The sequence below is a fragment of the Bos indicus x Bos taurus genome, chromosome 15 (assembly GCF_003369695.1).
Source record: "Bos indicus x Bos taurus breed Angus x Brahman F1 hybrid chromosome 15, Bos_hybrid_MaternalHap_v2.0, whole genome shotgun sequence".
Classification (NCBI taxonomy): domain Eukaryota; kingdom Metazoa; phylum Chordata; class Mammalia; order Artiodactyla; family Bovidae; genus Bos; species Bos indicus x Bos taurus.
This window is the reverse complement of record NC_040090.1, coordinates 28,058,107-28,189,515: the sequence shown is the minus strand read 5'-3', so window position 1 is coordinate 28,189,515 and position 131,409 is coordinate 28,058,107. Positions and strand designations below refer to the sequence as shown.

The 131,409-nt window shown below is 38.7% G+C and overlaps 1 protein-coding gene and 1 pseudogene across 12 annotated transcripts; both read left to right on the top strand.

Annotated features, from left to right (window-relative positions):
- The first annotated feature begins 29,782 nt into the window (after nucleotides 1-29,782).
- EMSY (EMSY, BRCA2 interacting transcriptional repressor) lies at nucleotides 29,783-110,587 on the top strand. Of its 12 annotated transcripts, none has more exons than XM_027562836.1 (22): nucleotides 29,783-29,886; nucleotides 31,576-31,684; nucleotides 36,962-37,061; nucleotides 38,562-38,636; nucleotides 39,975-40,016; nucleotides 43,389-43,564; nucleotides 45,176-45,325; nucleotides 47,054-47,313; nucleotides 56,270-56,546; nucleotides 60,923-61,177; nucleotides 73,228-73,377; nucleotides 76,072-76,242; nucleotides 81,874-82,010; nucleotides 84,480-84,653; nucleotides 86,669-86,867; nucleotides 94,862-95,026; nucleotides 96,728-96,883; nucleotides 97,891-97,932; nucleotides 100,476-100,627; nucleotides 102,539-103,102; nucleotides 104,071-104,571; nucleotides 108,538-110,584. In XM_027562836.1, exons 2-22 carry the CDS (start codon nucleotides 31,615-31,617, stop codon nucleotides 108,730-108,732), a joined length of 4,011 nt encoding a protein of 1,336 aa, XP_027418637.1. In that variant the 5' UTR covers nucleotides 29,783-29,886; nucleotides 31,576-31,614; the 3' UTR covers nucleotides 108,733-110,584. The 12 variants fall into 12 exon arrangements, with proteins under 12 accessions (XP_027418637.1, XP_027418636.1, XP_027418640.1 ...); XM_027562835.1 differs by having other exon boundaries at nucleotides 45,173-45,325; XM_027562839.1 differs by lacking the exon at nucleotides 39,975-40,016.
- A 16,580-nt stretch (nucleotides 110,588-127,167) lies between these two features.
- Nucleotides 127,168-131,409, top strand: part of LOC113904884 — a 4,990-nt pseudogene continuing 748 nt past the window's right edge.

Below are 131,409 nucleotides of genomic sequence, written 5' to 3'. Positions count from 1 at the left end.
AATACACAGGAAAGAAACAGATAAAACCAACTGATCATCTGCCTACAATCTCAACAGCTTTCCCAGAGAATCCATGACACAAAAAGAGGAAGAACTCAGCTGTTTTAATTTAATGTCATTCCACACTTTGATTGAGTACCTACCATATGCCAGGCATTGGCCAGGGTGTGTGGGGAATCAGAGTTGGATAAGACAGGCTCTTTGGCCACCTTGAGAAACTCACCATTTAGTGGGAGAAACAGACATGGATATAAATAACTATAACATACTGCAGAAAAATACAATTGCCATAGGAAAGATACAAATCAAGTGCTGTGGGAGTCAGAGAAGGGAATGATTTATTTCTGAAAAGGAGATGGGGAAAAGCTTTATCAAGGAAGTGCTATTAAAGAATGGGTGGGTTTTGGCTCTGTCAGGAAACACCATAAAGGGTACTCTAAACTGAAGGAATAGCATGGCCAGTGCATGGAATCCTGAAAGGAATGGCGATCTAGAGGACAGAGTAAAACTGAGTAAGATAGGGAGTGTAACGGCTTCCCAGGCAGCTTAGTGGTAAAGAATCCACCTGCCAATGCAGGATATGCAGGTTTAATCCCTGGGTCAGGAAGATCCCCTGGAGAAGGAAATGGCAACCCACTTCAGTATTCTTGCCTGGGAAATCCTACTGGACAGAGGAGCCTGGTGGGCTACCGTCCTTTGGGGTCGCAAAGAGTCAGACACAACTTAGTGAATAAATAACAACAAAGGAGTGTAAGCCCGAACAAAAGACTTGCTGGACCCTAGCTCTGAAACCAAGGCATGGATATTTCTATTTCACTATTCTCTTTGCTGGCTGAGGTCACCTTGGCCTCTGTCCCTCAGTCAGAGAGAATCCTATACTGGCTCTTCCTCTAGCAAGCCCAAACAATAAAAATTAATGGGGAACAGCAACAACCATCAGATACAAAGTCGCCTGGTCTGGGAATCCCTGGTTACAACGATGTCTCCTCGGTCCAGGTGAGAGGTTCACCAATGCAGTCATGACACAAACATATGAAGCATGACAGCGAGGACCTGAGGCTTCCTGGCTTGGGTCGTGCAGTACATTTCTCTCCTTTCCTCCTTTGTCCAGAAGAAACCAACTTCTTTAAGTGTGTTGCCATCCAAATGGCTTTGGAAGGCCAGGAGCTGCTGCTGGTCTCAAGGCATAGCCACGGGACACCCCAGGGTTTCATATTTTCTCCCTGTTTCCATTTTTCATTGTAAATTGGTTTTTTATTGTGCAAATAAAATAGTGATAAAAACAGAAACCTCAAAAATAGGAGAAAGACGAAAGAGCATTCATTGCCCCTTCCTGCTATTGACTGTGAGCACAATTTGGGGGAGGCAGCTTTTTTTTTTAATGTAAGACCTTCAGCTCAGACTTCCTTGGTGGTTGAGTGGTTAAGAATCTCCCTGCCAATGCAGGGGACACAGGTTTGATCCCTGGTTCGATCCCACACGCTGCAGGGCAACTAAGTCTGTGTGCCATAGCTACTGAAACCTGCAAGCCCTAGATTCCCCGTGCTCCACAAGAGAAGCCACTGCAATGAGAAGCCCAAGCACCGCAATTAGAGAAAGACTGCATGCAGCAACAAAGATCCAGAGTAGCCAATAAATCAGATAAAATACAAAGACTTTCACCTCATGCACTTTATTATTTTTTAATATTTATTTATTTGGCTGCATCAGGTCTTAGTGGAGGCACGTGGGCTCTTCATTGCTGTGCAGGCTTCTCTGCAGTCTCCAGAGCGTGCGGGCTCAGTAGTTGAAGTTTGTGGACTTAGTTGCCCTACATGTGGAATCTTCGTTCCCCAACCAGGGATCAAATCCATATTACCTGCATTGGAAGGTGAATTCTTAACCCCTGGACAGCCAGGAAGCCCCTGGGGTGGCAGCTTTGATCACTGATACAATTGTATACCCTTATTGCTCAACATCGTATTGTACAACTTTTTCTGTTTTGCTACTTACTGTCAATCTCTGGTGTCCACACAATCTTGACCTTGTTTGTTCACTCAAGACTGAAGAAAGATTGCCAGCATCATGTAAAAGGGATGCCCCATAGATAACATAGTGGTCATTGACTCTTGACATCATGGTGCATAGGAAAGCACTGGCTGCTCAGCCATCGCATAGACTTGGGCTGGAATCTACTTTGAAGCTGGATAGCCCTGGGCAGATCACTCCATTCCTTTGAACCTCAGGTCCTTGTCTGTATTGTGGGGATGCAGTTCGTACCACCCTCATAGGATTGCTACCACTGTGAGGATTAAATAAAATACCAAAAGGCAAATGCCCCATAATGGTGGCCCCCCTGCCTCTGCCCTCACTGGGACTGACACAGGGTCTACTCTGCTCTGCCATTCTTCTCCTGCCCACTTTGGACCTTCTCACCTCCACTGAGCCCAGAAAGCCTCCTGGATGAGTCCACCTTAATTTCGACAAGCACTCCAGCCTGTATATTTATTATTCACTGGATGAATGCATCATCTTTTACTTAGGTATTCTCCTCTGATGGAAATGTTGCCTGTTTTCCAGTTTTTTGCTGTTTCCAATAAGGATGCAATAAATATCTTCACATATATTGCTCACTCCATCCTTTTAAAAAAGTATTCCTTAAGAATAACCCCCAGGAACAGGATCACCAGAACAGATGTTAGACTCATTTTAACAATGTCTCATGTATATTTGCAAGTTTTAAAAATATTTTAATTTTCACTTATTTGACTATGCCAAGTGTTAGGTATGGCACACAGGATCTTTGATCTTCATTGTGGCATGTGGGATCTTTAGTTACAACCTGTGGGGTCTTTACCTGAGGTATGCGCGATCTTTTGGTTACAGCATGCAAACTTAGTTGCGACAAGTAGAATCTAGCTCCCTGACCAGGGATCAAACTGGGGCCCCCTGCATTTGGAGCTTGGGCTCTTAGCCACTAGACCACCAGGGAAGTCCCTTCAAGTTGTTTTTCAGAAGACTTGTATCTATTATTTTGCCACCAACTCAAGAAATAGGACCACTGGGACTACATTACAGGCTCTTGGGTTCTGGCCACAAACTCTCATTCCTGCTTTATTTTCCACCATTTTCTTCCCCAAGATGTCTCCCACACTGCAATTGCACAGGACAACTCAATATTTTCCCTCCAAAATAATACTCCAATACTTTTGTGCCTTTGTACTTCCTATTACTCCCCATCACCCTTGCCTGGAATATCTTTTCTCTTAACATATCCACTCACCACAGATCTCATCCTCTGTGAAACTGAGAACTTCTATGCTATCTTCAAGACCCAGCTCAAATGTCCCTTCTCTGTGAACTAGTGCCAAGCCTCCTCAGTAGAGTTAGTTACTCTTGCTGCATGCAGTGATGGGAGGGATCCTTGGCATCCAAATGCTTTCCAGGAACAGTCATCCTTGTGACTTCCCTGGTGGTCCAGTGGTTAGATTCAGTGCTTCCATTGCAGGGACCCCAGGTTTGGTTCCTGGTCAGGGAACTAGGCCCTACATGACACAGCTAAGACCTGGTGCAGCCAAATAAAATACATAAATAAAAGCACTGCATCTCCATGTTAAAGAAAAAAGGAAAAAAGCAGCAGTCCTACTCTAACCCCAATTTACACCCCCAAATCTGTGTGATTCTGCTCTCTCCTCCTCCCTCATTCTCTGCACCAGGCAATTACCAAGTTATACTAATTTAAATCCTAATTATAATTTTGGATCCATTTCTCTCTCTCCTTGCCATCACCATTGACCATCACCTCTCATCAGGATTCCTGGAATAGTCTCCTAAAAGAAAAGAAAAAGAATGTGTACACAGTTCAGAAGTCAAATGTTCTCTAAAACTTATAATAAAAAATGGTAGATTATTTTGGGAGAGACTAAGATGGGAGAGACTTCCCATCTCTCCCCATACTAAGCCCGTCTCCTCAGAGATAACTAGACAATTTCAACTCTTCCAGCTGTTTCTTTTGGGATTTACTTCTGTTTTCCAAATAATACAACTATCCTTTTGTTTCTCGATTTTTAAGTGCACTGTATATTGATTTTGAACAATGGAAGATTCTGTAACACCACTTCCCTGCCCCATCTTCCAATATAATTATATCACAATTTTTTGTTACATATTATGACCAAGAGTACCATTAAAAATATTTGCCTTCTGAGATGCCAGCATTATCTCTAGGACCATTGTCTCTAGGGGGGTGAGGTTTGAGCCTGCTGGGGGAAGGCAGAACAATTAGGAAAGGGGGTTGCAGTGTGGGAGGAGGGGCAGGCTGAGCACTGGCTGACAGCCTGGTGTTCCTATGTAGAACCTCCTGGGCCATGTAAGTGTAGCAAGCAAGGCTGAGTTAAGCATTCTGGGGATGCCAAAGGCAGTGCCCAGGAGGGGCTAGAGACTGCCTACTTACACAGGCAGTGACTGATCCAAACAGATGCTGGTCTTTCCAGCTGTGCTAGCTGTTGTCTCCGCAGTTGTGAACCCTGGGAAGGTTCAAGGAGTTCTAAGATGTTGGGGGCAGGGGGGTGAGGGGCGGGCAGTGAGGGCAGCTGGAACAGTGGCAATGGGGTACTCAGGGAGCCTGGGGTAGCTACTGTTTACTAACCACTGTAGAAAATGTCAAAATGTTAACAAACTTATGAAGTCTAATATAATTAATACAGTCCTGTTGACCCTGATTTTGACTATGTAAATGTTATTCATAGTCAAGCCTCATAGGACTTTGTGATTGCATTTCCATTTTTGTTAAGATTTTTCCTTGGACTTTTTCCTAGAGTTAATAATTGTCCTGTTATTTTCTTTTGTTTAGTTTCAGTACACTCATCACTAAATCTTCTCCCAAACTCTTTGGTAGGATAATATGATTACCAAATCCATCAAGTCAACTCTCACTTTCAGTTATATCCCAGGCACCGTGCTAGGCACTGGGGACTGTGTCTAGAAACTGTGAACAAGAAAGACATGGTCTCTGCTTTCACTGAGTTTCAGTCCAGCAAGGGTTAAGATATAAGTAATTACAGTAATTTTTAGTCACAATGAGAGAGGTCTGGGTTCCTCTTAGAACATACAGCAGAAATACCTCACTCAGCTAGAGAGACAGGAAAGATTTCAGACCCGAAGAATGGAAGGAAGCAATTCATCTAGATAATATATGTTTATTGAGAGCCTCTTGTATGCCAGCCACTGTTCTAAATGCTGAGAACACAGTACCAAAAAGACAGACCAAGCCCCTGCCTTCCTGGAGCTTACATTCTAGGGAGGGGAGACAGATAATAAACACAAGATAATTTTCAATTGAAACAAGGACTATAAATAAACAGGATGATTTAATGGCTGAAGCAGGATGTGGGGGCGATGAGGCTAGTTCAAACAGATTGGCAAGGTCGTGGAAAGTTGCTCTGAGGAAGTGATATCTGATGAACAAAAATAGTCAGGTATGTGAAGAGCCAGAGACAGCGAGTTACAGGCAGAAAGAACAGTATATGAAGACTCTGAAGAGGAGAAAATCACAGTTTTAGAGCAGAATTGAAAGCAATTCCATGTAGCTGGAACACAAAGGGCAGGGGGCAATTGCTGGAGAAAAGAGGATGGATGTGAGCTACAGGGTGGGAGTTCTGGCATCTCCTAAGATTATTATTTGTTGTTCAGTCACTCAGTCGTGTCTGATTCTTTTCAACCCCATGGCCTATACCACGCCAGATTTCCCTGTCCTTCACCATCTCTAGGAGCTTGCTCAAACTCATGTCCATTGAATCAGTGATGCCATCCAACCATCTTGTCCTCTGTCATCCCCTTCTCCTCCTGCCTTCAATCTTTCCCAGCATGAGAGTCTTTTCTAATGAGTTGGCTCTTTGCATTTGGTGGCCAAAGTACTGGAGCTCCAGTTTCAGCATCAGTCCTTCCAATGAATATTCAGGACTGATTTCCTTTAGGATTGACTGGTTTGATCTCCTTACTGTCCAAGGGACTCTCAAGAGTCTTCTCCAACACCACAGTTTAAAAGCATCAATTCTTCGGCACACAGCCTTCTATATGATCCAACTCTCACATCCATACATAACCTCTGGGGAAACCATAGCTTTGACTATATGGACTTTTGTTGGTAAAGTAATGTGTCTGCTTTTTGTATGCTATCTAGGTTTGTCACAGTTTTTCCTCCAAGGAGCAAGCACCTTTTAATTTTGTGGCTGCCATCACCATCTGCAGTGATTTTGGAGCCCAAGAAAATAAAATCTATCACTGTTTCCATTGTTTCCTCATCTATTTGCCATGAAGTGATGGGACTGAATGCCATAATCTAAGTTTTTTGAATGCTGAATTTTAAGACAGCTTTTTCACTCTCCTCTTTCACCTTCATTCAGAGGCTCTTCAGTTCCTCTTTGCTTTCTTCCATAAGAATTGTTATTATAATTATATATATTATTATATTATAAATATAATACTAGAATATTGTAATTATTGATAAAACCCCTATTCTGCAGTTATTTGTCTGTTTGTTCTAAGACACATTCCCCCACTCTTTGCTTTCTTCAGTATAATAAGTAATATAGAAACTTGAGAAATACATTTTTTTAAAGCCTCTCTTGCCAGAAGAAAGGTATTGGCAGGAGACTGAAAGGCACTCTGAAGGGAAGAAGCCATAGTTTTGTCCCATTTTTCGGTGGTGCCTCCACCAGCAGCACCTCTAATAGATCAGTACCTACCGTGGGGTGGCTTCGCCCAGGGTGACAGCACCTTCCCCATCTCCCCTTTTCTCTTCTAACTCTCATAAGCTGTTTCTTCCTTAGGCTACTCTCAACAATTTCTTGTTCTCAATCCTTTTCTGTTTGAAATGATCTAGAGCAGTACAGCAACCCACTCCAGCGTTCTTGCCTGGAGAATCCCGGGGACGGCAGAGCCTAGTGGGCTGCCGTCTATGGGGTCCCACAGAGTCGGACACGACTGAAGCGACTTAGCAGCAGCAGCAGCAGCAGAGCAGTACAGCAGAGAAGACAATGGCACCCCACTCCAGTACTCTTGCCTGGAAAATCCCATGGATGGAGGAGCTTGGTAGGCTGCAGTCCATGGGGTCACTAAGAGTCGGACACGACTGAGCGACTTCACTTTCACTTTTCACTTTCATGCATTGGAGAAGGAAATGACAACCCACTCCAATGTTCTTGCCTGGAGAATCCCAGGGACGGGAAGCCTGGTGGGCTGCCGTCTATGGGGTCACACAGAGTTGGACACGACTGAAGTGACTTAGCAGCAGCAGAGCAGTATGGTCCCATATGATGTTCTGTGATGATAGAAATGTCCTAACTGCACTGACCTATACAGTATCCACTAGGCATATATGGCTACTGACTTCTTGAAATGTGACTAGTGTAACTTAGAAACTGATTTTTTAATTACTTTTCATTTTAGTAATTTAAATGTAAATAGCCACACGTGGTTAATGGCTACCATACAGGACAGCACAGACCTAGAAGGATTTGTTTTTCTGACTGGACATTGGCTGATACAATAGTTGATATCAAAAGTGGTTGTGGGAAACCAACCCTCAAATATAGGACTCTGGGAGACTTCCCTGGTGGTCCCAGTGCCTAAGACTTCCTGCTCCCAAGTGGAGGGGGCTCAGGTTTGATCCCTGATCAGGACACTAGATCCCTCATGCCACAACTAAAGATTCCGAGTGCCACAACCAGACCCAAGACAGCCAGATAAATAAATATTTTTTTAAAAGATGGGACCCTGGGATTGTTAAATGACCTCACTGGGCTTGAATTCAGGGATGAGCTCATTGCCAGTGGAAAGTGAGTTACTAGGCAGCAAAGAACCCCAACCTCATGGAAGATGGCAGGCAGTAACAGGACTCCAAGTTGGTTTGACATACTCCAGAGGTCCCTAAAGTAGGCAAATTCAGTGGAACAGAGAAAGACAGTATATTTCACAGGCAAACAGCAGGAACAATAGCATAATACAGCTGGTTTTATTGCCCTGAAGTCCCCTGGGGCAATCCAATGGGCCTAGATGGCAGCTACACACCAATGGATTTGCACTGTCACTGAGGAGCCCTGGGTAAGGGCTCAGAACCTTTTATAACAAGCAACCAACAAGCCAGTCTCCTTCCCCAAGGGAGTGAGAAGAGCTGTACAACAGTCATGCTGTGGTCATCTTGGTCTACTTCACTGTCTTTGAGACTAGTTGCAGAAATGACCCAGAGTCCGAGCATGGATAGTCCTCGAAGTCTGGCACACCTAACAAGGATCTACAGAGACCCTTGGGGCCCCTGGTGGACTGCCTTTTCCAGTAACTAGTGATCCATAACTTGCAATAGCAAAAGAGTTACTTAAACCACCACCTGCGAAATTAAAACAAAAAGAATTTTTTTAAAAACCTATCACCTGTGACTACCTGGGATGAACTGCCTTTTGGTGGCCAGTCTTTGGGAGAACAAATTTCAGCAGATCATGCTGCTGAAATTATTGTTGTGGTGAGAACTGTGACTACAAGGGTTTTGAGACAGGTTGGCTGCTTCTGACTGCACCAGAAGGCTTGTTGGAAGAAAATCATAAGCTCAGAGTTCTAAACTCTCCAGTTGTAGGCACACTGAGAGAAGTGGAGAGTTTCTACTATGACTCTAAAATAATTTTATACCTATTATAGCTTCAGGACAAATATAATTGAAAATCAGATACAAACTTTGATTCTCTGACTGCCCAATTAAAATGTTAGTGGAATTCACAGATTTCTTAGAGGAAAGTGAGGGCATGAATGGGAAGGAATGGAATCCTGAGATTTAGAATAGAGAGATTTGGTTTGATTCAGACAAATAAGAGAATCTGAAGTGCCCAAAGTCTCCTGAGATCCAGAAATATTAATATAAAGAAGCTTCAGTTCAGTTCAGTCGCTCAGTCGTGTCCAACTCTTTGCAAGCCCATGAATTGCAGCACGCCAGGCCTCCCTGACCATCACCAACTCCCAGAGTCTACCCAAACTCATGTCCATTGGGTCGGTGATGTCATCCAGCCATCTCATCCTCTGTCATCCCCTTCTCCTCCTGCCCCCAATCCCTCCCAGCATCAGAGTCTTTTCCAATGAGTCAACTCTTCGCATGAGGTGGTCAAAGTACTGGAGTTTCAGCTTTAGCATCAATCCTTCCAAAGAATGTCCAGGATTGATCTCCTTTAGAATGGAGTAGTTGGATCTCCTTGAAGTCCAAGGGACTCTCAAGAGTCTTCTCCAACACCACAGTTCAAAAGCATCCATTCTTCGGTGCTCAGCTTTCTTCACAGTCCAACTCTCACATCCATACATGACTACTGGAAAAACCATAGCCTTGACTAGACGGACCTTTGTTGGCAAAGTAATGTCTCTGCTTTTGAATATGCTATCTAGGTTGGTCATAACTTTCCTTTCAAGGAGTAAGCGTATTTTAATTTAATGGCTGCAATCACCATCTGCAGTGATTTTGCAGCCCAAGAAAATAAAGTCTAACATTGTTTCCACTGTTTCCCCATCTATTTCCCATAAAGTGATGGGACCAGATGCCATGATCTTAGTTTTCTGAATGTTGAGCTTTAAGCCAACTTTTTCACTCTCCTCTTTCACTTTCATCAAGAGGCTCTTTAGTTCCTCTTCACTTTCTGCCATAAGGGTGGTGTCATCTGCATACCTGAGGTTATTGATATTTCTCCTGGCAATCTTGACTCCAGCTTGTGCTTATATGATCAAGTTTTTTTTAATCACTCCTTACATAGGGTGTGTGTGTGTGTGTGTGTATGTGTGTGTGTGTGTATTGTAAGAGAGAAAGAGAGGGAGAACAGAGAGCAGCACACGTGTGCATAAAAGCATCTGTATCCCCTAGGACCATTTAGGACCCTATGTTTGAAGATGGAATGCACAAACTCAAAGTTCTTTCCAAGTCAGAAGAATCTAGGTCTCCCATCTCCTTCAAATCACTTTCATTCTATGTCTAGCCTTGGCTGTTAGCATAATAGAGGCAGGCAAGGTCCATGTGGAAACACAAAATTCTCAATCATAAATCTATCAGCCTTAGAAAACATTCACAGCCTCTTGCCAAGTCTGATTTCAATCCTCCTCTTGAGGGCCTGCATTTCTCTCTCCCATTTGTTCTACGCTTTTATTGTTTGTTTATTGAAATACTCCACTTGCTGGAAGGCTCCCAAGGAAGTAAGTCATAATGCTATTTTGTTACAGCTGGGATTCTGGGGATGACGAGGGAGGGAAGGTGAATGTGGTGTTATGTGGGACTCCCCATGACACCCATGGCAACTTCATTGATAAGACTTCAGTGCAGTGATAAAACTTCAACACCCTACTTGTCTGAGGATAGAGCAATGAATAAGTTGGGGGACCCTGCCCTCAACTCATGGTCTTACAATCTAGTGGTGAAAGTGAAAGTTGCTCAGTCGTGTTCAACTCTTCACGACCCCATAAACTATAGCCCGTCAGGCTCCTCTGTCCAAGGAATTCTCCAGGCAAGGATACTGGAGTGAGTAGCCATTCCCTTCTCCAGGGGATCTTCCTGACCCAGAGGTTGAACCCTGTTCTCCCACACTGCAGGCAGATTCTTTACTGTCTGTGCCACCAAGGAAGCCCCAACAATTTAGTGGTAAAGATAGAGAAGGAAAGGGGACTCCCTGGTGGTCCAGTGGTTAAGACTTCGCCTTCCAATGCAGGGAGTGCTGGTTTAAATCCTGGTTGGGGAGCTAGGATCCCACATGCCTCACAGCCAAAAAAAACCAAAGCATAAAACAAGAAACTATATTGTAACAAATTCAATAAAGACTTAAAAAATGGTCCACATTAAAAAAATTTTTTTAATAGAAAGAGAGAAAAAAAAAAAAGGTACAATCCAAGGAGATCAATGTTAGAAGCAAGTGCAAGGCGCTTCAGGATCAATTGAGTTGAGAATAGGAGGTGGAGAAAGAGGGGGTGCTTTCCTGAACCTCATCCTGAAGGATGAGGAGAGGTGTTCCAGACAAGCATATGGGTGGGGTTGGCATTGATTCTGGCAGAGGAAGTAGCATGTGCAAAGTCTTGGAGGGGAGATATAGCGTGTCTCTTCAGGGACAGCGGTGACCAGTAACCAGAATTTGAAGGGAAAGTGATATAAGATGAGGCTGCACTGGTGAGCAGGGACACCTGTTCTGGAGGAATTTTAGGTGTAAGAGTGACATGATCGGCTTTCTCTGTCAGAAATGTCATTCTAGAGAATGGCACGGGGGCCAAGAAACCGGTTAAGAGGTTGCTGCCTTACTCCAGGCTGCATTACTCAGAGAGATGTTGGAGGCTTGAAACAGAGTGGTGGGAGTAGGAAGAGAGAAGGATTCAAGAATTTCAGTGTTATTGAAAAGGCAGAATTAACCAGACCTTAGTAACCTATTAGACATGGAGAGTGAGAGAGAGAGGGAAGGGTGGTGGTGAGCCCAAGTGTATGGCTTGGCTAACTGCATGTTCTCTTTAAGTGTGAATCAATGGGAGGTTCAAGCAAGTGCTCATGGAACTCAGAGGCTAGAGAGACCTCTGTGGGGAGAGACATGGGAGGTGTGGTTAGTGAGGGTCTCTGCTTTCAGAGAGGAGGTTAAATGAGAAGAGTAGGAGGGAAAGATGGGTCAGTGGAAGAGCATGGGATTTTGGCATCAGAGATCCTGGGATTCAAATCCCTGCTCTGCCATTAATTTGCTGTGTGATCCAGGCCAATCTTGGGTTCTCTGAGCTTCAGTATCATCATGTGTAAAATTTAAGCTAAGGCTAATTTCTACCCCTACTGGAAAAACATAGTTTGTAAAAGTGTAAGCACTGGACTTAGGCTAATTATCATTGTCTTCAAGTGCATATGTGCACAAATTCACCCTCTGTAATCCATCAGCAAATAGTGAGTACTTATAAGAACATTGTTCTAGTTGTTTTAAATCACTAAGTCATGTCTGACTCTTTCAACCCTGTGGACTGTAGCCCATCAGGCTCCTCTGCCCATGGGATTTCCCAGGCAAGAATACTGGAGTGGGTTGCCATTCCCTTCTCCAGGGGATCACTTATAAGAACATAGGCATCATTTATTAAGCCTCAGTCAATTTGATAAGCACTACGTATAGCCACTGGTCTTCCCTAGTGGCTCAGTGGTAAAGAATCTGCCTGCAATGCAGGAGACCTGGGTCCCATCCCTGGGTTGGGAAGATTCCCTGGAGGAGGATGGCAACCCACTCCAGTATTCTTGCTTAGAGAATCCCATGGACAGATGAGATTGGCTGGCTACAGTCCATAGGGTTGCAAAGAGTCAGACACAAATGAAGTGACTAAGCAGCAGCAGCAGCATGTATAGCCACCATCTAATTTAGTCTTCACCATAATTCTAATGGATATTATATGATCATCCCCATTCTATAGAGGAGGAGCTGCTGCTGCTGCTGCTAAGTCTCTTCAGTCGTGTCTGACTCTGTGCGAACCCATAGACGGCAGCCCACGAGGCTCCCCCGTCCCTGGGATTCTCTAGGCAAGAACACTGGAATGGGTTGCCATTTCCTTCTCCAATGTGTGAAAGTGAAAAGTGAAAGTGAAGTCACTGAGTCGTGTCCGACTCTTTGCAACCCCATGGACTATAGCCCACCAGGCGCCTCCGTCCATGGGATTTTCTAGGCAAGAGTACTGGAGTTGGGTGCCATTGCCTTCTCCCATAGAGGAGGAGAATGATACTCAGAAAGAACTTTGCCTAATGTCACACTACCAGTAAGTGCTAGAGCAGGGATAAGAGCCTGGATCTGACAAAGCTATAGTTCTACGTGCTGCGAGAAGATGGTTTCTGCCCATCAAGCTTCACTCTTAAGCTGAGGACTCAAAGGCCAAGAAGTGAGATCTATTCTTGTTGGTAGATGGGTTGTTAGTCTTAGATCATCAATCCCTTGAGCAGGGGAGGCCTCTAGTGCCCTCTTGGGGCAAGGGCGTCAGGGCAGTGGGCCTCTTAGCAGAATCATTTCTTATAGGGTCCCCTGTCACAAAGGCATAGGTCATTGTTCCTGAAGGATTAAGGCTGGCAAATTAACAATCACAACTAGAGGACGTTACCTATGAACTGCTTCTAGTGCCCATGCTTTTGACTTTTTCAGGCCGGGGTCAACCACAGGAACCTTTGTGGGAGACCTCAGCCTGCTGCTCAAATCCTCTGGCAATAATTACGTACAAAATTGTAATAAACAGCTACATTTACTGAGCACCAAAGACTTTATATATGCCATCTCATTTAACTTTATAACCATCCAACAAACTAGAAAATTAGCATTCTAGGAGATGTGTGACTTGAATAAGTTCACACAGCTAATAAGAGTTAATAACAATAGCCAACATATATTTAATGCTTATCACATGTCAGGTTTCATGACAGACACTGTTGGTTTTCTACATAACAACTATTTCACCCCTTCTCTACTCATGGAATCCTAGTTTTGTTCAGATATCCATCCCTAAGAAAAGAGGACTCTATCTCCAGCCTGACTGGCCGAGCCAGTCAATCATGGTGATTCTATTCCCTTCTGTCAGTGATTAGATTAAAGGCAGCCTTATGACCCAGCTTCAGCCAAAAGTGTGAGATGGAGCATCAGTGAGGAAGTAGCATAAAGACTTCAGTGGGAGAGACAGTGTGTTTTATAATAACATCAGGGAAAGGTTTTCTTGCTCTTAAAAAAACATAAAATAAATGACCCTCTTTTGCTTTTATACATTGTAGTGTCAGAATGTGATACCTGGAACTGTGGCAGTCATTTTATGATCATGAGGAAGACCAACCTAGGAAAGCCTGTAAGCTGAGGTTGAAAGAGCATAAAGATGGAGTGAATCTGATTTCTTTATGAATAAACCAATCCTGGAACTTCCCTATTTCTAGATTTCTTGTTCTGTGAAATAATAAATTGTCCTAATCATTTCAGCCACTTGTAGTTTTTGTTACTTGCAACTGAAAACATTCTAACTGGTACACATGTACTGCATACATGTACACATGTACTTAATAACTTATCACCAAAAATCAGTGATGATGGTGTTATTGTCCCTATTTTACATATCAGAAAATGAAGGCTCAGAGAACTTGGGTAACTTGTCCTTAGTCAGAGAGATAGTAGAGTAGTGTCTGAACTAGCTCTGTCTAAATCTGGAGCCAGAGTTCTTTTTTTTTTAATTATTTATTTTTGGCTGTCCTGGGTCTTTTGCTGCTCATGGGCTTTCTCTGGTTATGGTGAGTGGGAGCTACTCTTCATTGTGGTGTGTGGGCTTCTCATTATGGTGGTTTCTCTAGTTGCAGAGCACAGGCTCTAGGGTGTGTGGGCCCAGTTGGTTGTAGTGCATGGGCTTAGTTGCCCCAAGGCATTGGGATCTTCCCAGACCAGGGATCAGACCTGTGTCCCTGGCATTGGCAGGCAGATTCTTAACTACTGAACTACCAGGAAAGTCCCAAAGTTCTTAACCACATCATACTTATGTGAGACAATCAAAGCCCAATCTTGTCTGGTTGGCTCCAAGACCATGATTATTCCTTCAGATTTCATTGCTTCCCAATTTCTGGGATGAAGTTCTCAGAAACTTGAATCCATGATGGCTGGTACTTACGGTATGATGTTCCCCCATCAGGAAGAGAAAAGGCAGTCACAGGGTGCAGGCCGCATAGTTGCAATCGAAAGGGACCCAGACCTATGAGTCCCCGTTACCAGCAGACTGAGACTTCCCTGCCACTATGGCTTGATGACATCTGTTCTAAGTGATTGCCTGGCCTCCAAAGAGAGACAACTGGATTAACACTAATGCTTTTGTATATAAAATTCCTCTTTTGTCCCAGGTATTTAGTTCTACCTGGATGGACCTAACCAGTTTCCAACTGCCCCAGTAAGAAATTACTTTGCATCATCCCCTGGTAGCGAATCGGGGGTGCCAGGAAGGGAATTCTTATGATCAAATGCAGGATTAGACAAAATAACAGTTAAGGTTCCATTCCTTTTCTGAACAGTCTATAATTACCTGAGAGGTACCAAGAAACCTAGAAAAGCATTTTGGGATCATTCTGAGATAGTTTCAACATGCCAGGGAAAATGATTTGAATTTGATAGTAAATGAGTACCAATGAAGGCTTTTGATCAGAAACACAACATGCTCAGCATTGTGATTTAGTATATGTTATTTCGGCAGGTATAAGCAGAATTGATGTAAGAAAAGATGGGGATGGGAAGACCAGTCTGAAGATTTAAGGGACCCCCTTCTCCTTTACCACCTAATGAAGGCACTACTTTCTGATTAGCAGAGCCCAAGTGTCTTGCATACCACAGAAAACAGCTTCAGTGACCTGGGAAGAAACTCACACCTCACTCTGAATGTTCCCACCCAGCTCAAGGCTCACACATGTCACGCTGCACACAGCAGAGGTGCTGACAGAGCCAGAGGACCAGGATCAGTTACACGGAGAGAGGAGGTAAGACTGCCAGAGCCAAGCTGCAGAGAATTATCACTGAAGACAGCAGGCCCCAAAGGAGCTTGAGGCAGCCTCTCAGCCAGCTGCAAGGAGCTCAGAGCAGGAGTTTCAGGCTCTGGGAAGGCTGGAGGCCTTAGACAGTACTTGGAAGTGCAGGGTCATCAGTCCCAGGATGTGAGGACTGGGGGGTTTCTGAAGGATCCAGTAACCCTCTTCCTGAGAAGCTGGGCCAGTTCTGCATGATTACTGGGGGCAGCCTGGTCTTATGGCTCTGGTTCTGGAAGCAGGGGTTGCACTGCATTTCCTCCATGCTGTCACCAGCTGCAGAGAACTCCTGTTATTAGCTGCCTTTGGGGCCATGGACAAGCTCTTTTCTGAGCCCTCTCAATTTCTTTCTACTTGATTCATCACCTACTCGAGGCTGTGAAAGTCAGTGTTGGCTTCTCTTCGACAAGCTCTGGCCAGACGTGCACATGTCTCCTACACCTTTAAGACAAGCACTCCCGGCACATTCCTTCTTGATGGCCTGTGAACATTGCAAGATTTTACGAAAAGTAAGGCAGCCCCATGAAGTCATCGCTCTTTATATAGCAAACCCCTGCAAGGCAACATAAATGAGTGAGGGGCCTGGGTTTAAGAGAAAGTTGCATTTCTCCAACAGATACACGTTTCTTCACATCCACAAAGAAACACGGTATTCCTTTTTTTTTTTTTTCATTGCCATGGCCCTTGTGATCTAACCTCCATTTCCCCCACTTTTCACAGAGACATGGGTACTAAGAAATATTTGTTCTCTTAAAGAAAAACATGAGTGCAAGTGTGATGATAAACGGTGTGGTGGAGACTAGCAAGTTATAAAACACCTTTGGCATTTAAGAGGGATAAACAACACTCGGCTCATGTGAGAATGAGAGTGTGGTAATGGCTAGATCTTCTGATTTTTCAACAGAAGCTGGAGATCCAGAATTTTACGTAAAATCTCCCAGTTTTAAAACATTGGCTCATTTCCCTCCACTTACCAACTATGTTTCTATGCTCTTCCCACTGCACCAAGCCAGCTGTCACTCCTGCCCGGACCTTGATCTCTCTGTAATGTTGGTCCCTGTCTGCAATGCTTGTCCTCCCTTTCTCTGCCTGAGAATCTCTTACAATTTCTCAAGACCCAGATCAAACTACCCATCCTTCTAACAGCTACCTTTCTCTCTGTAAGATCAGGTGCTCTTCATTCTTTCTCTGCCCCCACAGTACCCCGTACATACTTCAACCAGACCTCTTACCACACTGTCCTGGAATTGCTGGTTTCCTTGTCTTTTGTTCACCAACCTGAGAACTCCCTGAGGGTAGGAACTTTTATAGTCTCTGATATGAGAACCTAGGGTAGGACGGTGAGAAATATGCAAGGAAGTATTGGGTTGGCCAAAAAGTTCCTTTGGGTTTTCCCATAAGATGTTATGGAAAAACCCAAATGAACTTTTTGGTCAACCCAATAGAAATACTTTCTACTAAACAGAGGAGAAGATAAATATTCAGACAAGACAGAGAGCCAAAGGCCTGAACATTTCAAGTAATAGGTCCAGGAGGTGATTATAGGTGATAAAGAGAAGACAAGCCCAGAAGCCAGGAATTAGGGTGATTAAAATAGGTTGGGAACTGGAATGGTTTAAGATGGATGCTGTGGATGGAAATAGTGTCTGGAGCCTGTTTTTACAGGGTGCTGAGAATGTAATAGGGGCAGAGAAGGGTCTCATTGCCTTAACATCTTTGTGGTAGCCTCCACTATTAGCCTGATAGTCTGATGAGTTTCTCTTCTCCACTTCAATGATTCATTCTCAGCAAACTTCTGTTGAGCATCCATTCTGTGCCAGGCTGTTAGGTACCGTAACTATAATGTGGAATCAGATATCATCCCTGTGCTTGAGCTTGTGATCTGGTGGAGGAAATAGATGCATAAATAGATAATGACAAGAAAATGAAATAAGTGCTACAACAGAGAGAAGCACAGAATGCTCTGGTAGCACAGAGCAAGGGCTCTCGATCCATTAAGATCCAGAAATGTAATTTGCCCGAGGACATACAACTAGGGAGGATTAGAACTCGGACCCATTAGACTTAAAAAGCTATTCTTTTTCCATTGTAGAAAATTGGGACAAGACAGAAATGACTTTATGATGATGGAAGAAATTTATGTGTATATGCTTGGTTAAGCTGCAACTGTATGAGTCTAGGTTAAACTTGGTTAAAAAAAACGATAGTTGCCTGAGATTTGGGAAGCAGAAGTGAATCAGAAGGTGCAGCTCTCTGAAGTTGTGGGTCTGAAGGCAAACATGGAGGTGCCAGCACATTTTAGCTTGTCTTCATTCTCCTCCACTCCACACCCTGGTCTTCCCACTGCTGACTCTCCTGGTCAATCGTAACTCCAAGTCCACCACCAGACATTTGGCTGTGCACCCACAGACTACCCCCTGAGACGTCTCCATGAGCTCCCCCATCACAGTCCCATTCTGTAGCTTGGTGTCCTTGGCTTCTTCTAGGATTGGTGACTTCTAGGATTGGATCCGTTGGTGACTCCACTGGTCCACTTTCAGAGCTCCACTATCAGAGCTCCACTGGCCCAACTCCTCCCACATTGTACAAGTCCCAATTCCTACGATAAACCCCTTATCCCATAATTCAGAGTAGTTCTGCTTTCTTAGTTGAACACTTACTGAAATACTGTGCTTTTCCCAAAGATGAAAATAATTGAGTAGATAGAAGAACTGACTGAGATTGAAAGTCTATTTTCACCATTATCTCTGTAACTCCAGTGCCTCTGCACTTAGCAATTCAGTAAATATTTGTTGAATTGGGTTGAATTTGTAGGTTGCTTCCAGTTCATTAGTACAGATATCAAAGAATAGCTTCTGGGGAAGAGATTTTTTTTTTTTTTTTGCTTTTGCTTTTGCTTCTGTTTAGTTATTTTCCTAGGATCAATGCAAAGGTATGGAGTCCTTTATGGCTCAGGTTCTAACTCAGGACAGCATCTGTTGCATTGGCTATATATGTTTGTTTCCTGGGGTACAATATATTTTCCTCTGGCTTCTATTTTCCTCTTTCTTCCTTTCTATCCCTTGCAAAAACAGAGGAAAACCTCACTCTTGTGCACTTTCTCCAAAGAAAGTATTTCACACTCTAATCAGATCAGAAAAAAAAAAAAAAAAAACCCATATATCGAGTTACCCTCATGGGAATGCTCCTCTGGCAGGGGCTGAGTTGGAAGTGAGAGAAACAAAGACATCTGGAAGTGGAGGGGCTCTGCTCACTTGGGTTGCATGGACAGCAATCAACTCTGAACCATTTAATTGCAGGGGAATTTCCTTCTTGCTACTTAGACCATTCAGCACTGGTTGAGAGAAGACACATTACATGCTCACTTTGCCTCCTGGAAAGCTGGGTTAAATGTTGTTTCAATTAGATAACCATTTATGGAATGTCTGTCCTAAGCTAGTCCCTAATGTAGCTGCTGGAGATACTGCCCTTGATGCATTTTCAGCCAAAGAGGGAGGGAAACACGATGAGTTATAGCACAAGTTAGTTTATACCAAGTGCTAGAAAATAGGCATAAACAAAGTACTACCAACAGAGGAGGGAGCAATTACACTTGATGAGGGACTCTGGTGAGGGGGCGGGGGTGAGGGAAGAACACTAATGGAAACACTAAAGAATGTACTGACAGAGGGACCTAACATTTTTAAAGCACTGAACTGGGTTTCAGAGAGCTAACAGTTACTGATAATTTATCCTGTGCTGGTCGCCGATCTAGGTGCCATATATATGTTATAACATTAAATCTTCCCCAAAACCCATGTGGAGGAAACAGAGGCACAAAGAACTGAGGTAACTCATTCAAGAACTTAAAAGAGGTAGCACTGAATTCAAACCCAAATCTTTTTGATTTCCAAGAACATGCCCTGCTCCCATCTGCTTGGAGAATGATTTTCAAAAGACATTTGAGATGGACAGTAAAGAATAAGAAGGATTTTGATAGGCTTCAAAAGGCAAGGGGCTGCATTGAAGGTATGGGGGGAAGGCATTCCAGGCAGAGAAAGAGTGGAAAGAGAACAGCCCCAGGGCAGAGCATGAAGGTGTGAGGCCTGCTTGGCAAACCTTAGGCAGTCTGGGGTGACTGTGGAAAGACATTGCCACATGCACATACCAACCACTGTCTTTTTGGGTTCAACACGCCATTCAGTAATTCACTCAACAGTTTTGGGAATTTAGAAGTCAAAATCCTCAGTCCTTGCTCTCAAGGAGTCTCTGATCTAATGAGACTCTGGTGAGATAACTATCAGCAGATTGCCTTGTACATTTCAGGTAGGGTGTGTGTGTGTGTGCGCGCACACGCACGCATGCATGTGAGCATTTCCTTCCCACAATCATTTCTCACCACATATATTCCCCAGGCTCTCCATAAGCACGTGTTCCTTTATTACCTCTGCCTTTAGCAAGGATTGGATTTGAACTGCTGGCCTTGACATGATAAGTTTAAAGCCTGCAGCATCTCAGCAAGTGCCGTCTCCACCCATAAGAGACCTGATCTGGTCTTCCACTAGCTCACTTAGAGAATAATGATCAATCCTAGGGTTACAAGGGAAAAAAAACTTTCACTGAAACTGACAAGAAAGCAGACACTTTCTACTATTTCTCTGCAGACTTCACAAGTGCTCAACACTTCTTGAAAGAGAATATGGCTCTGAGGCTTTCGTTCTGCTGGCTGGAGGAGAGTTTTAAAAAATACATTTCATCTCTGGCAAATCACCGCAGAACGTCATAAACAGCTGGAAACTCTCTGAGGTGAAGACAAGTTGAATATTATGTTTGGATTTATAGTCCCCTCCCCCTTACCCCATGTAGTTGATTTCCATTTCGGACAGGGTTATTATTTCCATCTTTATGAAATATCTTGGATCTCATCTCAGATAATTACTAATTATCATCAGCTCCTCACCTGAGGCACCTTAGCACTTGGGTGAACCTAATTTTTTTATTTAAAAAATGAACTAGGGAAAACTTAATGGGTGAGATTATGTCTTTAATTCTATTTTCATTTGCAATTCCCTTTGGCTTTCTAATGATCAGGTCATTAATCAGTGTCAAATCACCATCCAGAGCACAGACAGTAAGTACTCTTGTTACTTGGGCTCCAACATGGATTAAATGGCAGTAACTTGTGTTTTTGGGTCTGGTGCTCTTTTGTGAGGTGGTGTGGTGATTGTTTAGGGTACAGACAAAATCTCAGAGGCCATCTAAGGTTTTTAGCCAAGAGTGTACATCACAGCCTTCTGAAATTTGATAGAGCTTCCCAAGCTGTTCTGACAGGTACTCCCAGTTGAGGACCACTAACTGGGAATCCAATATCCCTCACTTCACTTCTATGTGTCCTGTGCTTCCATGCCTTTGCTTCTCCTATTTTCTCTGCTGTGACACCCTTGATACCCTCTTCTTACTTCTCTGTCTGGTAAAATCCTGCTACTTTGTGAAGCCCAGCTCAAATGCTACCTCTGCTAAGGAGCCTTCTGTGATGGAAATAATCCTTTCTCCTTGATCCCGTAGCACTCATTAAATGCCACGTCATCGTGGACATTCTGTGTTATCATGTTCTCCTATGGTAAATAGAGCTATCTGCATATGTCTACCTTCCCCACTCAACAGTGAGGTCCAGGAGGATAATGGTTATAACTTATTCATCTTCATAACTTCAGGGCCTGACATTCATTCAAAGAATAAGATCAGATCAGATTAGTCGCTCAGTCGTGTCTGACTCTTTGCGACCCCATGAATCGCAGCACGCCAGGCCTCCCTGTCCATCACCAACTCCCGGAGTTCACCCAGACTCAAGTCGATCGAGTCAGTGATGCCATCCAGCCATCTCATCCTCTGTCGTCCCCTTCTCCTCTTGCCCCCAATCCCTCCCAGCATCAAAGAATAAATTGATACCCAAAAGTAGTAAACATTGGCTTGCTAAATTTAGCCAGATCTGGGCTTCCTTTGCATTTATTCACTAGGATGCTTATAAAGAAAGATGTGCAAGGATGTGAAAGGTAAGGACCTAAAGGGCCATGATGTTAAGCTTTTAAGTTTTTTTTAAGAACATCACTTTCCCAACAAACACAATAACTGCTTTTATCCAAATTAGTAATGTAAGGCTAGATACCTACTAGAAACTGAAGATGGGTTTTCAGAAAAGCAGACAATCTCACCAAAACCCAAATCTTAATCAATTGGTTCAAATGGTAAACTTTTACATGTGCATATTTTTTCATATAATCCCCACTTAGATCAAGATATAGAACATTTATAGCACACTGGCATGTTCCTACATGCTCCATTCAAGTATTTGCTCTCTTCAAGGTATTTACTTTTCACACTTCTAAAACTATAAATTATATCTGATGGCTTTTGATCTTTATATAAATGGAATTTCACAGTATGATTGCAACCTCCTAGTCTCTGAGCAACCCAGGTCTGCTGTCATAATGAGAAGGAATGAGTGTGTTTTGCATGTGAGAGGGATATGAATTGTTGTGGACATTTTCCAAAAATAGGCACAGCATCATTTCTGGCCCTACATGTTCTTTCAGGACTCTACCACTCTTCCATCAAGCAATGGAACCTATTTCCCACTTTCCCCTTGAATTCAGGTGGGCTTGACTGCTCCAGTCAAGAGTATGGCAGAAAAAAGGCTCGGACTTCCATAGCTTGATCATAAAAATGATAGTTTCCTTCTCTTCAGTCACTTGTCCTTCAAATCTGGCTACATGTTATAAGGATGCCCAGGCCACATGGAGATGCCACATACAGATATTCCCAAGAATAATTCCAGCAAAGATTCCAGGCAACAACCAACATCAATTGCTAATCATATGAATAAATGAGCACTCATATGCTTCCAGCTCTTAAGATATCAAGTTGCCCCAGCTCATGCCCAGAGTAGAGATGAGTTGTCCCCACTAAACCCAAACTTGGAGATTTAGGAGCAAAATAAATTGTTCAAGGCAAAGCAAAGGTTTGTTATGCAACCACAGATAACTAAGAGTCTGTAGTGTCTGTGTGTTCTTGAGAAGAGTCTTCTGGTGATATCCGACTTTGGACAATTTTTTCTCTTTAGGCCATTGTAAAATGGAACAATAATTACTACGTTAAGGGAATTTTGAGGTTCAAATGAGGTAATACACGCCCAGGTACTCTTTTTATAATAGGATCCAAACCACCTAAAGGAAATCAACATTGCATATTTATCAGAAGGACTGATGCTGAAGCTCCAATACTTTGGCCACTTGATGCAAAGAGCTGACTCACTGGAAAAGATCCTGATGCTAGGAAAGATTGAAGACTAAAGAAGAGGGCAGCAGAAGATGACCTGGTTAGATGGCATCACTGACTCAAAGAACACGAATTTGAGCAAACTCCAAGATAGTAAAGGACAGGGAAGCTGGGAGTGCCGCAGTCCGTGGGGTTGCAGAGTTGCACACGACTTAGCGAATGAACAAAAATGCTACCTAATATTATCTCAACTTAGTTTCATCAAGCTGTTCTAGATTTACTGTTTCGTACCAAGTCCCTTTCACGGTATGTATGTGTCATATACACAAATATAAACCATCTTTCTGTATACACATAGGCAGGCACATCATAATACTGCAGCTTCTATCTTGCTTAGACCACTTGCTCTGGGGGAATCCAGCTACAATGTCATAAGGATGCTCAAGCAGCCTTATAAGAAGTCCCCATAGTGAGAAACAGAACTCTTTTATCACTAGTTTGCCAACCATGTGAGTGCCCTACCTTGGAAGCTGATCCTCCAGCCCTAGTCAGCCTTCAGATGATTGCAACCTCTTAGAGATCCAAAGCCAGAACCACTCTCCTAAGCCACCCACAGAAACTGCAAAAACTGTTGAAATAAAATTTTTTTTAATTCACTAAGGTTTGGGATAATGTATTATACACTAATATTTAACTAATAGATCAATCAACATGGGGAGGGATGCAGAGATGAAACTGATCCAAGCTTGAGGGCTGCTTTAGGGTCTATGTGGAAGGATAGAGACTGTCGAATGGACTTGAAAGCGCTGATGAGACTGAGCTTGAAATAAATCATCTTGGGAGTCCAGGGTAGAAAGCAAAATCAGAGGAGGGAAGACTTAGAACTGGGAGACTGTGAACTACAGATTTCACTGAAGTTGAAGATCAGACTTAGTGAGGGTAAAGGAGTAAGAAATCTGTAATAAAAGATTTTTGATTGTGGAATACCTTGCTTAGTGATTTCAAAGGTGGAACAGTTCTGGAGAACAAAGTGCAGGATGGCAATGATGAGGAAAGGTTTGTATACTTTTCTGGGGAGTACATGGGCCAAGCAATGGGGTAACCTAAGCAGGTATCAGCAGATTATTAAAAATCTCCTTAAGAGTCTTTCATGCCTAGAGTTACAAAATGAGGGTGGAATGGAGTTTGAATGGCTTGATGGTAAAAGCCTTAATACAAGAGTAGTTGGCTTTAATACAGATGGTAGTGACAAATTAGAAGAAAGTCAGCCTTTATTTCTGGTTCAGGATACTGAAGATGGGAGGAGGAGAATTCCATTTGAAAGAGTTTCAAGGGAAGCAGTGAACTTGAGGAAAACATTAGATTTTAGACAAGATTAAAAGGCTATGGTTTTTCCTGTGGTCATGTACGGATGTGAGAGTTGGACTGTGAAGAAAGCTGAGCGCCGAAGAATTGATGCTTTTGAACTGTGGTGTTGGAGAAGACTCTTGAGAGTCCCTTGGACTGCAAGGAGATCCAACCAGTCCATTCTGAAGGAGATCAGCCCTGGGATTTCTTTGGAAGGAATGATGCTAAAGCTGAAACTCCAGTACTTTGACCACCTCACGCGAAGAGCTGACTCATTGGAAAAGACTCTGATGCTGGGAAGGATTGGGGGCAAGAGGAGAAGGGGATGACAGAGGATGAGATGGCTGGATGGCATCACTGACTTGATGGACATGAGTCTGAGTGAACTCCGGGAGTTGGTGATGGACAGGGAGGCCTGGCGTGCTGCGATTCATGGGGTCGCAAAAGAGTCGGACACGACTGAGTGACTGATCTGATCTGATCTGAAAAGGTGACAGCAGTGTTCTAGGAACAGGTTAGATGAGTAAGCATGTTTCTTTAGTTCAGCATGGGTTTGCTCATAAAAAAGCTAAAACTTTATTCTTTTTAAAAAAATTTATTTTTATTTTGGCCATGCTGGGTCTTTTTTGGCTGAAGCTGCGTGGGCTTCTCATTGCAGTATTTCCTCTTGTTGTGGAGCACAGACTCTAGGCCATGCGAGCTTCAATAGTTGCGATTCCCAGGCTCTACAGCACAAGTTCAGTAGTTGCTCCTCAGCTTGTGGGATCTTCCTGGATCAGGGAAGTAAACCTGTGTCTCATGCACTGGCAGGTAGATACTTAACCACTGAGCCACCAGGGAAGCCCTACAATTTTATCACTAGCATCTATGCATGCTTAGTTGCTCAGTTGTGTCCAACTCTTTGCAACCACATGAACTGTAGCCTACCAGGCTCCTCCATCCATGGGATTCTCCAGGCAAGAACTCTGGAGTGGGTTGCCATTCCCTTCTCCAGGGTTACCTTCCTGACCCAGGAATCAAACCTGGGTCTCCTGTATTACAGGCAGATTCTTTTACCATCTGAGCCACCAGGGAAGCCCATTGGCATGTGGGAGCTTCCCAAGTTTTATGTAGGTGACTGACGTGTTTGAAATTCACAAAACTCACCCTGACTGTAGTGGCTGTATGGCAGATGTAGTGGCAAGGAATACAGAAGTTCCTTTGGAGAAAGAGGGTTGGTAAAAAGGTTCATTCCACACAGGTGATGAGGAATCACCACCAGCCTACTAAAACAATGAGGTCAGCTACTTGGGAAGTAGAAGAGTATAGAACTGAACGGTTAGCTGGAGAGAGGAATGGAGGCAGTTGACAATGCAAAGGCCAGATCTTTTAATCATTTTAGAACCTGTTCCAGACTGCTCAAAGCACTTCTGATCCTTCACTGAGCCTGGATATGTATAATAATTGTCAGTTATCTCCAGTTTACTTCCCTTCTTTCTTTTCTGTCCCCCAAATCCACTTATTTTTGATCTATTCGATATTCTTTTTTTTTTAATTTTGGTCTTGTTATCCCCTTTTAGCACACACCCTGGCTATACCAGTGTGGTAATACAACTTTTTGATGGTAAGAATCTAAAGGCAGTGTGATAAAGTGGAAAGGGCTGGTTTCCAGTCTCACTCCTGCCATGAAATTCCTATATGACTCTGGTTAAGTCACTTCACTTCTTTAGACCCCCCAATTTTTTAATTTAGAAAATGAATCTTTAAGGTCTTATCCATTTCAATTTTCCTACCTGTACAATATCATAGGAGCTTAACAGATATTTTCATAAGAGTGAAATCTACCATCTCCAATATAGTACTGCAAAATTAGAATGGTAAATGGCATGCATCTTGAAGTTTGTTCCAAGAAACATACTTAATCTGCTTTGTCAATAGGGGAATACAGTTTGAAATAGGTATTGAACTACATTTCCACAGACCAGAAGTAGAGAAGAATGGTTCTCACTTTATTTACATTTCCTGGAGTTAAAGTGACTTCACTTGAAATCATGGCTTTGCTACTTACCAGCTTGTTACCTTGGGCAAACTATTTGGTATCTCTGTGCCTTAGTCTCTTCATCTATAAAATAGGGGTAATAATATATCTCATAAGGCTACCATGGAGATTAGATACATTTGAAGCAACAGTTAGAACTGGACATGGAACAACAGACTGGTTCCAAATAGGAAAAGGAGTACATCAAGGCTGTATATTGTCACCCTGCTTATTTAACTTCTATGCAGAGTACATCATGAGAAACGCTGGGCTGGAAGAAACACAAGCTGGAATCAAGATTGCTGGGAGAAATATCAATCACCTCAGATATGCAGATGACACCACCCTTATGGCAGAAAGTGAGGAGGAACTAAAAAGCCTCTTGATGAAAGTGAAAGAGGAGAGTGAAAAAGTTGGCTTAACATTCAGCTCAACATTCAGAAAACGAAGATCATGGCATCTGGTCCCACCACTTCATGGGAAATAGATGGGGAACCAGTGGAAACAGTGTCAGACTTTGTTTTTTTGGGCTCTAAAATCACTGCAGATGGTGACTGCAGCCATGAAATTAAAAGACGCTTACTCCTTGGAAGGTAAGTTATGACCAACCTAGATAGCACATTGAAAAGCGGAGACATTACTTTTTCAACAAAGGTCCATCTAGTCAAGGCTATGGTTTTTCCAGTGGTCATGTATGGATGTGAGAGTTGGACTATGAAGAAAGCTGAGTGCCGAAGAATTGATGCTTTTGAACCGTGGTGTTGGAGAAGACTCTTGAGAGTCCCTTCGACTGCAAGGAGATCCAACCAGTCCATTCTGAAGATCAGCCCTGGGATTTCTTTGGTAGGAATGATGCTAAAGCTGAAACTCCAGTACTTTGACCACCTCATGCGAAGAGTTGACTCATTGGAAAAGACGCTGATGCTGGGAGGGATTGGGGGCAGGAGGAGAAGGGGATGACAGAGGATGAGATGGCTGGATGGCATCACTGACTCGATGGACTTGAGTCTGAGTGAACTCCAGGAGTTGGTGATGGACAGGGAGGCCTGGCATGCTGCGATTCATGGGGTCGCAAAGAGTCGGACACGACTGAGCAACTGAACTGACTGACTGACTAGATATGTAACTGCATCTGTAAGAGAAAGCCCTAGATAAGCATTAGCTATTATTATATGCTAGGCAGAAGAGTACAAACTCTTGTGCCTCTCCTTAAAGAGCTCACTCTCTGTGAGAAAGATTTTCATACAAATGACCGTAACTCAATGTTCTGCGTTCTGTAACAAGAACTTACTACAATAAGTGGTGTAGGAGCAGAGACAAAAAATGTCTGGCTTTTCCGAGAGGGAAAGGTAGGGACAGGATAATTGTCTTGAGAGTAAAGTTTGAGTCTGATCATTAAAGAAGAGAATTTAATGTTAGGAATATTTGGGGATATGGAGCAGTGAGAGGCATTGTGGGGAAGGCAGCTTCTTGCTGCAAAAGACAAACAGGTTCTGAGCAAAGGGAATATGTGTGGTAGATTAGAGGTAGTAGTTGATGACAGAACATCATCACTTGAGAGCTTGTTAGAAATATAGGATCATAGTCCCTACTGAGATCTACTCAATCAAAACCTGTATTTGAATAAGATAGTTAGGTGGTTCACTGAACACTGAAGTTCGTGAAGCACTAGCCCAGGGCAGACTCTGGAGCCAAGGTGCTTAGGTTTAAATTCTGGCTTTACCATTTACTTATTATTATTTTTCTGGCTGAGTCACTGCAACATGGGAATTGGTTCCCTGACCAGGGATTGAACCCATGCCCCCTGCAGTGGAAGCACAGAATCCTAACTGCTGGACTGCTAGGCAAGTCCCACCATTTATTTACTATGTCTAACTTTAGGCAAGCTAAATTCCTTCCTATGCCTCAGTTTCCTCATTTGTAATCAGAGATAAACAGTATCTACCTCATAAAAGTTTTAAGAATGGAATGAATATTTTAAAAGCTTAGAACAGTATTGGCACCTATCAAGCACAAGGATAGTATAAGCTATAGTAATTCTTGACTCATACACTAATTATAGTCAGAGTTGGTTTTATAAGCAGCTTGTCTTTCCATTTCTACTCCATTACCTGTCACCTTGACATATGTTGTAGAGGAAGACACTTGGAAGTCAGAAGACCTAGGGGAAAACCTAGCTCCCTTCAATTCCTAGCTTTGTGGAATAGGGTGAGTTCTTGATCTGTGTTTTTCTTTTTCATAGTAGGGAGTAATCTTAATTAGACTTGGCTCACTAAGATGCTATGAGACTCAAATCAAAGAATATTCAAAATCTTCTATTAAAGTTTCATTTATCATCTTTCCAAGAGTTAAGAAACTGGTCAGAAAACAGGTGATACTTTTAGTAGGACAGACGGAAGAGAATGCATTGGAAGATTAGGGATGGGGTGGTGGGAGACTATTTGTCCCACTTCCTGACTTTCTCAAGGGACAGACTTGGGTTCCAACACTATAAAATTTTCCTGGGCCTCAGAGGATTCTTAGCTAATGGGCCAATAGCACACACATGTTGTTATTTTTTTTTTTTTCTACCTAACCTACAATGGAGATCCAAGAACTTTTCTGTACGTTGTGTATCACATCCCAATAGGGTAAAATTAACTTAACATTTATAAGAAAACCTTGTTAATATCATAAAGCAGATTAAAAACTCCTTTCCATTTGACCATTTTTACCGGAACAGTCGTTTCCCAAAGAAAAAAATTTGAAAGGGTGGGAAATCACAAAATTTGATTAGATCTTCAACAATAACAGGTACTGGTTTCGATCTTACGGCCGCAATTAACTATATATTGGGCCCTTTTTCTCATCCATTAAATAGAGGCAACAATACCCTCTTCACACAATTGTTCTGTGATTAAGAACAAAGGCTAAAGGGTGAACCTACCAAGTCGCTGGGCCTCAAATAAATCCCTTCTCCTTCTTGCCTTTGACAGAAATGGCACTATCATTCCCACTTCACAGGTGGAGAAACCCGAAGTCGAGAACGCTCGGGTCCCCCTTCTCTACTTGCAACTTCGCAACCCCAAGTTCGGGTATGCCCAACTGCGGTTTCCACTGTGTCAGGTCTGGCAGTGTGGATGTTCTCTCCTCGAGCTGCGTCTGGCTGGGCTGGAGGCCGTAATAATTGCTCCCAATACTCTTGAGGAATCCGAGTCTAATCCTCAACGGCTTCAGGGACCAACAAACTTCCCAACCTTTCCTAACCCCGCCTAGAATAAAGGTCGCAGGGAACCCTCGGCTCCAGCTACCGACGCCATCTTGGCCGCTACGTGTGACGCCACACGTAGCGAAACACGCAGCGGAGAGCCAGTCCATTGGGTCTCTCAGGACAGGCGCGCGAAGCCGGGAGAGGAGGGTATGGGAGAAACTACAATCCCAGCCTTCTTTGCGCGTGCCCACCGAGAGCGAAAGAGGAGGGAGTTTGAATTCAGACCACAATTCCCAGCAATCCTCGCGATGTCTCTCCTTTGCTTTCAAAACGTGGAGGAAAAGAGGGACAGAAGAATGGAGATCTTTTGGTGTCCGTCCTTCGAAAGGCGGGAAAGGCGAACTACACCTCCCAACTTGCAACGCGCGGCTGCGCCTGCGCCCTGATACCTGTCGCCATCTTGCCCGTTCAGAGGCACCGCAAACAAACCCAATTCCTGGTGTCCCCTAGTCTTGGCGGAGGAGCCTTTTAGATGAGCTCAGAAAGGCCGGGCAGGTGGGTGACTCTCAGACAGACTGCTGGGAAGAGCTGGCAGGATAGCCAGTCTGAAGGACCGCCGGGCCAAGCATTTGGAGCCTGGCTTGGGGCGCCCAGCCCCATCCTCCGTTGTCTCCTAACGGGATCGTGGGGCTCCCCGAGGTGGGCTTAGGGGAACTGGCAGGCCTGGTGCTGGAATTGCGGGGGTCCAGCTCCTGGGGGCCTGCCGGTGAGTCTTGGTCGTCTACCTGGCTGTCCGAGCGTCTACTCTTTCTCTCCGTTGTCCTCTCCGCTAAGGAGGGAGCGAGGCGCTGATGCCTACCAGAGCCCTTGACTCCGGCTACTGGTCCTTACAGAGCTTGGGTCGCGGGCTTGACATTGGGGTGGGCGCTGAGCGGCACGGGTGAGGAGGGTGGGCGGGCTACTCTTGTTGTGGTGTTGCGAGAGAGTGCGTGTTTGGGGAGGGGGCGGGGCGGGCTGGCCTCCTTGACACTTGAGTGGGGGGAGGATTAGACAGGATTCCGTTTCCCGGAGCGGGCTCCGGCAACCTCTGCCCAGGTTTCCAGTGCGATGCGGCCCCGCACTAAGGTCCTCTGGCGGGGACGCATCGGGATGCCGTGACGTGGTGCTTGATTCCGGCGGTCGCCGGCCACCTCCAAGATCCTGTCGGGAGGCGGGGACTGGCTTGTGGAGGGAGCGGATTCCTTTGGCTCTGCCCCTTCTTCCTCTTCCCCACCCCTTTTCTTTATGTCATTCTGCCGACTGGGGCGCGCAGTCCAGTTCTCCTTGCTCTGGGTTGGTTCTTAGCTGAGAGGACTATGGGAAGTAGGGGGAGGGGGTTCAACTCCAGGCGTGGAGCTGGAGTTAGCAGCCCTAGCTCTTGGAAAAGAGATAGCAGTTATTACGGATCGATGCCTGACTCCTAGTCTAGACACTGAGCTCGCTCATTCTTACATTCACTCATTCATTCATTCGTGTTACTCTTCTCAATCACTCATTTATTTAACAGATATTTACAGCAGATCTGCTGTGGGCTAAGCAGGTATTGTGTAAGGGCCCAGCGCCGTTGTCTTTTTCTAGACCAGGGGATTACCAGTCCGAAGTTTCTGACATCTAAACTTTTGGGAAACGCTTTTGTAAAGACTTCGGGGTGTAAATTCATCTTTCATTGTTAAGACGAGGAGACAGTTCCATTTATCCACTTAGCATCTTAGGATCTTTACATATTGTATCTCATGTAATTCATAGTGAGAAACCTGGCAGAAGTCAAGTGAATTAATTGCCCAAGATTACATAGGTAGTGGCACCTATTTATTAAATAATGTGCCTGCCACTAGAATAAGAACTTCACGTACACTGTTATTCAGCCCTCATAGCTGGGTGATAAAACCTCTACTTTATAGTAACACATGTTCAAGTAGACCTGTTTACCCAGGATCACACAGCCAGTAAGTTGTAAGATCTAATTAAAGCCTATAGGTGTCTGATACCTATGTTCTTTCCATGTGATAGCCTGGAATAGTAAACTCCCAAATGGTTAAGTTCTTCGTTTGTCAGAAGTTGTAAAATGTGGAGGTGAAATAGGATTTTGAGATACTTTTACTGATTTTGCTTCTTAACGTGTGAATAGCCAGGTGAGTGGGCTTTTGAATGCACTTGAGCAATGTGGCCTTTTGTAATTTGACTTTTTGGTTTTTGCTTTGGAAGGGAAGACAAGCTCTTTGGGGCTACCAAAAAGAAGCAGCAATGCCTGTTGTGTGGCCAACACTTTTGGATCTCAGCAGGGATGAATGCAAAAGGATTCTTCGAAAATTGGGTATGATTTTAATTTCTGATGTTTTGTGCCTCTCTGTGATGCTTTTTGCTTTCTATTTGGGTCATGACTGTTTGCATGGATGTCATATTTCATGCTGTGTTAGAAATCCTTTAGAGGTATATAGTTCTTGTTTTACTCTTTGTTATTTCCTTAGTGCCTAGCATAGTGCTTTGTACACAGTAGATGCATGAATCCTATTAATAATAATTGCAGCTAAGAATTCTTCAGGGCTACTGGACTGAGTCCTTTACATTCAACATCTCATTTAATTGTCACTCAAACCAGATAGGTATTTTTCTTTTTATGTCCCCATTTTACAGATGACAAAACTGAAGCTTAGAACCCAGACTAATTCTTTAGTATGTCATGGGGTCAGAATTTCAACCCAGGGAATATGATTCCAGTCTCACTTTAACATACTCTTAGGCTTCATGAGTGTGTGTGAATTACATGTGTGTGCGTGTGTGCTCAGTTGCTCAGTTGTATCTGCGACCCCATGGACTGGAGCCATACTGTTTCTGAATTCTGAGTTAATGTAAGCTATGCTGACTTTCCCAAATTATATTTTACTATCAGTAATAAAACACCATTTACGCTTGTAATGAACTATTTAGTGCTTCTTTTCCTTTAGGGCAGTCTTTCTCAAACAGCATTGAGGGAGAGAATTAAGCCCTAATGCTAAGGCCTTCATTGTATGTAATGAACCAAGTTTTCTACCTGCATCTAGAATGGTATGTTATGTATTATCTTTGGGACAATTGAGAAAAAAAGAGTTACTCAAATCATTTTCTGTATTTTGTGATTCAAGTGAGAATCCTTGGTTGAGAAATGTAGCCTTAGACTCTAAGATTCAAGGAGGATATTTTTGTCTTATTCACCACTGTAGTCTCAGACCAGCGCATAGTAATGACTCAATAAATGAAAAAAATAATTTGGAAAAGAACATTAAATGTTTTGGCAGAGGAGAGCCTGGTAAGCTGCCGTCTATGGGATCGCACAGAGTCAGACACAACTGAAGCGACTTAGCAGCAGCGGCAGCAGCAGCAGCAATTATTTAGATATCTGTGATTTTGAAGGGGAAAATGCGGACTTTGAATTCACATAGATTTAGGATCTTGGTTCTGTTACTAATGACTGACATCCAAAAGCAAGTTGTTTAATCTCCCTAAATCTATTGATAATTTTGTAAATGAAGGGTAATAATAATCTGCCTCATAAGTTTGTGGGTTAAGTGTATACAGAAAGAGCCTATCACAGTGTCCGACATCTGAGTATATAGCATTTTAAAGCAGTTGCTTTCAGACATTTATTTATTTGCAGTTGAATCTTTTCTTCACAAGAAATCTTTGTTGGAAATTCCTGTGGATAAATCTGAATCACAGCTAGTCTGGCCTTAACTGCTAATAACCTTTGCCCTTTTTATTTCCCCTTAGGGGCTACCATGAAGATTTCTATATTTTAAACTATTTCTTAGCATTGTACTCTAGTACCTTGGTTTTTTTTTTTTTTTTGTCAATTATTCCTTTATTTTATTTTTTTAAATTTAACCTTATAAGTTAAATTTTTACTACCCATTCAAGGTTTTCTATACACTGATAGACAATTGGTCTAACTTGTTAGCTACCAGTTATAAAATTGGATTTGTATTTATTTCATAGCTGAAATAGTTAAAGAGTTATTGTGATCTGTTCAGATCACAACTGCAGTCAGCTGCTTTAGTTTCTGGGCTTTTGGAACCTCAAATCAAGAGATTATGTTTAAATATAAAAATTGTAAGCTTTAAGTCTTAAATTTATCCTTACTTTTAGTCAGAGCTGTGTAGGTAATGTTGCTGAAGAGCTGCTTCTGTACTGAAGAGAACAGCCTTCCTATAGGGTAATGTCATCTTCAATGATCCTTCTTTTGGGAGGTGAGCTTTGATAGTGATTTGCAGAATGACTTCCTCCTCACCCGTTGACTCATTATCATAACAGTGAAACCTTTGAATTGCTTTCGGACACTAGCTCTAGGTCCAGAGTTTAGAGAAGGTACTGTGTTTAAGAGTTAGCTTAAAATATTTTAAGGATTAGCTTTTAAAAAGATTCTTTTAAAACAGTTATAAATTATTTTAACATAAGATGTTAAACATTTATATTTTACTTGTGAAAGTGTTAGTTGCTCAGTTGTGTAGCCCACCAGGCTCATCATTCCTTGGGATTCTCCAGGCAAGAATACTGAAGTGGGTTGCCATTTCCTTCTCCAGGGGATCTTCCTGACTCAGATCAAACGCGGGTCTCCTGCCTTGCAGGCAGATTCTTTACTGTTTGAGCCACCAGAGAAGCCCACATAGACATTGGGATAGAGGATTTCTATCTCTATATAATGCTAACATGGGGCTTTATGAAATACAGTATTCATATTGAATGGCAGGTTTGCTTAAATGGAATGGGTTGAGGCTTTATTAAAATAAAATAGTTCAGATCTTTTGTTTTCTGTGGTATTTCATGTGTTAATTGTTTCATTATACTTAAGTCTCATTAAAGTTAACACTGTAATAGAATGGTATAAAAAATAATACCAGAAATTCAACTGAGCTTGATATTTGTCAGAATCTTAGGATTCTCATCAAAATGGAAATCCACAAATGTGAATAAGGTTGGGAAGCTAGCCGATGTTCTTTACAGTGAATGAATTTCTCATTGAATGAAAGGAAAGTGTGCCTTGGATTGTGTACCTGTGAGAACTGTGTTCTGAGTTATACAGTTTTGTGTGTGGTTGCTACCTCTTCTATCCTTGACTTTTTAGTTAGACTTGGAATGAGACTTGAGGTGTCAAAATCTTTGTCTTTAGTTAATTTCACTTTCTAAAAAATACTGTGAAATAGTGAAATTTTGATCACCATAAATTTCACAGGCCAAAAGTGAACCTTTTCCTGAAATCACTTCTCTCTGACCTCTCCATTTCTTTTTATGGTATTGTCATTTTCCTAAATATCTTGGAAACTGAAAAACCTGGTTATTTTCCTTCTGCCATTCCTTCCACATTTAATCAATCACTGAGTCCTATCAAAAACTTTTTAGACTGGGGATAGTGGCTTTTCTTAGTCTGGCCCCAAATTCTTTTTCTATTTTTATCCTTGTTGGATTTTAATCACTTTGAGAATACGGACCTTGTTTTGTTTATATGAAGATTCGCCTTGGTACCTTGCAGTAGTAGTAGTGTTCAGTTAGTAGTTAGGTTTGAATTAGTGACTAGCCAAGTACAGACATATTTTTACTTTTCCTAGTATAAAACTCTCAAAACAGTGACTATTACTGGAAGTTTAACATCTTTATGAAACATTATATGCTCTTTTACTCTATGTTCTTTTTGTACATTTGCGTCCCGTCCCCCCCACCCCCCACCGCCCCGCCTAGAGCACAGTTCTGTTTCTGAGTAAAGCTTATGCTTCTAGACTAGATGATGTTTTTCCTCTGTGCCTTTACCACTGTATTGTAAACTGTATCAGAATTGTCTGATGACTTGTTTCACTGTAACTTTATTCTAGAGTTAACTTCTTAAGGCAGGGTTTAGCATACTATCTCGTATATATAATGAGATTCAACACTGATTTGTTGAATAAAATACTTGATAAATGAGGCATAAACATTTAGAGTATAGTGATTTCTTAAGTTATCCCCAGTGTCTTTCTGAACTCTACTTTGGGTTCTGATAAAAGCTGAAATATGTTTTTTGGATCAAAGTATTTCCAGGGAAGCAGAGATTGTCCTTCCAGAAGGACCACATGAAACATCTACCTAATATCCAGTGTAGATTGAACATGCAGGATGTTTACACATGAAATAATTCAGTTGGACAAGACATGTCTATTTAATATGGTCAACTCACTCTTCTATATAAATTCTTTTTTTTTTTTTTGACAGAACCGTGGATAATACAAACTGAATGAGGCTACTATTTTACTGTTATTGTAGTATCTTGAATGCAGCTGTGCATGCCTTAGTTATTTGGCTAACATTCGGTATCTATTATATGTAAGGCATTGGCAAATACTGGTAGTAAGTTGGATCTATTAAGAAGATAACTGTAGTCTGGATACTTATTTCCCATCATTTTGTTTTGTTCAGGTCTACTTGTCTCATAGTGTTTATGGTTTGAAACAACTGTTTTATTATTTCTCATGATTCTGTGGGTTGCTCGTGTTGCCTGAGCTCGCTCACATGGCTGTATTCAGCTGGAAGCTTAGCTGGTTAGTTGGGCTCAGCTAAGGTGGCTGGGCCGCTCTCTCCATGTGACCTTTCATCCTGTGCTTCTTCACAGCTTGGTGATCTTAAGGTTCCAAGAGAACAAGGCCCTGTGTGCAAGGCTGCTGTTTGCATCATGTATGTGATGTTCCATTGGCCAAAGCAAGTCACATGCCAAGTCCAGAGTCATTGTTGGAGGTACTATAGAAAGGTAGTACATGAGGAAGTTCACTGAGAAGCAGGCATGGTTCATTGGGAGCCATTGAGGGCTTTTTGGTTTTATAGTTTAACCACTACTAGGGACAACAGTTTCATTAAATAATGGTTGTTGCTGTGGAAAGTTAGTGAAATGAAACTGTCTGGAATTAGGTTTCAGTGTATTATGTACTGATTCTGTAAGAGCAAAAATTCACGTTTGCTAATCTGCCTTAGTCATTTTGCTGGTGGTTTCAATTTGTTGGTGGTTTCTTCAAGGTACCTTCAAAGTGTCTTCTAGGACACTAGGTAAAGAAGCTAGGATCAGAGATGAGAAAGGACTTACCCAGGGTCACACAACTAATGTCAGTGCTGGAGCCAGAATCTGGTCATTTGACTCTTGATCCAGTAGTTTTTCAGTTGCACGCTACTCACAGATGGAATATAGGTTGAATTCTTAGGCAAGCTTAAGGAATTATTTCAAAATTTTATCAGCAAAGCTACCTATCAATAATACTAAGAACTTCTCTTACCAGCCTTATTATACCACTGGGAACCTTTTCCCAGTTGTTGGTAGCATCCAAGTTGAATGTTCTTCAGTGATGATATGTAAAGCAAAATATTTAGACTTTTCTTCCTAAACTTTTACACACATGACTTCTGTGAGGCAGTAAAAAAGAAAATAAGCTTATAAAAGCCACATTTAATGTATGTTAGAAGATAAAATTTTTAATAAGAGGACATTAATGAAATATTTGCATATTGATTTTTAGGTTTCCTGCCCTGAAGTTTCACTGTATATAGCCGTACTATTAAAATATTGATGGTCTATTTTGATAAAATAATTTTCTTCTTCTAGAATTGGAGGCATATGCTGGAGTTATCAGTGCACTTCGGGCACAGGGAGATCTCACCAAGGAAAAGAAAGATCTTCTTGGAGAACTCTCAAAAGTTCTTAGGTAAATTATCATAAAAGTTTGTGAGACATGACTCTAGGAATTTCATTTTGAGATATTTTGGTACTTTTCACTCTTAGGCTGAAGACAGAGGTGTTCAAGTTGTTGGTACTTAGAGATCCCATCCCAGTTGTGTGCTTTGTTACAGAAAATCATGTAATTTACCATTTATTCTGTACTCTAATCAGAAGAGGTTTAAGGCAGGTTATTTTAGCTTTGGGCTAGTTGGAAAAGGGAAATATTTTTAACCTGGGTAAAGGAAAGAAGAGCTAGGAGTGACTGGATATGAAGATCTAGAGTGTCCAAGTGGCATCTGTTGGGGTAGAAGAAGACACTAGGAAGTTGTTGTCTTAGGTATAGAAATGGGTAGTGATTATATAGTCATAACATTAGGGACAGTTGATCCCTGCAGCTTCCCATTAGTGTGGGACTTCAATTCATTAAAAAAAATCTGGTGAAAGGGGTTCTTTGATACTTTGCCTTGATCCATTCTTAACATCTTGAGCTTTCTCAGAAAATTCAGTTTTGTTTTAACTGAAATGTCCTTTCTACATTTAAGACTATTTTGTCCTATTTTTAAAGTGAAAATAGGGAAGAGATTTTTTTCCTCCCTACGTTCAATTATCAGTAAAGTAGATATGTTATTAAATTCTGTCTTAATGCCTCCATACTTAACAATTTATATTTTTTGTTTGTTGTTTATATTGCCTCATAAATTCTGCTTTTAAGCCCCTTAAATATTTTAATCAATGGTATAGATTTAGCCTAGTAATAAAGATTACAGTTTCAAGGGTGGTATTCATTTTATTGAGTATTTATGAATGGAATGGGTATAGCCTTTTTTTTAGTTGTTTAGATTTAACTTTACATATATTTAATCAGATCAACATAAGCACATTTTTACCATAGTGGTGATGTGATATAATGCAGAAGACATGTAGCTTCAGTGTTGAGTAATAAAGGAGTAATATCTTGGTGTCAAGTTTCATAGCATATGAAACATTATCTTGTCACTTTCATTTATTTAGTATATTCACTGAACATAAAATTTTAGACTCTTAAGCTTTAGAAAGGACTTTCTTTTGAGGGCCAGAATCTCAGTAACCATGATTAGAGGTCATTCAGTGGTTTGTATTTTTAGATAACAGGAACCTCTGCTAATCTTGACTATGGTCTGACATTTCTGAATTGACGTTAATGACTTCATATCAAACTGAATTTGTCTTTCTGTGATTTGTAATTTGTACAAATTTATAATTTGTAATTTATAATTAGAATTTAGTTACAAATTCTCTCTACAATTACACAGAATCAGTCTGAATCCTTTTCTATGACTTTAATTAAAGCATTTGAAAATATATATATTAGACCCTTGTCTTTATCTTTTTTACACATCAATTCCCCTCCTCCCCCACAAACAAAATGTTGACTTAAACATTAATAAAAGTATAGAGAAGAGATGCCTGCTTGGCAGAGTTCTATAATGGCTATTTTTTTTCATAGTATCTCAACAGAACGCCACCGTGCTGAAGTTCGGAGAGCAGTAAACGATGAACGGTTAACAACAATTGCACATAAGTAAGCCATTAGTCATACCACCCCTGATTTTTCATGACGTAGTATACCATAGTTTTGAAACAGTCTTCCTATTGTGTAGAGATTCCTGAGTCTTTTATCTTGATAGTAATATCTCTGTACTCAGGGATCCTAACCATAGCTGTGTTAACTGTTTATTTTATTGGTTATGTTTTGCATTTGGTTAGGCAAGCTTTAAGTACTCAGGTCAAATCCTGTTACAATGTAATCTCTGTGTACCTAAAGGCCTCTGCAGTTTAGCAGGTGATTCCTGTATTTGAAACAAAGTTTAATAAAACAAAGTAGCCTGCTTCCCAAATTTGACAGCCCCTTAGAGTTTCTTTGTAACAGTATTTGATATGTATACATATTGCTTTATAAATAGGCATTATAAATTTTTTGACTAATATTTCATGTATTTTGAGATTCAGAAAAAAGATTGTAACATATAACCTGGTTTTAAAAAATATGAATACAATGTATTTTAATTTATTTTGAAAAGACAACAAAATACAATTATAAAGGATTCTTATCAAATTGCTTTCAGATCATTATGACTATTTGATAGATGGGGTGGAGGGTGGTGGAAGGTAGGGACTGAGCATTAACGGAGTATGTATGGAGAGAGTGCCTCCTGAAAAATAGAAAAGAGCAGAAATTATCCTTTAAATGTTAATGCAAGATGGTAGGAACATTTGATAAAATAAGGTATGTTATAGAATAATTCATTTGTTTTTTATTTTTGTCTTAATATGAAGTAAAGCTACAAGAAAAATTTTGGTACCTTTCCATTCTGTAATAAATAGTGCTTTTAACCCAATTGGCAGTATTAGTATTGACCCCGAAGATCCATTAGCTTCATGTTGTACTTCTCTGTTCCTCATTTTACTTGACTGATAAAATGGGGTGCTATCTTTTTAACTGCATAGTTTGAAAAATAAGCAGTTTGAATTTGGAGATTTTTCAGCGGTAGATATCTATGCACTGTGGAAATTTAGAAATTTTCCTCTAGTGACATTAAGTATTGTTAGGCCAACATGGCTGAAACATTTAAATATTAATGTGCTCCTTCTTTTAAATTTCTCTAAACTTTTAAATTGAGATACTCTAAAAATAGTAATTGAGCCTAGATTCTAATTTGAGAACTGGTAATAGGAAACTTATGTGCTAGATAATGAAGTAGTGAATAGTAGTTTGCAATCAGGGGCACTTAGAGACAAAATTAGTACCTTAAAAACATTGGAACAATATTGTGGGGCAATTAGTTATAAGTTGATGCATCAGTTTCATACTTAAAGATAACATTTATTTAGTCTCCTTTTCCTTTTTTCCCCTTTAAAGAATGAATTTATCCTTATATTTGGGTGAAAGACCAAGTTACAGGTATGCAAATAGGTTATTATTATTTCAGGCTTTTTCTTGTATTTATTTCAAAATTGAAGCTCTCAATTATTCAGGGGCACATACTTCATTTATGAATTAACCGAGCCCCTTGCTTTTCCTTCTCTTCTCCTCCTCCCCTTCCTAATACTGCCCACCCTTTAGCTATTTTGCTGCTTGAAAGTAGTCAGAGGGTGGGAAGGGAGAGGAGGTGAAAATTTTAATTAGTCATTTTACTACTTGTTAGTTGTTCTGGAAAAGGTTTGATGGAAGAAATTTTAAGTATTTGCCAAAGTATTTTGGTTAATATGTGAGTTTCTTTAATCTGACCTCTCCCTTTCCCTCCTCTCTCTATTAGCATGGATAATTGAGAGTTGGCTTCTACCTACCTGTTTCCTCTTTTTTTCTCTCCTTTTCTGATTTCTTTAATACATGAATTTAATTTTTTGAAAAACGTTTACTTCAGTGTATAATTTTAAGCTTCTCAGGCATTTCCATACTCCTGTTTTAATATTTTATATTGCGGTTTTAGTTTGACCAGATGTTGTATTTACTTGTGGAGCCCAAGGGGCAATGAGTGGGTAATGCTGAGGAGGACATAGATCCCTCATCTGTCCGTCTCCTTTGCCGTCTGTAGCAACAGAATCTAGTTCTAAAGATTATCTATAGGAGGTTTCATACTCTGAGCCTGAAAAAAGTAACTTGAGCCAAGGAGGAATGCATCTGAACAGACTGCATTCCCTTTCTCCTCTCCCTTCCCTCCCCCACTCAAAACAGCAGCTTAGGCCAGAAGGAATGTTTGAAAGGTGAAAAGAAAGCCAAGAAGATTGAGCACAAAGGAGGTGGAAACAAAAGGAGTCGAGTGTCTGGGATCAAAGAAAAGCCTTGCTTGAACCATAACACGTTTTTATTATTTGATACTCTAATTCAGTTTTGAAACATGACAGAATTATAGTATTAAAGCCTGGAATGTTAAGAGGCCTCACAGTTTTTAATTGGGCCACTCTTGGATCTAAAGAAAGTAGCTATCCAGAATGACTGATCTCTTAACTCCTTCCCCATCAGCTAGTCATTCATGGATACTGTATGAGCCTGTCTGTGAGGATTTCATGCTGGTGCCATGCACACCAAAGGATGCAAGGGCCAAGGTAGTTCTACTAGTGTCAGACTTCTCAGAAAAGGGACTTGGAGCAAGGTTTCCACCCGCCTCTTGCTATATTTAGTATAAATAAAGAGATGTTCTCTGAAACTTAGGAATCCCAGGGAAGCCATGGAATAAAATGTTTACAGAAACCTGTAAAATTCTTTTTAGATGATTTGTGCAGCTAATGCATATTTACACCCTCATTAATAAGCAAGTAGGAATTTTAAATCTAGGTCTAACATGATGAGTAATTTTTCACTCACTTAAAAAAATTTGGGCATGTTTGCGTGAGTAGAAATTTGGAAGATTTATAGATCTTTTTAAAAGTTGCAGTTGTGTTTTTTGCACTGCAGATTCTGTCTTTTCAATAGCATATATATTCATGTGTTTAAATTATTAATCTTCCATAATTTCTGCCACTATTTAACAGTGTACCAGGTAAGTGTAGACATCATTTTATTTGTATGGTAAACTTTCATCAGCAAATTTTTTTAGCGACTTTCTAGTAAAATGGTAGCAAAATAGGAGTAAGCCAAGAAAATACTGAATAGCTTTTAGAACTTTTTCCCTTTGACAATCAGTAATAGCCCTTTTCTGTCTCTCTTGTTGTACCATTCTCTGTTTCAAAACTAGCATCAATTTGGAGATTACATGATAACAGATTTGTGAGGGTTATCGGGGTCTTAGGAATCCCTCTTTCCCTTGTCTTAGGTAGGCCTGTGTTAAACCATAGGGAATTTGCAGATTTTCCACAATAACTCAGTTGGATTCATCAACTCCTAGAAATTCTTTTCTTAACTGAATGTAAATTCTTCTCAAGTTGTAATTTGTTTCATTTATTGAAAGTTTGTAGATTAGACAACAGTGTCTAGTTAGTATAAATCAAAGGCAAAAGTTTGACATGAAACACATTTGAAAATTTTTATACCTTCTACTTGTGTTGTGGCAGTTCATTTCAATAGAATGATGTATGCTTGTTGAAGGAGCTGTTTAGTAACTGTGTGACCCTAAGCAAGTTATTCAACCTCTTGGTAACTCAATTTTCCCATCTATAAAATGGAGATGATAATATTACCAATTTCATAGGATTGAAAGAATTAAATGAGTTAATACAGGCAAAATATTTAGAACAATATATCACATATACTAAGTGCTAATTGATGTTAACTATCATCATCACCGTCATCATCATCATTCCACTATCCACTAACAAGAGCTTTTGTGTACTCTATCAAGAATCAGTGCACACACAGAATCTTAAACTCTAGGTTGGGTTGTAGAATCTTTGGTTTTGAAAAAGGTGCGCAAGTATTTCCAACTTAGTGAAGAAATTGGTTGATTGATTCTGGGTGAATTTTAAACCTTGACAGTCACCATTAGTTAGACCGCTGCCTTTATTGAAGCCAAGCAAAGGGAAGGGAAAAGCTGTCTTTTCATGCTTCAACCTCCGTTTGGACTCCTAGGATAAAATTTGCTCAACAAGTTTAGAGTAAAATTGAGAATAGTGTCTGCTAAGGAATAGAGTTCAGTTGCCTCAAACATTTCTAAGAGTGAAGAATGATATAAATAAGTAAAATTAAAATAGTGGCAGATTTCTTCCAGTGTCCTCAGATCTAGTCTACTTATTTTTAATAGAAAGGATAATAATATAACACATTGTCAGTGACACCTGCAGTGATGTGTACAGCTTCGCACCTCCCAGTACCTAGTCTCCCTCGTTTACTGCCTCAGTTTCCCTTGTTTGAAAGCCTTAGAACCTCTGGCCATGCAGGCAGTTAAGATAATTTTGCAAAAATTCAGTGAATTTCATCCTTAATTATTAAGGAAAGTCTGATTTTTGAAATTGAGTAATTTTTACCTTTTTAGCCTAATTACAACATTAGTTCTAAAAGTTGGTAGAAATACTAGTTTTCATCTTCAATACCAACCAGATTTAAACTAATGAAAATAATGTTGATGTTTATTTACAAGGCATGGGACAGTTTTCCAGAGTTTCAGAGATGTTCGTTATAAGATTCAGATTATGGAATAAAATGTGTGAAAACCTAAGTGTATGTAAGATTCCTTAAATTCTGATTTTTATTCATAGTTTTGATCTTGCTTAAAATAAAGCCTCTCCTGTTCACTCAGGGTACTTTTTTTATAATTTAAAAAGTTATATTTGAATATATGTATTTGATTCAGTTTTAGCTATCAAGAACTTTTGTAGCAGCATTTTCTTTTTTGTTTAGTATGTCTGGACCTAATAGCTCCTCAGAATGGTCCATTGAAGGTCGTCGATTGGTACCCCTGATGCCCCGGCTGGTTCCCCAAACTGCCTTCACTGTAACAGCTAATGCTGTTGCCAATGCAGCTGTTCAGCACAATGCATCTCTTCCAGTGCCTGCAGAAACAGGAAGCAAGGAAGGTGAGTAAAGAAATATTTCAGTGTGTAGAGATGACTTTCCTTGGATTCTTTCAAGAAAAGTTATCTTATTTTTCATCTGTTTTTGTCCCAGTATTCAAACGCTGTGAAACGTAGTGAATAACTCTTGTTCTGAAACTAGAAACTGCCAAGTTTTTAGTCTCAGCCAAAATTAAATATCCCTTTTGTTCAAAGTGTGAATTACATTAATCACAAAATTGCAAAAAGCCTTGGAATGAATTTTTCGATAGGAACCTGTCTTGTTAGAAGTGGATAAAAGGCCTTAGAAAATTAATAAGGCAATAGAAGTCATTTATAATAGCTGCCGGAGAAAGATGCTGAACTGATACTTTAGAAAATAAAGTTCTGTTTTTGTCTTCTGGAATCAGTGGTATATACTGCTTCTCTGTTCCAGTCAATGTGTTTAATCTGTTAGGGGTTACGTGGCTGATGGAGAAGGCTTTCTTATTGTTATTTAATCTAGTCATTGACACATGCTTTAAAATTCCTTGGAGTTTCTAAGGTAACCGAGAGTAATATTAAATTTGAGAGTGCATGTTTGAGTTGACTTCAGTAGCTTAGTTTGGTGTTATATGAAAATGACCCTGAAAATAATGCAGATTATTATTACTGTCAGATTATTTTGGGGAATTATCTTTTTTTGACTATCTATGGATCGTGGAACAGAATGAGACATTCCTCTCATACATGCCAGACTCTGTTTTACATGTAAAGAAGCTATATTTAGGGAGAGACAGTTATCAGTGTGCAAACTTGGCCTTCATTGAATTCCTGTTTTCTTTGTTGCAGGTGAGATATCTTTTTTCTCTGCCCTCTTTTATCTTTTCTGTTTACCACCTCTCTGATTCAGTGGAAAGAATATAGAATTTTTGATAGTTCTAATCTAGGTTTAAATCCTCATATTTCATTTCCTTGCTCTGTGACCTCCACCCAGTCTTTTAGCTTCTGTGAGCCTTGGGTTCCTCATCCTTAAAATGAGGATGTGGTGTTGTGAGATTAGTGATAATATATGGGAAGAATTTAGCATAATCCATGGTACTCATTCCTGCTTGTTACTGTTATTCAAGCAGTTAAAATACTGTGTTGTCATTACCTTAGTTATTATTGCACTGTTTAGATGGCAAGTGACTAGTGAGTTGTTTATAAGAGAAACTTACCTTGGTTTTCTCTAGGGGCTAAGTTGGAAATTTCTGTGGTTAGGGAAAACTGATCCATCACTCCATCATTGATACTGCTATTAGTATTAGAAAAGAATATAAGTATATGCTTTTTGTCCAACTCTTGCCATGAGTAAATAATGATTTTCATTTTTCTCAGTTTTGAACTTGGTTTCTTTGTAACTGTGCTCTTCTCTGTTGTCAGTGCCACCTGTAGACAGCTACTAAATACTTGGGGAAAACCTCGTTAAGTGATGATTTTCAGGAAAGGTTATTAATTTTTTTAACCTGTGGACCTAATTCCTAGTATTGGCTGCTAACTTCTGGTTATATGAAAATGTTAAAATTGGCCTGAAGTAAAAAAAATTATCTTTGCGTATGTGTGGACCGTTTTGGTGAAAGTTAACAGCGGACTTTTTTATCGTTCCTTCAGTAGTGGTTTGCTATTCCTACACAAGTACCACGTCAACCCCAACCTCTACCCCTGTTCCAAGTGGCAGCATAGCAACGGTTAAGTCTCCAAGACCTGCCAGTCCTGCCTCCAATGTAGTTGTCTTGCCAAGTGGAAGTACTGTTTATGTCAAAAGTAAGTGATATTCTCAGTGTTATCAGGGCCATCTTGGCTAAAAGCTGCAGCATAGGCTCCGATTAGATCTGCCTTCCTGATTAATTCATTGGCCCACTGGCTATAAGCAGTGGTTAATTTTTGAATATTGTAAAGAATTCCTTTCTTGTAATTGTAGTCTTTGTAGTGTTTTTAAAAATTATGCAATATATCATCTAATTGTTAAATTTCAGTGAAGCATTCTAGAGCATCTTTCTTTCATATTTCTAGTTGACTGTAATTTTTTGAGGTTTATTTGCAGTTGTTAACCCTTTGATTCTACCCTGTGAAGCACTTTGATGTCCAGTTCATTTTTTGCTTTCAATGTCTGTTATGTCAGTATTGATTTGCTTTTAGTGTTAACTCGAGATCATTACTATTTGACTTTCATTTTTCTCAATGTAGTTATAAACTTAATTTCTTTGTAACTTTTAGAGGTGGACTTTGCAGTTTTAGACAGAAATAATTTTATGTCATGTCAGTCTTGGTTAGAGTCTAAAACTTAAAGGTATAAGGAGTTATGTTTTATCACCAATTCCATGAGTCATGCTGAGTGCTTTTGTAAATGTCTGCTTTATAAAGATTTCCTATGTATATTGCAAAATTTTGTTTTTCATTTGATTTTTTTCTTAAGTACAAGACAATTGAGGCTTTAGTACGTAAAGAAAAATTTTAAACTTTGGGAGTATTATACCTGATTTCTGTGAATTTAGCCAAAATGGTTTTTTAAAATAACTGTAGAGGTCTATTTTTTAATTGTTTTTTAAATGTTGGAAGTGAATCCCAAACATGAAGAAAGTATTTCACATAATATATAGCTTGAAGTAACTGAAAGTTTATTGCTTTATTCTCAGAAATCACACAGGCAACATTAGTTTGAGATATAATCATTCATTCTCCTAACTTCATATGTGCAAGGCACTGTACCAGGGAAACAAACCAGTAAGACTGAGTTGTTGCCCTCTGAGAGTCCCTTCATAACAGGAGATGTGCAGACTGACTGCCACATTGCCATGGGATAAGTGATACCAAAAAGAATGTATGAAGTGCTTTCCAAGCTCAGAGGCGACATGGATTAGCATTGCTTGGAGTAAGGGAAGGCTTCACTGAGGAAATAGCTTACAGGATGATGATTGCTGGATGATGAAGAGGTCATTGATGATACTTGGTGTTCCCCAAAGAACAAGAGTATATAGAGATTCCACATGGATAGAGAATGTGATAAGTTGGCTTTGGGGAATGGTGAGCATGTTAATTTGCAAGGATTATAGGGTGGGTGGAATAGGGTACTGTGTTCTTAGAAGGATATGGGACCTTGAATGAGACAGTAATGATTTTTGTGGCTTATCTTGTAGGGAGGTAAAACTAAAAGATTTGAGGCAGGGCACTGGCATGATTAGATGTGAGATTTTTATAACTTGTAGTAGGTTGAAAGGTAGAACGGAAGTGGAGAAATTAGAATCATGTACACCTTTTAGGAGGTTGTTGCTGAAACACAGGCAGGAGATAAGGAGGCCTGACATGGCTGTAGGGTTAAAGTCGGGAAGACTCAGAGATAGCTCCCCTAAGGGAGGATTGATAGAACTGTCTGATTGGGCATGAGGCAAAGGGAGAGGTCAAGGATGACTGATGACACGATGATTTTAAAATGAAGTATAAATACAAGGTTAGATCACTATAAAATTGAACGATGTTGTTATTGCCTTACAGGTGTTAGCTGTTCAGATGAAGATGAAAAACCCAGAAAACGAAGGCGAACAAACTCTTCTAGCTCCTCCCCTGTTGTCCTTAAGGAAGTTCCAAAGGCTGTCGTTCCGGTCTCGAAGACGATCACTGTGCCTGTGAGTGGCAGTCCTAAGATGAGCAACATCATGCAGAGCATTGCCAACTCCCTGCCACCCCACATGTCTCCTGTGAAAATAACCTTCACCAAACCATCAACACAGACGACAAACTCAACAACACAGAAGGTATGTGGTAGAGGGAATCTCTGTCTGCCAGGTGCTGCTTTAATCTCTTTCAGTCAATGTGATTCAGATTTAACAAACATGCACTGAGTACTTACTATGTGCTTGGCATTATGGTGGGAATGTTCACATCTCTTTCTTTAATTCTACATATAAAGCTTTGGGTTAGATATTATTATTTTACTTTTTGTTTATGTTTTTGTAGATGAGGCTCAGAGATGCCACATGACTTGCCCTATATGATATAGCTAGCAGATCTTCTAAGACTTCCATTTATTTCACTTTTATGGTTCTATTTGGAAAAAAAAATATAGAGGATTCTTTCAGCCTCTATTTGGATAACTTTACCTTTAGGAACTCAGTATTTATGCTGCCAGAGTAATGAAGTTGTCAGACAGAGTTAGGTGTTTCATAGAAGAAAGGAAGGATATGATTAAGTGAATAATTGTTATCATCTTATTTTTTAATCCTTGAAAGCTATCATTAATTCATTTCTAAACTCTTCTCTCAGTATGTTCAAGTCATCAGTATTTGGTCAGTTTTGTTATTAGAACCCTCTACTTCCGACACTAATCTGGAAACTGATGGTGCCCTAGGCTTGTTACACACTGCTGTGTCTAAGATCTCCCTTCACTGTCATTCTGATCTTCCCCTTTCTTGGTTCATTTACAAATTTGCTGAAGTATATCCTCCAGTAGCTTCTTGGTGTATGGGTGGGGTGGAAAGTAGAGTTGTTCAGACCTTTTGTGTGTGCGTGTGTGTGTGTGCACGTGCGCACGCATGTGCATATACTCAAGTCGTGTCCGACTCTTTGCAACCCTGTGGACTGTAGCCTTCCAGGCCACTCTGTCCATGGGATTGTCCAGGCAAACATACTGGAGTGGGTTCCTCCTCCAGAAGATCTTCCTGACCCAGGGATCGAACCCATGTCTTCCACATCTCCTGCATTGCAGGTGGATTCTTTACCACTGCGCCACTTGGGAAGTCTTTGAGACCCTACATGGTAGACTGAAAATTTCTTTATATTCTATCCTCCTACTGTCTTGATGTCAATTTAGCAGGTAAGTATTCTAGGTGGGAGATCGTTTTCCTTGAGAATTAAAAGATGCTGCTTCACTGGCTGTTGGCTTACAGTGTTGCTTTTGAGAAGTCCAGTAATGCCATTATTATTCCAGACCCTCATTTTCTCTTGGAGAGCTCTTAGTAACTGTCAGAGTTCTGAAACTTCAAGGTAATTTTCCGTGGTTGGGGTCTTTATTGATAAAATAAATTGAGTTGTGGACTCAAGTGGCCCCTGTTATTCTAGTCACTCATATCCTTCAATTCTGGAAAATTTCTTGAATTATTTCTTTGATTTTTCTCTGTCTTTTTTTGGATCACCTCTTATTCTGGATATTGAATGCCTAGATTGATCCTGTAATTTCAATCTTTCTCATCCCCAATTTCCATTTGTTTGCTTTTCCTACTGTAGTAAAGTAGTTAAAAGCTTGGATTTTAGAAGTAGACTTCCTGAATTTTGAATCCCATTTTTTGCTACTTACTAGTTATGTGACTTTAGGAAAACTAAACTCTTGATGTAAGTTTTTCTGTGGTAAAATAGTGAGAATAATATATCTATTTTATAGGGTTTTAAGTGTAAACAAATGAAATAATAAATGTAAATGTGTAGGATAGAGCCTGGCACATAGTAAATGCTCTGTAAGTATTATTTTCTTTATTTTTTAACTTTATCCTTCATTACTTGTCTGGAATTTTTCATTTTGGTTTTTCTGTTTAAAATGTCTAGTAACTTTCTTGCTCTCTGAAAATTCCTTTTTTTTTTTTTTAATAGTATCTTGCTCTTTCATGGTCACTATGTTCTTTTCTAATGATACGATAATTAAAAAATTTTTTTTCTTTGATATTTTCTCTCTTGTAAATTTCTTTTACTTATTTGTTTTAATCTCTGTCTTTAAGTTTCCTTAAACGTTGGCCACATCTATATATGGAAATGGGGACTAAAAAGCTGATGAAAGCTTTGTGAGTTGGATGGGACATAACTGGCTGGTGACTTTCATTGTGGGTTGACTTAGCTGGGCTGTTCTGTTGATAAACACTCAGTACCACTTTACCTCCACCAGTTGTCATTCTCATTAAGGCTTTTTCTGGACGGATTCTTTAGAGAAGAATCTTCTAGTCTTCACCTACAGTAGTAAGCCTGTCTGCCAATATTTTGGGAATGAAGGGAGGGAGAGGGCTGGATAGTCTAATCATTCAGTACATAAACTTTACTAAACCCCTCTGTTTTCACCATAGCACTTACTCTCCTCAGCCTTGTATCATCAAATTCCCTTGGATTCAATCTCTCCCTCAAGAGAATAAGTTTTTAGTCTTCCTTTAGGATAGGGGAGGATAGCTGGGGATCTTAATGCTGCTTGAACAGGTTTTCAACTGATTTCCATTTGTTTAATCCCTCTCTTACCCCCACTTCAGAAGCATCTGGTACTCTCAAGTTTCTGAGTCTTTCTGGGATTCTCTGAAAGCTGTCTTAATTTTTTGTTTCTCTGCTTGCTGGTCTTAGATGTTCAGTTTTTTGAGTATGCTCGATTGGTTATTACTTCTGTTTTCCACTTTTCAAAAACGTGGTAGCTGTTGTCTCCTTTCTATTTTAACCTTTTGGGTTTATGTGCCCCTTCTGAAAAATCCCTTCATACTGTTTTAGAGGGATTTGGGGGAAGGAGTAGAGGTGAATTCTTGTTTTCAGTAGTTTGCTTTCCTACTTTTAAGTCTTTAGATCCATGATAACTTTCATTTAAAGAAGTTTCTTGGAAAGATGTCAAAATTTTAATTTTCTTGATAAACTAGAAATGATAATGAATTGATTGGTGGAATATAATTTTGTCTTCAGTCTTAGGATGAGGCATCATAGTTTAGTATTAAAAATCAGGTAAGGATTTTTATAGTCAAAGAGGCCTGGGTTAGAACCCCAGGTCTTGCAGTATGACTTGAGATAAATTAACCTTTCTAAATCTGTTTATCCATCTGTGAGATGAGGATAATACCTATTTTATAAGGTTATTGTGAGGATTAAATGAGACTGGGTATTTTATTTTTAATATTTATTTTTATTTATTTGGCTGCATAGAGTCTTAGTTGTGGCACATGGGAACTAGTTCCCTGACACTCAGGGATCGAACCCAGCCCCCCTGTATCGGGAGCACAGAGTCTTAGCCACTGGACCACCGGGGAATTCCCGAGATTGGGTATTTTAAAGTACACAAAATGTATGTACTCAAAAAATGTTAGGTCTCTTCCCTTGCTGGTGTTTTAATGGAAAGCAGTGTTACCTAACACTAACTTGCTAATCTTTTTTGGTAGACTTATATAAAAATATTTTACTGGAAGAGATAAACCTATAAGTCAAGTCAGTGAACTTTAAAAAAAAATTTATTTATACTATTGGGAATGAACTGTTCCAAATAATGAATTTATTTCACTAAGCCTCCCCCTTAATATATAGAAATTGACTATTTTTGCTGACTTCTTAAATGTTACACTGAACATAATTTTTGTATTTGTATTTGATGGCTCCAGGGTAATCTTTCTGAATATCAATTTTTATACATTTTAATTATTGTTTTCTGGGCTAGCTGGATATTAGGTGTCTTTAGCCTGCTATACTCCAAGAATATTTAAATCTACTTCTGTAAATTTGTACTACCTTCTTTGCTGGATCCATTTTATCAGTAATTCTCTTCTCATCTCCCTCTTCTCTTCTGCTCTTTTGATATTTGAGAAATAATGTAGCAAAGTTATACCTAAAAGAGCACCCACCTCTAGTCTATGTCCTTTTATTTCCTTATTCTGTCTTATTTTACTTTTATTCATTATACTTATAACTAGTTGACATTATGTTACTTATTTGTTTATTTTCTATTTCTCCCATACAGTATAAGTTACTGAAGGTAGAGACTTGGTCTTATTCATTACTATTTCCTAGTGTTTAGAACAGCGCTTGACATGCAGTAGGTGTTAACTAATATTTGTTGAATGAATAAGTATATATGGTTCTAGTAGTTGCTCTCAATCTCTCTTGAGCCTCAGTTTCCTTTAAAAACAAAGATAATAATAGTGCTTACTACTTAATTGAGATGATTCGTGGAAAGTACTTAACATAGTACATATGATGAATACTCAGTAAATGTCACCTGACATTTAAATTAACTTTCCAGTCTTCTTAGTAAACCTGTGTAGAAATTCTTATAATAGATGGGGGCTCACCTATAAGTGAAATTGGTGAACTTTTTAATTTTAATTTTTCCTTTTCTTCTGAATTGTCAATTGAAAATGGATAGTTGAGGTTGTCAGACTTGTAATGCTCATAAGAGGACATATTTATCTCCAAAGTCATGCATGAGTCATCCCATAATATTCCAGGCTTAGAACCTTAGATTTGTCCTACTGTGTTGAATAAACATGTAAAACAAATTAAATTGGCTTTTCTGGTGGCTCAGTGGTAAAGAATCCGCCTGCCAGTACAGAAGACATGGGTTCAATTCCTGCTCCCAGAAGATCCCACATGCCATTTACCAACTAAGCCCCTTTACTGCAACTACTGAACCTGTGCTCTAGAGCCCGGGAGCCATAACTACTGAGTCCATGTGCCACACCTGCTGAAGCCTGCATGCCCTGGAGCCTGTGTTCCAAAGAGAAGCCATTGCAATGAGAAGCCCACGCACTGCAACTAGAATAGCCCCCACTTGCCATACCTTGAGAAAGCCTGTGCAGCAATGAAGACCTAGCACAGCCAAAAAAAAAATAAAATTAAGACCTATTCATTCCACAAATATTTGCTAAGTATCTAGTATTTATTTTGTTTTAGGTGCAAAACTATACTCTTCATGTGTATTCAGTGCCATTAATTTTGTTATTTCTTGGAGAAGCTGAATGTGGGTAGGACTAATAGATACACTGGATTTTTGGTATGTTTTTTGTTTTCCTTTTGCTGGATAATTGGATTTTTTTGAAATCTCTGTAAAGCTGTTACCATTATTCTATTCACCTTGGATTTCTCACAAATCCTATGGAAGTCAACTTAGGAATTACTTTACATTAAGTATAATTATTTATGAATTTGTGGACTTGATTCAAACTCAAATAGGTCATGTATTTTCAGGGTAGACAAATTTCCACCTGTGTTAATGTGGTGCCTTCATTTTAAGTATAACATTGGTACAACACTTATATAAACAAAGCAACAGAATATAGCTTTATGCTTTCACATGCTTGATTGATATTTTTCATTTTATCCTTAGGGTGCAAGTCCCAGCACTCTTAAGGAGTTTTTGTGAGTGCTAGAAGGTCAGTAATTTGAATTATGGCCTGAATAAACACTGTTTGGTTCTCTTGGTTTCAAAATCCCTTTGTTTTCCTTATTGTAACACGTAACTGAAGTACAAGTAAATTTTCTTCAAGGTGGATCTCTAATTTTGGATAACCCCTTTTCAAATCAGAAATTAGCTTGCAGACTGAAATCTCAAAGTATATTTTATCGTTTATACCTATAATCTAAAACATGCTTTCAAAGATTCTATATTTATTTTGCTGAAATGTTATTGTCTCAATATTAGAAGTCTACATGTATACTCTAGTTCTAAAATTAAAAATATTTGACCCAAGTGTGAATGCTTCCCTTTCCCTACCCATGACAGATATTGCCTGTTAAGTGTGGCAACTTTCCTGCCAAGCCTTGGCTAATTCTCATCTGTGCCACAGAGTCCCTTTAAAAACTGTGCTCTAGGAAGGTACTACTATTAGTTCAGAATTGGCAAATATGAAACCTGCCATTACTATTACTACTATTAATTGGCTTGGCTAGTTGATAGTAACTGTGAGCTCTTTGGATTCTCAGGAGTATCAGAATTTGGGAAAAAGATATATAAAATTTTTTAATGAAACAAAAATAGAGTACATTAAAATAAATTTCCACATTAATTTGATATATTAAAAATTTAATTTTCAGGTTGATTTGATCTATAACAGCTTTACTGATATCCTTCTAACATTTATTAAGTAGTAGTAATAAGATACTATTAAGTACCATTTGTAAACTGCCAAATATTGACCACCTGCTATGTGCCTAGCACTATGTTAGATGCTTCACATCATTATCTCACTTAAGCCTTATAATGGTTTGTAAGGTAAGTATTATTATCCCTATTTTATAGATGAAAATTGGAACATAGAGATTTTCACATATCCGGGGCCCTACCATTAGTTAGTAGCAGAGATTCTCTACTCAGAGTTCTCAGGTTCATTTGACTCTTAACTTCGGGTCTTTTCACCATATTGGTCTACTTCTCAGTTTATATGAAGGCTAATGATTGTGTTTGTAGTAGTGCTATGTAGAGGTTTGCTGATTGAGTCTATGTAGAAGTACACTGGTCAGCTCTATAGAGGTTTTTGCTGGTCAAGACTCATATGTCTCTTGACTCCTCAAATAATCAACAAACTTCTTAAAGTAATGGACACTACTTAGAATTCTCTAACACTGGAATATATAATAATAATGATATGACGTCAAAGCTTCTTTGAGATGTCAGTACTGAGTACAGACAGACATCAGTAAGTTTGACTTACTGATTTAATTTCAGACATTCTTTAGGACTGATACAAAAATTAAAAAAAAGAATTTCTCTCTTAAATTCTTTGGGTTTTTCAAAACAATTTTCTGTCCTAGGTAGGTAAAAAGTAATTCTGGTTAAAGAGGAAAAATTCACTTAGTATCATTTGGGGTATCACTAAACTACCATTATTCTTGCCCAGAATAAAGCTGATACTACAGATTTATAAATGGTTTTGTGTTCTCAACTGTAAAATGGGGATAATAATAGTAATCTCTGTGGTAAAATTGTTAGGAGATTTCAGTAAACCAGTGTGTATTAGCTCTAGGAGCTAATCTTGATTCTCTTCTTTTCCTCAACTCTGCCATTTCCATACATCAGCAAGTCCTGTTGACTCTTTGTCTTAAAGTAATCTGAATCTGATCACTTCTCTTTGACTACTAACGCCCTAGTCCGAGCAGCCTCTCCCATTTCTTGCCTAGTCTACTGCAGTGACTTCTTTACTAGTCTCACTGCTTCCACTCTTAACTCTCATCACCTAGCAACTAGAATGATATTTTAAACTATAAATCAGGTTTTGCTATTTCTTTACTTAAAATCTTCCCATGGCTTCCCATTATACTTAGTATAAAATTTAGATTCTTTACTCTGGTTTGCAAATTTGATCTGGCCTCTGCTTACTTTTGTAACCCTTCCTTGCCTTGTATGCTTTTGCTGCACTGGCTCTCTTTTCTGTTTTTAAATACATCAGACTAATTCCTACCTTTGATCTTTTGCGCCGTCCTGTTCCCTCTTTCTGAAATGCTTTCTCCTCTGTCACCTACATTTTTCAAGTCCTAGTGGTTAACCTTGAAGTCTCTATCCTGCCTCTTTTTCCCTCCATTTTCTGTGTCTGTGAGCAAATCAAGTTGGTTTTCCTTTAAATATATTCAGAATTTGTTCACTTTTTGTCAGTTTTACTACAGACATTTTGGTCACCATCTTCTCTGCTTGGTTTTCAGGAGTCTCCTAATTTGTCTTCCTGTTTCTCCTGTCTCTGCCTGGCTGTACTTTTCACCTAGCAAATTGAGTAGTGCTTTGTAAAAAGTACTTTATTTTTTTGAACAGATTTGGATTTATAGGAAAATTGAAAAAATAGTACAGAGAGTTCTCATATACTCTGCACTCAGTTTCCCTTGTTCTTACATTTTGTGTTAATATGGTACATTTGCTCCAATTAATAAACCAGTATTGATACATTAATATTAATAAAGCCCATGGTTTATTCAGATTTCTCTAGTTTTTACCTATTGTCTTTTTCTGTTCCAGGATACCACATTACATTTTCTTGTTATGTCTTCTTAGACTCCTCTTGGTTGTGAAAGTTTTTCATACTTTCCTTGTGTTTGAGGACCTTGACAGTTTTGTGGACTAGTCAGATATTTTGTAGTATTCCCCACTTCTTTAATTTATCTCGTGTTTTTCTTATGATTAGATTATGGTTACGGGTTTTTAGAAGGAAGACCACAGAGATAAAATGCCATTTTCATCATATCGTATATCAAGGGTATACATATCAACATGGTCTTACATCATCTAGTCCCCCATTACTTTACTAAGCCTGTCTGCTACTACTCTCTGTCTTATAAATTCCAATCCAATTTATTAGGTCCTTGAGGTTTCTTGAACATACCAAGCTTGTTTCTCCCTCAGGAGCTTATTATTCGCTGTTCCCTGTTCCATTGGATGCTCTCCTCTAGGTAGCAGTGTGATTCAACCCCTACTTGGAGTTTCTGCTTATTTATCACCTTGTCAGAGAGATCTTCATTGAACATTTTATAAAAAACTGTATACCACCCCCTTTTTCTTTTGTTTTCTGCCCTGCTTTATTGTGTCTTCCATTTATCTCAACATGACATATATTTTTCTACTCGTTTACTATTTTTCTCCCCTTACTGGACTGTAGTTTAATGGAAATTAGAAATTTTTCTGTTTTGTTCATTCCACTAGCCTCAGCCTCTAGAACCATGCCTGGCACATAGTAGATGCTCAACAAATATTTATAAATGAATGACTATCCAAATTATTTTCTAGAAAAATTATACCAGTTTATACTTCCTGAGCATATTGAAATGCTGCATCTGTACAGCATTGAATGTTGTCTTTTAAAATGTTTGGTTAGTAAAAGTTGTTTCTTTTAAATAAATATTGATGATCACTAGTAAAGGAAAGCTTTCATATATTTTTAGTTGTAAATTTCTTTTTCTTGAATTGCTTCATTGTGTTTCATAAGCTATTTTTAAATTGTATAAACTGTGAGTCTGGATACATTAGTAGTGTGATAGGTACATGAAAATAACTTATTTTACCTTCCTTAGGTTATTATAGTGACCACATCACCAAGTTCAACCTTCGTGCCCAACATTCTCTCCAAATCCCATAACTATGCAGCAGTCACTAAGCTTGTACCAACATCAGTCATTGCTTCCACAACTCAGAAGCCACCAGTGGTTATAACTGCTTCACAGTCCTCTCTGGTCAGTAGTAGCAGCAGTGGCAGCAGCAGTTCTACACCATCACCTATTCCTAATACAGTTGCAGTAACAGCTGTGGTTTCTTCCACACCATCTGTGGTCATGTCAACAGTAGCACAAGGTAAGTGGTAATTCATCACGAAATTCTGTCCCTGTAGTGTATGGAATTTTTTTTTCATAATATTTTAATTTTATTGGAGTATAATTGATTTACAATGTGTTAGTTTCAGGTGTACAGCAAAGTGATTCAGTTATACATAGATTCATTCTTCTTTAGTTTCTTTTCTCTTATAGATTATCACAGAATATTGAATAGAGTTCCCTGTGCTATATATATAGTAGGTCCTTGTTGATTATCTGTTTTATATATAGTAGTGTTCATACCAAGCTTCTGATTTAATCCCCGCCCCCCAACAACACACGCACATTTCCCTTTTGTGAAATTGTTATTTGAGAAAAGAAGGGTATTTCTCTTGTTGTTCAGTCACCCAGTTGTGTCCGACTCTTTGCGACCCCATGGACTGCAGCATGTCAGCGTTCCCTGTCCTTCATCATCTCCCAGAGTTTGCTCAAACTCATGTCCGTTGAGTCGGTGTTGCTATCCAATCATCTTGTCCTCTGTCGTTCCTTTCTCTTCCCGTCTTCAATCTTTCCCAGCATCAGGGTCTTTTCCAGTGAGTTGGCTCTTTGCATCAGGTGGCACAAATATTGGAGCTTCAGCTTCAGCATCAGTCTTTCCACCGAATATTCAGGGTTGATTTTCTTTAGGATTGACTGGTTTGACTGACTGGTATTTCTCTTCGTTATTATTGAAATACCTTTAGGCAAATGAATATTCCATGCTTCCATTTTTCATTCTTAATTTTCTCCAGGTATCTTCTGAATCTTTTGGGAACCTGTGACTTTGACTTCCCTATTTTCTCCTTTGTTTCTTAGCATCCTGTATATCTTTGAGCCCTAAGTCGTCATAGGAGAGCTGGACAGGACATCTCAGAGATTTCTCCTAAATTCAGTGGATTTCAGTAGAGCATGAGAGATACAAAAGGAAACTATCCAAATGTAGATACTCCAAGGAAAGTGTATGATTATTTTGAGTTTTTGTTTGAGATACTTAATTTAGATATAAGGGCTAAGAAATTAAGGCATTTTCTTAGAAAAAGGTAAATGTTAGCAGAAGTGGTAATATATAAACTGCAGTTGTGATCTGAGTGCAGGGCTTCTTCAGTAGCTTCTTTGTAGGTACCTGGGGCACTATGGCATTCAGCGTCTGCTTCTTTTGGGGACTAAAGACAAACTGTTTTAGAGCTGATGTATCTGTTTCTGGTTATTCTTCTAGGGGCAGCTGGTGGTGGAGGGGGAAGAGTCTTAGTAACAATAAGACCTGGTGGAGGACGCCATGTTAATATGTGTAGTTGTTCAGGCGCTAAGTCGTATCTGACTCTTTGTGACCGCATGGACTGCAGCACACCAGGCTTCCCTGTCCTTCACTATCTCCTGGAGTTTGCTCAAGCTCATGTCCATTGACTCAGTGATGCTGTCCAGCCATCTTATCCTCTATTACCTGCTTCTGTTGCCCTCAGTCTTTCCCAACATTAGGGTCTTTTCCAATGAGTTGGCTCTTTGAATCACATGGACAAGGATTGGAGCTTCAACTTTAGCATCAGTCCTTCCCATGAATATTCAGGGTTGATATCCTTTAGGATTGACTGTTTTGATCTTGCAGTCCAAGGGACTCTCAGGAGTCTTCTCCAGCACCACAATTAGAAAGCATCAATTCTTTAGCACTCAGCCTTCTTTATGGTCCAGCTCTCACATCCATACGTGACTACTGAAAAAAATCATAGCTTTGACTATGTGGACTTTTGTCAGCAAAGTGATGTTTCTGCTTTTTAATGCACTGTCTAGGCTTGTCATAGCTTTTCTTCCAAGGAGCAAGCATGTTTTAATTTCATAGCTGCAGTCACCGTCCGCAGTGATTTTGGAGCCCAGAAAAATAATCTGTCACTGTTTCCACTGTTTCCCCATCTATTTGCTATGAAGTGATGGGATCAAATGCCATGATCTTAGTTTTTTGAATGTTGAGTTTTAAGCCAGCGTTTTCACTTTCCTCTTTCACCATCATTAAGAGGCTCTTTAGTTCCTCTTTGCTTTCTGCCATTTAAGTGATATCATCTGACTGGCTCTAAAAGCAGAGTTTAGGGGAATTGTGTATGGTTGGCTCATGTGTATGGAGAGGAACTACATATTTGGAATATAAGAAGTCCTAAATTCTACCAATTAGAATGTTTATACTGAATTGGTCATCTACGAAATAGGATAACTGAAATTTTCTTTTTTATTATGGAAAATTGCAAGCACATAAGCAGATAGAATAGTAAAATGAATACCCATGTGCCCATTACCCAGCTTCAGTGATGAGCAACACATGGTCAGTCTTGTTTCATCTATACCTGCTTTTTTCCTCTACATATTCCTGACCCAGAATATTTTGAAGCAAATCCTAAATATCATAATTTTGGTTATAAATACTTCAGTATGTATCACAACATGATTCTTCCCTTTTATCCCCTCTAGTTTTCATATAGTATTTATCAGACTATAAGTCATAAATAACCTTTTTTATCTTATCTCTTAAATTCATCTGACTCTTGTTCTTCCTTAACAGAAGAATGGACTATTATTTATTACTCAGATTGATCACTATTATTTTTCTACTTTTTATTGTTTCTCAGATAAATCCTGTTGCCATTGTCTTTTCTCTTACTTTGGTGAGAGAAATTTCTTTTGTCTCATTCTTCTAATGATGTTTTATAGACTTGATGAATTACCTTACCAAATATTGTGACAGTCTTCTGCTTTTATTTTCCTCCTTGATTGCACTTCAACCTAAGTAACATGGTACTTCCTATTTTGTTGTATACACTAATACTCCTGTTCTCTTTACTATATTTGTCTTTTTAGTCTGGCCCTGAACCCAATTCCCATTTTCCATTTCTGTTTCATGAAATCCTCTTGTTATGAAATTCCTCAACCCTGTCAATTCAAATGTGCTCCTGTATAAAAGGATGTAGAGAACATAGATTGGTTAGGTTCCTCATGTGCACAGTTTACCTCAGTTAATACAAGAGTTCATTAATGCAGTGTAAAGGTTAAAGTTTTCAGATAGTTTAAAAATACTTTCACTTGAATAACACTTTATATTCATTAAGTTTTAAAACGTTGGCACTTGAAAGGGGCTCCAGAGATAATCTAGTTCAGTAAAACTAAGCAATATAGCAGACACATGTCACTAAAATCCTAGCAGTCAGGGAGGGATGGAGGTGAGCAAGGTGGAAGAATAATGTGTAAATAAGATGAGTAAGCCCTTGAGCTGATTCTAACTGCATCTTTCTTTTGTCTTCTCTCAAAATATTCCTCATTCTGTGGTTTTACCTGATCCGTTAAACAACCCTTAGAGAATTATAGTGCAGGGTAAACTCAACATACAGGAAAACTGAGTTGGAGTGTCTTAAGATTTCTTCTTCATTTTTATTATTCTCCAGAAACATTTTACATACAAATGTGATATTTAAATTTTTTTTCTGTAATGCAATATAAATGTCATAATAGGGCTGTGGGGGAGGAAGGTGTGAAATAGCCTGTTTGATAATTAGATTTTTATAATTAGGTTATTAATTTATCAGTTTCTCTTCATTACAGATAATAGTCCTCTTGTGTTGTTGATGAATTGTAAAATTACTGATGAAAAATCTGGGAGAGGGAATAATTTTTCTCAAACTCATAACATCTGTAGTGAAAATTGTTGGTATTTGCTTCCTGTGCATGCTTGCTAATACTAGCATTGCACTGAAAATTTTCTTAAATACTCTTATCATGAGGATTTTTTGCTATGGATATATTAAATAGTATGCCCACTTGTACCTTTTCACATGATTATTTAATGACCCAGTTCTCAAGAAACAACTGATATTTACTTTATTGGAAATGAGATACAGAAGAGCTGCTTTACCATGCTAAATAATAAAAGGTGAATGTTTCAGTATGAATTATTTTGTCTAACGCCATTTTTAAATTGACTCATTAAAACCTGAAAAGCAATATTTAAAAAACTGTATTCAAAACTTAGTTTGCAAAAAACAAAACCAAACTTAGTTTGCTTTTGTTCTTTTATTCACATTGAGAATCTATATTTTCCAAGAGAAAAACCTATTGAGAGATGAGTGAGAATGTGCTGGTTGATGTTTCTTTTGTTTTGACTCTTCACCAAGGGAAAATGAATTAGTTTTTTGAGTGTTGGAGCAATGATGCCTCTCTTGCAAAGTTTGAGGACTAGATATCAGATATGTAAAATACTACATACATTATATCTGACCCTAGGTGTTGGATAATCATTGTTTCTTTGATTTACCTAGTTTTAAATTATTATCTACTATAATAACCAGAAGTAGTTTTAATTATGCTTTAATTTTAAATGTTCTTTTCCTTACTTTTCTATAGGTGTATCTACGTCAGCAATCAAAATGGCATCAACCAGACTTCCTTCTCCCAAAAGCTTAGTGGGTGCCCCAACTCAGATTCTTGCACAGTTTCCTAAACAGCATCAGCAGTCTCCTAAGCAGCAGTTACATCAAGTGCAGCAACAGACACAGCAACAGGTGGCCCAGCCTTCTCCAGTATCTCATCAGCAGCAGCCTCAGCAGTCTCCTTTGCCACCGGGTATCAAGCCTACCATTCAAATCAAACAGGAATCAGGTAAATGGAAAAATGTTTATAGGAGATGGTAATTCTTCCCCAGTCACCAGTTCTCTGAAAATTGTAATAATATATATGGATTTACTTCCACATATAGGCTCCTTAAGCACAAGAGTTTTAATTCCAAAGTATATTCTGAGGCCCTCATGTTGGGGATATTTATATAGAGGAAACTGATGCTTGGGAATAGAGAAGAATGAAAAAGCAGTTTGCACAGGAGGAACAGGTTTTCTTCAGTGAACTTTCAGGAGAGATAAAAGGAAGCAGAGGAAACAAACCCAGATTTTAGAACTATACTCTGGAGCCTACTGGGGTTATGAGAAGTGAGCAGTAGAAAAATTAGTCTGGGGAGTCTTGTGTTAGAGGTCATATTGTGAATTTGGCATGAGTTGCTAGGTGCTAGGCAGAGGTACTAAGATTAAAAGACACTGTGTACAGTGAAGAAATGTGGCGTAACAGTTTATTGAAATCCTCTCTAGCACAGGGTGCTAGCACATTGGGCACTCAAGGGTAGGAGACAATAACGTAAGTTACTGAATCATAAAGGTATTGACTAGAAAGGCAGATAGGATAGAGTCTTAGATTTAAGGAGATTAAATGCCTCATAACATACTTAATATCTTTAAGAAAAGAAAATTGATTTTTTTTTTTCCTCCATGGAATCTGTATTTTATTTCAGAGTAGAACAGGACTTTGGGAGATCCTGATATTTTCAATTTTTTGTTTACTTTCTTGATAGGAACATTTTATTATTTTTTTAAGATGTAATTGATATAACATTGTATTAGCTTTATATGTAGCATAATGATTTGATGATATATATATATATATATATATATATATAACAAAATGATTACTCCAATAAGCATCATCACCACACATAGTTGCAGGGTTTTTTCTTGTGATGAGAACTTTTAAGATTTACTCCCAGCGACTTGCAGTATACAGTGCAGTACTGTTAACTATAGTCATCATGCTGTACATTACATCCCCAGCACTTATGTGTCTTTTAACTGTAAGTTTGTACCTTTTGACTGGAACTTTGTACCATTTGGTCACTGCCTCACAGCTAGTATGAGGTATGGATAGTACAATGGATCAGTAGTCATAGGGAAATTGATCTCTTGTTTTCTTTTTGCCTGCAGTCTCTGTCAGGCTTTAGTTTCAATGGTATATGTGCTTTCAAGAAAGAAGTGTAAAGTTTTCCTTTTCAAAATGCTCTGGAATTTTTTTAAAAAAAGAGCTTTATTGAGAGAGAATTCACCTACCATTCAACCCATTTAGAGTACTATTTAATGGTAGGTAGTATATCCTTGGTGGCTCAGATGGTAAAGAATCTGCCTACAGTGTAGGAGATCTGGATTCAGTTGCTGGGTCAGAAAGATCCCTTGGAGAATGGAATGGCTACCCACTCCAGTATTCTTGCCTGGAGAATTCCATGGACAGAGGAGCCTGGTGGGCTACAGCCGTAGGATCACAAAGAGTCGGACATGACTGAGCAGCTTTCACTCACTCCGTATATTCACAGATATGTACAACCATCACCACAGTTGATTTTTAGAATATTTTCATCACTTTCAAAAGAAGTCCCACCATGACAACCTCTTAGTCTTAAGCAACCACTAATCTACTTTCTGTCTCTAGATTTCTGTATTCTGGGTTTTTATGTGAATGCAGTCATTTAATGTGTGATCTTTTGTGACTGGCTTCTTTTACTTCACAATGATTTCAAGGTTCATTTATGAAATAGAATGTATTAGTGTTTCATTCCCTCTTATGGCCAAATAATATTTGCACATTCTGTTTATCCACTTGTTCATTGATAACACTTGTTTGTCTCTGATTTTTGGATTCTAGCAACTAGTACTTTGTGTGAAGTGTGAAGTGATATTTCATTGTGGTTTTGATTTGTGTTTCTCTGATAACTAATAGTGTTGAGTGTCTTTTCATGTGATTATTGGCCCTTTTTATATCTACCTTGGAGAAATGTCTATTTATATCTTTTGCCATTTTTAAATTGAGTTATTTGTCTTTTTATTATTGAACTGAAAGGTGGTTTTTTTTTTTTGCTATACATATTTTAGATATTAAGCCTTTATCAGATACATAAACTTCCAACATTTCCTCCCATTCTGTGGGTCGTTTTTTCATTTCTTGATGGTGTCCTTTGAAGCACAAGTGCCTTTAATTTTGATGATATACAGTTGATTTTTTTCTTGTGTTGCTTGTACTTTTGGTATCTTATTTAAGAATCTTTTGCCAGATCCTAGGTTATGAAGATTATCCTTATGTTTTTCCTAAGAGATTGATACTTTTACCTCTTAAATTTAGATCTCTGATCTATTTTGATTAATTTTGTAATGGTGTGAAGTAAGGATCCCACTTCATTCTTTGCATATTGAGCTTTGATTATCCCAATACCATTTTTAAAAAAGACTGTTCCTTCATTCAATGATCTCAGTACCCTTGTGGGAAATCCACTGAAAACGTGTATGACTTTATTTCAGGATTCTCGATTGTATTCCATTATACGTCTGTCTCTGTGCTGATTTGATTACCATTGGTTTATATTAAGCTTTGAAATCAGGAAGTGTGAATATTCCTGTTCTGTTGTTTTTTAAAAGATGTTTTGGCTGTTCTGAGTCCCTTGCGATTCTGTATGAAATTTGAAATCAGCTTGTCACTTTCTACAAAGGAGAAAGCTGAAAATCTCATGGGTTTGCTTTGAATCTGTAGATCAGCCAAGGAGTATTACCATCTTTATAATATTAAATCTTCTGATCCATGAACATGGGATGTTTCTGTGTTTATTTAGATCTTTAATTTCTTTCAACACTGTTGAAATGAGTGGTTTTCAGTGTATTAACTTTACACTTTTGTTAATTTATTTTTAAGTATTTTATTTTTCTAGTTACTTGGATTAGTATAGAAATGCAACTGAATCTATTGATTTTACATCTGCAACTTAGCTAAACTCACTTTTAGTCCTAATAGTTTTTAGTGAATTCCTTAGGATTTTCTATATGAAATAATCAAATCATCTGCAAATAGAGATAGTTTCTTCTGTTACAATCAGGATGCCTTGTATTTCTTTTTCTTGCCTGATTTCCCTGATTAGAATGGTAAAATTTTGAATATAACTGGCAAGAGTGAATATCATTGTTTTGTTTCTAGTTCCTTCTATTCATAGAACTTCTTTCAGTGTCTGTTGTAAGGGGTCAGTTAGCAACAAATTCGCTTCATTTTTATTTGGTAAAGACTATTTCATCTGCAATATTTGAAAGATAGCTTTGCTGAATATCAGCTTCTTGGTTGATGGATTTTCTTTGACACTTTGAACACATATTTCTGCTGCCTCCTGGCCTCCATTGTTTCCACTGAAAAGTCAGTTTCGAACCTCGATGCAGTTCCGTTGTAAATGAAAAATTGTTGTTCTCTTGATGCTTTTTGGATTTCCTCCATGTCTTTGACTTTCAGCATTTTAAGTGTGGTATGCCTGTTTGTGGATCTCTTTGTATTTATCTTCTTTAGTGTTTGTCCAGCTTCCTGATGTGTAAGTTACTGCTTTTCAATAAATTTGGGACATTTTCAGCCATTGTTTCTTTGAATGTCCCCTTTTCTCTCTGTTCCTTCCTTTTTGTAGTTACATATGTATTGTGTACTTACTGGTGTTTCACATTTATGTTCATTTTTTTCATTCTTTTTTCTTTCTATTCTTCAGCTTGCATAATCTGTAAGTGATCTATCTTTAAGTTTGTTAATTCATTTTTCTGCCCGTTCAAATCTACTCTTAAGCCCTTCTAGTGAATTTTTTATTTCAATTACTATACTTTTCAGCTCTACATTTTCCATTTGATTCTTTTTTGTAATTTCTATTGCTTAATTAATATTCTTTATTTGATGCAACTTTGTTATCATACCTTCTTTTACTTCTGTAATCCTGCTTTCCTCTAGTTCTGTGAACATATGTGTAATGGCTGTTTTGAAGCCTTTTTGTTGTTGTTGTTAAATCTGACACGTGATTGCTCTCACAGTTTCTGTTGACTGCTTTTTTTCCCCTGTGTGGGTCATATTTTCCTGTTTTTTTGCATGCCTCCTGATGTTTTTGTTGAAAACTGGACATTTTAGACATTTTACATTGACATTTTAGATTGTATATATAGATAATAGACATTGTGTGTTGTAACTGGGTACAGGTCTTCCTCTACCCTCATTTGTGATTTGTTACTGTTATTTGCATGGTTATTTGTTGTTTAGTGACTGGATCAATTATTTTGTTGAAGTTGAGTTCAGTTCAGTCGCTCAGTCGTGTCCAACTCTTTGCAACCCCATGAATCGCACCACGTCAGGCCTCTTTGTCCATCACCTACTCCCAGAGTTCACTCAGATTCAACGTCCATCGAGTCAGTGATGCCATCCAGCCATCTCATCCTCTGTTGTCCCCTTCTCCTCTTGCCCCCAATCCCTCCCAGCATCAGAGTCTTTTCCAATGAGTCAGCTCTTCGCATGAGGTGGCCAAAGTACTGGAGTTTCAGCTTTAGCATCATTCCTTCCAAAGAAATCCCAGTGCTGATCTCCTTCAGAATGGACTGGTTGGATCTCCTTGCAGTCCAAGGGACTCTCAAGAGTCTTCTCCAATACCATAGTTCAAAAGCATCAATTCTTCGGCACTCAGCCTTCTTCACAGTCCAACTCTCACATCCATACATGACCACAGGAAAAACCATACCCTTGATTAGACGGACCTTTGTTGACAAAGTAATGTCTCTGCTTTTGAATATGCTATCTAGGTTGGTCATAACTTTCCTTCCAAGGAGTAAGCGTCTTTTAATTTCATGGCTGCAGTCACCATCTGCAGTGATTTTGGAGCCCAGAAAAATAAAGTCTGACACTGTTTCCACTGTTTCCCCATCTATTTCCCATGAAGTGATGGGACCAGATGCCATGATCTTCGTTTTCTGAATGTTGAGCTTTAAGCCAACTTTTTCACTCTCCACATTCACTTTCATCAAGAGGCTTTTCAGTTCCTCCTCACTTTCTGCCATAAGGGTGGTGTCATCTGCATATCTGAGGTTACTGATAAGCCCCCACTATTGTTCCTTAGGGAGGTACAGCTCCAGGTATGCCCAGTTATTCTGAGGTGACAGTGGTATTGGTATGGCTCTTTCTTCTTTTTTCCTGACCACATCTAGTTGTTAAACTTCACTAACTGATTTCTCTGTTGTATCCAACAATGCTCTGGAGCATAAGTTGCTCTACAAACTGTTGCAAATTGTGGCTTCTTTGAAGGAATAATTTCAAAGGTCTATTTTTGATATTTGTTCTTACCATAGGAGGGTTCCTCTCAGCTTCCTTACTATTCGTCTCTCTTCTACAAACTATCTGGCCTATAGTCTATCTTAATCAAATCCATGATTCTACTTATAGAATTGCCTTTCATCACATCTTCCACTGTTTTGAAATACCCTAAGGCTTGAACTTCTCCACTGTTTTTCAGTTGCTAAGTGGAGTCCGACTCTGCGACCCCATGGACTGCAGCATGCCAGGCTTCCCTGTTCTTCAGTATCTCCTGGAGTTTGTTGAAACTCATGTCCATTGAGTCGATGATATCATCAAGCCATCTCATCCTCTGTTGCCCTGTTGCAGGAATGGGAAACCCCTTTCAGGGTCCGAGAGTGGGCTCTTGTCTAACACTTGGAAATGAATTGTTCAAGGAGACATATGAGCTGACAAAGCAAGAGATTTTATTGGGAAAGAGGTTGCTTGGTGGAGGGCAGCAGGCTAAGGGAACTCAGGAGAAGTGCTTTGCCACGTGGCTTGCAGTCTCTGGTTTTATGGTGGCAGGGTTAGCTTCCTGGTTGTCTTTGGCCAATCGTTCTGACTCAGAGTCCTTCCTGGTGGTGCCAAGGATTGCTCAGCCAAGATGGATGCCAGCAAGAAGGATACTGGGAGGTAGTTGGACACATGGTGTCTCCTTTTGACCTTTCCCAAACTCTTCTGATTAGTGGTGGCTTATTAGTTCCGTGTTCCTTGTGAGGACCTCCTGTCATAAAATAACTCAAACAAATGATTACTATGGTGCCTGGCCAGGGTGGGTGATTTCAGTCAATGTGCTTCTAACAGCCCTCTTCGCCTCCTTCCCTCAATTTTTCCCAGCATCAAGATCTTTTCCAATGAGTTGACTCTTCACATCACGTGACCAAAGGATTGGAACTTGAGCTTTAGTATCAGTCCTTCCAATGAATATTCAGGGTTGATTTCCTTTATTATTGACTGATTTTATCTCCTTGCAATCCAAGGGACTCCCAAGGGTCTTCTCCAGCACCACAGTTCAAAAGCATCAATTCTGCAGCACCCAGCCTTCTTTATGGTCCAACTCTCACATTCATAAATGACTACTGGAAAAACTATAGCTTTGACTGGAAGGACCTTTGTTGGTGAAGTAATGGCTCTTCTTTTTAATACACTATCTAGGTTTATCAAAACTTTTCTTCCAAGGAGCAAGTGTCTTTTAATTTTATGACTATAGTCGCTGTCCGCAGTGATTTTGGAGCCCAAGAAAATAAAGTCTGCCTCTGTTTCCATTGTTTCCCTATCTATTTGCCATGAAGTGATGGGACTGGATGCCATGATCTTACTTTTCTGAATGTTGAGTTTTAAGCCAGCTCTTTCACTCTCCTCTTTTACTTTCATCAAGAGGCTCTTTAGTTCCTCTTCACTTTCTGCCATAAGGGTGGTGTCATCTGCATATCTGAGGTTATTGATATTTCTCCTGGCAATCTTGATTACAACTTGAGCTTCATCCAGCCCCACATTTAGCATTATGTACTCTGCATGTAATTTAAATAAGCAAGGTAACAGTATACAGCCTTGACGTACTCCTTTCCCAATTTGGAACCAGTCTGTTGTTCCATGTCCGGTTCTAACTGTTGCTTCTTGACCTGCATACACGTTTCTCAGGAGGCAGGTAAGGTGGTCTGGTATTCCCATCTCTTTCAGAATTTTCCAGTTTGTTGTGATTGACACAGTCATAGGCTTTAGCATAGTCAATGAAACAGAAGTAGGTATTTTTCTGGAATTCCCTTGCTTTTTCTGTGATCCAATGGATATTGGCAATTTGATCTCTGGTTCCTCTGCCTTGTCTAAATCCAGTTTGTACATCTGGGAGTTCTTGGTTCATGTACTATTGAAGCCTAGCTTGGAAGATTTTGAGCATTACCTTGCTAGCATGTGAAATGAGTGCAGTTGTGTGGCAGTTTGAGCATTCTTTGGCATTGCCCTTCTTTGGAACTGGAATAAAAACTGACCTTTTCCAGTCCTCTGGCCACTGCTGAATTTTCCAAATTTGCTGGCATATTGAGTGAAGCACTTTCACAGCATCAACTTTTTAGGATTTGAAATAGCTCAGCTGGAATTCCATTACCTCTACTAGCTTTTTCGTATAGTACTTCAGAAGGCCTTTGACTTCACACTTCAGGATGTCTGACTCTAGGTGAGTGATCACATCATCCTGGTTATCTGAGTCATTAAGACACTGTTTTGTATAGTTCTTCTGTGTATTCTTTCCATCTCCTCTTAATATCTTCTGCTTCTGTTAGGTCCATACCATTTCTGTCCTTTATTGTACCCATCTCTGCATGAAATGTTCCCTTGGTATCTAATTTTCCTGAAGAAATCTCTAGTCTTTTTCGTCACATCCTCCACTGTTTTTGAGAGCACCCTTAGGTTTGAACTTCTCCATGCTCTGTTACAAATGAGTTCAGTTTCTCTGGGAAGAGGCTAGGGAGCTATCTAAGACCTGTTTTTATCCTCAGGCAGCTCTGGAACTCTGGGGGTAGGGTCATGGCAGTCTTTTCTATGTATGTTACCCCTGCTCTGTAAGCTGACAGCACTCAGTGAAGTCAAGTGTGGGAGAGTGGGCAAGCAGCCTGAGATCCTCTCGGCTTGCTTTCCCCAGTGGTGGAGCCACTGTCTTACAAGCCAGAGTGGTCACGAGCCTAATATTCTCAGAGGCTTTTTGCCCAAGATAGAGCCATGGATTGGGGGCTGGGCAAAAGGGAGTAGCCACCTCTTGACTGCAGTGGCCTGTGACTTAGCAGCAGGTACCAGGGAGCAGGATGAGATAAGCTGAAGTCCTTCTACTCCTCAGAAGAAAGCCCTCCAACTAGGAGCTGGAGAAGGAGGAAACACTGTGCCCTTGACTATGGCAGTCTGGAGAGGAGTCCTTGCTTCACATGTAGGGAGGGATGACGAGGAACAGGTCTTAGTTTAAATATTAGAGATTTCCCCTGTCTTACTAAATGTATTCTTGAATAGATGTTTTTCATTTAGTCTTAGGACTGTCACCAGAGCCTTTCATTGGTTGGTTTTATTTATTTATTTTTGAAAAATCATTTTCACCAGTTTCATTGTCAGCAGAACTCCTTATGCTTTCTTGTCAGAAATCAATCTCTTGAATGGTTTTTGTAATTTGCTTATTTTAAATTGAGGTATAATTGACATATAACATATTATTAGTTTGAGGTGTATAACATAATGATTGACATATGCATGTATTATGAAATGACCCCAATAAGTTTAATTAACATCCATTACCACACAAAGAGGAGAGTGAAAAAGTTGCCTTAAAGCTCAACATTCAGAAAACTAAGATCATGGCATCCAGTCCCATCACTTCATGACAAATAGGGAAACAGTGGAAACAGTAGCTGACTTGATTTTTCTGGGCTCCAAAATCACTGCAGATGGTAATTGCAGCCATGAAATTAAAAGACGCTTACTCCTTGGAAGGAAAGTTATGACCAACCTAGACAGCATATTAAAAAGCAGAGACATTACTTTGCCAACAAAGGTCCATCTAGTCAAGGCTATGGTTTTTCCAGTGGTCATGTTTGAATGTGAGAGTTGGACTGTGAAGAAAGCTGAGTGCCGAAGAATTGATGCTTTTGAACTGTGGTGTTAGAGAAGACTTTTGAGAGTCCCTTGGACTGCAAGGAGATCCAACCAGTCCATCCTAAAGGAGATCGGCCCTAGGTGTTCATTGGAAGGACTGATTTTGAAGCTGAAACTCCAATACTTTGGCCACCTGATGTGAAGAGCTGCCTCATTTGAAAAGACCCTGATGGTGGGAAAGATTGAGGGCAGGAGGAGAAGGGGACAACAGAGGATGAGATGGTTGGATGGCATCACCGACTTGATGGACATGTGTTTGGGTGGACTCCGGGAGTTGGTGATGGACAGGGAGGCCTGGCATGGTGCAGTTCATGGGACACGACTGAGTGACTGAACTGAACTAACTGAACTGAACTACACAATTGGCTTCCCAGGTGGCTCAGTGGTAAAGAGTCTGCCTGCCAGTATAGGAGATACAGAAGATGCAGGTTCCATCCCTGGGTTGGGAAGATCCCCTGGAGGAGAAAATAGCAACTACTCTAGTATTGTTGCCTGAAAAATTCCATACAGAGAGGAGCCTGGTTGGCTACAATCCATGTGGTTGCAAAATGTTGGACATAACTGAGCAGTTGAGCACACCACACAGTTTGTTTTGTTTTGATTTGGTGATGTTAGGGCCAAAATCTTGGCTTTCTCTGCCCTCTGAAGCCGAATAAAAAAATACGAAGACAGAGTTTGGAGGAATTAGAAAGGTGGCTTTAATCCTCAGCCAGCAGAGGGTGGAGGAACCTGATAGGCTGCAGTCCAGGGGGTCGCTAAGAGTCAGACACGACTGAGCGGTTCACTTTCACTTTTCACTTTGATGCATTGGAGAAGGAAGTGGCAACCCACTCCAGTGTTCTTACCTGGAGAATCCCAGGGACAGGGGAGCCTGATGGGCTGCCATCTGTTGGGTCGCACAGTCGGATACTATTGAAGCGACTTAGCAGCAGCAGCAGAGGGCGACACAACAGCCTCATGCCTCAAGACCTGAACTTCCACCTCTATGAGGAGTCTAAGAGCTTATATAAGATGAGGGCTTGCAGTCAGGAGTCAATGATGAGGAACAAAGGTGTAAGGATCTTGTATTCTTCCTCTTGCATTGTTTCTAAAAACAATGATAGGGTGGCATCAGGTAACCCAGTAATTGAATCTGGCAGTTTGGTAGCCCTGTGGCCTTCTTTCTGTAGTGCAAAAAGAGAAAAACTATGAGGGGTGGTCTATGAAGCGAGTGCTATAAAGGTGAGCACCAGATTCAGGATGTAATCCACAGAGAGTCAAAGGATAATAGGTGCAAAATGTAGCTCATGTCGAGTTAGGGGGCAGAAAAGCAATCTTAGTTACAGACTAGAGATTAGGATTGATGCTTTTGAATTGCAGTGCTGGAGAAGACTCTTGAGAGTCCCTTGGACAGCAAGGAGATCAAACCAATCAATCCTAAAGGAAATCAACCCTGAATATTCATTGGAAGGACTGATGTGAAAACTCCAGTCCTTTGGCCACCTGATGTGAAGAGTAGACATTGGTAAAGACCTTGATGCTGGGAAAGATTGAGGGCAAGAGAAGAAGGGGCTGACAGAGGATGAGATGGTTGTATGGCATCACTGACTCAATGGACATGAGTTTGAGCAAACTCCAGGAAATAGTGAAGTACCGGGAAGCCTGGCATGCTGCAGTCCACGGGGTCGCAAATAGTCAGACACGACTGAGTGACTGAACAACAACAGATTAGGAACAGTTAAAGTAAAAAGTAGGAATGATCAGGCCTGCTGACTGTTCTCTTTATCTTCTTTGTTCTCAGGAAAGGGAAAGAAAAAACTTAATTCCTCTTTTTTCCTATTTACTGCAACAATGAGAGGAATGGTTTTAAAAGCATGGGAGTTATCTTCTTTATGTACCTTAAGCATTGTTGTAATTCATTAATGAGATAATTCTAGAAATCATTTTTCCCCTACAGCTTTATAGTTTATGATTTATTATAATAAGAATTTGTTTATACAGTAGTAATACTTTTTTTTCTATTGAATCCTTGCTATGTATTAGGCAACTCACAATTTTCCCATAATTAATCTTCACAACAATCCTAGAAGGTATATATACTAATATTATCTTTATTTTATGAATGGAAAGCTGAGTCATAAAGATCATTAAGTAATTTGACTAATTATGCCTAGATGTTATTATTTTAATTTCTTTGTTGGGTATAAGTATTTTATAATTATTTAAGGCTATTAAATAAATATATTTGTTTGCTACCTCATATCTTAACCTAAATCACCATCCAAAAAAGTAATAAAAATTTTAGTTGTCTATTGAAATACATTGTATTCCATGAATTATTTCAGTGAAGTTTAGTGGGGAAAAAGTGTTACCAAAATTTTCCTTCCTTAGTTAACAGCTGTTAGGACTTAAATTTGTTGTTAGCATGAGAGATTTCTTTTAAATGGACATCTGAAATTTGGAAAGTCAATGTAACAGTAACATTTAAATGGAAAAATGTATGAAAAATATAACATCACCACCCTAATATTTTAATTTTATTTTTATATATTGTTTTCAAATTCTTGTCCACATGTGTATTTTATGTAGGTTCAATAACAGCATATTCTTTACTTTTGACAAAGTGAGCTATTTAAATACTTTAAAATAAGTTTAAAAATAAAAGGTTCAAAAAGAAAATGTTCTTGCTTTTTGTGATCTTCAGAGGTTAGAAAAATCTTTGATAGAGTAGAGAATATATAAAAGCTACATTAACTTATTTTTGTCTTCTAATCCTTTCATCCCAAGTATTTGCATAGAACACAGATTGTCTGTGAAAGTTAAGATCAATGGCTAATTTGGTTTGAAAGCTCTCATATGATGTAATCATAGACAAAAATCATTTTTTATTAACAACTTGTTAAATAGTTTTTGTATTTTAATTATATTCCTGAATCAAAGAAATTTGGAAAGATAGGAGTTTGAGGGATAAAAGTTAAAAGAGTATTATTTATCAATATGAAAGAAAGCTTCTTTAGTCAAGACTCAGTAAATGTGTATAACTGCTGCCCTCTTGGGTTGATATAAACCACGTTATTAAAAAATAATTTGTATTGAGATTTATCTTTCTTCTTTCAAAGGTGTTAAAATCATCACACAACAAGTTCAACCAAGTAAAATCTTACCCAAACCAGTGACAGCAACTCTGCCTACCAGTAGCAATTCCCCTATTATGGTGGTTAGCAGTAATGGTGCAATTATGACAACTAAACTGGTAACCACTCCTACTGGTAAGTTATCTTGAGCATCAGTCCATTCATTCATCATACTCACTGAGTAATTTCTCTGACTCAGTAATTTGCTTGACATTGGGAATATAGAAATTCAGGAGACAGTTCTTTAAAGAGGCCTCTCTTGACTCTTCCCTCCTCCCAACTCGAATTAGCTCTCTGCTGTTGTCATGGTCCTCTTCTTTTCCTTTGTAACACATACTACAGTTTCTAATTACTTAGGTACTTTTTTGTCAATTGTTTGATGTTAATTACTTTATTAGCTCATGAGCTCCATGAGGATAAAGGACCGTATCTGTGTTATTCACCATATGTATGTAGAGCTGATCTGTAAGTAGGTGTTCAGTCAGGATTTGTTGAGTGAATGAAAACGCAGTCCCAGCCCAAGAGAATCTCACCCTGATGAGGCTGAGAATCGTTGTTACATTATTGTATGGTAAGTGTTAGTCTGACTGAGAGAAGCATTGGATGCCATTTTACCCAGGTATGAGAGTATCCAGACTGTGGCCCAAGGAAGTGAAATAGTACCATCCTTTGTGACTTTGACCAGTTTAATTCCTCTCAGTCTTTTCTGTTGTCTATTTCTATGTGATCATAATACCTTTACCAAATCTGGTATGTTAAGTCCCCAGGAGAGTGCTTTACTAGCCATTACTATAATAGCCATTACTATAAATTAATGTTAGAATTAGTATTATCCATTGGTGTTATTTTAAATTGGTGTAACTCTTGCCAGACTCTTTGAAGAGGGCCAAATTTAGATGATGAGATGAGATTGTTGGCTGCATCACTGTCTCAATGGACGTGAGTTTGTGCAAACTCCAGGAGATAGTGAAGGACAGGGAAACCTGGCATACTGTAGTCCATGGGGTCGCAAAGAGTCGGACATGACTTAACAACCGAACAACAACAATTTAGATGATAGAATCTGAAGAGTGTAAAATGATTCCTTTCTCAAGTTTATAAGCTATCACCTATTGGCCATTATGTAAAAGTGTGTATAAACATTACCCTTAGTCTCCCTTAAGCTTTAATGTCTCCATTTTCAGAAACAAAACAGAGACTTATGTTAAGCAACATCACATGGCCACATAGTCTATAAAAGACAGGACTGGAATTTGAATCCAGGTCTCTTTGACTCCCAAAACTTTTTTTAAAAAGGTTGTGATAAAATATAGATAACATGAAATTTATCATTTTCACCATTTCTAAGTGTACAGTTCATTGGCATTAAGTACATTAACGTTGTTTTGCAGCCATTACAACCATCTAGCTCCAAAACATTTTTGTTTTCCCAAACTGAAACTGCCCATTAAACAATAACTCTCCATTCCCACCTGCTTCCAATCCCTGACAACCGCCATTCTGCAATACTTCATCTTCTTGCAAAGCCTATGTTTTAAAAACAGTTTTTCTTTTATTGAATCTATCATTCTTCACCCAAAACTTTTCTCCATTTTGTACAAAGATGTGATTCCTCATGTTAGGGAAAGGTAGTGAAAAATAATGTATCCTTATATATCTATGTTAGAATAAATGTTTCTGCAAAATTTAAAACAAAAGCTAACGTTGAAATATTTTCCAGTTATAATTAATTCAAGCTGTGTATCTTCATAGCATATTTATTTTGTACTAGATTTGTTTTTCTGATTTAGATGTATGTTTGTAATCAGTTTAATTCTACTTAATGTTCCTCCGCTTCTTCCTTTTTTTGGGTAGTGATTGTATTTTAAAATGGTAAATACTAACTGGATAAAACCAATTTTAGGGGGGTTTTGAAAATGATTATTACAGTGACTTCTGAACCTAATTATGAAAAAAATGTTTTCAGTTGAAGAAAGTGTTACCTGAATTATCTTCTTTCTCCTCAAAACTAACTGTTCTTAGGAACAGTTTTAGAAACTTAGGAATAGTGTTTCTGAGTTACCAGATGTGTGAGATGCTACAATAGGCTAATCTGGTTAATTTTTAGTTCCTGTTTGGGGGAAAGAAAAAGTCCTAAAAATAGTGGGTACGAGTGTAAAATCTTTTTGAGAGATATGAAGAAAAATATTCTAACAGGTCAGTTAAAGTTGAGGAAATATGTAAATAGTGAATTTTCTCAGTAAAAAAATATTCCTGGCAACTCTTGGCAGCTACAACTTTAATCTCTAGTAAAATGATGGAATAACTCTCTAATGATGGAAATATATTTAGAGGGTAGCAGAGTACAAAACAGTAAAAGTTTATAAAATTTTAGGCAAACAATATACTGCCTTATTTGCTGAGTGCTGACGTTGGATTTGGCACTGAGAGCATAAAACAGATGCGGAGACCTTGAAATCTATAACAGAAATATCTAAAATGCTCTGGCAGGAAAGATGATTAAATTTAAGTTTCTTTTGGCACCAAGCTAGTGGAAGAAGGGTAGTGGAAGAAGGGAACAGAGTTAGTTATGCTTTTCTTGGGGTTAGTAATTTGATGCAACACATCACAAAATTTTATGTGTAAAGTTAATTCAAATTGAGTTGGCTGTAGTTCTTGCTATGTGCATTGAAAACTGGCTGTAAATTGTTATTTAATGGCTTGACACCTTGAAATTCCATTTTCAAGTTAAAGCAATGTAGATTACATTGAATTACAGTTAAACTGTATAAATTGTCATTCTTCTAAAAGTGATGACAAGTTTTTTTCTTGGCTTTTCCCTTTTTATAGGCACACAGGCAACCTATACTCGGCCAACAGTGAGCCCATCTATAGGTCGGATGGCTGCAACCCCTGGAGCTGCAACCTACGTGAAAACTACCAGTGGTAGCATTATTACAGTAGTACCCAAATCATTAGCTACCTTGGGGGGCAAGATAATTAGCAGTAATATAGTTTCTGGTAGGTATATCTGAAATATGTTAAAGGTATAGGTGACCAATAAGAGGAAAAAACATTTCACTGTCAAGGGATACTGTTTTGATCTCAGTTTTCTGCTTAGAAATCTAGAACTTGGTTTTTAGCCCTTATGTCTAGTGATTAAGTATAGTTTTTTAGTTCCAGTATAAAATCTTTACATGTTAAGCTTTTGAGAGTTTAAAAATAGAAAGAACATTTAGTTGCTTTTAATCAGAATGGGAGGATTATAGTTTACATTTGCATAGAGATGTTTCATTTATAAAATATTGTCCCATCTATCAATTCATTTCTACCTCAAAACTCTGAAATAGTTGGTATCATCTCCAGTTTATAGGTATAGATGTATTGTACATTTCAAGAGATGAACGTGACCTGTCCAAAGCCACATAAACTAGGCAGTGAAAGAACTAGTATTTATTTGTCTAAATATGTTTGTGGGATCATAATCTCAATTACTGACTAGTATTTATTTGTCTACATATGTTTGCAGGATCATAATCTCATAGTTTCAATTACTAATGTCACTTTAGCTTATTAAAAATAAAAATACTTGAATATTTTTATTTGTTTTTCACCATTTATAATGGCTTTTTACTTTTTAAAAATATTTAACTCAGATAATGAAAGCTAATATTTATTGGTATTTTAGAACCTTACCTGGTTTTTAATGGCTCATTTATTCCTGCAATATTTGAGTTGTATACCCTGAAGTGGAATGTTAACATGGTGTCTATTTTCATCGAATATTGTTTTTTAATTAAAATGATGTGAATAATCTCTGACCAGGCAAGCCCTGTGGACTTTTACTGTCTACCATTTTTGTAGACTAGCTGTATTTTGTATGCCCCCAGTGAATTGTTCTGACATTTTAAAGTGAAGGAATTGAAGTTCCTGGCAGTAATATGATGTTGCTGATAACTCAAGGAGTGAAAAAAAACAAGGCAGGTCGTGGTATTGGCATAAAGCTCTATATTTAAAGCTGCTAACTTTGGCTCTGCTCTTTAAGTGTAAGTGAGAAACTTTGATGTTTGCCAAACTAAGGAGGGTGAAACCAGTAGGGAAAGAATCATCATACTTCAGCTTTTAAGAGGATATTTTAAATAACACAGTTAAAACTAGATTGTAATTTATTACCTGACAATATCTTTAAATAGTATAGAGCACGCACTTAAACTTTATTTTTCAAAAAGTAATCATGTTTTTTTATTAGTGTATAACTTTTTATGACCATAGGGTATTTCTTTATTTAGGTATAAGTTCTTAATACCATATAGCTTGAAGGAATGTCATGAAGCCTCTTGGTTTCAAACCTTATTTATGATTTAGCTGCTTTGTGTGAGGTTAGAGCAGTATACACAAGCACATTTTCCTAGAAGCAAAGAGGCAGTGAGGTATATACCCTACACTTGTAAACATACCTTTGTTCTAAAATATAAAGTAACTGGTGGTTAGTTGCTATTTCAAGTGTATATATACGTAGAGGAAGAGCTCTTAAACTTTTTCAGCACTGTAGGGTATAATGGGCTCACAGCTGAAATAGCTGTATTCATTGCGTGGGGCTCGTTTTGCCTCTACCTCTGCTTCACTATTTGACACTTTCATTCTAAAGAACTTCTCTCATTTCTGAGTACTTTAAACTCATCCTTATGTTACGTGTCAGTGTTTCTTATTATATTCTCGTTCCATGATACTGGGGTTATTGGTCAGTTTTTAAATTTTCAATCCCTGTCTTTTCACAGTAAACCAATAAGCCAGGTTGAATGAATTTAGACAGTTTTCTACCTTAATCTGTGATCCGATGCTGGATGCTAGAGTCAATGCCCTCACCACCCCCACAACAAAAAAGAAATGCTTTTCTTAAAATACACTCATACATCTGGCTTTGAGAATGGAAGGCTTTTTAAAAAAAAATAATACTTTTATGTTTATTGTGGGGAATTTAGAAAATACAGAAAGGCATACAAAGAAAACTAAAAACCTATAATTTTTGCCATCTAGGGAAATAATCTGTGTATATTTCTGTTTATTCCTTTTTCTATTTAGATTTCTGTATAAATGTTTTGTGCATATATGTATATTTTAAAAATTAAATATAGATCTATATAATCAGTTTTAATCTTTTTTCATATAATAATATCATTTTCTCATTCCATTAAATGTATTTTGATACCTCACACCCCAGATTAATGACTATACAATATTCTCTCCTATAATGCACCATAATTTAACTGTTTATTCATTGCTGAATGTTTTAGGTTACCTAACAATTTTTTTCTCATTGATAATCCTATGAAGAATATTATTATACATAAATTATTATATGAAATTCTTATTTCCTTTGTATAATGTCCTGGAAGGCAAATTCATGCTTCCAAAGTACTTTCCAGAAAGGTCAAGTTTTTATTTTTATTAGAATAAGCAGTTAAGTTGAAGGCATGACTGTTTTTGCAGTTAGTCATTTATGCAGTCAGATATTTACTTACATGTGTGTGTGTATATATAGAATTATCAGATACGTAAGTCTGTTGGTGAGCTTTGTTGAAAGTTGGTTGAAAAATCGTGTCTGTTTTATGCAGAAGATGGATCCTTTAGAGGTAAACTCATTATCTTGAATCTAAGGACTTTATGAGAACCTATGACAATGGCAGGACTTGATTTTGATTCCCCTTATCTTTAGTACAATGTCCAGGCAAGGGGCTAGTGTTTGTATATATTTGTTCATTCGTTACATTCATTTGTTCATTCGTTATATTCATTTGTTCATTCTTTGAGCAGAGTAACATATAAAAAATTACCCCCAAAACCAAAATTGCCAGAGTGATTTAAGAATCAGTGAATAATAAAGTCTAGGCCAATTAATTTGTGTTCTTTACGCCTGCGTTCCATAAGGCTCAAAGTTTTACAGGCATCTTATTTTTGAATAAGAATCTCTGGAATGCGTCAGTGTCATAGCCTATGATCCAAATGTGATTCACAGTTACTTGCACCTATTGTATGTTGACTCTATAAGTAAGGACTGTATGTCTAGGTGAGTTCTCTAATATGCTATGAGCTAGATGTGGGGTTGGGTGCTGTGATACACAGTGATGTACACAAGGGATATTCTGTGCCCTACAGAATGCTAAACAGGTGAACTTCATACATTGTCTTGTAACATGAGAACTATAGGCTGAATGCTATGAAAGTATAGAGGAAGACTTTTTTTTAAATGAGTAATACTTCTTACTTCAATATAATAGATATCACCTGAGATACAAAAATATACTATTAGAATTTTAAATTTTTACAATTTGATAGTTCTAGTTATAAATCGTATTCTATCTTAATATAATACTGTACTTGCTTTTCCTTATGTTATGCCCTTTTCTTCAGTTTTCTAACACACTGCCTCCCATTTTGTTAAGCTAGTGAACTTGGTTTGCAGCTGTCTCACAAATTGACACACCTGTAATAGAAAGGATTTGATATTTTCATAGTTATAAAGATAATTCATTTGTTAAGTAAGTTTTGTCAAAAATGTGACCCTTATACTTTGCTATAAAATTAAAGCTTGGTTTACATTTCCTTGAGCTAGTATTTAATGCTTACTTTCTAAAAACATTTTTTTATTAACCAAATATTTGATGAGGGAGCATTGTCAGAGAAGGCATCATAGTTAATCACATGAGGAATTGGAGTTAATAAGAGTTAAAGTTGATATAAGTAAATAATAGGCAGCTTGGTTTTTGTGGCTTTTAACAGCTTACTATTCACAGACCACAGATAAAGGAAAAAATATTTGTGAAACTGGCCCATGGACAAAAGTGCTTTTTTATGTAACCTGAGCATGTTACCTCGGACTGATAGAGGCATTAGATGATGGCAAGTGTATTATATTGTAACAAGATTGCCAAAAATTGATACATAACTAGAACATTCTTATTCTTATCAATCTTATTTCCGAAACTATAGTAGAGAATGCTAAGGTTTCCCAGTAGAAAATAATAAAATTTTAATTTTTCTTCTCAAGAGTATATTAATCAGTCATGTATTTAATGTGTATCCATTCTGTGCTTAGTCATTTGATAAATGATATGCAAGCCTGTAGAGGAAAACTATGACTTGCCTGTTTGCATAGCCAGAGGAAATTCTAGGTATAAAGGGTGCATTGGGTCTAGTATGCTCAAGGACTGATGTGGAAATCAGCACACTGAAGAAGAGATATATATTGGGTAATCCTGAAAATTAAAGTCTGATGGAACCTGGAGGGCTAAGCTGAAGAGTTTGGTCTTTGTGTGGTAGATAATAGGAAGCCATAATAAAAGAAAATACTCGTTAAACTATAGAGATTATGGTGTACATTGTGCAGTGGGAACAAATAAGATCAAATTATAAAGGATTTTGAAACCGAAGAAGGCAAGTTGAAACGAAATGCAGTGAGGATTTGAAAGGCTTTTGACCAGTTTCACATGTTGTTGGTTCGTGGCATGATGAAATGAGGTGGTGTTTTGTTTTGTTTTGTTTTAAGAATGTTTGCTATGGCAGGATACATCAGAGCTATTTGCATGACAGAGAAGCTTGAAATAGGGAGAAGATACCGGAAAGCAAGAGAGATGTGGGCCTATCTGTTGAGCTGACATTGATAACATTTTGAAAGAAGACATTTGTTATGACAAATTTAGTTCATTTGTATACTCACTGAATGATAACTTGAGTAATTGCAATACAGTGTGTGCTAAACACTGAGGAGTCAGTGGTATAAAAAAATATGGTTGGAGCTAAGGGGCTGTTATTTTGTTAGAGGATGCAGAGTGAAGACAAGGCAAGAATCAAAGATTTGCACCAGGATTTCCAATTTGAACAATTAGAAGAATATAGGGTATGAATATGAAAGGAAGATAAATTTGATAGAAGAGAAACATATTGTGGAAGTATGTGCGGGAGAGGGTAAGATACTAATATGTTTGGATTGGTAGATATAGATCTATTATATAGAACTTAATGATTGAAAATATAAATTTATATATTTAAGTATATAAATTAGGGTTTCATCCTCAGACTTTTCAGAGTGTTGGAAATTATAAGAGTATGTGTTTCATCTGACTTGGTCTGGGACTAGTGTTTATTTTCTTTTTTGTTCTCATAAAAATAAATGACATTTCTTTTTCATAAATTTTCTCTACAATTTAGTGTTATATGAGAATTTTGATATACATTTATCCTTTTTTATATTCTTTTTTTGAAGCGTTTTCCTGTCATACTAGTCACACAGGTAATACTATTGAGTTTGGGAGAAATGTTTGTCATAAAATAGTCTAATTTGTTCCAGTGAACTAGTCAGAAGAAAAATATCGATAGGGAAGCAGATGGTGATATATTTAGATTCTGAGTTTGTTATGTAGGTCTTCAGATTCCAAAAAGATGAATGCTGTAAGAATCGATTCTTAATATTCTTTCATTCTAGGACAACTTGTAATTTATTATTCCAAGGCCTTCATTTTCATCCTCATGACAGCTTTGACATCATCTGGGGTGACACTGACTACATGTATTTAATTGTGTACAACATGAATAGAAATAACCAAATATCACTAGTCCTTAACTCAGGCCTCCTTTTCTCCCCCCTTCTCTAAGGAACGACTACCAAAATCACTACAATCCCCATGACTTCCAAGCCCAATGTGATTGTTGTGCAAAAGACTACAGGAAAAGGAACGACCATTCAAGGCCTCCCGGGCAAAAACGTTGTCACAACGTTGCTAAATGCTGGAGTAAGTAAGAGCTTAAACTACAGACTGAGCAGTCCACTGAGGATTTTAAAGACCAGCTATATAAATATTTGTCTAAGGACTTTAGAACCCACAATGGATAGAATGGCTTGATTTACTCCTGCTGTGATGTAAAAAACACCACCTATTGATGCCATTTTTTACAGTAGTTTCTAAAACATGTTGCTATTGACTATGTTGCTTATGACCATGATTTCAGTCTTAGCTTGGTTCAGATGGAAGATTTTACCAGCTTAACTCAGAGGGAACTCTGTCAGTGGACAGTTTTATTGCTGCCTATGGCCAGTAGATACCAGTCTCGTATTGGACATAGGCTAGGCAAAGAGAAGTATTTGCCGCTAAGACTAAATTAATGATAAGGATTTGTTACTTTCACTTTTACTTCTTGAGCTAGTGGGAAAAAAATCAAGTAAATTAGAGATGCATTTATAGTTCTGAAGGCAATTGTTACGAGGTTAAGAGATTTGAAGTTAGCCAAACCTAGGCTTTGTCTCTGAGTATCATAGGTGTTTGGCTAACTTATTCCATTTCTCTCATCCATAATTTCCTCATTTGTACATTGGTGATCTCTACCAGTGAGTTTGTTGAGTTATGAGTAACTAACTGGTAACTGTTTTAAAAGTGCTTAAAACAGTACCTGGCCCATAAGTCCTCAATAAATTGTTTCTTCTTACTGTTATTATTCTTTGTACTTAACTATAGAGGTTTGGTAGTATCTCTACTTTGCTAGAAAAAAGAATACTATGCTTCATTGTAGTTGATCTCTAGTGGCTTCCTTGGCATCATAGTCTTTACAGTGCTGGTGGGTGTCTAGTATTAGATATTTTCATCATGTAGGAAAGTATAGATTATTCCCAGCCTCAGTTCACATAGTAAGCCAAAAATAAAGCCAGAATTAGAATATAGATTTTCAGAAATTACATGGTTTGTAATTTCATGGAACTTGATATTAAAAGAGAGGGGTACCATGTACTCTAGGTCCTATGGTCATATAGATATAAAAATAGTATATGTGAGTACTAGCTGCTATATATATCTAATAGCAAAAAGTTTGATGCAAGAAATGATAGTCAAACAAGAAGATCAGGGTATAAGACCATCCTCTTCACCACATAGGTACATGCACCTATACTCGTAACTTGCTTACCTGTGCATGTACACACACACACACACACACACCTGTGCATGTATGCACACACACACCAAAAGAGCTTTTTCAGAAAAGCCTGCTAGTCTGTTTTGAATGGGTCTTTATAATTTTACTTGGACAGGGCCCATTGAGCTTCTTAATAAAAGGGCACGCCCACTTGCAAGCTAGCAGCTCTTGGCAAATGATTATAGAGCTCTTTCCAGAGATGCTGCCGTGAAGGGTGTGTTATGTATTAAAATAAGTAATCGCACGGTTGGCAGACACTCCATGTTTTCCTTAGATTATTGCAGCAGATATTTAAACTTGTGAAGTTTGTAATCATTTAACCTAAATTTACAGAGTAATTACCTTTTTGCCAGTTCACCTAGGTGTTTTGTTTTTACTGGCTGCTAAATTTCAGTGGCTGCACATTTAGGTGATGGTGACTGAAAAGAAAAACTGATAAGGTGAAAAAATTTTAGATATTCTCCTTTTTAATTTTATGGATTTTAATTTTTAAAAAATTTTAGTACTTTAGTAAAATGACTGAATTTAATTTGTTAAGCTCAAGTATTGACTCCATAAATGATCAGAAAATAGTACTTAAGAATAAAGCAGATGAAAATGTAGAAAATGGTGAAAAGTTAATGGGCTTAAACTATCTAGTTAGTAGACTAAAGTGATATTAGTAACATGCTAATGTGGGAAATGTCCTAAGTTTTTTCTTTGTATTTTCCAGTGTAACCTCAGAAAAAATGTTAATATTGCTGCTGATTACATTTCTTGCCCACACCATTTCACATAGACATTCTGCTATATAGCCTTATAACTTCATATTTGGGAAACTTAATTTATTTTGTATGTGAACATTTAGCTATTGGTAGAATGCACACTAATTTTTTTATTACACATATGTTTATTTCATATAAACTGTCACATAAAGATGAATATTGAGGGAGCACGACCTGTAGTTCCAACACTTAGAGATAACAGTATATACTCTCTAAATTTTGACTCTTTTAGTATATATATTCTGTGAATGACAGAGAATACTAAGTATTCTTAAAGAAGGTAATTTTTAAAATTCACTCACCAAGAAATATTTACTGCCTTCTTTGGACAGAAGGTTGGTCAGATGACTTCTAAGATCATTTCAACTAGGTCTAACATTTTTGATCACCTGGAAGCTTATACTTTGTTGCACAATTTGCAACCCTTTCCCCATCATCCTGGTAAAACTTTTCTATGATTTTTCAGTAAAAGGACTTTTTTTTCCCATTTAAATGTATATAAATCTCATGTATTTACTGACTTCAATTTAGGGAGAAAAGACTATTCAGACGGTGCCAACAGGAGCAAAGCCAGCTATTATCACTGCTACAAGACCCATCACCAAAATGATTGTAACTCAGCCAAAAGGTATAGGTTCCACAGTTCAACCAGCAGCTAAAATCATCCCAACAAAAATTGTATATGGGCAGCAAGGGAAAACACAGGTATGCTAAGATATGGTGATTTTTCTTGACTCTGGTATATTTCAAATTCCTAAAATTCCAAGGTAGAAATCTGAACAAAAAGATGAGTAACATTGAAAGAACCAGATTATTAAAAGTTATGATTGAGTGTTTATAACCGTCTGTTTTCAAAACCTGTGTTTCTCTTTTCAGTACTTAAAAAAAATTAAATATTTGTATCATGTCATGAGCAAAAATTAGAGAATAGAATCCCCTTGGAGTAAAATTTGCTGAAGGTGTATGTTGTTATTTGAGAAGTAGATGGTTGACAGAGGATAGTAGTTATTCATAATCTGTCAAAGAATATTTTTGTGTAAGCTTATATGACCTTTGAAAGCACTTGAGATATTTACTTATAAATTTTATTTCCTTGAAACCTAAACAATGGAGAAAGTAAAGATCTGTTCATTTTTCAACCAGTAAATGATAAGGGAGCTTTTCTAGAAATTTACCTGGGAAATTGAGGCTCAGGATTTAATCTTGTGTTGGTGGGCTACTGTTTATTTTTCAGGTACTTTACTTTCTTGAGAATATCAAAGGAAATGATGTCAGCTTTGGTTGAAAAATGCCATTTTTAGAATTTTTGTAAAAGATAATTTATCTATAATAGTTTGCCTTTAGAGTCAGTTCCCTCAATATTATAGCCAAATAGTTTATATATCAAAACCATTAGTTTTGTGATTTTTCTAATAAGGTCAAATTGCTTTAAATTTCAGTGGCAACAGTTACATTTGCTCCATCATCTTTGTCATAACCCATGTTTTCATTCTTGAATTTTTGGAAATGGGTGACTTAATAGAGCCTGAAAGATTTAGATTCATATAAATGGAGAAGTAAAAAATAATTGTGGTGAAGTAACATTTTCATTCCATGTACCCCATTGAAGTTAACTCCTGGAGTCCACACTTTGAATTGAATGGTTCAGTGTGAAACTTTCTTCCCGTTTCACTTGTTCTACTGTCTGTGTGGTTTTGACCTTTGCCAAGGTTGATTTGTCACATGTTCTTTATTGACTATAGTAGTTGTCTAAATTGTGGCTCAGCAGTAAAGAGTCTGCCTGCAATGTAGGAGATGCAGGAGATGCAGGTTCAGTCCCTGGGTGGGGAAGATCCCCTGGAGGAGGGAATGGCAACCCACTCCAGTATTGTTGCCTGGAGATTCCCATGGAGAGAGGAGCCTGATGGGCTAGAGTCCATAGGGTTGCAAAGAGTCGGAAATGACTGAGCATGCACGCACACCCAGTTGTCTAAATTAGTGTTCCTTTGGAGATTTCTTACAAGATGACTTAGGTCCTAAGCAAGATTACTTTGTGCAGGTGTGTTAATTAGGAATTTCATTTGGTTGCTAAAAAGAAACCTGAAGAACAGTGGCTTAAACAAATTAGGGTTTTATTTTTATTATGTTGATAAATATTTAGAGGAAGGAAATCCTGGACTGTTATTGTGACTCAAAAATTCTCCTGGGAGATCTGAGGAAATCTTTCCTCTTATGCTGACTATGTATAGTATACATAAATACTTAAATTCTATCACACACACACACACACACACACACACGGGAAATCTTTCCTCTTATGCTGACTATGTATAGTATACACAAATACTTAAATTCTATCTCTCTCACACACACACACACTTCCCCTGGGAATCTAGGCTCCTTGTGTCTTTCTGTTCTGCCGTCCTTAGCTTGTAGCTATCATTCTTCTATATAACTGCAGATTGTAAAATGATTCCTGAAGTCATTTTAGGCAAGAAAAAACAGAGCAAAGGCTCTTGTCAGGATTGTAACTGTTGTAGCATGAACTGTATATGTGGCCTGGTATAATTGATTCATAGATTGAATTTGTCTGTGGTGATCAATGCTGTGCCCAAAGTATAATAAATGGACAGAGTACTGTTTTCCACGTCAGGAAAATATTTGTTTTATTATGATCTAGAAGTTAAACATATTTTAAATGCTCAAAAATTTATACTGTTGTATTTCCACTTGTCTTCTAGGTTCTTATTAAACCCAAACCAGTGACGTTTCAGGCCACAGTTGTTAGTGAACAAACAAGGCAGCTGGTCACAGAAACATTACAACAAGCCTCCAGGGTGGCAGAGGCTGGTAATTCATCTATTCAAGAAGGAAAGGAAGAACCACAGAGTTATACAGATAGTAGTTCCTCTTCTACAGAGTCCTCCCAAAGTTCCCAAGGTAAGACCCATTTTACTTCTGATTTATATAATTATTGCTGAGATAATGCCCTAGTTCTAAAATAGTTGAATCTAAGGATCTCAAACAAACATGTATACTTTGACTTGTCATTTCTTTTGATTTTATTGTCTTTTGTTTGATGTGAGCAGACATTTTGTTTTTGGTAAGGCTTACCATTCTTTCTTGCCTGGCATATGTTCATCAAATAATTCATAAACTAGGTGATGATTTGGGGAGATAGATATTATCAAACTGGATAGAGCTGTGATTCCTTTTGTTTGCTTTGAGTAAGTAGAAGTGTGCAAGAAAGTGAGTGTACCTTTTGAAATGATTTTTGCTGAACCTTGAGAAAGGATCATGGTGGCCAGAGATAGGCCTATAAATGGGCTGTATGTGGGTGTTCATACATTGCAGTTTGCATGGAATAAGTCTTAGTTTATTTCTGTTCTAGAATAATAATAGCACTCTCTTTCACTCTCATAGGTGTTCCAGTTTAGATGATAATTGTGTGGTTGTCCTAATTATAAGGAAGGTGATATGAAGCCAGGCTCCATAGTAGGGAAACTAGTTATAGTTAGTGCTATTTTAATTATGTTGTTCTAGGGAGTCACTTATTGAAATAAACTCAATGATCATAAGCTTTGAGATTTTCTACAAATCTAGTACCTGTGTCTGTCAGTTACCTTAACCACCCATATTGATCATAAACTTTGAGACTTTGTACAAATCTAGACCCTGATGCTGGGAAAGATTGAGGACAAGAGGAGAAGGGGGCGACAGAGGATGAGATGGTTGGATGGCATCACTGACTAAATGGACATGAGTTTGAGCAAACTCAGGGAGATAGTGAAGGACAGGGAGGCCTGGCGTGCTGCAGTTCATGGAGTTGCAAAGAGCTGGACATGACTGAGCAACTGCACAACAACAACAGATCTAGTACCCGTGTGTGTGTCAGTTACCGTCACCACCCAGGTAGTATATTTATGCCTGTACTTAGAAGCTCTGATATATTGAAACAGAACTGTTTATCTTTCTTTGATCATTCCTCACTCACTCTGTTTCCTCTCCTCATCGTCCACATTATTCTCTCTGGAATGCTTTCTTAGCACCTTCACTTTTTCAATACAGTTTCTTCATATTGTACAGGCATTATTATTTTAACTCTTTGGTGGAATCATCCCAGATTAGTCTTACTAATGGTTCATATTGCTAATTATTCCATTAATTCAATTTGAACATTTATCTTTAAATTTATACTATGTAGTAAGCTTTATGAGAAAGCTTCATGAAGGAGGTAGCATTTGAAATGGTCTTTGGAAACTCATTGATAAAAAAATAAATTAAAATATTGATTTTAGCAAACAGTATGGCTCTCATTTTAGAAAATGGATAATTTTCTTCAGCGTATTATTAGTAATAGTAATATTTTCTGAATCAATTTACTAAGGTTTAATTTATCATTCTATATTGGTTATGAATCAGTTTATGTCTGGTTACAGTGGGGTGATATTTACTCTATTTCTTTTAGACTTACTGATTTGATGTGTATAGATTCTATTCTTAAACTAACAATAAGATTCTTTTTTCCTCTTTTATTTTTAAGTCTGTACTTATTTGAATAATTCCAGCTGTTTTTTCCTTTGAGAAATATTTTCATAAAAGACAGGTAAAATGTTTAGGTTATGAATTGGTGCTGAAATGGGAACCTGAACAGTAAACTATATACACAAGCTCAGGTTACCTTTGAAATTGCTGTTTTTTCCCTAAGGGAGCTGTAAGCCAGTCATTACTTCCCTAACATGCCATTTCATTAGGGAGCCTTTAGTTTTCATTCTAAGAAAAGGATAAAAGTTTGACTATTTTTGGAAGTGATTGAGTATAAATTTCTTGCTCTTTGATCTGTTATTATATGTGGCATCATTTATTTTTATTTTTGTTATTTATCTCTCATTGCATATTACTTCTTTTTAAAATATTTTATAATACAGAAAAAAATCACCAAAGAGGAATATCTAATATAGTTAACTATAAAGCCAGTTTAAAAAAATATTTATTTATTTGCTTTTTATTTGGCTGTGCTAGGTCTTAATTGTGTCCTGCAGAATATTCGTTGTGCTGCACAACTCTTTAGTTGTGGCACAAGGCTCCAGAGTATGTGGGCTCAGTAGTTGTGACATTCCCTGACCAGAGATCAAACCCATGTCCCCTGCCTTGCAAGGTGGTTTCTTAACTACTGGGCCACCAGGGAGGTCCCTAAAGCCAATTTTTATAATCTTCATTTACTCCTCTCCCCATTTCACTGTATAGTTTCTTAGTACATTCTCCAAAGACAAGGGACTATATATGCTGTGGGAATGTATATGCTGTGTTATAAGAAAGGGATAAAGGTTTTGTTAAGTCTAAGACTCAAGTTTGGTTTTCATACCTACTGGGAATATAAGCACTATATAACAGCCCATTTTTTCCTTTATATTGTTTTTGTAGTTTTTAGCCCACCTCTGTTTAGTACTTTTAATGTAATTTCAAATTTATAAAAAGTTACAGGAATAAAAAGAACTTCTGTGTATAGTCTTTTACTATATTCACCACTTATTTATATTTTGCCCTATTTACTTTGTTGTTGATTCTCTTTCTGTGCCGCCCCCTGTGTGTTTATAATTTTTGAAATTTTTAACCATTTGAGAACAAGTTGTAGATGTCATGCCTTTTATCTCTAAATACTTATATATTTGTTGGCTTATATTTCTTAAGGGTTAGTCTCTTCATAACTAAAATACAGTTATCAAAATCACGATTTAAAGTTTTAGTTCTATGATCTACAGTCCATTCAGATGTCATCAACTGTCCAATCATGTAATCCTTTGTAGTTTTGCCAGTACAGCAACCTACCCCCACCACCAGTCCACAGTCCACATCAGTATTATGCATTATATTTAGTTGCATTGTCTAATGTTTCTCATTTGATTCAGCATGAATTCCACAGATGTAGTGTATTCTTAGCTTTATCTTATCAGAAGGCACTGATGTCAGTTTGTCCCAATATTGATGATGTTATGTTAATGTTGATCTCTTGGTTAATGCCTCCCCCCCGCCTTTTTTTTTTTTTTGCATTATGAAATTACCATATGTCCCTTTGAGATTAATGGTAATATATGGGGAGATGGTTTGAAACTATATAAATATCATATCCCTCATCTTTATCTGCTAGTTTTAGCATCCAGTGATAATTTTCTAAAGTCTATTATTTGTTACCTAGTTGATAGTTGGCATTCTACTGTAAGAATAGATCGACTTTTCTCGACTTCATATCCTTTTTCTAGTGACTTCCTTTATACAAGTCTTAGAATAAAGATGTCTTTTTATGCCAAAGGTTTCCTTGATTCTACTTGTGGTTTCTAAACTTTTCCCACCATTCCCTGCCTGAAAGGAGAAGCAGTTTAGGCCTTATACATTATTTCTGAACTGTCTTCTCACAGGCTAGAATAGCGACCTTCATCTTCACCTTGTTATGGCACTTTCCTTAATCACCCTGGGAGGGTTCATTACTCCTTCTATACTAGGCTTCCAAAATTGCTTTGTACTACCAGCTAGTTTATCATTGATCATTTTATTTTGTACTTTTTTTGTTTGTTTAATATAATTATTTTCTTTTCCACTAGGCTACTAACTTCTTAGAGGCAAGCATCGTACTCATCTCTGTATATTCAGTATTTAGTGAAGAGGTTAACTAGCTCTAAGTAGACACTCAGTAAAAGTTTCTCTGAATGAACAAACAAAACAGCAACTGTAACAGCAACTGTGGCACAGGGTCAAGCTTCAGCCTTATAAATTCATTTTTGTTTCCTGAGTCCAAAACATTTTTTCCTTTCTGGGGTTTCTCCTAACCTAGTGGGTTAAGTGCTGTACACCTGAAGTATTTTTACATACTGATAGACAGCTAGATGACCAACTAATAGTTCAGGGTCATACTTACCTAGGTCGCTAAATGAAAATTGGGCCACATACCTTCCACAGCTCTTCAGCTTTCCTTCCTATTTGGATCTTCTTTTTTTCTCTTTTTCACTTGGGAACAAGGTTATTTGGCTTATTGGGTTCCATATTTTTTTTTAAAGAGAGAAAAAAACGTTAAAAGCAAAACTTTGTTTCCAAAAAAGGTTTTAAGTAGACTAGAATACAAGATTATGTGAAGTAAAATGGAAGAGAAAAAGGAGACAAAACCAAAGGTAGTGATTTAAGATGGAACATGAATGAAGCAAATATGAAAATGCATCCTATAAAGACATTGTTTTAAGTAACTTTTTTTCTAGGATGATTTTTCCAGAAGCTTCATGATCTCAGCAGGTTATGGTGAGGGTAAGGAATGAATGAAGGTTAAGCAAAACATACCAATACTTATTGCAGAACTTTTCAGAGTCATTATGTGGTGATATATATTGTGAAAGATGAAGAATGGCGTATATAATATAAAATGCCCCCCAACTTTTTTGAGCATGGAACCCTTCTTTTGCAAAATGTTCATTGGAACATTTGGGGGAAAGCTGTGTAAGCAGTTAAATACTGTGAGGGCCTTGTTTTTTATGACAGTATTTCAGAGGGAAGATACTTATTACATCATGGAAAAGATACAGACATCTTGGTTTTAGTATAGAATAGATGGATTAGGTGCGTGCAGCATCTGGGAGTCATTTTTATGAAGAACAGTAGGTGGAAACAGGACATTTATAGAAAAGAGAAGATGAAGATTGGGTTGGGTTGTGGGGGACATAGGAACTGTTGTCAGTTATCTTAAGGAATGTGACATAGAAGAGGGAAAAGAATTGGTCTTTGATAGGTACATGGGCAGAACTAGAACTGTTGAGAAGCAATCAGAAGACCTGTTTCCACTCCATACAAGAAAAATTTCTAATTGTCATAACTGTGCAAAGATGGAAGGAAATTACCTTGGAAAACAGTGAGTTCTTTAGTGCTAGATTCCTGGACTGGTGGTGATATTTTGAAGATTTTAACATAAGATCGATGATAGTATTAAACATACTTTTAGATTTTATTTTTTCTAGCTGAGAGGTCCCATGTGAAAGTTGAAAGTAGCTCAGTCGTGTCTGACTCTTTGCGACCCCATGGACTAATACATAGTCCGTGGAATTCTCCAGGCCAGAATACTGGAATGGGTAGCCATTCCCTTCTCCAGGGGATCTTTCCAACCCAGGGATCAAACGTAGGTCACCCACATTGCAGGTGGATTCTTTCAGCTGCAGGGAAGCTACCAGGGAAGCCTGAGAGGTCTTACCACTGCTGCTGCTGCTGCTGCTAAGTCGCTTCAGTTGTGTCCGACTCTGTGCGACCCCAGAGACAGCAGCCCACCAGGCTCCCCCGTCCCTGGGATTCTCCAGACAAGAACACTGGAGTGGGTTGCCATTTCCTTCTCCAATGCATGAAAGTGAAAAGTGAAAGTGAAGTCACTCAGTCGTGTCCGACTCCTAGCGACCTCATAGACTGCAGCCTACCAGGCTCCTCCGTCCATGGGATTTTCCAGGCAAGAATACTGGAGTGGGGTGCCATTGCCTTCTCCAGAGAGGTCTTACAATTCTATGCAAATGTGATAGAAGCTTTTTATACTAAAGACATATGAGACTTTCTTCCATAGAGATGCCTGAATTTGCCTTTGGGTATAACAGTATAGTGTGTATCTCTAGTACATAACGTACAGTATATGCCTGATAAATACTTGTTAAATGACCTATGGGGAAAGATATCTGAGGGTCAGTAGGCCACCATCCCCAAGAGAGGTAGGGAAGTCTGGATGGATGCACACTGCATAATCAAATGGAACTGTTGTATCAGGCTTCTGCTGTCTCAGTCATTACACTCTGACCTCAGCGTCAGATTTGGTAGGCAGTAGATTTAGCTAGTCTAAGCTAGAGGAAAATCACTCAAGGAATGTTTTTGATGTTTAGGTTCACACCCATTCTGTGTCACAGCCATTGTGGTTGCTGCATTGACGCTTTGTATGGTCAGCTGCACTTTTTGTGTATGGGCAAAAAGAGAAAAACCAGTCTCCCCAGTCCCTATGGGATGATGTTATGTGGGCTGATGTGTCTGATTAGGTGCTCCTTGTAGAAATGTGTTTTCTTTTTCAGTCTTGTGTTACCTTATCTCTCTACCAATGCAGTTTTTGCTTTCTTCTGGGTAGTTAATATGTGTATTTTACAGAGTTGGGTTGCAAAGTCATTCTTTGCCTATAGGTCCTTGTACCTAACCAAGGGGTACTTATAGCATCATGAGAGATTCTTAAAATTGAGAACTAAGTTTATATAAAATGAATGATTCCCTAATATAATCAGTTTTCTTTAAGTTTAATTTCTTATATATGCTCTTAGAATTAGTAAAGAAAAACTGCTGTAGGCCTCACATAGCTTTTGATATTACTACATGATATTGTTCTTCAATCATCTAGATTTTTTTTGAAAGTTTAATGGAAATTGTACATCCCTGGTGTGGCATATAGTCTACCTAGAGTTTAGAGGATAAGGTAGGGAGCAGAAATACAGTTTTGTTTTTATGGTAAATAAAAATTCCAGATATTTTGTATATTGATTTTGTTTTGGGGGGAAGATAGGTTTTTTGGTTTTGTTTTGTTTTTGAAGAGTCATTCCTGCTGCTTCAACCTTTTTGAACAACTTTGTGGTTTTCAAAAATATAAAATTCATAGAAGGGTGAACTTAAGTTGTACTTATTCTTGGTTTTGGGGCTGCATGAATTACGTTCTGTGATACTTGCACTGACCATTCCAACTCATAGTAGTCTTTTTCTTTCTATTATATAATTGCCCTAATCATTTGACTTTATCTCAGGATACAAAGCTACACACACACACACACACGTTTTATGTCTCCTCCATTAGAATCTAAACTTGGGAGTAGGAGTCATGCTTTTATAGCCTATGTAATTTCTTTGTGGTATCTTGGACCAAGGAGTTTAAGAACTTAACAATAGTGTAGTATACTACACTTATACTACTTATTCCATCTACTTATTCTGTAGATGGAAAACTCAAATAATTTGTTGTTTGATTTTATGTGTCTAATATTTACATGCATACTTACATAGCATGAATATAATAAGCCTTGAGTTAGTTAGGGCTATAATTTATTTTGAAACTAACAAAAAGGCTTAGAATTGAGAAATTTTCAGGCCACAACCAGAACAACAACAACAAAAATAAAACATTTCTATTGTCCTTCATAGTTTATAAAGCTCTTTTACATATATTATTTCATTATATCCTCAGAAATCCTGTGAGGTAGAGAGGTAATTTTAGTGTTGCCATTTTAGAAATAATGATACTAAGACCCAAAGAATCAACTTGCTGGTAATTGCTAGAGCTGGGACTGTAACCTAAGACTTTGAATTCTGAATGTTATATGTGTCCTATTATATCATGCTGCTTCTAGATCATTTATCCATTTTTCTTGTCAGTGGACAGGATTTCCTTTCAGTAATTCCAGTAAGTGTTGACTGAATGCTCAGGTTGTAATACAGAACACATTTTTAGGTGCATTGGGGAAAATAAGACTCATACCGCATTTCGTTCTTATGGTACGTGGACATGCACCCACCTACAGAAATGCACACCTATTTATCATAGCAGTTATAACATTGAATTGTAATTTGTCTCTTTACATGTCTGTCTCTCCAACCAGATTGTGTGCTTCTTGAGCATCCTTTGATTATTCTGTGAGCTCTTTTATATCCAGTGCCAAATGTAGACTGGCACATAGGTGCCCAGTCTGTTGAATGAATGAATGAATGAATAAGTGAATATAGACATGAAAGACATTATGCCCTCTGGGAGCTTACAGTCTTTTTGGGGAGATAAAGCATGAAGTTTGTAGTAAAACAAAGATTTTTTAAAAAGAACAAATTGTTTTTTTTTTTTTTTTTTTTAAGAGAAACTTTGTTTATAGGGTTTTTTTTTTTTAACTAATATAAAACAGATTCCCAGCCTGTAGTTCATGTAATTGCTTCCCGGCGTCAGGATTGGTCAGAACATGAGATTGCAATGGAGACTAGCCCCACCATAATTTATCAGGATGTATCCAGTGAATCACAATCAGCTACTTCAACAATCAAAGCTCTGTTAGAACTCCAACAGACAACAGGTATGAATTCACATGCTCAGCTGAATGAAGCATGTTTTCTCTAGAGATGGGTTGTGCTAAAGTACTACTACTGTTATATTTTCTTTGTTATTATTTGAGCACATTTCCCCCCTCTGGACTTGTCTATAATCATTGGTTCAGTCTGTTTACTTGTCAGTTCATTAAGATGTTCACAGGAATACTGAAGGATAGACAGACTGTAGTCTATCATTTCTATCAGAAGAAAGAAGAAAAAACAGCACAGTTCTTTTCTTCTCTCTCTCCAGCTTAAAGTGGACAATCCTGTTGCCTTTTGTCACCAGAAAGGAGTAGGTCTATCGATTTCTAAGCACAAAGATAAATGCAGTACATTTGCCAATTCTATTCAAGAATAGTAGAAGGCAAATTGGAGGGCCCCTGCCATCCTGCTTGATATTGGTGGAGCAGTTTTGTGGTCATAAAACATTAAGGGCCTTGCTAACATTCTAATTTGTTTTTTTATCTTCATACTTCTTTGTATAATATAACAACCTGAGCTTCCATGCAAAGCTGTTCTCATTTAGCAAGATCCAATCAGTATTTCCAGTTATTAAATATCTTCTATAAACTCTAGGCAAAACTGTGTTAGTTATACTGACTTTTCTATTATAATAGATCAGATATTGTCAGAGTTCTTAGGGGACCTTAGTGATGATCTCGTCCATTCGTTTCATTATGGATAAACATACTGAGACCTAGAGAGGTTATCCAGTTGGCTAGTGGCAGAGTGAGATTCCATGTCTTTTGATTCCCAATTCAGTGTCCTCTCTACTTGTGGGGTGACTTTTGTATTCCTTTGGTTTTGTTTTACTTTCTTTAAATGATTATCTTGATTTTATCACATTTTATGCTTGGTGAGAACAATCTGAATGATTGCTTACTGGACTTAATTACTTACTGTTTGTTGTAACATCCACTCTACACTACCCAAAGAATACTAGCATTTATTTTAAGTCTTTGATTTTTTTATTGGTGTTATTTTTGGCTTTAGGCATTTCCTTAGCTCCTTGTCTTTAACATACTCAACTATTTCCGTTAATGCCTTATAGAGGGTGGAAACCAAATAATTTTGTAGAAAAAGTGATAATTTAGAAAGTTATTCTATCCATGGAAACCATTCTTGATTCCAGACCATTCCATAGACATTTTTGCAGGAACATATTTTCCTAACAGTGAATATTTTTATCCTTCAAGAGTCATAAAAATGTAACAATTCTTTGGGAATTATCTTGAATTTTTAATAGATCAAATTAAACTGGTCACTGTGTTGTGCTCTTCTGGGCAGTTGTGTCCTGGAGCAAATAATGCTAAGTAGTGCTTACTCACCCTTTGTTTTCAGGTTGGTGAACTGAAGAATACCAGGTACTGCCTTGACTAAGGGTAAAGGAAGTGTTCTAAAGGGATGTATGTACAAGGGAAACAGATCCAGTTGTTTGGCCTAGTGATAATAGGGGCAGATTTTAGTCTGAACGCCTCTGCGTTCTTGCTGTGCTGCTGAGTATGCTTGCACAAGTTGTGCACTCTATAGCCATCCAGTAGTCTGTGCTTTTGTTTTCAACTTCCTATCTTCTTAGTCACTGCCCATGTGGCACCCCAGAGGTCTTGTTCATTTTTCCATGGACAACTCTGGTTTTAGTACTTGTTTATAATAAAGTTAATTTTTCCCCTGACTTTTTTATACAGTGAAGGAAAAATTGGAATCTAAACCAAGACAACCCACTATTGACCTAAGTCAAATGGCAGTGCCTATTCAGATGACCCAGGAAAAGAGACATTCTCCTGAAAGTCCATCAATTGCGGTGGTAGAGTCAGAACTAGTTGCTGAATACATCACCACTGGTAGGTGTCCTTTTAAAAAGTAGTATTAAGGTAGGAGTGCTACCTTTCTGGATTTCATGTGATGATTGGGGGAAAATGTATTTTTTATATTTCTCGATCTCTTCCAGTTTTCTCTCAGAACAGATTCACATTGTCTTTGGGATTTACCCTGCCTTTAATGATTAGAGGGAGAAAATTGATAGATTTTACAAAGTTTGCAAGTAATATAAAACTGTAGTTGGCCTTAAAGAATATCTGTGAACATCAGGCAGCACCAGTAGTGAGAGGATAGAATATCTTTTATGGGGGAATAAGTACTCATATACATTTGAATTTTTTAGTTTTGGGAAGGGGAGGTGGGTCAAGGGTGAAAGAAAGTATAAAATCCAACCCTCCTCCCCCTTTTTAATGTAAAGAAAAAATGTGGAAAATTTTAAATCCTTGTAAATAGTTAAGAGTTGTGATGGAAAACACGTTAGGTATTTATGTGGTCTGGCAGCAAAAACACTGATGATGTTTTTGGATGGCATATGTAGAGAAGTGGAGCAGGAAGGATAATAGGTTCGTTCATATTCTGGTGAGACCACACCTGGAATACTGCTTTCTGTTTGGGGCCCTCTATTACTTTGAGATTTGGAGGAATTCAGAGAGTAGTAACATGAATAATTAGGGCTTAGGAGAGATGACTTATGAGGCAGTATATAAAGAACACCTGTCTTCTGTTTTCTTAAGCATAAGAGAACAAAAAGTTGCAAGTATTTGAAGGATGTAAATACCAAAGTGGAAAGGGAATTTTTGGGCATAATTTTGGGAGATATTGTTAAGACTAATGGATTAAAATTGCCAAAAGGGAAAATCCAATTAAAAATTATGTAAAGCTATCTAGCATCTTTCTTTAGAGATACTTAGCAAAAAGCAGAGGGCAGTATGTTGGGAAAATCAATAATAACCTCTGGGGATAGACTAGATTATCAAACGGTAAATAGATAAAAAGACCTATGATATCTTCCCTTACTTATCCTTTTCAGAACGCACTGATGAGGGGACAGAGGTTGCTTTTCCCCTTCTAGGTAAGTGGTGTGCATCCATTTGTAGCAAAAGTAACTGAAGATAAAAGATGATTGTTTTGGGGGCAAACCACTTAATGGATGCGCTCTACTCTGATCTGGTAGAGGAAAGGTAAGCTCTACTCAGTAAAAGGGAGAGAGACTTTCCTTTTGCAGAGTAGTGGGATTCTTTCTCAGAAATGAGCAGTCTGACATTGGAAAAATAAGAGTTGTTTAAAGAAATAAGTGACTGTTTTATGGTGTTTACATGGCCCAGTTAAAGGTCACTTCAGCTGTTTTCCAAATATCTACTCTGTGACCTCCCTTCTATAATCTTCTCCCATCATATCTTGAGCCTCACTGAGTGGTTTTTTTTTTTTTCTTTACTTCAAAGCCAACTTCCTGACCCTCTTGTATTATTCTGCAGTGGATGTTATTTTTCTTTAACTTACCTACACTCTGGAGAATTACTATGAAGAGATTTTAGTATTTTGAATTTATAGTATCTTGAGGATTATTCTTAAATGGTTTCAGTTGATCATCTATGAAATCTACTTCATTTCTTAATAAATGTAATAATTATGAATATTAGTGTGGGCAGTAAAAATGTTGCATATAATCTAATAATTTCATCAGAAATTGTATATATTATTTTTCAAATGTCATTCATTTCTGATGATGCTTCTATCAGTAAAAAGCTTCATTGATTTGCTTGCTTAGTTTTAATATTATTAATATGATTTTTTTCTCTTAGTTGTACTATAAATGATTTCAGTATTTGTTATTTTAATACAAACTATGACTCCATTTTTTCCAGTTTCGTTGAGCACATATGAAAGATTGTATTAACTCATATAATTTAAAATGTATATATAAAGCTTCTTGTGAAATGCAATAAGATACTATAGTGCATTTACAAAAGAGTACTAGTGGTGCTGCCTGTAACCTCATATCACATGTAGGCGTATATATAGCAACAATAGAAAAACTGCATGGTGGGACTTCCTTGGTGGTCCAGTGGCAGACACTCTGAGCTTCCAGTGTAGGAGGCCTGAGTTTAATTCCTAGTCAGGGAACTAGATCCCACATGCTGCAACTAAAAAGGTCCTGCATGCTGCAACGAGGATCAAGGATCCTGCATGCAGTATTGGGACCCAGTGCAGCCAAATAAATAAATATTAGGAAAATGTTCAAAAAAAAAAGAAAAATGGCATTTTTGAATATAGATAAAATGTGTTATAAAAATGAAGCTTATTTGTATTTCACTAGATAGTTTTAAAGTTCTATACTGACAGTGGCACTTTTACATTGATTTTGTAGTGATCATCTTTTCCTTGGGCATTTGACTGTGACTTTTCTAAGTATGGAACCACTACTACTTGAAATTGTAGATCAAGGTATATGAGAATTAGAACCATGGATTACTGAGAGGTTTTGATATTCTCAAAATCCTTAGCTAATTTTACAGATTTATTTTTATCTGTTTCTGATTCAAAAAGTTGGTTTCCAGTAACTATAGACATTTTTAAAGCTCTGTAGAGTAAGAAGTGTTGAGTATTTATACTGTTTAAAAAGTTGAAATTGAGGCTGATTAAAAGTGATAGTTTGGCATCAACATAGATGTGTAGTTTAAATGTATAGTTTACTCCATGGGACCTTCCAGCAAGAGACTAAGAGGTGGAATTATTTCCTGAACTGTACTCTTACTCATTTGTTTTGGATGAGCTGAATTTGAGAAGATGAAAGAACACTAACTTTTCTGTTATTTTGTTAACTTTATATTTTGGTACTTAACAATCTAAGGACCATTTTTAATTCATTACTTCATTTGGTCCTCTTCTAAGAAATAAAATTTTATTTTATTTATAAAATAAAAAACAAAAATAAACAAAATAAAACCTCTGAACTTTAGAGATTAATAACATAGAGTTTAAGTGACCTCTTCAAATTCACATAGCTGATTGGTGGCAGAGTGGGACAGAATCCAGTTGTGACTGTTGATCCAGTTCTCTTTCTGTAGTATCACCTTGACCTATCATATCACCTTTAGGATATGAGAGAGTGTCTTTTGTATATAAAGGAGTGAATGCTTCTGGTTTTTGTATTACCTTTAGAACTGGGATCAAGAGGTTAAAAACTTGTACTGTCTCATTATCCTTAAAAATATTAGTCTAGGATTTGATTGCAGAAATTGATTGTTGTTTTGTTACCTTAATGGGGTAAAGGTCACTGGAGAAAGAGTACAACTCACAGGAGGATATAGCTTTAAGGGATTTGTTCCTCCTTTGTGGTAATAGTTTTCACAGTGCTTCCACATACATTTCTCATCTCATCCTTATAATAGCTCTGTTATTCCCATTTTACAGATGAGGACACAGAGTCTCAGAGAAGATAAGTGACTTTCTCAGAGTTACACAGCTCATAAATGGGCAGACTCTGGTCTTCTGCCTCCTAGTACCACACTTTCTCTCTGTGATGCAATCTCACAGACAGTTATTTAAAATGACTACTGGTTACAGATGCTGTGGTGATTTCTGGAGAAATATCATCACCTCCTCTATTTTCAGTCAGCCACCGCTCCCAGCCCCAACAGCCTTCCCAGCCTCAGCGGACCCTCCTCCAGCATGTGGCTCAGTCACAGACTGCAACACAGACATCCGTGGTGGTGAAGTCCATCCCAGCTTCTTCCCCTGGAGCAATCACCCACATAATGCAGCAGGTTGTATCTCTGCTTTTTCCTTCTACCTTCTGTAGCCACTTCCTTCCTGAAATAAGATTCAGTTTCATCTCCTATTATAAGAGGGGAAATAACTGAGTTAAAGAGTGTTAGTGTAGTTCTTTTCATCTGTGAGGGGTGAGTAAAGGAAATGAACTGAGAGTCTTAACACCAGAAAGTAATTAAGAAATAGTATTCTTGGATCTTCTGTGAACTCTTAACATTTCAAAAGGGTAAAGCTATCTAGATGAATCTATGATATCAGAATTGCTCACTGTTTCTATGTATTTTCTTGTTATGGAAGGGTTTATCACTGAGGCAAGATTTTCAAATGAAATAGAAGTTGGCTTCCTTAAGCTGTTTGATGCTGAGTTTTTCATTTGTTTTACTTTTTGCTTTCATAATGAATCCTTATGGGAACATTAAAAATAACTAGGTAAATATTATTTGACTTCTTTTATTGAATGTGACCAATTGAGGAAGAGAGACTCAACAGGAAAGAAAATGAATTAATATAAAACAGAAAATGTGGTACCAAGGGTAATGGGGAAAAGGTAAAAAATACATCGATATATTGATTTTGTGCCAGATACTGTGCTTTGAGCTTTAAATGCTTTAACTTATTTAATTCTTGCTATGAGCCTGCAAGGTGATTGTATCATCCCTCTTACAAATGAGGAAACTCATGCCCATAGAAATTAAATAACCTATTCTGGATGGCAGAACCAGGATTTAAATCTAAAGAATCCTGCCTCTATTATAAAGTGATATCATAAATATCAGATTTAAGCATGACTTATCATTAGCAGCCACATAAATTACCATTACTCAACTGGTAGCAGTTGACCGTAATTACAGGCAAACTACTCAAAAGGCATGAAGAAATTGTTGAATTAAAAACCTGTATATGTAAGGTCATTATGAGATAGGGGAGAGTTTCAATTGAATCTCAAAGTTTTAAAGTTTAAGTAGATGTGTAGCATTTGACAAAGCAGTGGGAAGGATGGGATTGGGGTGGATCTTCTGTCACTGAGGGAAACCAGATGGCCAGAGATTTTGCTGGGTGTCAGCTCTCAGCCTGGAGTCTGGCCCTCATCTGGCTGTCCTGACATTGACTTTTCTCAAGACACCCGGGGAGGTCGGACAGCTGGCTCTAACCATGTCACTCAAGATTGCTGCTGCCTCCCATCGCTGTTAGAACTGACATCAGGCCATCTCTGTTTCTCCTGACAGGAGTGTTCTTATTGCTGCCACAGTTTCCTTCCCTCCTGGGAGGGAGCCGGGTGTGTGAAAGCCATTGCCTGGTGGGCGTGGAACCTGGGCGAGGAGGGCTGGGGCAGAGGGCAGATCACTCAGACCTTGGTAGGCCTGGCCACCCGTCTCCACCCTTAGCAAAGAGGCCCTCTGTGGAGACTGGGATGGGCATGGCCCTCAGACAATGCCTGCCTCCTGGACTGTGCTGAATGGGTGCACAGCACAAGTGGGCATCTCTGAACCTTGGATTTTCTCTAGATACCTCACTTCTGGGTTGCTGCGTTCTTCCTTTGGACAGATGAACAGCTCTGGAGCTGTGTCCTGAGCCAGGGACCCTTTTCTTTTTTTGCATCTTGTGCTGTGCTTACAGAGCATCCTTATTTTTCTTACCTTTTAAGTTCTGGGCCCTCTGAGAGTTTTCTTACTGCAGTGCATTTGCCAGTTTTTGCCGTACTTAATGTCTAAGAGTTGAAATTTTAAGAGTCTCAATCTAAGGCTGCCTTTAGATTTAGAGACCTTGAGAGTTTTTTGGTCTTCTTAGGTTCTCCCTTCTGAAAATTTTGAATGATTCTCATAATCAAGTCTTTTCCAATTTGAGGAAAATGTAGCAATATAGGTGTTTTTCTTATTTCATTCTTACTTTGTGCCTTTTTTACTTAGGCATTAAGCAGTCACACTGCTTTTACCAAACACAGCGAGGAACTTGGAACTGAGGAGGGCGAGGTTGAAGAGATGGACACTTTAGACCCTCAGACAGGTCTGTTTTATCGATCTGCCCTGACTCAGTCACAGTCAGCTAAGCCGCAGAAACTTAGCCAGCCACAGCTGGAACAGACTCAGCTGCAAGTGAAAACTCTGCAGTGCTTCCAGACTAAACAGAAGCAGACCATCCACCTGCAGGCAGACCAGCTCCAGCACAAACTCCCGCAAATGCCCCAGCTTTCCATCAGGCATCAAAAACTCACCCCTCTCCAGCAAGAACAAGCACAGCCCAAGCCAGATGTGCAGCACACACAGCATCCCATGGTGGCCAAAGACAGGCAGCTTCCTACCTTAATGGCACAGCCCCCACAGACTGTAGTACAGGTGCTTGCAGTGAAAACCACGCAGCAGCTCCCTAAACTGCAGCAGGCTCCGAACCAACCAAAAATCTACGTGCAACCCCAAACCCCCCAGAGCCAAATGCCGCTCCCAGCCTCTTCAGAGAAACAGCCGGCAAGCCAGGTAACGGAATATTGATAGCATGCAAAGTTAAACTTCTCTGTTCACGGAAAAAAATGAAAACATCACAACCCTATCGTGATTAGCGGTGCATTCTCCTGGCAAGAGGAAACTCAAAAGCCTCATTACGCTGGTATTACTTTACTCCATCAGAAGGTTGACATTAGGGAAGAAATGTACGCATTAATATAGGAAGAAAAAAAGCATAGCACTCAGAACTTGAATTTCCAGGCAGTTTTTAATGAAATAACTTCAGCATTGATCAATAATGCATAGATATACCTAAATTATTTTTATTTTTTAGGCATAAAGTATTTATCTCCATGCTTGTAAGCTCTTATTTCTGTGGCAATAATGCTAATAAGTAAACTACAGTCTTTTAAGGAGCTTCATTGACCGTCTTCCTTTGTAGTTTACACCACCACCATTTGGTTAATAAATTTATCTTCGAGATTTCAGAGGAATTATCTGTGAATATTGAAAAGAAAAATTATATTAGGGAAAATTAGTGGCTTTGGAGTGATGTATGTGTATATGTGTGTGTTATAAATACATATATATATATATATATAGAATATGTTTGTATAAACGTATTTTGAAGCAAAAGATTGAAAAAACCCTACTTTTATTTTAAAAAACTGAAGATTATATGAAATGATTTGAGATGGGTTTAAGGTATACTGTGTGGGGATGTAAATCCCAAGGAAAACAAGGCTGCTGTGACTTTTTTTCCTTTACTGCTATGAACCTTGGCTGGCTGAACAAAGGTTCTTTTGACCCCTCCTCTTTCACTAGTTTTCTTAAAGGTAACCAGATACTTTCCCATCAGCCCTCTTATTGAAACACCAAGCTTCAAAATATCTTCCTAGTATACAGCACAAATGTTTCTTTTGCCATTATTATCTGGGGTGTTTGATAGGTTTTCTCAAAGATATGTAGCTGTAACACACACAACCCCAATTTGTTTTCAGGTGGAGCAGCCAATTATAACCCAAGGATCCTCTGTTACAAAGATAACTTTTGAGGGGCGCCAGCCTCCCACAGTTACAAAGATAACTGGTGGCAGTTCTGTGCCTAAGTTGACATCACCAGTTACAAGCATATCTCCCATTCAGGCCTCTGAGAAGACAGCAGTGTCAGACATTTTGAAAATGTCTTTGATGGAAGCTCAGATTGATACAAATGTAGAGCATTTGGTAGTGGATCCCCTAAAGAAGGCTCTTGCCACTGGTGTGCTCACTGGTGAAGCAGGATCATTACCCTCCACCCATGTGGTGGTGGCAGGGATGGCGAATTCCACTCCCCAGCAACAGAAATGTAGAGAGTCCTGTTCAAGTCCATCTGCTGTTGGCCCTCCCCTAACGACAAGGAAAATCGATGCACCAGGAGTGCCTGCGACAGGCCAGTTCATGCGTATTCAGAATGTAGGCCAAAAGAAAGCTGAAGAGAGCCCAGCAGAAATTATCATCCAGGTAAGAACCAGAAGGAACACAAGAGATCTTGGGTGTCTTGAGGGTTGTGGGTTTGGTGTGTTTTGGGGATGTCACAGGAAGAGTCAAGCCAAAATAGCAGAGAGATTATCAAATTTGGTTTATTACCTATTACAAATATACAAGTTTATAATTATTTTCTGAAACAGAGTCCTAGAAAATGGATAGATATTATCACAACAGTACACCTTAGAGACAGTCGAGGGCCCTGAGCCCCAGTGTCCGCTTGATTCATAGACGCAAGCCGCACTTGCCAGTGTTGACTCAGCAGTCAACCTGCAAGGTCAGCAACTTTCCAGGTCAAATTTTGGGCTTCTCAGTCTTTGCCCAGAGTAGAAGTAGTTTGTACTCTTGGCATATAACTGGATTGTACTCCCATTTCAAGTTAATTTTAGAGACCCCTGTAGAAACACAGTTCTTGATCTTGATCCAAATTTATGGTTTTCAGCACTATAAAACCTTAATTAACTGAAATGTCTAGAGAACCATGTTGTAAGAGAATGTTTCTTAGTAATTTAATTTTATAACTAACTTGGGATTAACCATAAAGCTTTGCTTTTTATTTCAATCATTATATTATTGAAAAATCTTATTATGGTTACTCTCCTGTCTTGGTAAGTACAGGCTAGTGAACATGATGGATTGTTCATTGACAGTAGATTTTCCTATGCCTCACATTCCCTTCATTCTAAAACTCATCTGTTATCATATATAATCCAGACTGAAGAGTTACTGGGTCCAGACTAGCTTTTAGAAGTTGTGTTTTATTTCCCTCTCTCCTTGCAAGGTTCCAGGTTTTTTTCTTGACATTTGTTATTTTTTGCTTGGAAGGTATCAGAGCAGCACATTTTAGTTAATTGAGAATTTGGATTTATTGAAATGTGGATAATCTAGTATTTACTATGGATGGTAGTATTTATTGTACTATATTGTGTGACTTAGACTATTCTGTAGTAAATTTTGCCTTTCCTGTGATCCCAAGCCATGAAAGAATGCAAATTGACCGATATTAACCCAGATGGGATTTATTTTAGTATAGGGGAAATGCTTAAGTGCAAATAGATCTGGCCATTGAATTATTCAAACATTTTGTTCCTGTCAAAACAGTGAACTAAATAATCGTTGACCAGATGGATTTGTTACATGTTTTTTCCCCCTGAAGAGGTAGCATTGCATGCTAAGTCGCTTCAGTCGTGTCTGACTCTTTGCGACCCTATGGACTGCACCAGTCTCCTCTGTCCATGGGATTCTCCAGGCAAGAATACTGGAGTGGGTTGCCATGCCCTTCTCCACTGAAGAGGTAGGGTTTGGTGGAAAAGGAGGTTTCGTGGCTTTGCTATTCACTGTGTGACTTTGGGCAAGACTACTTAACCTCCCTGTGCCTTAGTTTCCTCATCAGTAAAATGGGAATAAGGAATGCCTACTTTACGTGATTGGCATAAGGAGTATATAAAGTTGAGATGAAGCACTTAGCACAGTACCTGGCTTGTCGTGATTGCCCAATATATGATAGCTATTCCTATTTTTACTAAAATTTACTGTGGCCCCTGGGAGTTTAAGTTCTTTAAGTTCATATACTTGCTAAATTGAAAATTATTTTGAATAGCTTATGTGGAAATTATTTTCTCTACTTCATGAACAGGGGTGAAAATGTAATTTGCTTCATGTATCAAAGATGATAGCTAATGAGTAGGTTCTCTGCAAGAATACTGAGCTAATTTTTAGCGTTTACTATATGCTAGGTTGATGTGTCACTGTGTCAGAGGGAAGAGCAGCATTAAGGACCAAGCTTTTGGAGTCAGAAATATCTAGATTTGAATCCCATAATCCTTACCTACTTTGTGGCTTTGGGCAACAGTTAACCTCTGTTCCTGTGATGAAGGGGAAACAATAACAGCTCAAAGAGTTGTTTTGAGGATTGAGTAAATATCTGGTTAAGTGTCCTGTATAGAGTAATACTCAATAAGGATAGCTCCTGTTGTTATAATCATCACTAACAGATTGTTAGAACATTTATTTTCAGGTCTCAGTAGTTATGCTTAGCTTTGACCCAAAGTATTGATTTTTACTCATTCAGTAAAATACCACTGACTTGAGTGAAGGAAGTCTGCAGAAGTTCCTTGAAAAATGTTCTGTAAAAATTCAGCATGTTTAATGTTAAGTACCTTGTAGACAGGTAATCCATATTTCTTTTATTCATTCATTCATTCCACATGGATTATTTGACCTCTGTGTTCCAGGCACTGTGCTAGGTGTAAGGATAGAGGAGTACACAAGATGAATGTATCTTCTATTTTGAAGGGGTCTATATGTATATGGAATTCATAGAATTTAGATCTGTAGGGATATTTAAAGCATATCTTTTCTAATGATCTTATTTTACACAAAATTAAACTAAAGCTTAAGAAGGGAAGTGACTTATTCAGAGGTCCACAGCAAGTCACAGCTAGAGCTGAACTAAATTCTGACCCCACCAGAGACTTTTTCATAGCGATCAGCTGTATGGAACAAGGGCAGGAGGGTGAGGGAAGACAAAAAACTTTACCACTTTAGAATCAATGCCTGGGCATCTTACACTATTTTCTTGATAGTATTAAAACTAAATTTGCATCTCTCCTCAGTAGAAGGTTGTTTTGGTTAGGTATATTTTCAAAATGCTGATATTCAGCTTTGCTCCTGGGTTCTTTATGTCAAAGATACATTATTCGTTGGGAAAGTTAAGAATCTGTTGGCAATGCAGGAGACCTGAGTTCAGTCCCTGGGTTGGGAAGATCCTCTTGAGAAGGGAAAGGCTACCCACTCCAGTATTCTGGCACAGAGAATTCCATGGACTGTATAGTCTCTGGGGTCGCAGAGTCAGACACGACTGAGTGACTTTCAGTTTCAATGTGTGCCAGACCCTGTTCAAAAGTTCTGGGTATCTGGCAATGAAAAAGATAGTCAGGATCTGTGCTCTGGTTCATACTGTCTTGGATCTTACATTCTAAGGATGAGAAGAAAACAAAGAGATGATAAATCAATAAAGAAAATGTACAGAACATAATAGGGGTTACGGGTGGAATCGACCCAGTACTCTGGTTTCCTTTCATAGAAGGAAGGCTTCTCAAAGCCTTTTACTTGAAGCATTTGAGCTAAGATGCAGATGATAAGAATGGAACCAGCCATGTAAAGATTTAGAGGAAGGATATTCCAGGAAGAGGGGAAGAACTAGTGCGCACACTCTATGGTACAAGTGAATTTGGAATAAGGCTGGAGACAAGAACAATAGGAAACAATTGTAGAATTTTAAGTAGGGGTATGATATGAACTGATATACCTTTTAAGAAGGTATATAATAAAGTTGAGAAAAAAAAGAATCTGGCAAGGGAATATGTGGTTATCTTTTGGTACTTTCATTGTTTAAAAGACTGTTTGTCTTCTCTAGCCTCATTTTCAGTAAAGATTGTTACTATGTGACCCAAACAAATAAGTTCACCTTTGAACTACCAAAGGGCTTAAAAATATTGTGGTATCAGTGGATTAATCATTCATCTTGCAGAAGCAAAATCTGATGCATTTACATTTAAAATTTGCTTAATGACCAAATAAAAATATCCTGAGTCTGTCTCTTGAATTAGGCATGGACTTCAGCCTCCTTTGTTAGAAGAGGCACCATCAAGGAGTGGAGAGATCACTTTGCGTTGTGGAGGGCTTGGATTTGAATCCTGGCATGCTAGCATTAACCCTGACCAACTGTGTGACCTTGATTACGTCACTTACTATCTTAGTTTCCTCATTTGTAAAATGGGAATAATATTAAGCATCTAGCATAGTGCCTGGCATCTAGTAGTTGTCCAGTTAATGTCAGTGTCCTTATTTCCTTCCTTGTTATTGTTGAGGACATCCTTCTGTTACCTTTTTTTTTTTTTTTTTAACCATGAAGCTTCTCTCCTCTGTCTTCTCTTCCAGGCCATTCCCCAGTATGCTATTCCTTGCCACTCCAGCTCCAACGTGGTCGTAGAGCCAAGCGGGCTCCTTGAACTGAACAATTTCACCAGTCAGCAGTTGGATGATGATGAGACGGCCATGGAGCAGGACATAGACAGTAGCACAGAGGATGGAACTGAACCCAGCCCCTCTCAGAGTTCTGCTGAGCGATCCTAGTGTTTTGGACACAGGAGTGCACTTTAAAACCTACTTGGTTACCAAGTGTCCAGGGAAGCCCTTGTATTTTGATGTCTAAAGAGAGCACTTTGCCCATGCTTAGACTGTGGACCCTGAAACAGCAGTGTTTCAACAAGAATTGCTGCAGGAGTAGCATTTTAAAACAAGATAAAACTCACAGGGGAATGTACTTTTTTTTAGCAAAAGAAAAAAGATGCACATCTACAGTGACATAAGACCTGATATTCTTTCTCTGTTGGACCACGGCTAATGGAAAAGTTTGTCTTGCGGTGGAAAGAGACTTTTCCTGTGAATGTTCTTCAACTGGTTTCTACTGAGCAAACACCATCAAAAAAGGAGAATGTGAATAGTTTGTATTTTGAAACAGTGTGTCAGGAACAGTTTTTTTTCTTTTTTTTTAAATCTTGTATGTTTTTGCAAATCCCTGCAAGTGCTGAATTGGTTAACATTTTACATCTCCGCAGTTCGTATTTTATAAAATAACTAGTTATTTGATACTGGCATTAAAGAATCCTTGTTAGATGGTGGAAATCAGGTCCCTAACCAGTGGGAAGTGCTTTTTTGGGTGATTTGTACATTCTCACCAGTTGTATGCTAATTTATTGTGTTGTTGTTCCTTTGTGCTCTGGGCAGCACACTTGCTTTCTATTTATTTAAATGTAAACATTTCAAAGCAGGCCGTATGTATTCCTTCTGACAAATTTCCTGTAAGCCAGGATTGTCTACCCTTTCCACCTCCCACCCCCTCCCCCTTTCTCCTTTAAGAAAACTTATGAGAAAATGTTTCATTGTGAAACAGAGGAATAGAAATATTTTCTAGTCCAAAGGAAATGTTCAGTTATGTTCAGGAAAACAAATTATTCATATGATGCTATCTTAACACTGAAATTGCACATTCATGTTGGACTGAGACTTTGAAAATAACTTTTACATACCTTTGTTTAACCCCCTTTGAAATGTATAAAAAGTTCATTTACAGTTCTAAATGTAATGTTTTTAAGCATTCTACCTTTTTAGGACATGATTTGTTTAAGCAATATGTTTGGGTCTTGTGATCACTGTCTGTCACAAGTAGAGTGAAGGGTAAGAGGGTGGGAACGGGTAAGAGTTTTGACAAGTTGTGGCAAAGTAAACTATACTTTTCATTTTTTAAAAAAATGTAAATAGAAAAGTTTTTAACGGTTTTATATAGATTTCACTATAAATAAGCATTTTAAGACTGACAAATGTTGAACTGTATATACATATATCAGCATAACTGCCCAATTTTTTGGTGCTGAAGTACTGTAAAGTAGAATTCATCAATGGTCTCCTAATTTTTACATCTATATCTGGAAAAAAAAAAAAAAAACTGTGATCCTATAGTTAATAAATTCCCACTAGAGTGACACTGAAGATTTAAACACAGGCATTCACAGATGCACTGATTTCTTGTAGTTGTCATTATTTCTGCTACATGATAATGACTTATACCCATAGATGGAGCTGTTGGGTATTATTTTATTGTACAAATTCCTGTTTAAAAGACTTTGTGACTGTTTCTAGTTAAGTAATTTTTTTAACCTTTTGGGTCATAGACTTTGAAAATCTGATGACACTTTGAACTCTCACCAAAAAGTGAAAACTCTCACATGCCAATATACATGTTAGGTTTTGCAATTTTTAGGGGTTCATGGGCCTCTAAGCCTATCTATGTGTTCCAGGTTAAGCCCTCTGTTAACGGTCAGTCCATTACTTACAGATGTAAGTTTTTATAAAATAAAATATCTTTTAAATATTCATGGATCAGGTAACAGCAAACTTGAATAAAGTCATTATGTTCTACTTCTGCGTATTCCGGTACCACAGCATACCTGTGTCCCTTTGAGAATTTAGCCTTAATATGTTTCAGCAACTAAAATGGCGGATGAAATTTCCATAGTCTACATTTAAAAAAATTAGTATATATTTTAACAAATTATCAAATGAGGGATTTATTTTTTTTTTTCTTTTAAAAACTGTTAATCTCAAGGACAGCATGAATTTCAGTTTATTTGATAAATATTAGTTAAGCATCTTCCGTGTGCCAGATGCTAGGCTAAGCACCAGGTATGTACCATAGTGAATAAACAGAAGATCCTTCCCTTGTGGAGTTGACAAGCAGGGTTACTGGCTGATGAAATGGATGTGAAGGCTAAAGGAAAGAAGGAACAAGAGTGGCTCTTAGGTTTCTTAATTTAGTGGGTGGATGGTAATGCCATTCATGGATCTCTAGGCATCCTTTAACTGAAGATCTTAGCATTAGCTCTTTTACCATTTCATATGTTTAAGTTCATAAATGTAAGTTTACGTCATCCGTGTGAAAGATATTCCAAGATTACAGTGCAAATGCTATGAAATGAATAAAACCCTAACAACTGTTATAAGCAGTGATAAGAAAAATCTGTTTGGTTTAAAGGAAACTTTGATAAATGCTTCGTACTAGCAGTTGCAATTTATGGTGAAATTACAGAACTTTAAAAAAATGAGCAGTTTTACTGAGATAACTTCACATCATACCATTCACCCATTTAAAGTATCACAGTCAGTGGTTTTTTAGTATATTTAGAGTTGGGCAGTCATCACTACAGTCAATTTTAGAGCATTTGTATAACCCCCCAAAGAAACCCTGTATGCCTGAAACCACCACCACCCTGGCCCTAGGTATCCTCTGATCATTTCTGTCCCTATGGATTTATCTGTTCTGGACATTTCATATAAATGGAATCATGTAATATGTGGTCTTTTATGACTGTCCTCTTTCACTTAATGTAGTGTTTTCAAGGTTCATCCATGTTGCAGCGTGTATCAGTGCTCCATTCCTTTGTGTGGCTCAGTAATAGTCCGCTGTGTGGATATACCACATTTTGTCCATCCATCAGTTGATGGGCAGTTTGTGTTTCTACTTTGAGGCTCTTACGAATGATGCTATTATGAACATTTGTGTACAAGTTTTACGTAAGTTTTCAGTTCTCTTGGGTAAATATCTAGGAGTGCAATGTCTGGGTCATGTGGTAAGTATTTTTAACAGTTTGAAGAACTGCCAAACTCTTTTTCTACAGTAACTGCACATTTTATATTCTTGCCAGCAGTGTTGGAGATCTCCAGTTTCTCTGTGTCTTGGCCAACATTGGCTGTAATTTTAATTGTAGTTATGCTAACATATGAAGGGTCCTGATACATATTTCCTTGATGGCTAATGATGGGCATTTTTTCATGTGTTTATTGGCCATTCATACATCTGTGGAGAAATGTTCTTTGCCTATTTCTTAATTAAATCATTTTCTTTTTTATTATTTTAATTGAGAACTTTTGAAGTACAGAAATATTACTGCTCTTAAAAGTCAGTTGTTTTCTGGAAATTAATTCATCACCCTTAAAATCTTAATCAGGTTCTTGTTCTTCATCTCTAATGTAGCAAATTACTTAACATCCTTAAAAGTGTATAGAGCTTTATAGTTGAAAATGCTTTTAAATACATTGCAATACACTGCTGTGATAGGAGACTTCAGTAGCACCTGGGATGGTGCAGAGGAAATAGTGGGTAGGTGTTGAGCTCCAGGCTCCTCTGTTTATTCGTCATATGAACTTGAGGAAGTCACATTTTCCATAATTCTGATCCCGTAGAATTATTGTGAAGATTAAATGAAATTGTTTATGTGAAAATGCCAGGCACAGTTGTGCTCTATTTTGTAAGTCTAAGTTTGGTGATCTATTTTTTAAGTATTTGTACCACTACCACTTAAAAAACTGAAGGCTCAGAGACAGGTGATGTACCAAACCTCACAGGTTAAATGCTAGCAGGCATCATGCTGAGCCATGAGTTGCTACTTTCCATAGAAGAGTATATTTGTGCCACCAGACACAGGACTGATCTTTGGAAGGTCAGAGGAACTTGGTGTTGGTCTTTAAGATGATCATTATGCCACTAACATGCCTTCACTCAGAGGTGCTCAACTCAGTTTAATTATGTGTCACAAACTCCTGATAAGAGGAAGTAGAGTGAAAAAGCACCATATGGGCAAGGCCTTTCCAAGAAAGGACAGTGAAAAACAGTCTTTTGCCTCTGCTTGCAGGTTTATAAGCCTTTATGTAAGTGAGGTTTGATGATCACTGTACATTTGTACTTGTGAGAAGGCCCACTCTTGCCTTTTTCTCTTCCTTATTTACATACACAGTGTACCTGTACACTTTTATTTTTAAAAAAAAAAGCAAGCCTGAGTTTGATTCCTGACAAGCCATGTGAGTTTGGACAAGCTCTAAGGGGCTTAAAACAGCAGAAGATGGAATGAATTATAATTCCTACTTTAAAAAAAAATGATAGGTGAGCAAAATTCCTCCAAAGAGGTTCTTTCTGACTTTTTCTTTCTCTTCCAAAAAATATCAATAGTAACTGTATACTTCCTTTGCATAGACATCAGGGACACAGTTGTTAGCTGGAGGAGAAGCCCTTGTCCTCATGGAGCTTAAGCATAGCAAAGGAGATAATGTTCATCAAAGATCACACCTAGATCTCTTCAGTGTTAAATGCTGTGACAGAAAGTGCCATGATAGCATATAAATCGGGAGGTTGGGGAGTTTTCCTTCAGGAAAGATTGTTTAACCTGTAATCTGAAGGAAGAGGACTGAGCTAGGCAAAGAGGAGGGCAGCAGCTGTCCAGTAGATGGACAGCAGATACAAAAACCTCGTGGTGGGAGGGGACTTCTAGGCCAGTGTGGCAGCAGTTTGGAGAGCAAGGGCAGTGAGTACAGTGGGAGTGGAAAGTAGAGACCAAACTATATGGATCTTACAGCTTGTTATAAAAGTTTGAATATTTTTTATAAGAACAATGAGAAGTCATTAAAAAGTTTTAAGCCATTAGAGCCAGTAAAATGAATTAATACTTTTACAAAATATTTGGAGTTACGTTGGTTCATTGGAACAGAAAAACATTTAACATTTCTTTTTTGATGCCAGTCTCATCTCTTTATGTCCTTTTTCTCTAACATCTACAATGGTTCCCCAGTACTGTGGAATCTGGTATTCAAGGTTTTTAGCCATAGCTTCAGCTTAGGTTTCTAGATTCATAATTCATTTCACTACCCTGGTCTGTTGCCTATATACCCCACCACACACACAGTTTATGCTGTGTTAGAAAGTCTCATTCCTCAAAGCCCAGCTTGAATTTCACCTCCTTCACTAAGACTGCGAAGATGTCTTCCAGGAGAATTCATCCCACCCCACTGCTAGGTTCCTCTAGAATTTTGGGAGAAACATGTTTTTACTAATCATTTATCATTAGTTACCTACTGTGAACCGTTTGTATTGCATGTGAATCTCCCTTACAGACATCTTTTGGGGAGGGGGTCAGTTCAGTTCAGCTCAGTCATTTCCGACTCTTTGTGACCCCATGGGCTTCAGCACGCCAGGCTTCCCTGTCCATCACCAACTCCCAGAGCATGCTCAAACTTAAAGTGTTGCCAATTTCATTGATCCCTTCCAATAAATGACTTCATTGATTCTATTGTTTTTCTATTCTCTGTTTAATTTATCTCCATTCTGTTCTTTATTATTTGCTTCCTTTTGCTAGCTTTGGTGTTAGCTTTTCTTCTTTTTCTAGTTCCCCAAGATGTAAAGTTAGGTTATTGATTTTGAGACCTTCATTTTTAATGTAGGCATTTACAGCTATAAATTTACCAGATGCATTACTTTTGCTATATTCCATGCATTTTAGTATGTTGGGATTTTTTTTTTTTCCATTCATCTCAGGCATTTTCTAGTTTCTCTTGTGATTTCTTCAACCATTGGTTATTTTAAAATGTGGTTTAGTTTCCACATATTTGTGAATTTTCAGTTTTACTTATTTTTAAAGTTATTTACTTTTGGCTGCACTGGATCTTTGTTGCTTCGCACAGACTTTCTCTAGATGCAGGGAGTGGGGGCTACTCTAGTAGTGATATGTGACTTTCTCATTGTGGTGGCTTCTCTTGTGGAGCACAGGCTCCAGGGCACACAGGCTCAGTAGTTGTGACTATTCGGCTGTATAGCACAGGCTCCGTAGTTGTGGTACACGGGCTTAGTTGCCCATGACATGTGTAATCTTCCCAGACAAGGGATCAAACCCATGTCCCCTGTATTGGCAGACAAATTCTTAACCACTAGACCACCAGGGAAGTCCCAGTTTTACTTCTTTTATTTTTTTTCTTCATTCTAACATAGATAATCTATCCATGATGGATGAAAGTGGTGAACTGACATCTCCACAAGTCTCTATTATTGTGGAACGATTTCTTCCTTCGGTTTTTATTAATATTTGCCTCATATATTCTGGAGCTCTGTTTGGTGCATATATCCTTAACAATTGTTTTGCATGGATGGAGGTGCCTGATAGGCTACAGTCCATGGGGTCATGAAGAGTCGGACACGACTGAGCGACTTCACTTTCACTTTTCACTTTCATGCATTAGAGAAGGACATGGCAACCCACTCCAGTATTCTTGCCTGGAGAATCCCAGGGACGGAAGAGCCTGGTGGGCTGCCATTTATGGGGTCGCACAGAGTCGGACATGACTGATGCGACTTAGCAGCAGCAGCAGCTTGATGAATCAACCCCTTTATCATTGTATATTGTGCCACTTTGTCTCTCTAACAGTTTTTACTTAAAATCTATTTTTTCTGATAGTAGTATAGTCACCTAAGCTCTCTCTTGGCTACCATTTCCATGGAATATATATTTCTATCCTTTCACTTATATTCTATTTTACCTTTAGATCTAAAGTGAGTCTCTTGTGGATAGCAGATTGGATATTTTAAAATGTAGTCTGCCAGTCTTCTTGAAAGGAGAGTTAAATCCATTTACATTCATGTAATTATTAAGAAGGAAGGATTTACTTCTGCCATTTGCTATTTGTTTTCCAAATGTCTTATACCCTTTTATCCTCCATTTCTTCCATTACAGTCTTCATTTGTGTTCAGTTGATTATTTGTAGTGAAATGTTTTGACTCCTTTCTCAATTCTTTTGTGTATATTTTTTAGATATTTAGATATTTCCCTTGTGGTTACCATGGGAATTACATGGAATATCTTAAAATTACAGCAGTCTAATCTGAATTGATAATTTTGATAGCATACAAAACTCTGCCCTTATATTCATTTGCCTATGTAGTTATTGGGTATCTTTATTTCTTCATGTCTTCAAGTTACTATCCAGTGGCCTTTTGTTTCAACCTGAAGGATTTTAGCATTTCTTTTAGGAAAGATCTATTGGTAATTAAGTCCCTCATTTGGAAATGTCTTAATTTCTCCCTTATTTTTGAAAGTTTTGCCAGATATTGAATTCTTGATATATTTTTTTTTCTTTTAGCACTTTTAAATATGTCATCCCACTTCCTTCTAGACTCCATGGCTTCTGGTGAAAGATTGGCTGTTGATCTTATTGTAGAGCCCTTGTACATGATAAGTTGCTGCCCTCTTGCTTCTTTCTAGAATTTTTTCTTTGTCTTTTGAGAGTTTGATTATGATGTGTCTTAATGTGGGTCTGTGAGCTATTCCAAATCCTGAAAGATGATGCTGTGAAAGTGCTGCACTCAATATGCCAGCAAATTTGGAAAACTCAGCAGTGGCCACAGGACTGGAAAAGGTCAGTTTTCATTCCAATCCCAAAGAAAGGCAATGCCAAAGAATGCTCAGACAGCCACACAATTGCATTCATCTCACACGCTAGTAAAGTAATGCTCAAAATTCTCCAAGCCAGGCTTCAGCAATATGTGAACTGTGAACTTCCTGATGTTCAAGCTGGTTTTAGAAAAGGCAGAGGAACCAGAGATCAAATTGCCAACGTCCGCTGGATCATGGAAAAAGCAAGAGAGTTCCAGAAAAACAACTATTTCTGCTTTATTGACTATGCCAAAGCCTTTGACTGTGTGGATCACAAGAAACTGTGGAAAATTCTGAAAGAGATGGGAATACCAGATCACCTGACCTGCCTCTTGAGAAACCTATATGAAGGTCAGGAAGCAACAGTTAGAACTGGACATGGAACAACAGACTGGTTCCAAATAGGAAAAGGAGTTCGTCAAGGCTGTATATTGTCACCCTGTTTATTTAACTTATATGCAGAGTACATCATGAGAAACGCTGGACTGGAAGAAACACAAACTGGAATCAAGATTGCCGGGAAAAATATCAATAACCTCAGATATGCAGATGACACCACCCTTATGGCAGAAGGTGAAGAGGAACTCAAAAGCCTCTTGATGAAAGTGAAAGTGGTGAGTGAAAAAGTTGGCTTAAAGCTCAACATTCAGAAAACGAAGATCATGGCATCTGGTCCCATCACTTCATGGGAAATAGATGGGGAAACGGTGGAAACAGTGTCAGACTTTATTTTTCTGGGCTCCAAAATCACTACAGATGGTGACTGCAGCCATGAAATTAAAAGACACTTACTCCTTGGAAGGAAAGTTATAACCAACCTAGATAGCGTATTCAAAAGCAGAGACATTACTTTGCCAACAAAGGTCCGTCTAGTCAAGGCTATCCATATATGGATGTGAGAGTTGGACTGTGAAGAAGGCTGAGCGCTGAAGAATTGATGCTTTTGAACTGTGGTGTTGGAGAAGACTCTTGAGAGTCCCTTGGACTGCAAGGAGATCCAACCAGTCCATTCTGAAGGAGATCAGCCCTGGGATTTCTTTGGAAGGAATGATGCTGAAGCTGAAACTCCAGTACTTTGGCCACCTCATGCGAAGAGTTGACTCATTGGAAAAGACTCTGATGCTGGGAGGGATTGGGGGCAGGAGGAGAAGGGGACGAGAGAGGATGAGATGGCTGGATGGCATCACTGACTTGATGGACGTGAGTCTGGGTGAACTCTGGGAGTTGGTGATGGACAGGGAGGCCTGGCGTACTGTGATTCATGGGGTCGCAAAGAGTTGGACACGACTGAGCGACAGATCTGATCTGTAAGTTTATTCTACTTGAAGTTCCCTGAACTTGGTATGTAGATTCATGTCCTCATCATCAAACTTGGGAAATTTTCAGTTATTTTCTATTCAAATATTTGTTCTACCCTTTCCTCTCTTTCTTCTTCCGGGACTTCCATAACACATATATTGATCTGTTTGCTGGTGTTCCATACGTCTTTTAGACTCTATTCATTTTTCTTCATTCTTTTCTCTTTCTGCTCCTCAGACTGGATAATATCAGTTGTTTTATCTTTAAATTCACTGATTCCATCTTCTGCATTTTCAAATTTGCTGTTGAACCCTTCCAGTGAAATTTTTAAAGAACTTACCAACATATCCCCCATTTTTCCAGCCCCTGGCAACCACCATTCTACTCTCTGCTTTTATGAGTTCTACTTTTTTAGATTCTACATATATGTGAGGTCATGCAATAGTTGTCTTTCTGTGCCTTGCTTATTTCATTTAACATCTTCCAGATTCATACATGTTGTTGAAAATGAGTTTTACTTTTTAAAAGCTGAATAATATTCCATTGTATATGTATACAAGAGAGTTCCAGAAAAACATCTATTTCTGCTTTATTGATTATGCCAAAGCCTTTGACTGTGTGGATCACAAGAAACTGTGGAAAATTCTGAAAGAGATGAGAATACCAGACCACCTGACCTGCCTCTTGAGAAACATGTATGCAGGTCAGGAAACAACAGTTAAAACTGGACATGGAACAACAGACTGGTTCCAAATAGGGAAAGGAGTATGTCAAGGCTGTATATTGTCACCCTGCTTATTTAACTTATACGCAGAGTACATCATGAGAAACACTGGGCTGGAGGAAGCACAAGCTGGAATCAAGATTGCCGGGAGAAATATCAATAACCTCAGATATGCAGATGATACCACCCTTATGGCAGAAAGTGAAGAAGAACTAAAGAGCCTCTTGATGAAAGAGGAGAGTGAAAAAGTTGGCTTAAAGCTCAACATTCAGGAAACTAAGATCATGGTATCCGGTCCCATCACTTCATGGCAAATAGATGGGGAGACAGTGGGAACAGTGGCTGGCTTTATTTTGGGGGGCTCCAAAATCACTGCAGATGGTGATTGCAGCCATGAAATTAAAAGACGCTTACTCCTTGGAAGGAAAGTTATGACCAACCTAGATAGCATATTAAAAAGCAGAGACATTTCTTTGTCAGCAAAGGTCCATCTAGTCAAGGCTATGGTTTTTCCAGTGGTCATGTATGGATGTGAGAGTTGGACTATAAAGAAAGTTGAGCACCGAAGAATTGATGCTTTTGAACTGTGGTGTTGGAGAAGAGTCTTGAGAGTCCCTTGGACTGCAAAGAGATCCAATTAGTCCATCCTAAAGGAGATCAGTCCTGGGTGTTCACTGATGTTGAAGCTGAAACTCCAATACTTTGGCCACCTGATGCAAAGAGCTGCCTCATTTGAAAAGACCCTGATGCTGGGAAAGATTGAGGTCAGGAGGAGAAGGGGACGACAGAGGATGAGATCGCTGGATAGCATCACCGACTCAATGGACATGAGTTTGGGTAGACTCCGGAAGTTGGTGATGGACAGGGAGGCCTGGTGTGCTGCGATTCATGGGGTTGCAAAGAGTCAGATATGACTAAGCAACTGAACTGAACTGGACTGTATATGTATACAACACACACACACTTTCTTTATCCATTCATTTGTTGATGAACAAATGTCTTGACTTGAGAATAGTGCTGCAGTGAACATGGAGTACAAATATCTTTTAGAGATACTCTTTTTATTTCCTTTGGATATATACCCAGTAATGGAATTGCTGCACCATATGATAGTTTTGTTTTTAATTTTTTAGGAAGCTTTATACCTTTTCCATGATGTTTTCATTTTAATAATTATATATTTCATCTCCAGAATTTTTGTTTGGTTCCTTTTTATAATTTATTGATATTCTCCTTTGTTTAGACATCACTTTCCTTTATTTCTTTGTCCATGTTATTCTTTAGCTCTTTGAGCATATTTAAGACACTAATTTTAAAGGCTTTGTGCAGTAAGTCCAATGTCTGAGTTTTCTGGGTGACTTTCAGTTAATTGATTTTGTACTGCTGAATGGATTGTACTTTACTCTTTATTTATTTATTTATTTATTTATTTACTTTTGTTTTTTTTGTTGAAAAGTGAACATCTGAATATTAAGATATGGCAACTCTGTAGACATCAGATTTTCACTTTGCCCCGGGATTTGAAGGATTTTTGGTTGGTTGGTTTGGCATTTTTTTGTTTTTTACTTTGATCGTTAAAGGCTATAGTGGGTCACTTGTCTCATGACTTCTCCTAACTTCTTTTCCCCACCCAAGAAACTGTTTTCTTTTTTATGTGTGGTCACTGAAGTCTCTATTCCTCAGCATGTATTCAACTAGTGTTTTGACAGAAATTTCCTTGAACCCTAGGAGCTAAGCAAATATACACACACATACATACCTCCTTATGTTTGTAGGCTGACTTTGTGCTGTGGCCCTTCAACACTTAACCAAACTTCACTGAACTTAGAGACCATGCTAATGTGAAGCTTGAGGTCTCAGTCCTTTTCCTAAGTATGTGCATGGCTTTCTAAATGTCTCCTAATATACGGGGGCTTTTGAATGCCCTAATTTCAAAAAAACAAAAACAGATGACTCCCTTGTCTTTCTCCCCAGTCCTTAGGTGGTTTATCAGTGGTTGATGTCTCAACCAGATCTTGTTCTTCAGGTGTGTGTAGGTTGTCTTTCAGCCACACCATGTTTTCAAGCAATGTCTGCTGCCTTTTCAGCCTGAGTGAGTGTTTATTTAAGTGAGATAGCAATGAGTGCCTTGCTTTGGTCCTTCAAATAACCCTGAGGCAGCTTAGAACAGATGTACACAATAATTTGCAAAGGAGGTTTGCTGTCCTCCTCCCAGAACCAGGGACCAGGCCCCTACACTGGTAACTTGACATCTTTAAGCCAAGTCAGGGAGAGAGTGGGATGAAGGCTAGTAAAATGCCATTAAGCTTTCCTGGTTGTTTTTTTTTTTTTTTTCCAGTCTCATTTTTTAAAATTCTGGTAAAATATACAGAATAAAATTTACCATTTTAAGTACACAATTCATTGGCATTATGTACATTCAGATTATTGGACAACCACTACCACTGTCTCCAGAACTTTCCTCATCCCCAACTGAAATTCGTTACCCATTATGTAGTAAGTCCTATTTCTGTGCCCCATGCCCAGCCCCTTACTAACCATCCTATACTTTTCAAGTTGCCATTTGCTTGACTCATCATTTGGTTATTGCTGTAAACCTTTGACTATATTCCAGAGTCTGACAAATTAGTTCTGACAGTTTCTGCTTATTTTTCAGTGTTTCTGTGGGACCATGGGAGCTTGGAGTTGTCTATCGTTTATCTGCCGTCTCCATCAAGATTTTGTCCTGAGCAGTTAGGAAGAGTAGAACAGCCGTTAACTGAAGTAGGAGAGACTTAGGGAAGATCAAATTTTGAAAGAGGGTATCAAGGGTTCAGTTTAGCATAAATTAAATTCAAGATACCTGTAAATAGGTAGGGGGAAAAAAAAGAGGTACAAGGGCTGATCCCTGGGCAGCCCAGCACATAGGGGTCAGGAAGATGAGGCAGAATCAGAAAAGGAGACAGAAGAAATGACCAGAAGGATGGGAGGTGAAGCTGGAGACTGAGGTGGTAGTATCTGGGAAACAGCTAAAGAAAGCTGTTAAGTCAAAATGAGAACTCACAGAGCTAGTCATGTGAAGTCATCGGTGACTTTGGGACGAGCAACTGTGGTGGAGTTAGGGACAAAAGCTAGAGAAGAATGTGAGGAGGAAACTGAAAATACAGATAATGAGTTGCAAAGATAGTGAGTTGCTATAAAGAGGAGCAATTGCTAGAAAGGCAAGTGAGGTCAAGAGGTTTGTTGATTTTTGTTTTGTAACTTAAGAAAATAGGATTCCTGATGGGATTGATCCAATGGACAGAAGAAAGTTTATAATGCAGGATAGGAGAATTGCTCATGTACTGTTCTTGACTAATGGGAAGAGAAGGGATTTGTGGAGGTGTTGGGTTCATCCATTACAACATAAGAGAAGTAAATTCAGGAACAGGAGGGTAGGTGGGGAGATAACATTTGCGTCAGCTTTCTGCTGAGTCTCAAATCCATATCTATAATATTATCTCTTCCCAGAGCCAAAACCCACTGCCTTGACGCATCCCCAACTGGATTTCCTAGAAGTACTTCAGCCTTAGGCTGTCCCAAACCGGAATAGATTAATTCCTTTTCTTCTAATTTATGGTTTCATTCATTAGCAACCTCAGAGCTGGTGCTGGAAGGAGGGTAGACATCTTCCATAGGCAAGAAAGTAGGAGAATGGGATAGGCAGATAACTCAAAGATGGTGGAAAATTGGGATGTGGGGTGACTAGGGAGCAGTGAGCTCAGAACAGGCCCCTGGAAGCTATTACACACCCAGAGGTCAACAATGCAATCTGTCAGGGTCTCATGGAGTTATCCATGGTTTTTTTTTTTTAATTTTATTTTTTTTTAAACTTTACATAATTGTATTAGTTTTGCCAAATATCAAAATGAATCTGCCACAGGTATACATGTGTTCCCCATCCTGAACCCTCCTCCCTCCTCCCTCCCCATACCATCCCTCTGGGTCGTCCCAGTGCACTAGCCCCAAGCATCCAGTATCGTGCATCGAACCTGGATTGGCAACTCGTTTCTTACATGATATTTTACGTGTTTCAATGCCATTCTCCCAAATCTTTCCACCCTCTCCCTCTCCCACAAAGTCCATAAGACTGTTCTATACATCAGTGTCTCTTTTGCTGTCTCGTACACCAGGTTATTGTTACCATCTTTCTAAATTCCATATATATGCGTTAGTATACTGTATTGGTGTTTTTCCTTCTGGCTTACTTCCCTCTGTATGATAGGCTCCAGTTTCATCCACCTCATTAGAACTGATTCAAATGTATTATCTTCAGTTTTTCTCTGTAGCATTAGATTGTTAGCCAGCTGAAAAAACCTGACAAGCGCTTTTGCCTCCTGGGCCTTGTATTCCTTCCTACTACACTGTACTTATCCCTGATTATTGACCAAAACGCCTTCTCACCCTCCATCCCGAAGGTCACTTTCAGAGATACTTTTCCCAAATTCTTCCCCCATTACTGTTGAATCTGTCTCCTTTACAGCTCCTCTGAATTTTCATTATGGCTTCCAATTTTTGCTCCGTGAAAGTTTTGCTCCAAGAATTGAATTCCTCTTCATGTCCCTAGAATAGGATCTGGCATGGATGAGGTATCAACAAATTTGTTGATTTGTGTAAAAAAAAAATCAGACCATTCTGGTCCTGGGGTTTGCTCACAGGTGCACAAAGGCTTATTAACATTAAAATGCACAAGCACATCCCAGCAATAACATCCTTATTGCAGGCTGTTTTTGGATGAGGATGTTATTGTTGTGAGATATTTGCGTATCGGCCTCTCTGGACTCCGAGCGCAGTGCCCTCCTCTGCTGTCACTTCAAAGTGCAGGAAAACCATGGGTGGTGATTTTAGAATCGTATTCAGAACCCTCAGGGAATGAGTCATTTCATACTGACGACTTTTCCGGATTGCCACAGTTCAAATAAATTAAGCAACAGGACATTGTTGTTGTTGTAGTTATTGTTGTTAATTTTAACCTCTTTAGAAGGTAAATTTCAGAAATATATTACCATACCATCCTGAATATGATCCTACCATCTCTTGTTTCTTCACAATCTTCATTATGAACAGAGTTATAATGATTTTCCAGCTCAGCGATCAGAGTACACAGCCTTGCTAAAGGAGTGAGAGGAGGCATAAGTCAGGCTCAGTCTCTCCCTGGAGCAGATCCAGACTAGAACCCCAAATCTAACCTGGAGGCAACCGAACTGCCCCAGGAGTCAGAGGGGTAGGTGGCGGTGGGGGCAGGGGAGGGCAGAGGCAGGCTCTGACCTGAGCACAGGACCAGTGACTCAACTGCTTCTTCGTGGATTTGAACTCTGTGAGGATTTGTTAAAATGCAGTTTCTGAGTCAGTAGATTTGGACTCAGCTCTGGGCTGGCATCTGAGTTCTGCATTTGAAACAAGCTCTCGGGTGATGCCAGGGCTGCTGGACCACAGGCCACTCTGTCAATATCAAGACTTTTGTTGACCTACTGGAGGTTTGCTTATAACCGTGTGTGGGTTTTCTTGGGAAGCTTATCTTCAGTGAGTCTTTCTCCGGGGCGTCTTACAAGTACCTGATGGCCTCTGGCAGTGTGCACATAGTGCTCTAAGTTTGCAGAGTGCTCTCACATGCCCTGTTTCCCTTCATTCTCACAATAGTCCTGGGAGGTAAGTTAGCACCATTTTCCCAACTGGGAAACCAGTTCCTGACATCTCCACATTTCTTGCTCTTCTTGTGGTTTCTTGCTGCCCACACCACATCTGCACTGTGTGCCTTCCACAGCCCTGTGGACTCGGCACAGTGGGGATGCACTGGGGAAAATGGTTGTGTGTGCATGCACGTGTGTGCCTGTATTAAAATCAAAGGCTTATCAACAGCTGGAGTGCACAGGCCCATTCAGTCTCACTCAGGACACCCTGACTGAGAGAGACATTTTCTCTGCTCTCAAATCTCCTCCTCAGATGATGACCTCACCTTGTATTGTATAGACTAAACGCTGAACTCAGAAGTGGCAGTGACCCTCTGCAGTGTATACTGAGATGCTGTTGGCACCCCACACATCGCTCCTTTAAAGCCTTTCCATTTCAGGGCCAGCTGGCCAGACTCCTGCCGACATCAGCCTCTCCGCTCACCTAAGGGCTTTCTCTGGCACAGGGACCTGCCTCTGCCCCATGCAGGTGCCGAAATGCTGGGAAATTTATGGCCCTCCAGTTAGCCAGGGACTGATGGGAGTGGATATAAACAAATAACCCACCTCTCTCACCTCTTAATTTGGGATAACTTAAGAGCATCTTCCACACGTTAAGCCCCAGTTACCCACAGTGGTAACTGGCTTGGTAATATTGCCTTTATTTGCTGCCTTCCCCTCCCTGCCTCACTCCCCAACTCCTGTAATAATGTTTCCCGGGGCCCCCTCCTGAATGAATGACTTACACGTGATGACTCCTTGTCTTGTGCTCTGCTGGGGGAACCCAAATTAAGATACTTCTCCCAACCACTATTTCTAATGACCTACTTACGTCTGGGCCCACGTGCCTGCCTTCTCTCTAGTCATAATGGAGAGAGCATTCCAGTTCCTTAGAAAGGTCACACCATCTCCCAGGGATCTGGATGATATCCTCCTGCTTCTTTTATTGAATGCTGATTGGTGCATGTGTGTGACGACACTATCAAAGACAGGGGAAAGATCCACCTGGAAGGATTAGAGGAAGTAGTAGCTGTCACTCACACAGGGCCAGGAATAGAGTTGGTTCCCACCAGCCAGACTGGAAAGCTACTTATTTCACAAGGCTGCAGGTAGAGTGCTCTGCAGGTAGAGAGTTCTGCCTCAGTCATGGGGAATCATAAGTCCTGGATGAATTGCCGTTTTTGTCCTGCCTAACGCATCTTAAAAGAAATACCCCCAAGAAGATCAAACTGTTTCAAACTCATTTAAGTGCATCCTAGAACAAAGCTCAAGAATCTTTATAGAAATAAATATCTAGCATTCAACAAGGTAATAGTCACCATTACTTGCATCGAATAAAGATGATCAGAAATGCAAATAAGCAGGAAAATGCAACCTACAGTGAGAAAAATCAAATAAAACAGACACAGGCTTACCCCAGATGTAAAAACTAACAGAGAACATTTTAAAATGTCGTTATCAGTACATATTTGTATTGAAGTGTTAAATGGAGACATTGAAGATATAAAGACGCAAATGAAACTTTTAGAGGTGAAAATTGTAATATCTGAGATATATGTTGAGTAGGATTAACAGCAGATTAGGCATTTCAGAAGAAAGATTATGGGACTTAATGACAATAATAGAAAGTATCCCCAATGAAACACAGAAAATAAGAAGAAAACATCTTAAAATGAACAAGAGCATCAGTTGACTGAGAAAATTTTAAGCAGTCTAATATATGTGTATTTTGGCACCCTGGAGAAACAGAAGAGAGACAGAAGAATACCTGAAAATAATGGCCAACACTTCCCCGAATTTGATGAAAACTATAAACCCACACATCTTAGAATCTCAGTGAGCTCCAAGGACAAGAAACATGAAAGAGTGTACATAGACATTTCATAGTCAAATGCTCAAAACCAATGATGAAAAGGAAGCCTTAAAGCATTAGTGTGAGGAAAAAGACACAAAGGAACCAGAAGAAGGATAATAACAGATTTCTCTTAAGAAACAATTCAAGCAAAAAGACAGCAGAATGATACTTGAAAGTACAGAAGGAAAATACCTATCAACCTAAAATTCTGCAGCCACTGAATGCAAGTTTTAATGATGGTTTTTCACAACACACTGTGATTATGTGGGATTTTGTCCTTAAGGGAAGCCAGGTGAGCATACAGGGGAACAAAGAAGACAATGGATTTAACCCTAACCATATAAAAAATCTGGGCTTCCCAGATGTACTAGTGGTAAAGAACCCACCTGACAGTACCGGAGACATAAGAGATGAAGGTTCGATCCTGGGGTCAGAAGGATCCCCTCGAGAAAGGAATGAAAACCCACTCCACTATTCTTGCCTGGAGAATCCCATGAACAGAGGAGCCTGGCGGGCTATAGTCCATGGGGTCACACAGGGTCTGACATGATTGATGCAACTTAGCACACACTCACATAAATAATCACGTTAAATGTAAATTATCTACTCTCAACTAAAAGGCATAAAGCATTAGATTAAATATAAAAACGAGACTCAATTACATGCTGCCTCCAAGAAACTCACTTGAAAAAAATCATAAATAGTTTAAAAGTAAGTGGATTGAGGTACAAGCTACTATGTATAAAATAACACAAAATTATAGAGCAAAAGAATCGGACATGACTGAGCAACTAAACACACACACGCCTTGTACATAACATGGAATACAGCCAATATCTTGTAATAATTTTACGTGGCGTATAACCTATAAGAATATTGAATCATTATGTTGTACACCCGAAACTAATATAATATTGTAACTCAACTATACTTCAACTTTAAAAAGTAAATGGAGGGACTTCCCTGCTGGTCCAGTGGTTAAGAATCCGCCTGCCAATGCTCGGGACGTGGGTTCGATCCCTAGTCTGAGACAATACCACATGCAGCAGGACAAGTAAGTCCTGCATCACAACTACTGAGCTCGTGTTCTAGAGCCCATGCTTTACAACAGGAGAAGCCACCGCAGTAAGAAGCCACGCTCTACAGCTAGAGAGTCGTTCCGCTCGCCACACTAGAGAAAGCCTGTCCGCAGCAATGAAGACTCAAAAAGGTAAGATAGGTCACTTCAGCCGTGTCCGACTCTGTGCGACCCCAGAGACAGCAGCCCACCAGGCTCCCCCGTCCCTGGGATTCTCCAGGCAAGAACACTGGAGTGGGTTGCCATTTCCTTCTCCAATGCATGAAAGTGAAAAGTGAAAGTGAAGTCTCTCAGTCGTGTCCGACTCTTCGCGACCCCATGGACTGCAGCCCATTAGGCTCCTCTGTCCATGGGATTTTCCAGGCAAGAGTACTGGAGTGGGGTGCCATTGCCTTCTCCGAAGACTCAATACAGCCAATAAATAAATAAATACAATTTTTTTTACAGTTAGTTAAAAAGTAAATGGATTGAAAATATACATACTATACTATCAATAGTACAAAAAGAGTTGGAATGGCTCTACGTGTCAGATAAAGTAGATTTCAGAGCAAAGAATATCATCAGAAATAAAGAATACCATTTCCTAATAAGAAAGGGGTGCCATGTGCATGCTCAGCCATGTCTGGCTGTTTGCGACCCCATGGACTGCAGCCTGCCAGGCTCCTCTGTCCGTGGGATTCTCCAGCCAAGAATATTGGAGTGGGTTGCCATGCCCTCCTCCAGGGGATCGTCCTGACCCAGGGGTCAAACCTCTGTGTCTCACGTCTCCTGTATTGGCTGGCGGATCCTTTACCACTGAGCTACCAGGAAAGCCCTAAGAAAGAGATAAACTCATCAAAAGCACGTAATTCTAAAAGTATATGCATGTAATAAAAGAATTTCAAAGTGTATTAGAGGAAAAATCTGCTAGAATTGCAAGGAAAAGTAAACAGATTCACAATTACGTTCAAAGACTTCAACATCTCTCTCTTATTAATTAATAGAAAAGAGATAAAGAAAGCGTTTACACTGAAAAATGGGGGAGCCCAAAGCAAAAACATTATGCTAAGTGAGAGAAAACAGTCACAAAGCACCATATACTGCATTGTTCTGGTGTTTAGTCACTCAGTCATATCCGACTCTTTGCGACCCCGCTGGGCTCCTCTTGTCCATGGGATTCTCCAGGCAAGAATACTGGACTGGGTTGCCATTTCCTTCTCCACCATTTACTGTATAATTCCATGCATATGAAGTATACAGAATAGGCAAACTCATACAGAGTGTAGATCCATGATTGCCTAGGGCTTGGGGTTTTGGGTAGTGACTGCTGTTGGGTACAGAGTTTTTGTCTTTTTAAAAAATATGATGCAAATGTTCTAAAATTGTTTGTGGAGAAGATTGCCCAACTCTGTGAATTAAAAAATTGAATTTTCACTTTAAAAGGGTGAATTTTGTGGCTTGTGAATTATATTTCAATTAAGCTGTTATTTAAAAAGTTGTTCTAAATTTTGTAACTAATTCTTGGGTTAAGTGTCAGACAAACTCCTGATGGTTTCTCACTGCTCTTACGATGACTTCCCAACCCTAAACCCTGGTGCAACTGACCCTATCCAGCTCATCTCCTTCTTCTCTTCGTTCTTGTGCTCCAGCCACAGTGGGCTTCTCTCTGTTCCTGGACATGGCAAACTGATTCCTGTCTCAGAACCTTTGCACTTGCGGTTACTTTGATCCTGAAGTCTGTTCTACAGAACCACTTTATTCTCATCAACCATGTTTCATCTCAAGTATCATCTTCTCTGAAAGGCCTTCCCACATTGTCCTGCCAAAAGCCTACTTCTGATTCCATGTTACCTTATTTTACCTATTTCATGCAACTTAGTTCCTTAAACAACCTTCTTTGTTTATTGACATATGTGTCTACCTGCGCTAGAATGTAATGTACATTCTTTGAGGAATAGGTTTCTTGCCTTGTTCCCACTGTATCTACAGTTTTTAGAACAGTGCCTGGCTCATGGTTGTAACTGAGTAAGAGTTACCCAGATCAAAGAAAATCACCAGAAATACACAGTGCTGGTAGAAATAATGGCACTAGGGAGCGAGGCATGAAGGGTAGAAGGAGTGGATGAAGGTCATGCCTAAGTGACACCAAGGGGGTCAGGTTGACTGCTCTCTGTAGGTTAGCAGGCTCAAGTGCTAGGGCTAGAAAGACGCTAATGCAGTAGGAATAGATGTTTCTAAACTTTTCTTTAACGATTTTTAAAATTAGAAATATATAATATATACAGGAGAGTATATAGTATTTTTGTACAATTTAAAGAATAATTATAAAGCTTCCCTGGTAGCTCAGATGGTAAAGAATCTGCCTGCAATGCAGGAAACCCAGGTTCGGTACTTGGTTTGGGAAGATCCCCTGGAGAAGGAAATGGCAACCCCCTCCAGTATTGGAGGGAGAATTCCATGGACAGAGGAGCCTGGTTCATGGGGTTGCAAAGAGTTGGACACAACTGAGCAAATAAATACAAACATTCATGTAGTTACCACCCGAGTTAAGAAATGGGAACTTGCCAGTCACCCTCCAAGTCTGTATGATTCTTGTTACACTCCTCTTCTCAGGACAAAACCACTCTCCTGATTTTTTTTTTTTTTTTTTTTTTAATTATTTAGCTGTGTTGGGTCTTTGTTGCTGTGTGTAGGCTTTCTCTTGTTGCAGCGAATGGAGGCTGCTCTCTAGTTGAGGTGCACGGGCTTCTCACTGCAGTGGCTTCTCTTGTTGCAGAGCACGGGCTTTAGGTATGTGGGCTTCAGGAGCTGTAGCACGTGGCCTCTTTAGTTACGAGCCCAGTAGATATGATGCAGGGGGTTAGTTGCCTTGTGGTATGTGGGATCCTCCTAGACCAGGGATCAAACCCATGTCCCCTGCATTGGCAGGTGGATTCTTAACCACTGGACCACCAGGGAACTTCCACTTTGCTGATTTTTATTATAGTTATAACGTTGCTTTTTTTTTTTTTAATATTTTGACATCTACTTGTGCATGATTAAATAATGTATTTTTCAGTTTTTGAACTTTACATAAATGAAGTTATACTGACTGTATCTTCTATGATTTGCTTCTTTTACTCAACACTATGTTTCTTAGCTATTTCTATGATGACAGATATGGCTGTTCATTATTACTGTTGTATAGGACTCCATTGACTGAACATACCACAGTTTATTTTCCAGCCTACCAAAGTGGGGTGGCGTCTAGTTTTTGCTATGCTAGAAATATTTTTGTATATATTCATGTTTTCCCAAGCCCAGTATGTGTATACTATTTTCTCTGGAGAACCCTGATGTTATACTCAGTTTATTTATTCATCTATTGAAGGACATCTTGGTTGTTTCCTATTGGAGCATTCATGAATAAAGCTACTATAAATAAACATTCATGTAAAGGATTTTGTATTTACTTAAATTTTCAATTCACTTAAGTTATACCCAGGAGTGTGATTGCTGGGTTGTATGGTAAGTCTATATTTAGCTTAAAAGAAACTGCCAGGGAAGAGCGCTCTTATTACTTCACATACTCATCAGCATTTGGTATTGTCAGGTTCTTGGACTTTAGTTATGCTATTAAGTGTGTAACAGAATGTCATTATTGCTTTCATTTGTATATGACAAATTATTTTGAGTGTAATCATATTTTTAACTTTCACTTTTCTGATTACTTTTAAGGTTGAGTTTATTTCATATGTTTATTGGCCATTGACTTTTCTCTTTATGAAGTGTTTGTTCAAGTCTTTTTGCTCATTTTTTCAATTTGATTTTTATCTTTTTCTCATTATTTCCTAGAACTTCTTTATATATTCTGGGTGTAATTTCTTTTCTGGTGTAAGACATTGCACATGTTTTTACTTACTTTATGGCTTGCTTTTCACTTTATGATGCTTTTTGATGAACAGAAAACCTCTGTATTTGAACTAGAGCGCAGGCTCTAGAGCTCTTAGTGTTACACTGGTTTCTCTAGTTTGTAAAACTACGTGGGTAGTTTTTACACATGGGTTTAGTTGCCCCTTGATACTTTGAATCTTAGTTCCCCAACCAGGGATTACCAAGGAAGTCCCCGAAAGTAAATAGGCTTAACTTCTTTTGCCTAAGTCCTGCTCCCCTCCCTGCTGCCCTCTGATCCGGTTCCTCTGTGCTTACCTTCCAACCCTATTCTCCATTCCCAAAGGAAAAGGTCCTATCTGGGATTGCCTTACAGGGTAAGGACGGGCAGAACTGAAAGGGAAAACGTAGAGTCTTGTTAGTGGGTAGGAGTTGTTAGGACAAGCTCTTGAATGCTCATATGGTAATCTTTTTTGTCCTGTCACAGCTTTAAATCATAGTAGTAATCT

Coding starts and splice junctions, on each gene's coding strand:
- EMSY (XM_027562835.1), top strand. CDS start 31,615: ATGCCTGTTGTGTGGCCAACACTTTTGGATCTCAGCAGGGATGAATGC. Junction 45,326..47,053: donor AAGTACTGTTTATGTCAAAA/GTAAGTGATATT, acceptor ATTGCCTTACAG/GTGTTAGCTGTTCAGATGAA. Junction 61,178..73,227: donor TCAAATCAAACAGGAATCAG/GTAAATGGAAAA, acceptor CTTCTTTCAAAG/GTGTTAAAATCATCACACAA.